Source organism: Pseudophryne corroboree, chromosome 8 (genome assembly GCF_028390025.1).
Source record: "Pseudophryne corroboree isolate aPseCor3 chromosome 8, aPseCor3.hap2, whole genome shotgun sequence".
Lineage (NCBI taxonomy): Eukaryota > Metazoa > Chordata > Amphibia > Anura > Myobatrachidae > Pseudophryne > Pseudophryne corroboree.
The window spans coordinates 389,674,656-389,818,834 of NC_086451.1; the positions used below are offsets into that span (position 1 = coordinate 389,674,656).

The 144,179-nt window shown below is 47.9% G+C and overlaps 1 long non-coding RNA gene across 1 annotated transcript; it reads right to left on the minus strand.

Moving 5' to 3' along the window:
* Positions 1-49,141: 49,141 nt before the first annotated feature.
* On the minus strand, positions 49,142-113,973 carry LOC134947846 (uncharacterized). The gene is made up of 6 exons (XR_010182813.1): positions 113,877-113,973; positions 94,437-94,482; positions 91,759-91,963; positions 86,470-86,538; positions 57,585-57,796; positions 49,142-49,935 (listed from the first exon to the last, which is right to left on the minus strand). It is a non-coding gene; the product is annotated as an uncharacterized LOC134947846 (long non-coding RNA).
* Positions 113,974-144,179: the final 30,206 nt, after the last annotated feature.

Here is a 144,179-nt window from a genome sequence, read left to right on the forward strand (position 1 = left end):
GCTCTTTGTTTGTGTAATCTTTCTGGTGGTTTGTGCTGCTCTGTCTTCCATATGGTGCAATCTTTTTTCAGGTGACCCACTTTCTTGCATCTGAAACATGCTCTTGTTTCCCTGGTGTGTGGCTTAGTGTCCGCCATTTTAAGTGCTTTCTCTGTGTCACTTTCAGTATTGCACTCTGTAAGCTCCTTTCTGCGTTGATACTCCTCTATGAGCCTGTTCTTCACAAAGTCTGGTGTGATTTCTGCTTCAGGTCTCATTTCTAGTGCATTTATTAGTGCACTGTATGTATCTGGTAAACTGCACAGGAGGATAGCTACTATGTGGTTGCTTTTGATTTCTTTTCCCATTGACCTGAGCTGTATGGTTATCTCTAGTAGTGCACTGATGTGTTCTTGCATTGTCTTGCCTTTATTAAATCTCATTTGGTATAATTTTCTTAATAGGAATAGTTTGCTGTTCAAACTTGATCCTTCATGCACTCTCTGTAATGCTGTCCACATGTCTTTAGCTGTACTCTCTTGTCTTATGTGTATAAGCTGTTCATCTTCCACCAGTAAACTTATAGTGGCTCTTGCCTGTCTGCCCTTCTTAATCCACTGCTGATCCTCTCCTTCAGGTCTGTCTGCATTTATAACATACCATAAATCATCTCTGGTTAATAGCATTTCTACTTTAAACTTCCATGTCTGATAGTTCTCATTAGAAAGCTTGCTAGCAGCTAGTCTGAGATCTGTGTAATTTGCCTTAACCCTTCCTTGTATAGATCTCTCTATTCTTCTGTGGTATTAAACTTGCTTTACTCACAGTTTCTTTCCAAGGTTCTCCTGGGTTGTTTCTTGTGTACGTTACACAGTTTGCTGTCTGCGCCTGCTGGGACTTGCAGTGCAACTCGTGATCTGGATGCTGCTTAGGATGCACTCCTGAAAACTTTATCTTGTATAGACTCCAGTCTGGGCCCATAACCTGTTGGCATAGTGCGATGGATTGATACCATAGGTGTGCAGCAGGAGGTCTTATAGATAAAGGATCACCTCAGGAGTTACCTTGTATTCAGACAGAACGAGACTTGAGATGTATATCTTCTTTATATAGTACTGAGTACCAGGATCAATATAACAACAGGTTTCAGTAACAGCTTCTTAACTTAAACATGTCAGTAACATGAGCTGCTCAGCTCACCTCCTTTCCTCAGAGACTTTTCTAGAACACACTCGTGAGGAGGAAGAACAAACAAGTACATGCATATACAGCAGACAAAACAATACACCTCTGTAAGTATACAGCGCCATCTGCTGCCCCTGTACGGTAACTACATGCATATAAACAAACCCATAGTCTGTTGTACATATTTCAACATGTATAACATTCAGCTCTACTCCCATTTAGATTGTCCTATCAGTAAAATGTTTTTAGTCTTCGTGCATTGTATGTCCTGTAGTTCTATATCATTATCTATAAAGCACCAACATATTACTTGTGCATAATCGCATATGCCCTCATATGCAGATTCCGGACTTCTAGGTACTACTGTCCAATGCGTAATGTGATGAACTATACTCTTTTGTAAGTTCAACATTTTCTAATGAACTCGTAAAAAATCTTTAAATTCAGTTCCGTTAAATGACCTTCATGGCCGTGCAATAAAGAATAACTGATCCAGCAATGATGGAGGAGTAGTTTCATCACCACCTCTGTACAAAAGGCTCTACACCCTCCCTTGGCTGATCTACCTCAAAGAGATAGATTGCTGCGACCAGCAATGATGTAGGAGTAGTACCACCACCACCTCTGTACAGAGGCGTCACCAGGTGTGGTGACACCCGGTGCGCACCCCTGATGTACTGCCGCGATCGCGGCAAAAAGGGGGCGTGGCCTTACAGCTAGGGGCGTGGCTTCGCGGGGATACTGGTATCGTCACTCTGGGGGCGTGCCCAGCATCTCCGGAGATGCTGGGCTTCCCCCAGAGACGGTCTCAGTGTGCTGTCGGCTCCTCTGCTATGACAGGAGCCGGGTGCTGTAGCGGAATTTCACACTGCAGCACCTGGCTCCTGTCACTGCGGAGAAGCTGACATTTGGTGTCACCCCCTCCAGGTGTCACACCCGGGTGCGGGCCGCACCCCCCGCACCCGCCTTGTGACGCCACTGCCTCTGTACGACAGGCTCTACACCTTCCTGTGGCTGCTCTACAGCAAAGAGATAGATTGCTGTTACCAGCAATGATGTAGGAGTAGTACCACCACCACCTCTGTACGACAGGCTCTACACCCTCCAGTGGCTGCACTACAGCAAAGAGATAGATGGCTACTACCAGCAATGATGGAGGAGTAGTACCACCACCACCTCTGTATGACAGGCTCTACACCCTCCAGTGGCTGCACTACAGCAAAGAGATAGATGGCTACTACCAGCAATGATGTAGGAGTAGTACCACCACCACCTCTGTATGACAGGCTCTACACCCTCCAGTGGCTGCTCTACAGCAAAGAGATAGATGGCGGCTACCAGCAATGATGGAGGAGTAGTACCACCACCACCTCTGTAGGACAGGCTCTACACCCTCTAGTGGCTGCACTACAGCAAAGAGATAGATGGCTGCTACCAGCAATGATGGAGGAGTAGTACCACCACCACCTCTGTATGACAGGCTCTACACCCTCCAGTGGCTGCACTACAGCAAAGAGATAGATGGCTGCTGCCAGCAATGATGGAGGAGTAGTACCACCACCACCTCTGTACGACAGGCTCTACACCTTCCTGTGGCTGCTCTACAGCAAAGAGATAGATGGCTACTACCAGCAATGATGTAGGAGTAGTACCACCACCACCTCTGTACGACAGGCTCTACACCTTCCTGTGGCTGCTCTACAGCAAAGAGATAGATGGCTACTACCAGCAATGATGGAGGAGTAGTACCACCACCACCTCTGTATGACAGGCTCTACACCTTCCTGTGGCTGCTCTACAGCAAAGAGATAGATTGCTACTACCAGCAATGATGGAGGAGTAGTACCACCACCACTTCTGTACGAATTCACTATACCCTCCTGAGTCTACTAAACTGCGGAGATGATTGGCTGTTACCAGCAATGATGGAGGAGGAGTACCACCACCACCTCTGTACAACAATTGCCGTCCCTCCTCTTTCACCTCACACTGCTGTGCAAGCGGTGATTCAACGGAAAGGTGCTAATAGAAGCGCAGATATTCTAGTATCTCCTGGGAGCCGGCCGCAAGTATGACAAGGTGTGTGCTGTGCCGTGTACTGAGCTCCTCCACTGAGATCAATTTCAGTATGAGCAATCCTGCTCTGCCCCAGCAGTGTGTGTGTGTGTGTCCCCTCTTGTACTGCCCCAGGACCCTAATATAGTATGTATGCATCCATGTCCCCCCCCCCCCCCCCCACAAGCTACCTACAGTGTGTGTGTCCTCTTGCACTGTCCCAGGCCCTAATATCAGAGCCGAAACTAGGAAGGGGGGGAGGGGCTAGGGGGCATGTGACCTGGGCGCCAGACTGGAGAGGGCGCCGAGACTGTCACTTTAATTCCCCCCTAACGCCCCCTCCCTATGCGGCAGCGACAGCATAGAGCTGGGCAGCTTGAGCTCCAGACTTTGCAAGCTCCCGTCTAGCCAGCAGGCACACGCACCGCATCGCAGAGAAGACACTGAAATTAAACTACATCTCCCAGCAGCCCTTGCTGCCGGGAGCTGTACTTTACTTTCAGTTTCATCTCTGCAGCGTGCAGAGCCGCATTAAGAGGGGGCACAGGGGAGAAATTACTCACCCCCCTCACCCCACTGTTAGTGCCTTTAATCATTGCAGCCACTGCTGCAGTGAACATGAAATTCCGAAAAGGGGGCGGGGCTAAACGGCACTGCACACACAGTGCCATGCCAGCCAGCAACAGCATGGGAGAGAGGGAAGAGCAGCAGATATGTACCATTCCACTTTCTCCAGTAGCGCTAGAGGTGTCTCCGTGCTGGTCAGAAAATCTATACAATTTCATCTAGATGCTTGTGAAATGGATCAATATGGAAGATACGTCTTTCTGCGCGCCCATATTAATCGTAAATTGTTTAATGTATTGGCTGTTTACGTTCCCCCACCGTATAATAATGAGGTTCTTCGTTGCGCTGCCCGATTTCTTGCTCAGTCCCCCGCTGCCCCTATAATATGTTTGGGAGATTTTAAAAATGTTATGGATCATACCCTAGACAGATGGAGGGAATCAGTTGTCTCTCCTCCCCCTTCGATGTCCTCTACTCCATTTGCACGGTTGGTGGGGGAGTTGGGGCTGGTGGATATTTGGAGAAGTCGTAATCTAGAGGCTAGTCAGTTCTCCTGTCACTCCGCTACCCATCATACTCTTTCTCGTATAGATTTTATTTTGATTTCTCCCGATTTATCCCCCGATGTACTAGCGGTGGATTATTTTCCTAGAGGTATATCGGACCACTCTCCTGTATCCCTTACGATTAATATTGGTTGGGAGCGGGGTGCAAAAAGGTGGAAACTCAATCCCTTTTGGTTAACTTTATTAGGGGAGGGCGCGGATCTGATTGCTGCCTGGGAGGGGTTCTAGGTAGACAACCTGCTGTACGCTTACTCGTCGATCAAGCATGATGCTTTTAAGGCGTTTATGCGAGGCTCCTTTATAAAACGAATCTCTGAGGTTAAATTATTTGGTAAGAGGGAGGAGGTGCGGTTGGAGGACTCGTGTTAGCGGTTGGAGTCCCGCTATGTTGCTACACGTCTACGGTCTGATGAAATGTTATGGCGGGGCGCGCAGGCAGTGGTCCGATTGCTTATTTGAGAAATCCAGGCGTAGACTCCTTTTTGCGGGACATGAATGATATTTTCAGGCTGAGGTGAATGGCAGTTATTTGGCTTTTTTGGCTCGGTTTGAGATTTCTAGTAATGTAATTTAGTGTGTGAAGGATTCTAATAATCGATTATGCTATTCTGGCTCAGAGGTGTCGGAGACTTTTCGTAGTTATTATTCTTCATTATATGCCTTCCGAGCCACTTACTCCGATGATCAATTAAGGGAATATCTGGCTCAGTTGGATTTGCTCTGTCTGTCCCGGGAGGACTCAGAGGCCTTGGATGCACAGTTTACGTTGGAGGAGGTAGAGGCTGCGGTTCTGTCTCTTCCGGCGTCTAAGGCTCCTGGTTGTGATGGACTTCCTGGAGAGGTCTATAAAAAATAAGTAAAATTTTCTCCCCCTATCTTTTACAATTGTTTGACTCATTACTTGAAGGTGGGACTCTCCCACGCTCTATAGCTGAGGCCAACATAATTGTTCTGTTAAAACCGTGGAAAGACCCCAACTGCCCGAGTCCTATCGTCCCATTTCCCTCCTAAATACTGGCGAAGATCTTGACAACTAGATTGAATTTGGTTATCACAACAATAATTCACCCGGACCAGACAGGGTTTATGCCGGGCAAGTCCACGGCCCAAAATTTGCGTAGACTGTTTTGTCACTTGCAGAGGTGCGATTTGGATGCGGTGGTAGTGTCTCTCGACGCGGCCAAAGCATTCGATTCAGTGGAGTGGCCGTATCTATGGAAGGTGCTTGAGAAATTTGCTTTTGGCCCTCGTTTTATTTGGTTTCTCAAGTTGTTGTATTCTCTGCCCGTGGCTCGTGTGACAGCCAATGGTTTCACGTCAGAGATCTTTGCATTGGAGAGGGGCACTCGGCAGGGTTGCCCCCTATCCCCTGCGCTGTTTGCAATAGCCGTGGAGCCGTTGGCTGGCCTGCTCCGCACTAATAATAGGATTAAGGGTGTTATGGTTGGGGATGTAGTGGCTCTATACGCGGATGACATGCTCCTTTTCCTACAGGACTCCGAGGACTCCTTACAGGCTATGTTGCAGGTGGTAAAAGATTTTGGAGTTTTTTCTAGTTTGTTAATTAATTGGAACAAGTTGCACATTTTCCCCATTTCTGATCTCCTCCCTGAAGATACACAGAGGGTGCACCCCTTACAGTGGACATTGAAGTTCAGGTATTTAGGTATCTGGATCACACCCATGGCACACAGTTATGTGACTAATAACATTGACCCCATTTTGGCAACTTTTAAAGAAAGGGCCCATAGCTGGAAAAAACGACCACTGTCTGTTTTGGGTCGGGTTAACCTATTTAAGATGGTAATGCAGCCGAAGTTCCTATATGCCCTACACAATTCTCTAGTATATCTCCCGAAAAAGATTTTCACAGTTATTGAGGGCGTTTTATCTTCATTTATATGATGTGACAAGCCAGCACAAGTCTCTATTAGAACGCTCTGTAGGTCGCAACTCTCAGGAGGTGCGAGTCTCCCTAATCCAAGAATGTACTATGCAGTTGCGTGATTGGACTGGGGAATCCCTGGACCGACTCTGCGGGGTTTTCTGGCTGAGCGGATGGAGTGTTCTTCTGTTTTCTCCCTTTCTCCTCTTCAGTTTCTCCTCTCTGGTCATCCGGCTTCTGGTTTGCCTCCTATGTTGCGTCAGGCCTTACTAATTTGGCGCTATACTCACACTTTATATAAGTGGGCAGGGCAGGATGCCTGTACTCCGTTATGGTTTAATGATACATACTCTGAGTTATGTAAGTTATCTTTAGACAATATATGGATTACTAAGGGTATAATATCTTTGCATCAGCTGTACCATGACAAAGTGCTCAAGTCTTTCCAACAACTGAAACTTGAATTTGATATTCCTAACACTGCTCTGTTTCGGCATTTTCAGCTTCGCCATGCTGTGCAGGCCCAATTCCCTCATGGCCCACCTACAATATTAGACTCGCCAGTTAAAGAGTTGCTTATCTCTCTTAATCAAAGGGGAAAAATATCTATCCTGTACGCTGCTCTAAATGATAAATTTAGTCCTGACCAATTGAATGGTCTTCGTATAAAGTGGGAGGCTGATTTGGGACCTTTGTCTCATGAACAGTGGCTCCATATTCTGGGTTCCCTTAAATACACTACGCCCTGTATAAGATATAGACAAGTTTTTTTTTATGTGTTGCACAGAGTATATCGCACTCCTGTTACTATGCATAGGGCTAGTCTTAGGGATAACTCTTGCTGCCCCAGATGCCAGGCTGCTGATGCCGGATTCTGGCACCTACTATGGGTATGTCCGGGGATTTCTCTTTTTTGGAATAAGGTGTGGCATGATATAGCTCTGACCGCTCCGTCCCTCCTTGCTATAAACCCTGGTATATGTTTGTTCGGATTAGATCTTGAGGAAACCCATTCTGTTATGTTGTACAAATATGTTCTATGCCTTACTACGCTAGCAAAAGTAATCATTGCGAGGGTTTGGTTCTCGTCTGATATGCCTAAGGTGGAACAATGGAGGGCTTTGGTGAATGGTGTGGTTAAGCATGAGCAACATAGGTATAAAATACGAGGTTCCACCTCTCGATTTACGGAGAAGTGGGATCGATGGTGTAGCTCACGACCTTCGTGCAGCACTTAAATCTTCCATAAGTGTATTCAGTATCTACCCTGGACCGATATAAATAATTATTTGACACGCACACACAATTTGTTTTGTACCTAATTTGTCTGTTTGTTGATGGCATCTGTTACAGTTAGTATTACTGTTTGTGTTTGTTTTATGTAATGTTTATTTCATTTGAAGCAAAACCAATAAAAAAAATACTTGATTTAAAAAAAAAAGTAAATCCGTCTCCCTGGGCACAGTTCCTATAACTGGGGTCTGGAGGAGGGGCATAGAGGGAGGAGCCAGTTCACACCCTTTGAAAAGTCTTAAAGTGCCCATGGCTCCTGCGGAACCGTCTATACCCCATGGTACTGAAGTGGACCCCAGCATCCTCTACGGACTAGGAGAAAAGGATTTACCGGTAGGTATTAAAATCCTATTATTCCTATTGCCATGTCGCATCAGCAATACCTGCGGTTTGCTATTGGCAACCTCCATTATCAATTCCGGGCCTTACCTTTTGGACTGCCCACCGCTCCGCAAATCTTCACCAAGGTCATGGTGGTGATGACGGCCCTGCTCCACTGTCAGGGTATCAGGATCCTGCCGTATCTGGACGACTTGCTGATCCTGGCGAATTCCCCAGAAGTTCTCCTCCGTCATCTGGATCTGATGGTGCAGTTTCTGCAAGCCCACGGGTGGCTCATCAATTGGAAGAAATCATCCCTGGTCCCTGCCCAGAGCATGGTGCACCTGGGGGCGTTGTTGGACACACACAACCAGCGGTTGTTCTTGTCAGAGGAGAAGGTCCTGAACCTTCAGGACAAGATACGATGCTTCCTCTCTCAGCCGCAAGTGTTGATACACTCGGCGATGAAAGTACTAGGCCTCATAGTGTCGGCTTTCGACATGGTAGAGTACGCTCAATTTCATGCTCGCCCTCTGCAGAAGCTGATTCTTGCCAAGTGGGATGGCCTGCCTCACCGGATCAGGTCTCACATGATCTCCTTGTCTCCGGAGGTTCGCCTGTCACTGAGCTGATGGCTACAGGACCAACGATTGAGCAGGGGTCGTCCCTTCTGGATCTCCAACTGGGTCCTCCTGACAACGGTTGCCAGTCCGGGGTTGGGGCGCGGTGTTGGAGCAACACTCTCTTCAGGGTCGGTGGACCAAGGAGGAGTCTCTCCTCCCGATAAACATTCTGGAATTGCGGGCGGTGTTCAATGCTCTGAAACTGGCCCAGCATCTGATACAGAACAGGCCTGTTCAAGTACAGTCGGACAACGCCACCACGGTGGCATACATAAATCACCAAGGTGGCACTCAAAGCCGCATGGCAATGATGGAAGTGTCAAGGTTTCTTCAATGGGCGGAATGCCATTTGCCAGCCATATCGGCAGTGTTCATTCCGGGGGTCCTCAACTGGGAAGCGGACTTCCTCAGTCGTCAGGACGTACACGCCGGAGAGTGGAGCTTTCATCCAGAAATATTTCAACTCCTAGTGGACAAGTAGAGCCTACCAGTTTTAGACCTGATGGTGTCTCGACACAATCACAAGGTTCCGGTCTACGGAGCAAGGACAAGGGATCCTCAAGCAGCGTTCGTGGACGCACTGGCAATTCCATGGAACTTTTGGCTGCCGTACTTGTTCCCTCCGGTGTCACTCCTGCCCAGGGTAATAAGGAAGTTCAAGCAAAAAGGAGGATTACTACTTCTAATCGCTCCTTCGTGGCCCAGACAGCATTGGTTCTCAGAACTACAGGGTCTCTCGTTAGAGCGTCCTCTTCTGCTTCCGCAACGCCCAGACCTCTTCGTTCAGGGCCCTTGTGTCTACCAGAATTTGGCCCGGCTGGCTTTGACGGCGTGGTTCTTGAAGCTTCAGTTCTGAAGGCAAAAGGATTTTCTGAGGCGGTCATTCAAACTATGTTGAAGGCCCGTAAACCGGCTTGTGCTCGGATTTATCATAGGGTCTGGAATTCTTACTTTGCTTGGTGCGCGTCTAACAATCATGACAAATATAAGTTTAGAATGGCCAAATGTTTGGCTTTCCTGCAACAGGGCCTGGACTTGGGCCTTTGTCTGGCCTCCCTCAAGGTTCATATTTCTGCCTTTTCGGTGTGGTTTCAGAGAAAATTTGCGACTCTGCCTGATGTTCATACATGTGACAACTTGGGATTTGTTGGTTGTTCTGGAGGCCTTACAAGAGTCTCCATTTGAACCTCTTGAATCTGTGGACCTTAAGTGGCTTACTCTTAAGGTCTTGTTTCTGCTGGCTATTGCCTCTGCTAGACGGGTTTCAGACTTGGGTGCCTTGTCCTCTCGGTCACCCTTTCTGATTTTTCACTGTGACCGTGCAGTTCTCCAAACTCGTCCTGGTTATTTGCCTAAGGTGGTGTCGGCTTTCCACCTTAACCAAGAGATTGTGGTTCCGGCCTTTACCTCTCCAGGCTTATCCTCCAAAGAGCGGTCTTTGGATGTGGTACAGGCTCTCCGTATTTATGTGAAGAGAACGGCTTCGCTTAGGAGATCTGATTCTCTCTTTGTCCTTTTTGGTTTTCACAGACGTGGCTGGCCTGCTAACAAGCAGACCTTGGCCAGATGGATTAGAATGGTGATTGCACATGCTTATGTACAGGCTGGCCTTCCAGCTCCTGCTACCATCAAAGCCCATTCTACTCGGTCTGTTGGACCTTCTTGGGCGGCCCGCCGTGTTGCGACCCTTGAACAATTGTGCAAAGCGGCTACGTGGTCCTCAGGGAACACGTTCATAAGGTTCTATGCCTTCGATACTTCCGCCTCCCATGATGCCTCCTTTGGATGCCGGGTTCTTGTGCCCGCTACAGTGCGTCCCCTCCCATGAGGAACTGCTTTAGGACATCCCAATGTTATCCCTGTGGAACCCCAGTGTACCCCGCTGCAGAAAAGGAGATTTATGGTAAGATCTTACCTTTGTTAAATCTCTTTCTGCGAGGTACACTGAGTTCCACAGGACGTCCACCCTGACGCACTTAGCTTCTTTGGGTTTGTATGGCATTAGCCGCTGACACCTTCTCCTGTCATGAGAATGTGGTGCATGTGGCTACTAACGGTTGTCGTCTCTTTTACCTGCTACTGCATTGGACTGGTTAACAAAACTGAGCTCCTGTGCATGGAGGCGGGGTTATAGAGGAGGCGGCGCTGTGCATCCTGGAAACAGTCAAAGCTTTTAGCCTGTTGGTGCCTCGGATCAAGAGTCTACTCTACACCCCGATGTTATTCATTGTGGAACCCAGTGTTCAATCTGCATTAATTACTGTTTTACTGCATATGTTTTAATATCTATTGCAACTGTCTGTCACTGTCTATCTTTTACATATTGACCTTGTGACCCTGTCGACTTTTTGAACTGTCTTTTACATGTCGATCATTTGACCCTGTCGACCTAATGCATGTCTGCTATTAGTGGTCGACCTATTGACTGTAGACCTTTTTAGTGTAGAGCTATAGGGATACATTCAATTGAAGTCAGATCCATTCGACATGCATTTGTCGGAATGAATTCGACAAGGGCTATTCAATGGCCATCTCAATTCGACTTTTAAAAAAGTCGAATTGAGATAAGGGAGCCGAGAGGAGGAGACGGGGGAGAGCCGCGGAGAGAGCAGCGCTACAGCAGCGTTGTAGGAGGATGTGGCACCACCGCCACACCTCACGGCAGCATCCACCCGGCTCCAGCAAGCGAGATCTCGCTTGCTGGAGCCAGGTGGACGGTGCCGTGATCGGCGGCTGTGCCACATCCTCCTGCATATGCTGTGCTGTAGCTGCTGCTCTCCCCGCAGCTCTCCCCCGTCTTCCCGCTGGTTCCCCCCTCTCCTCCTCTCAGCTCCCTCATCTCAATCCGACTTTTTTTAGGTCGCATTGAGATAGTCGGAAACCCGGCCAAAACCTGTCATATTTGGCCCCGTTTCCGACAGTAGCATGCGGATCGGCAGCTATTCCGCCGATCCATGTGCTTTCCGACAAGTCGAATTCCCTCCGGATTGAATAGGTCGGAACCCCTTCGAAAACTGCCGTCTTTCCGACAAGACGGCAGTTTTGACTTCAATTGAATATACCCCATACACCGGATACCAATTAGACCATAGAATTGATAATGTCAGGGAGACAAGGGATGCTTCTTCCTGTCTCCATGCTGACACATCTATCGCCCCCTCCCCCTACACATGGTGATCTTTTATTATCGCAGGCTTTCTGTAGATCTGGAGAACATTCACATGAAGCTGTTATCTGCCTTGTGGGTAGAAGTCCCGTTTCTCCTATCCCAGTCACTGTTATTTGTGGCTGCTAATAATTTACTGGTGACAGTATGGGGCGATTCTATCCTCAGTGATGTCATGTCCTGTGTTGTTCTTTCAGGGCGGTGGGAGTGTTGGCACCTCACAGCCATCAACTTTGCCTATTTTCCCCTCATACCCCATAGAGCTGCCTGGGAAAATTAGTGATGTTGGTATACTGCATAGGTCTGCAATCTCGATCCTCATTACCCCACACAGTGCATGTTTTGCAGGTCTCCTCACAGAATCACAAGTGAAATAATTAACTCCACTTGCTGACCTTTTAAAATGTGTCTGTGAGTAATTAATACACCTGTGCACCTGCTGGGTTACCTGCAAAAACGAGATTTATGGTAAGAACCTACCGTTGTTAAATCTCTTTCTGCGAGGTACACTGGGCTCCACAATGAATAACATCGGGGTGTAGAGTAGGATCTTGATCTGAGGCACCAACAGGCTCAAAGCTTTGACTGTTCCCAAGATGCATAGCGCCGCCTCCTCTATAACCCCGCCTCCGTGAACAGGAGCTCAGTTTTCGTTAACCAGTCCAATGCAGTAGCAGGTAACAGAGACGACAATCGTTAGAAGCCACACACACCACACACTCACGACAGGAGAAGATATCAGCGGCTAATGCCATACCAACCCAAAGAAGCAAAGTGCGTCAGGGTGGGCGCCTTGTGGAGCCCAGTGTACCTCGCAGAAAGAGATTTAACAATGGTACGTTCTTACCATAAATCTCATTTTCTGCTGCGGGGTACACTGGGCTCCACAAGGAATAACATCGGGGATGTCCTAAAGCAGTTCCTTATGGGAGGGGACGCACTGTAGCGGGCACAAGAACCCGGCGTCCAAAGGAAGCATCCTGTGAGGCGGAAGTATCGAAGGCATAGAACCTTATGAACGTGTTCACTGAGGACCACATAGCCGCCTTGCACAATTGTTCAAGGGTCGCACCACGGCGGGCCATCCAAGAAGGTCCAACAGACCGAGTAGAATGGGCTTTGATGGTAGCAGGAGCTGGAAGACTAACCTGTACATAAGCATGTGCAATCACCATTCTAATCCATCTGGCCAAGGTCTGCTTGTTAGCAGGCCAGCCACGTTTGTGAAATCCAAACAGTACAAAGAGAGAATCAGACTTCCTAATGGAGGCAGTTCTCTTCACATAGATACGGAGAGCCCGTACCACATCAAAAGACCGCTCTTTGGAGCACAACTCAGGAGAACTAAAGGCCGGACCACAATCTCCTGGTTAAGGTGAAAGGAAGACACCACCTTAGGCAAATAACCAGGGTGCGTTCTAAGAACTGCCCGGTCACGGTAAAAAAATCAGATGCGGAACTTACAGGATAAGGCACCTAAGTCCGAGACCCTTCAAGCAGAGGCAATAGCCAGCAAAAACAAAACCTTAAGGGAAAGCCACTTAAGGTCTGCAGATGCAAGAAGTTCAAACGGATACTCTTGCAAGGCCTCCAGAACCACTGGTGGTACATAAGGAGGTTGAAACCGTAACACTCCCTGAGTGAAAGTATGAACATCAGGCAGGGTAGCAATCTTTCTCTGAAACCATACCGACAAGGCAGAAATGTGAACCTTGAGGGATGCCAGACGAAGGCCTAAGTCCAGGCCCTGTTGTAGGAAGGCCAAAAGTTTGGCCGTACTACACTTGTAGACGTCATGGTAATTAGACGCGCTCCAAGCAAAGTAAGAATTCCAGACCCTATGGTAAATCCGAGCATAAGTTGGCTTACGGGCCTTCAACATAGTGTGAACGACCGCCTCAGAAAAACCCTTGGCCCTCAAGACGGAAGATTCAAGAGCCACGCCGTCAAAGCCAGTCTGGCCAAATCCTGGTAAACACAAGGGTCCTGAACAAGGAGGTCTGGTCGTTGTGGAAGCAGAAGGGGACGCTCTATCGAGAGACCCTGTAGATCTGAGAACCAGTGCCGTCTGGGCCACGCCGGAGCAAACAGAAGCAGGGTTCCTCCTTCTTGTTCGAACTTCCTTATTACTCTGGGCAGGAGTGACACCAGAGGGAACACATATGGCAGCTGAAAGCTCCATGTGCTAGTGCGTCTACGAACGCCGCTTGAGGATCCCTTGTCCTTGCTCCGAAGACCGGAACCTTGTGATTGTGTCGAGACACCATCAAGTCCACATCTGGAAGGCCCCACTTGTCCACGAGGAGTGGAAAGACTTCTGGATGGAGGCTTCACTCTCCGGCGTGTACGTCCTGACGACTGAGAAAGTCCGCTTCCCAGTTAAGGACCCCCGGAATGAACACTGCCGATATGGCTGGCAGATGGCGTTCCGCCCATTGAAGAATCCTTGACACTTCCATCATTGCCATGCGGCTTCGAGTGCCACCCTGATGATTTATGTACGCCACCGTGGTGGCATTGTCCGATTGAACTTGAACAGGTCTGTTCTGTATCAAATGCTGGGCCAAGTTCAGTGCATTGAACACCGCCCGCAGTTCCAGAATGTTTATCGGGAGGAGAGACTCCTCCTTGGTCCAACGCTACGCCCCAACCCCTCAGACTGGCATCCGTCGTCAGAAGGACCCAGTTGGAGATCCAGAAAGGATGACCCCCGCTCAATCGGTGGTCCTGAAGCCACCAGCTCAGTGACAGACGGACCTCCGGAGACAAGGAGATCATTTGAGACCTGATCCGGTGAGGCAGGCCGTCCCACTTGGCCAGAATCAACTTCTGTAGAGGGCCAGAATGGAATTGAGCGTACTCCACAATGTCGAAGGCCGACACCATGAGACCTAGCACTTGCATTGCCGAATGTATCGACACTTGCGGACGAAATAGGAAGCATCGGATCTTGTCCTGAAGTTTAAGGATCTTCTACTGAGACAAGAACAACCACTGGTTGTGAGTGTCCAACAATGCCCCCAGGTGTACCATGCCCTGAGTAGGAACCAGGGAAGATTTCTTCCAGTTGATGAGCCACCCGTGAGTTTGCATAAACTTAATTGTCACATCCAAATGACGTAGGAGAATTTCTGGGGTGTTCGCCAGGGTCAGTAAGTCATCTAGATACGGGAGGATCCTGATCCCCTGACGGCGTAGCACAGCCGTCATTACCGCCATGACTTTATTGAATACCCGCGGAGCTGTGGCCAAACCAAAGGGTAACGCCCGAAACTGGTAATGAAGGTTGCTAACCGCAAACTTCAGGTACTGCTGATGACATTGCAATAGGAATATGCAGGTAGGCATCCTGTATATCCAGGGAGACCATATAGTCCCCAGGCTCCAAGGCCAGAACAATAGAGCATAGAGTTTCCATACAAAACTTGGAGACCCTCACATACTTGTACAAAGACTTGAGGTTGAGAATGGGCCGCGAGGACCCGTTTGGTTTCGGGACTAGAAACAGCGGTGAATAGTACCCCTTGCCTCTCCGAGCCAGTGTACTACTACTCCTGTGTCCAGGAGGGACTGTACCACCGAATTAAGAGTTTTTGCCTTCACTGGATCCGAAGGGACGTCTGTCAGGCAAAATTGATGAGGGGGACGATTCTTGAAGGATATGGCGTAACCTCGACTGACAACTTCCCGTACCCAGGCATCGGAAGTGGTCTTCAACCATTCCTGGGCAAACCCTAGAAGTTTGCCCCCCACCCTGGTATCCCCCAGAGGGAGGCCCACCCGTCATGCAGCAGGCTTGTCTGTTTTGGAAGCAGGCTGACGGGCAGCCCAGGCCCGCTTGGGTCTGGGCTTAGCAGGTTTGGAAGTACGAACTTGTTTCGGGTACGCCTGACCTTTTGCTTTTCCTGGAGGACGAAAGGAGCGAGAGAAGGTACTTTTAGTCTTTGGTGCCGAAGGTGCCGTACTCGGTAGGCAAGCTGTTTTAGGTCAGCTATGATCTTATTGAGGTCTTCTCCGAAAAGAATGTCTCCCTTGAAAGGAAGTACCTCCAGGGTTTTCTTAGAATCCAGATCCACAGACCAGGATCTTAACCAAAGAATACGTTGAGCTAAGATGGACGTAGTCGCAGCCTTGGCCGCCAGCACCCCGGCATCGGAAGCCGTCTCCTTAAGATAATGAGAAGCCGTGGTAATATATGAGAGACAGTGTGGCCGGAGAGGCTCCAGCCCACGTGTAAAATGGCCGCCGCGGCACTGAAGGGGTTAACCCCTAGTGCCCGGCGCCATTATCGGGACAATGGGCGCTTGGCGCCATATTTAAAATATTGTGGGCGCTAGGTGCCGTGTTTGTATAAATGTTTAAAAATGTATTTTTATGATGTGCCACGGTCCCGGACCTCTCCGGTGACCGCGGCAGTGAGGGCACACTCTGCTCAGCGCGCCGGGGGAGAGGTGAACCGCTGCAGCTGGGAGATCAGCTCCCGCTGCAGCGATCGGAGTGCGCCGCTGACCGCCAGGGTCCGGGAGCTCTGCTCCCGGCAACGGCAGCGGTGAGCACAGACCCCCAGCGCACCGAGCTGTGTGCGCGCCGGGGGGAGAAGGGTGAACCGCTGCGGCTGGGAGCTCGGCTCCCGCTGCAGCGCGGTCTGTAGTTGCCTGTGCTGGGGGACGGGAGCTCTGCTCCCGGCGCCTCAGCACACTGGAGGCGGCCAGCCACGGCAGCCGGGACGAACGCCCCGGGCTGCTGGGTGGCAAGGGGGGTGCACCGCAGCCCGGCTCCCCGCCGGACGCTGCGGCGAGGCCACCAGAGTGCGCCGCTCAGGGGGGACCGGGTTAGCCGGCTCCCTAGCGGCGTGGGGGCAAACAGGCAGTGAGTGCTGGGGTCCGGGAGCTATGCTCCCGGCACCTCAGCGCTACAACGGACACAGAGCCACGGCGGCCGGGACAAGTGTCCCGGGCCGCCGGGCTTTAGATCCGGGGGGTGCGCCGCTCCGAGCGGCGAGGCTACCAAGTGAATGCCGCTCTGGGGGGACAGGGAGAGCCAGCTCCCTGGACCCCAGAGGCAGGCTGGAGGATGGGGGAAGCCAGCCCCATACCTCCAGCGCTGAGAGGGAGAGCCCTAGCAGCCAGGCTGCAGGGCTAGGGGAGCCCAGCGCTGAGCGCTGGGCACAGTACTTAAAGGGGAATGTACAGTGTGTTTTAAATGAAATGTATTTAAAGGTAAATGCACTTACTTGGTTGTGTGTCCCAGGAGGGGGGAATCCATGGCTGTGCAGGCTGATGGATTCTCCCAGACCTTTTCCCCAAAAACGGAATACTTTCCCATCCAGCCTCACACTTGAAAGGGGCATTGGGAGAGAGAGAAGAAGCTCAGCTTTGAAACAAGCTGAGTGCTTTTCTGGAGCTCCATGGAGATCACCCGTAGTGGCCCGGAAACCTGGACCGGGGAGCTAGGCTGCCCAGCTCTGGAGCCCAAATCCAGGCTGCAGGCAGTGGGCTAGGTCCCGGGCATGTTTCTGGAAGTCAGTTTAGGAGGGAAAACTTCCCCCCAGCCTAGACTGAACGGCACCGGGGCGTATCCTGATCCTCCAGGATGGGACAGTCAAAGGAGGACGACCACCCCCCCACTGTCCATAGGGAACAATGTTAGCTGTGCATGTGACTAAGGCATGCACAGCTCATGGGTAAACATTGATTGGTTGTACACCACAGGGCGGGCTTACCCCCTGTGGTAATGTGTATTGGAGTGGGATAAAAGGAGGACAGTTGGCCCATGGAAATTGTATTGTACCATCTTTATTCTGCTGAAACATCTTGTTGTATGCTGTTGCCCCTAGCAATAGGGAGGAGCCTTTTTAAAGGTTATTATTGAGCAAATAAACATCATTGCCTCAAGAAGACTGCTTCATCTTGTGACCTACAGGGTTATGCCAAACATAGCCCCGTCCTCCGGCTGTCCAGGGAAGCACCTAACGTCTCCAAGTTCCGCCTTCCGCCAGCTACCGGTAGAGGCCTAGCAAATGGCTAGTGGGGATTCGTCAACACCAGACAGGTGTGGTAAGGCAGTGCGTCGGCACATACAGAGCAGAACCGTGGTTCCAAACTCCACGGCAGGTTAGGAGTTTGGGGGTGGCAGCATAAACCCGTCCACAATGCAGTGGGTGGAGTCAGTAACAGGCGGTTACTGACGGTAAGCGGGAATCCCCTATGTGGTCAGGCCTCGTGTGACTTGACCTTCCATTCTGTGCGCAGCCGACGGGACGCGAAAGCGGCGAGTGCTTTCGTACGGGACCGTCCTGTCACAGACATTGTCTAGCATGATCAGAAGCGTTGCAAGGTAGCTCCGCCTCCAGCTCCTGAGCCCATGCCTCAACAGCTTCAGCAGCCCATGTCGCTGCAATGGTTGGCCTATGCACAGCCCCTGTTTGGGTGTAAATCGCCTTTAAACAACCCTCCACACGTCTATCCATCGGTTCCTTCAGAGAGGTGACGGTAGTCACTGGCAGAGCTGAGGAAACTACCATTCTTACAACATGGGAATCTACAGGCGGAGGAGTTTCCCAATTTTTACATAGCTCCGCAGAGAGAGGATAGCGAACCAACATTTTCTTATGCGGCGTGAACTTTGTTCCTGGATTTTCCAGGATTCCTGACGTATGTCAGCCAGGTGTTAAGAATGAGGCAAAACTTGTTTAACCACTTTCTTACGTTTAAATCTGTCCGGATTTTTAGACACAGGCTCAGATTTCGGTTCATTAGAATTTGAAGAATCAGCCTGATAGCCTCAATCAAATCGGGGACATCCACCTGTGACCATCCCTCCCCATCTGAAGCATCAGAGTCAGTGTCTGTGGGGTCAGTGTATGCGCCATCATCATCAGAGGAAGTGTCTGGAACAGTAGTGGATTGTGAGGAAGTAGCAGCCAGTTTAGAAGACGCCTTAGTCTTGCGAGAGTTAGACTTCTTTTTAGTCAGTAATTGGTTCAAGTGCTGTAACTGAGATGATATTTGATCTGCCCATGGCGGATTGACTGCAGGGATCATAAACTGCTGTACTGGCATAGGCGGTCCCACAGGGGGCGTAAGTTTAGTTACCAGCGAATTTAATAACATGGAGAAGGTAGCCCAGAGCGGGTCATTGTGGACCCCCGTTGCTACAAACCCACTGGGGGGCAAAGAACCCCCAGAACCTGAACTCTCTGCTGTCATGTTTTCCTCAAATGTGTCTGCAGCGTCACCTCCACTCAATGTGGGATAAGCCCCAGTTCCATTGCCCCTTGCAGCTGACATAATGAGAAGCTCAATATCAGGCAACATAGTACAATATTAGCAGCACTATATCTACCAAGAACTCCCAGTGTAGTGCTATCAGCACAAACAGGGAATCCAAGAGATATATGGTGACCAGAAATCACAGAGAAAAAAAACCCAGTAAGTATATCTTGTGAAACACCTATATAGTCTAATAAACCTGACGCACTTAGCCCCCTCAGGTTACAGAATATAGGGGTAGCAGGCTGAGCGAAATACACGAAATGGCAGTCACTCAGCAGCTACATGCACACACACAGAAAGTCACAATGTACAATGCAGAAGTTCTATCATACAATAAAACTGTACTGGACTAGCAATACAAAGTAATACTCAGTATATATATATATATATATATATATATATATATATATATACAGTAGATATAGCAAAACACAGCAAATACTGAATGTATGTCACATGGTATTTGTACCACACAACCCTGACTGTATGCACTCTTTCTTAACTAACACTGTCCACTGACAGGTAGAATATAAGTGTCCTGTAAAATGCACAGCGCTGACGTGCAGGCGGCTTTACAGAGGAGGATTTGCCCAAGTAGTCCCAGGAACAGTACAGCTCCGTGTAATGGCGGCTGACAGGGAGTGAGGGAGAGAGATGCAGCTCCAGGGCGGGAACATCTGCCTAAATGCCGCCCTGGGGCTGGGGGAGAGGCTACAGGTCAGGCCTTATCCTCCATGCTGGTCAAACAAACGGTTTTATGAAGAAAACCGATCTGTGCCCTGGTGGCTAGTGGAGCCCCGCCCCTTACAGTGTCCACACCAGCGCGCGCGGCCCGCCTCCCACCGGCCGCGCCGGATTGGGTTACAGCAGGCCAAAGAGACCCCCTTACCTCCCCCTGTATGCGGCCACGCGATCCGGGAGGACAGCGCCGAGTGTGTGACTAACCAGAAGAACACCGTAGCCTCCGCTGTAGTTACCCGTCAACCAGGGCGCGGGAGTATACAGCGCCGCTGGGGGAGTGATGGAGCTGCAGCAGGTGATGTCTGACTGACATTCAGACACTGCTGCGGCCCTTGAAGTCTTCAGATTTTCTTTTCTTCTGAAATAGCTTTTTCTTTAGGGCTGCAGGAGCAGCTCCCCTGTTGATTGCCTGCTTACTACAAGGCACCAACTACAAAACTGAGCTCCTGTTCACGGAGGCGGGGTTATAGAGGAGGCGGCGCTATGCATCTTGGGAACAGTCAAAGCTTTGAGGCTGTTGGTGCCACGGATCAAGATCCTACTCTACACCCCAATGTTATTCCTTGTGGAGCCCAGTGTACCCCGCAGCAGAAACATGTACTGTGTGGGGTAATAAGGACCGAGATTGCAGACCAATGGTATACTGTAACTCTCAGGGATGTACAGTACTCAGCTTAACATCAACGAGAATGTAATTCCCCCTCTATCTTTGCTGGGCTTGAGGGGTGGTGGTCTATTGCCATCATATAGAGCAGATACAATTGGCCTGTGTGTAACAGAAGCAGGCTCCGTGATTGTACCTGGTATCACTGTACAGTGACTTGTCAATGGGGGTCATTCCGAGTTGTTCGCTCGCAAGCTGCTTTTAGCAGCTTTGCACACGCTAAGCCGCCGCCTACTGGGAGTGAATCTTAGCTTATCAAAATTGCGAACGAAAGATTCGCAATATTGCGAAAAGACTTCTCTGTGCAGTTTCTGAGTAGCTCGAGACTTACTCTGCCAGTGCGATCAGTTCAGTCAGTTTCGTTCCTGGTTTGACGTCACAAACACACCCAGCGTTCGCCCAGACACTCCTCCGTTTCTCCAGCCACTCCCGCGTTTTTCCCAGAAACGGTAGCGTTTTTTCCCACACGCCCATAAAACGGCCAGTTTCCGCCCAGAAACACCCACTTCCTGTCAATCACATTACGATCACCAGAACGAAGAAAAAACCTCGTAATGCCGTGAGTAAAATACCTAACTGCATAGCAAATTTACTTGGCGCAGTCGCACTGCGGACATTGCGCATGCGCATTCGCGACTAATCGCTCCGTTGCGAGAAAAAAATAACGAGCGAACAACTCGGAATGACCCCCATTGAACTTACCACAATGATTAGTTAACAATATGCACGAGCTGAGCACATTAGGGCTGGTATAATCGCTCTGTCCTACACAAGGTGCTGGTGAAAGTAAGTCAGTGGGGAAGAGCGGGAGACCTCCACATCTCTATTATATGGCGTAGCAGAGCAATTTCCTACAGCTGTTGTACTTATCTAGGGCTAGGCGTTACATACAGAATTTGCAATGTGAAACTGCATTATAGTGTACGCTGTGAAATGTCCGGACAATGACTGATGTCAGTGCTGTAATCGTAGAATTCATGCCTTGATGATGGCAAAAAAATCTGGATTAATTTATCTGCTCCCAAGCGTGCAACCAGAAGAGATCACACACAATGGGAGTCTCATCGTCTGAGCACAGGCCCAGCCTGCTGCAGTGTGGAGTACCGTTATGTTCCCCCTGATACAGTAACACTAAATACCAGCTCTGGGGAAGTGATATGTGACATGCAGAAGTCAGTGTGGTGTAGGTTACATTTGTATACAGCTACTTGGCTAAATGTCTCACAGTTAATGAATGCCGACATTGCACTATAATAACTCTCATGTAAATTCATTTTCGGGTGAAATAAGATACTCTGTCATTTATCCGCAATCGAAAAATTTCATTTTCAAACTTAACAAAAGAAAAGAACATTGCAATTTAATCTTTATGTGAACACAATACCCCATAATGACAGCATGAAAAAAAGTTTTTTGTGATTTTTGCTAATTTATTAAAAATAAGCTAAGAAATCACATACACTAGAAGCGTCTGGATCCACTCAGTGTTCGCAAACGTATTGATCGATACTGGAAGCGGGGTGAGTCTCCCTGTAACCCACTCTACTGAGTACGGGTAATACAGCACTAAGGGGGTCATTCCGAGTTGATTGCTCGCTGACGATTTTCGCAGCACAGCGATCAGGTGAAAAATCTGCTTTTCTGCGCATGTGTATGGCCCGCAATGCACACCCACGACGTACGGGTACAAAGCCCGTTGTGGTTCTGCACAGGTTCAAGCAAAGTTTTCAGTCGCACTGACGACCGCAAGAAGATTGACAGAAAGGCGGCGTTTCTGGGTGTCAACTGACCGTTTTTAGGTAGTGTTTGCAAAAACGCAGGTGTGTCTGAAAAAACGCAGGCGTGGCTGGGCGTTCGCTGGGCGGGTGTATGACGTCAAATCCGGACACGAATAGGCTGAAGTGAGCGCAAGCGCTGAGTAGGTTCAGAGCTACTCTGAAACTGCACAAACTGTTTTTGCAGAGCTCGACTGCACAAGCGTTCGCACTTATGCTAAGCTAAAATACACTCCCCAGTGGGCGGCAGCATAGCGTTTGCACGGCTGCTAAAACTAGCTAGTGAGCGATCAACTTGGAATGACCCCCTAAGTCTCTATCTACCATTTGAGTACGAATAGTTAGAGAAGTTCCAATTGCATATGAGTCTGTATACTATTACTGTTGTTTCTTTCGCTATGCGTCTGAATACGGTAGATTTGTTTAAACATGATTCAGTAATATGTTCTCCTACATACTTGAAATGTAGTTGTAGTTGATGATGTGCTCATATTGCTTATTATACTATATATTCTGTCAGTTTTTTTCTATTCCAATCCTCAATGCTGGTGCATGGGTGGGTAGGGTCGGATTGTATGTCCCTTTAAAAAGCTTAAAGTGATTACAGTCACAAATTGTGTAGTAACTGTGGAAGTGTTGATTATTTATCATGTCTAAGAGTGGCAAAGGTGAGGAAGATACACTCACAGCAACACCAACACTCATATCATGTTTGTCTTGCAAAGCTGGGTTAACCTCTCAGGATCTGGTTCAGGATGGTTTGTGTGCAAATTGTTTTACCTTTCACCAGGGTCTCTTGAAAAATACAAGGCAGATTCAGGTGCAGGTTGATCCGCCTTGGGCTATGTTTGCACAGACATTGGCCCTCATTCCGAGTTGTTCGCTCGTTAGCTGCTTTTAGCAGCATTGCAAATGCTAGGCCGCCGCCCTTTGGGAGTGTATCTTAGCTTAGCAGAATAGCGAACGAAAGGTCAGCAGAACTGCTACTAAATAATTCCTTGCAGTTACTGAGTAGCTCCAGACCTACTCCTAGATTGCGATCACCTCAGTCCATTCAGTTTCTGGTTTGACGTCACAAACACGCCCCCCGTTCGGCCAGCCACTCCCCCGTTTCTCCAACCATTCCTGCGTTTTTACCTGGCACGCCTGCGTTTTTTAGCACACTCCCTGAAAACGCAGAGTTGCCGCCCAAAAACACCCACTTCCTGTCAATCACACTACGATCACTCCAGCGTTGAAAAAACGTCGCTAGAGCTTGTGTGAATCTCCAAAGTTTTGTGTTAAATTACTTGGCGTATGCGCGCTGCGTACCATGCGCATGATCATTTTCCACCTAATCGCTGCGTTGCGAAAAACGGCAACGAGCGAACAACTCGGAATGACCACCATTATCCAGTATAGCTGAACGGATAATTCCAACTCCTGTACCAGGGATAGGTTACACGATTAACCCTTACATGCAGCTTCCCACCTGCGGTTTATCACTTCCAGCAGTAGCCTGTCAACAGAAACAGGCTGATAAGCCAGTGGTAAGTAAATCTTCATTCTTGATATGTAGACCTCTCCACAGGGTAGGAGTCCTCATTATTTCATAACATATTTGTATTGAGGAACAGAATATATTGCCCTATGAGGTGTTGTGTTTACTTTTTTTGAGGATCCATTTGGAAGACAGACATTCACATTGAGTTGTTTCACTTCAATCAGACGATCCTGTGAATTTATAATAAGCACCAAGGGAATCGACGTTGATGATCTTGTTTTCTGGGACTTTCATCTGGCCTCTGTGTTTCCTCCAATCACCCTGTAACCCAGGGTGGTGAGAAAGATAAAGCAAGGAAAGGGTGCCGTGATACTAATAGCTCCGGCTTGGCCCAGAAGACATTGGTACACAGATCTGCAGAGAATGTCGTTGGATGCTCCACTCCTGCTCCACTCCTGCTCCCTCAACGTCCAGATCTACTGATGCAGGGACCTTGTTATCACAGACATCTGGATCGACTGTTTTTGATGGCGTGCTCTTCAAACCTCTATCCTGAAGTCAAGAGGATTCTCACAACAGGTAATTCAAACATAGCTCACATTTATCACCGAATATGGCAAACCTATATTCATTGGTGCAGTGAACGGAAAATGGACCCTTAGTCTTTCAGAGTTTCCAGGGTCTTAGCATTCCTTCAGGCAGGAATGGATAAAGATAAAAAAAAGCGCTGGTACATGTATGTGGCTAATATTAGCTTTTATTGTTTAAAACCAAATAAAATGTATCAAGATTAACACAGCATAATAAACAATTATCAGCTGGCCGTAAACACAGTATTCTACCCCTAAAACATATATATTTTTGTTTAACCTTCCCACAGCTGGGGTAAAGAGCAACAATAAAATTAACCAATATGTAGTTATCAGTTCCAATCCTCTATATCCATATGTTCTGTCTATGGAAAATAAGGAGCAACCAGCAGGTAGTAGCTTTTGCCAGCAAAAGTATATATATATATATATATATATATATATATATATATATATATATATATATAGTAGTACTCTTCCGGTTATATATGCAGATATTGATTTTGTAGTACTACAAGGTTCAACATTGAAGTTAAGTGTCAGCATACAAGTGGAGAGTCATTTAAATAGAAATTGTTCCATCAATAATAATATATGGCTCAAAGCATTGAAAATGAGCAGTATATGAAGGAAAAGTCAATAGATGTAGAAGTGTTATCACTATCCTTCCGGCCACTGGTGCTTTTTACCATGGATGATGGCCATATCCAGAGGTGGTTGTTCCTGCCTGCTATGGATGCTCCACTGAGCGTCAATCTCCTCTCTGTAGTGTGCTGCCGTTCCCTCAGAGCAAGGGCTCCTGCTGGCTGGAGAGATGCAGCGCTTGATTGTAGCATATACCGCTAGACGCTGTGAGCGAGCTGGCTTTCGTGTAGATTTAACGCTTCTACACTGTGTGGCAGCCGGCTCGGTAGCTGATTGATGACGCGTTTCTCCGCCTTCCGTTTGTCAGCGACTTCCTCAGATCACACTACAGAGGGGAGATTGCTGCTCAGTGGAGAATCCATAGCAGGCAGGAACAACCACCACCTCTGGTTATGGCCACCATCCATGGTTAAAAGCACCAGTGGCCGGGAGGATAGTGATAACACTTTTACATCTAATGACTTTTCCTTCATACACTGCTCATTTTCAGTGCTTTAAACCATATATTATTATTGATGGAACAATCTCTATTTAAATGACTCTCCGCTTGTATGCTGACATTTAACTTCAATGTTGAACCTTGTAGTACTACAAAATCAATATTTGCATATATAACCGGGAGAGTACTACTATATATACTTTTGCTGGCAAAATCTACTAACTGTTGTTTGCTCCTTATTTTCCATAGTTAGAACGAATGGATATAGCGGATTGGAACGGATAGCTGCATATTGGTTCATTATATTATGTATGCCCATGGAATAAGCTGCAGGTATTTGGTTGGTTAATAGGCGCCGCGTTACCTTTCTCTCCTTATTTCTAGGAATAGATAAAGGTCTGAAGGTGACTTCCTTGAGAGTGCAAGTGTCAGCATTAACTGTGTGGTTCCAAAAGAAAATTGCCAACTTACAGGATGTGCATACTTTTTTCCAGGGAATACTGCGCATTTAACCTCCTTGTTCCTCCTACAGTGCCTTGGGACTTAAATTTAGTCCTAAAGGCCCTTCAAGTTGCCCCATTTGAACCACTTAATAAAGTGGATCTTAAATGGTTGACAGCTAAAGTTCTCTTTCTACTGGCCATGGCGTCAGCTAGAAGAGTGTCAGATTTAGGGGCATTGTTATGTCATCCTCCATTTCTGATCTTTTATCCAGATAGAGCGATTCTTAGAATTAAATCTGGGTATTTTCCAAGGTGGTGTCTAAATTACACCTTAACGAAGAAATTGTAGTCCCGGCTTTCCAGGAACCGGGCCTTTCTGCGGGAGATGCAGTGCTGGATGTGGTCCATGCCTTAAGGATCTACGTGGATCATACCAGTGCCATCAGAAAAACAGATTCTCTCTTCGTTTTCTACAGATTTCTCAAGAGAGGATGGCCTGCTGATAATTAGACACTGGCAATGTGGCTTCGGATGACGATTTCAGAAGCATATTCTCAACCTGATCTCCCTAATGTCTCTGCTCACTCTACTCGTAAGGTAGGTCCATCATGGGCAGCACGACATGGTGCTTCAACAGTACAGATATGTAAGGCAGCCACATGGTCTTCCATTAACACATTCATTATGCCATGTATACCTTTGCCTCTCACAATGCTGAATTTGGGTGAAGGATTCTCCTGTCCAATCAGGAGCGTCCCCACCACTAAATTGCTTTGGGAAATCCCAATGCTATCCTGTGGATAACCTGTGGACCCTGCCGGAGAAATATATGTTATGGTAAGAGCTTACCGTTGATAACTGTATTTCTCCTAAGTCCACAGGATCCACAGGGATCCCACCGTGACGCACCTGATTTGAGGATCCTTTTACTCACTAACCTCTTCTTTCTTGTACGGAAGGGTGTGCATGTGTGTTCTTCTCACCTGATTAGGGCTATCTATGATGCTCCGCCATTGAGCTTTGGGAATACAACTGTATTGCCTGAGCCAGGAGGCGGGGATATATGGACGGGCTCGTTGCATGCTGGGAGGCCGAAAAGCTTTGACCGATTGGTGCAAATCCGCTGTCGCTTCATCATATCCCATTGTTTTCCTGTGGATCTTGTGGACTTAAGAGAAATACCGTTATCAGCGGTAAGTTCTTACTATGACGTATATATTTCCTTTAGCCCTCTCAGAACCTGCCGGTTATACACACATAATGGCCACAGTAGTAGTGCCGCTTATACACATAATGCCCACAGTAGCACAGTAGTAGTGCCGCTTATACACATAATGCTCTCAGTAGTAGTGTCCCTTACATACATAATGTCCACAGTAGTAGTGCCCCTTATACACATAATGCCCACAGTAGTGCACCTTACACATAATGCCCACAGTAGTAATGCCCCTTATACACATGAGGCCCACAGTAGTAGTGCCCCTTACGCATAATGCCCACTGTAGTAGTGTCCCTTATAAACATAATGCCCACAGTAGTAGTGCCCCTTATACATATAATGTCCACAGTAGTGCCCCTTATACACATCTCTGCCTCTGTCACTCCAGCAGCTCAGTGCCCGAGTCCCTCCAGTAGCTCCCTGCCCCTCTGTGTCCTCCAGCCCCCTCTCACTTGATTGTCTTCAGCATGCACAGAGCCTGCTCCTCTTCGTGGATCTTCTTCACTTTAGTGGCGGTGATGGCATCTGCCAGGACCTGATGAAGGGGGAGGCAACTGCAGCTCAACAGCGATACTAGTGCTGCCCACTTTATTGTGTAGGTGGTGTGACGGGCTCTTCTGGTGGACTTACTGTGCAGGGCGGTAACGGAACTAGTTCCACCTACCATTACAGGTAACTGAACACAGTTCCCTCCCCCCCCATTTGGACCCACTTTAACCGCTGGCGGAGTCTATACAGAGAAATAATTACTTCCTTTTGTTTGTTTTTGTTTACAATTTATTGAAATTACAATAAAAAAACTTTATGCCCATTTTGGTTACATTTTATGGGACAAGCTACAGTAGAGCAAAGAGACTGATGGTATAGTCTACAAATGCAATGTCTTCTGACAAAAAAAAAAAACAAAGCAAGGCATAATTAGTGCAGGTATTGCTTATAAAAAATTAGTGATACTGATATTGGAATGTGACCAGTGCAGACAATGGTCTCACTGCAGAGCAGCGACAACCCTCCACAGCTGTTCCTGGCAGACATATCTAGTCCTCTGCACAGTATTCTGATTTATTTTCTTTTTTTTTTCTTTTTGCCTTGCTGAAACATTTATGGCATTGTGCTGAGCAAGGACAGATATAGAGATATCTTTCCCTAAGTAACTACTGTAGGAAGACTGGGCTGTTTAAAAGGGCTTCTATTTTAGGCTGAATCTAAGAATAAACATTTGTCTTCAATTTCTCAGTGGCGTGTGAAAAGGACACATTCCTACACACATAAGGAATGGCTATAGCAGTGGCTCCCAAACTTTCTTGAATCATGGCACCCTAGAATATCAGTATTTTTCACAGCACCTCTACGCCAATAGTCTCTTATTGAGAAAATCTGAGAGTAAATTGTGCTTACCTGTCATCCTTATGGTAAGTTATATAGTGGTAGACAGAGTTGTCCTTCTGTTTGGCCACACATTTTATGACCGGCAGCCACCAGCACTGATTTTGCCTATCAGATTGACCATAAATAATTTGATTTGGTCCTGGACCATCAAACCGGAAGACTGAGCTACAGTATAAACCAAAGGGCTCTGTGCGACAGAAATGGACAAACATGTCCAAGCTGAAGTGATAAGTGGGTATGGTTGAAGATCATTCCTCAGATTCTGGATGGGTGAGGTGGCAACATTTTGATTCTTTCCAATATATACACTTGTATTCCTAGAGAGGGCTGATTTATAACCAATAACATGATTAGCCCAGCAAGCAGGACGGTCATGCAGGCCTCCTTCAGAACATGTAAGGTTTGTGTCAGGTTAACTAGTATGAAACATAGGATTTATTTTTTTATTAAATAAACTTTATTTTTTTCCAGGTTGTGATCCAACTCCATTCAGCTTTGTGTCCAGCAGTCCCTTGTGTTATAAATTGAGATGTTTTAATCTCTGTATTTGGTGGGGAAGCGAATGCACATTTATGAAGTTGCATAGATTCATATGGCAGACAGAAATTGGTTTGCCGAGCAGGATTTGGTAATACACCAGGCTGGATACCTTTTTTTACAGCAATATTTCATTTCATCCCTGCCCCGACATGGGGCCTAATTCTGAGTTGATCGCAGCAGCAATTTTGTTAGCAGTTGGGCAAAACCATGTGCACTGCAGGGGAGGCAGATATAACATGTGCAGAGAGAGTTAGATTTGGGTGTGGTGTGTTCAATCTGCAATCTAAATTGCAGTGTAGAAATAAAGCAGCCAGTATTTACCCTGCACAGAAACAAAATAACCCACCCAAATCTAACTATCCCTGCAGTCCACATGGTTTTGCCCAACTGCTAACAAAGTTCCTGCTGCGATCAACTCAGAATTACCCCCATGCTCTTTTATTCCGTGACAGGTTGCTGTGGCTCTACTTGAAACCTGCATTGTATTCCTCATTACCATAATATCTACTTTTCTCTGACGTCCTAGTGGATGCTGGGGACTCCGTAAGGACCATGGGGAATAGACGGCTCCGCAGGAGACTGGGCACATCTAAAGAAAGATTTAGGACTATCTGGTGTGCACTGGCTCCTCCCTCTATGACCCTCCTCCAAGCCTCAGTTAGATTTCTGTGCCCGGCCGAGCTGGATGCACACTAGGGGCTCTCCTGAGCTCCTAGAAAGAAAGTATATGTTAGGTTTTTTATTTTACAGTGAGACCTGCTGGCAACAGGCTCACTGCATCGAGGGACTAAGGGGAGAAGAAGCGAACCTACCTAAGTGGTGGTAGCTTGGGCTTCTTAGGCTACTGGACACCATTAGCTCCAGAGGGATCGCACACAGGACCCGACCTCGTCGTCCGTTCCCGGAGCCGCGCCGCCGTCCCCCTTACAGAGCCAGAAGCAAGAAGGTCCGGAAAATCGGCGGCTGAAGACTTCTGTCTTCTCCAAGGTAGCGCACAGCACTGCAGCTGTGCGCCATTGCTCCTCATGCACACCACACACTTCGGTCACTGATGGGTGCAGGGCGCTGGGGGGGGGCGCCCTGAGCAGCAATATTAACACCTTGGCTGGCAAAACTGACACCATATATAGCCCCAGAGGCTATATAGGTGTAAATTACCCCTGCCAGAATAACACAAAAAGCGGGAGAAAGCCCGCCGAAAAAGGGGCGGAGCCGTCTCCCTCAGCACACTGGCGCCATTTTCCCTCACAGCTCCGCTGGAAGGATCGCTCCCTGGCTCTCCCCTGCAGTCCTGCACTACAGAAAGGGTAAAAAAGAGAGGGGGGGCACTAAATTTAGGCGCAATATATATATATATAATACAAGCAGCTATAGGGGAAAACACTCTGTATAGTGATATCCCTCTGTTATATAGCGTTCTGGTGTGTGCTGGCATACTCTCCCTCTGTCTCCCCAAAGGGCTTTGTGGGGTCCTGTCCTCTGTCAGAGCATTCCCTGTGTGTGTGCTGTGTGTCGGTACCGCTGTGTCGACATGTATGATGAGGAAAATGATGTGGAGGCAGAGCAAATGCCTGTAAATGTGTTGTCACCCCCTGAGGGGTCGACACCTGTGTGGATGGACTTATGGAAGGAATTACGTGACAGTGTCAGCTCCTTACATAAAAGGTTTGACGACATAGGACAGCCGGCTACTCAGCTTGTGCCTGTCCAAGCGTCTCAAATGTCATCAGGGGCTTTAAAACGCCCGCTACCTCAGATGGCAGACACAGATGTTGACACGGATACCGACTCCAGTGTCGACGACGATGAGACTAGTGTACCTTCCAATAGGGCCACCCGTTACATGATTGAGGCAATGAAAAATGTATTACACATTTCTGATAGTACCCCAGGTACCACAAAAAAGGGTATTATGTTTGGTGAGAAAAAACTACCAGTAGTTTTTCCTGCATCTGAGGAATTAAATGAGGTGTGTGAGGAAGCGTGGACTTCCCCCGATAAGAAATTGATAATTTCTAAATGGTTATTGGCAGCGTACTCTTTCCCGCCAGAGGATAGGTCACGTTAGGAAACATCCCCTAGGGTAGATAAAGCGCTTACACGTTTATCAAAACAGGTGGCACTACCGTCTCAGGATACGGCCGCCCTAAAGGATCCTGCTGATAGAAAGCAGGAGGCTACCCTAAAAGCTATATATACACACACGGGCATTATATTGCGACCAGCGATTGCATCAGCATGGATGTGCAGTGCTGCTGCTGCGTGGTCAGATTCCCTATCGGATAATATTGATACCCTGGATAGGGACAATATTTTGCTGACAGTAGAGCAGAGGGCTCGAGGCGCATCCTTTCTGCCGAGAGGCAAAGGTAGAGGGAAAAAGCTGCAGCATACAGCCAGTTCCCAAGAGCAAAAGTCCTCCCCCGCGTCCGGTAAGTCCACAGCATGACGCTGGGGCTTCACAGGCGGACCCGGGTACGGTGGGGGCCCGTCTCAGAAATTTCAGCACACAGTGGGCTCTCTCACAGGTGGATCCCTGGATCCTTCAAGTAGTATCTCAGGAGTACAGGCTGGAATTCGAGACGTCCCCCCCCCCCCCCCCGCCGTTTTCTAAAATCTGCCTTACCAGCAACTTCCTCTGCCAGGGAGGCAGTGTTGGTGGCTATCCAAAAACTGTATTCACAGCAAGTGATTGTCAAGGTACCCCTCCTTCAGCAAGGAAAGGGTTACTATTCCACAATGTTTGTGGTACCGAAAACGGACGGTTCGGTGAGACCCATCTTAAATTTAAAATCCTTGAACACGTATATCAGAAAGTTCAAGTACAAGATGGAATCGCTCAAGGCGGTTATTGCGAGCCTGGACGAGGGGGATTACATGGTCTCTCTGGACATCAAGGATGCCTACCTGCATGTCCCCATTTACCCTCCTCACCAGGAGTACCTCAGATTTGTGGTACAGGACTGTCACTATCAGTTCCAGACGCTGCCGTTTGGGTTATCCACGGCACCGAGGGTCTTTACCAAGGTAATGGCCGAAATGATGATACTCCTTCGCAAGAAGGGAGTTTTAATTATCCCGTACTTGGACGATCTCCTGATAAAGGCGAGGTCCAAGGAACAGTTGGTAGTGGGGGTAGCACTTTCTCGGGAAGTGCTACAACAGCACGGCTGGATTCTCAATATTCCAAAGTCACAGCTGGTCCCGACGACACGTCTTCTGTTCCTGGGAATGATTCTGGACACAGACCAGAAAAAAGTGTTTCTTCCAGTGGAAAAAGCCGAGGAGTTGTCATCTCTAGTCAGAGACCTCCTAAAACCGGGACAGGTGTCGGTACATCAATGCACACGAGTCCTGGGAAAAATGGTAGCTTCGTACGAAGCAATTCCAATCGGAAGGTTCCACGCAAGGACTTTCCAGTGGGACCTGTTGGACAAATGGTCCAGGTCCCATCTCCAGATGCAACAGCGGATAACCCTGTCGGCAAGGACCAGGGTGTTGCTGCTGTGGTGGCTGCAGAGGGCTCATCTACTAGAGGGCCGCAGATTCGGAATACAGGACTGGGTCCTGGTGACCACGGATGCCAGCCTTCGGGACTGGGGTGCAGTCACACAGGGAAGAAATTTCCAAGGACTGTGGTCAAATCAGGAGATTTCGCTTCACATAAATATTCTGGAGCTAAGGGCCATTTATAATGCCCTAAGCCAAGCAAGGCCCCTGCTTCAGAACCAACCGGTACTGATCCAATCAGACAACATCACGGTGGTCGCCCATGTAAACAGACAGGGCGGCACAAGAAGCAGGAGGGCAATGGCAGAAGCCACAAGGATTCTCCGATGGGCGGAAAATCATGTGTTAGCACTGACAGCAGTGTTCATTCCGGGAGTGGACAACTGGGAAGCAGACTTCCTCAGCAGGCACGACCTCCACCCGGGAGAATGGGGACTTCATCCAGAAGTCTTCCAAATGCTGGTAAACCGTTGGGAAAGTCCACAGGTGGACATGATGACGTCCCGCCTCAACAAAAAGCTAAAAAGATATTGCGCCAGGTCAAGGGACCCTCAGGCGATCGCTGTGGACGCTCTAGTAACACCGTGGGTGTACCAGTTGGTTTATGTGTTTTCTCCTCTGCCTCTCATTCCCAAGGTACTGAGAATAATACGAAGGCGAGGAGTGAAAACTATACTCGTGGTTCCGGACTGGCCAAGAAGAGCTTGGTACCCGGAACTTCAAGAGATGCTTTCAGAGGACCCTTGGCCTCTGCCGCTCAGACAAGACCTGCTGCAGCAGGGTCCCTGTCTGTTCCAAGACTTACCGCGGCTACGTTTGACGGCATGGCGGTTGAACACCGGATCCTGAAGGAAAAGGGCATTCCGGAGGAAATCATCCCTACCCTGATCAAAGCCAGGAAGGATGTCACCGCAAAACATTATCACCGCATTTGGCGGAAATATGTTGCTTGGTGTGAGGCCAGGAAGGCCCCAACGGAGGAATTTCAACTGGGTCGATTCCTGCATTTCCTGCAAGCAGGGGTGACGTTGGGCCTCAAATTGGGGTCCATTAAGGTCCAGATTTCGGCCCTGTTGATTTTCTTCCAGAAAGAACTGGCTTCACTGCCTGAAGTTCAGATTTTTGTCAAAGGAGTTCTGCATATTCAGCCTCCTTTTGTGCCCCCAGTGGCACCTTGGGATCTCAATGTGGTTTTGGAGTTCCTGAAATCACATTGGTTTGAACCACTTACGACTGTGGATTTGAAATATCTCACGTGGAAAGTGGTCATGCTGTTGGCCCTGGCTTCGGCCAGGCGTGTGTCAGAATTGGCGGCTTTGTCATATAAAAGCCCTTATCTGATTTTCCATATGGATAGGGCAGAGTTGAGGACTCGACCTCAATTTCTCCCTAAGGTGGTTTCAGCGTTTCACTTGAACCAGCCTATTGTGGTGCCTGCGGCTACTAGGAACTTGGAGGATTCCAAGTTACTGGACGTAGTCAGGGCCCTGAAAATTTATGTTTCCAGGACGGCTGGAGTCAGGAAAACTGACTCGCTGTTTATCCTGTATGCACCCAACATACTGGGTGCTCCTGCTTCTAAGCAGACTATCGCACGCTGGATTTGTAGCACTATTCAGCTGGCGCATTCTGCGGTGGGACTACCGCAGCCTAAATCTGTAAAAGCCCATTCCACAAGGAAGGTGGGCTCATCTTGGGCGGCTGCCCGAGGGGTCTCGGCTTTACAACTTTGCCGAGCTGCTACTTGGTCAGGGGCAACCACGTTTGCAAAATTCTACAAATTTGATACCCTGGCTGAGGAGGACCTGGAGTTCTCTCATTCGGTGTTGCAGAGTCATCCGCACTCTCCCGCCCGTTTGGGAGCTTTGGTATAATCCCCATGGTCCTTACGGAGTCCCCAGCATCCACTAGGACGTTAGAGAAAATAAGAATGTACTCACCGGTAATTCTATTTCTCGTAGTCCGTAGTGGATGCTGGGCGCCCATCCCAAGTGCGGATTGTCTGCAATACTTGTAAATAGTTATTGTTACACAAATCGGGTTGTTATTGCGAGCCATCTGTTCAGAGGCTCCGTTGTTATCATACTGTTAAACGGGGTTCCTATCACGAGTTATACGGTGTGATTGGTGTGGCTGGTATGAGTCTTACCCGGGATTCAAAATACTTCCTTATTGTGTCAGCTCTTCCGGGCACAGTGTCCTAACTGAGGCTTGGAGGAGGGTCATAGGGGGAGGAGCCAGTGCACACCAGATAGTCCTAAATCTTTCTTTAGATGTGCCCAGTCTCCTGCGGAGCCGTCTATTCCCCATGGTCCTTACGGAGTCCCCAGCATCCACTACGGACTACGAGAAATAGAATTACCGGTGAGTAAATTCTTATTTTAACAGACTTGGGGGTATATTTACTAAGGTCCCGATTTTGACCGATTTGCTGTTTTTTCTTCAAAGTGTCATCTCGGGAATTTACTAAACTCAAATCTCGGCAGTGATGAGGGCATTCGTATTTTTTTGGAAGTCAAAGAAAAAAAATACGAATGAATACACCATCGGTCAAACGCGGCTGTTTAGGTATAGAACTCGGTAATTTACTATGCATTCGTATTTGAAATCTCTACCGTGAAAGTGCATTTTCGGCCGTAAAAAAAAAAAGCGAATCGTAAAAAAAGGCTGGAAAAAAATAGACCTACTTTTGAGAAGCGTGTTTACATGTGTTTCCAATTCTACATTAATCACACCTGCATTTTTGGTCCTTTAAAAGGGAACCAAGCACATTTTTAACATCTCTCACTCTGAAATGGCTGCTGCCGTGTGTAGTGCTGTTTTTATTTTGGCTGTGGGATACCTGAGAGTGCTCCATCAGGCTACAATAAACCAGGGCCAGGAAACTGAACATGGTCAGCAGGTTGTCCAGGTTCCGCGGAGTCTGCGCAGGGCTCGTTTTTTAGGGGGCGTTTAAACTTAAACGCATTGGCCGATGACCAGCTCATACAGATGTTCTGGCTACATACAAACATCATTTTCCGTCTGTATGACCTTGTCAAACTGGACCTAGACCCTGAGACAGCATGCTCTCGCTCTGTCTCAGGCCTGGACAAACTCCTGGCTGTGTTGCACTTTATGGCTACTGTCAGCTTTCACGCTGTGACTGGCGATGTAATTGCTATCTCACAGCCCACCTTTATTCGAAAGTTTAAAATCAGGTAAGTTAACACATACATACTCCTCTATGTCTAAGTTGTGCTTCTGTTGTGTAATATAACACAGTATTGTATTTTTAACAGGTCATGACACTCACCTTATATTTTGCAATGTCCACTGTCAAAGTCAGAAAAATGTCTCAATGCACGTTGCCATATTTGCACCGCACACTGGTCCGCGCTGCGCGTGCGTACGCTCTCCCGTGGAGGCGCATACCCGCAATAGCGTGCACTCGCAGGCGCGGTATGCGTATTTACGGTAGAGTTTACATAGTCGTAGCGTGCGACTCATTCGTTACATATTTTCACAATTAATGTAGTTTATAGATCATGGTCCCTTTGATAGATTCTGAAAGTTTGGTTAAAATACAATGTCCCAGAGCTGAGGAATCCCTCTTTATATCGTACGAAGGGTCTAACAGGAATCATACAGCAGTGTTTGGTACCCATCGGAAGAGTATTTAATTAGCAATATTCCGGTGTTGGTTTGGAGCGTATTAATCGCTCGTGCGAATAGTTATGGACATAAGAAGTTTATGTCCATTTCTATTATTTACACATACTCAGGTATGCGGCGGGAAACCCAGTTTCCCACCCACCTGAGCTGTTGGAAATCGTCGCAGCCCACCTGTATGAATCACCCTATGACCTTTTGTTATGATGCAGGGCCGAATTCCTTCGGCCAATGGACAATGGGATTGTAGGACCAGGAGATTGCATTGTGTGTGGGGCATAAATAGGCAGGCCGACCACATCCAGCTCTCACTCTCTCATCAACGGTTATCTGCTGATAGCCGGGAGCTGGATATCGAGGCGCAGGCGATCATACCCTTTGTGCGTAAGTTTCTCTCCGTAATCATTGTCTTTCTGTGAGCCAATTTCTCTCATCTCTCCCCGTCTCTCTCTCTGTTCTGTTCTCTCATATCTCCCCTAGACTAGGCTAGTATTGTATTGTATTAGATAGTATTGTATTGTATTGCATTTAGGACAGTGTAGTATTGTCTTTTTGTATTTATTGTTTAGTTCTGTGGTTAGGAAGTCTTTGTTATATTGTAGTGTATCATTTGTACTGTTATCCCCTTTTTACAAGTATATTAGATATAATACAGTTAATAGGCTTTGGAACCTAAACCAGTATCTGTGTATTCTCTATAGTGTTAAGTGTTCACTTGAGCGTCGGTGACGCTCAAGCAGCTTTGTAGTTAGTCAGGTTACACAAGGTTGCACTTACACCCTGTATTCACATTAAGTTATTCTGTGTATTTCATTGGTATAAGGTTTAAACATTAAGGTATAGCGTTGTGAGCGTCTGCACCGCTGGTGACCTCCTCGTGGTCTCGAGCGTAAGCTACGCCATAGCGAATCATTACTCTAGTCATAGCCAATAACGTGTCCTGTGATCCCTGGGCCGTGAGCGAACGTGACGCTTGAGCGTCTCGCCTACGGCTGAGCGATCGTTACGCAACTAGCGTACCATTACGGTACTTCTTAAGTAAACAGCGTACAGTGTTCTTAGCTTCATAAAGGGTTGCTTATACGACAAAGGAATTTAGCATTGTCAATTGGGGACTCGTCCTATCCTTCTCATATCTGCACTAGGTAGATCAGCAGACATTATCCCTCCAGCAAAGGGTGGGAGGTTGTCTCATAGTGCTGGCGGGATAAGCGTCTGCTTCGCTTAGATAAAGAGTGCTGAAGGAATCCGGGAACCGGAAGTAAGAACAAAACGCTTGTGTCTTTTTAAAACTGTTTATTTTTCTTTTGTCTTGCGTACGCACGCATATATCTGCATTTCTGTTTCATTTTCGTATATCACTATTCCTGTTTGCCAATTTTATAGTTGATAGAAAGTGCTAAAAAGAGATTTGCTGTTATTTCATAGTAGAGGTGATAGTTAAAGTATAGAACAAACACACGGTTTGTCTGAGATACAAGGCAGTCAGTGTGGATTGCGGTAGATGATCAGGGATCATTTACATTGATAAAAATAGAAATTGTGTTACGGTGGATCTTTATATTGCGTACACGTGTCGCTAACAAAGACTAGCGTACGCAATCCAAAGGCAGACGCACGCAGCGTTCATTACGCAACGTAGCGTCCGGTTACGCCCACGTAGCTCAAGCTGTGATAAAGTGAAGTAACGCAAAGGCGATAAGTAACGCACAGCGGTAGATAACGCGACGCGGTAAATAACGCAAATCTATTTTTGGAGAATCTGAAATTTAGTTTAACAGATCCTGCTCCTAATTGGTAACACTTTTGGCCTAAAGACAATTTCTGCGCAGAAATAGATATAGAAACAAAAGTGTACATGTGTTGAGTGAGTGTGTTTTGTATACAAAAGTTTATATAACTTTAAGGTGGAACCAAAAGGAAAGCCGGGTACTCGTCAAGGGACATACGTGTAAGTGACATATACGGTGGCCAGGGAGGCATCCCTGGTTAAATAATATTTGAGCATTAGAGTATAGCGGACCATAAGGTAACAAGACCAGGAGGTCATAAGGTAACAGACCAGGAGGTCATAAGGTAACAGACCAGGAGGTCGTAAGGTAAAAGGTCCGCTATAAAAGTCCAGTGGCACAACGCCTGGGGTGTTGGTGCAGAACCCATATAGGCCATACAAGCTCTTGCTGAAGGAATCGCGGCCGGAAACATCGATTCCATTGATCTTTCAGTACATGACAAGTAGTGCTCGTGTACTGAACGATTGGACCACACGTAATTGTGTGCAGTAGTTAGTAATCTGACCTAATACCATTAGAGTAAAGTGGTCACAAACGCTATCTGTACATTCTGACGTGATTTGTGTAATTTTTTATTTTTGGAAGGGAAGTTCGCTGGTCACTCAGGAACTATCTAACAACCCCAACTTTACTGGAAAGAGTAAGTGTCCTGCGGGTAACCCTCATATGTTCCAGTAAACTGAAGGTTCCATAGGGGCCCTGTATCGAGTACGCCAGCACCATATCGGTGTGATCAGGTCGTATTGGTCGAGGTGGGCGAGTGAGTGGGGTACTCGGTAAACCGCCACCGCCGGCCTACTGTGGAGTAATTTGGTTGTCTGTAAAGGCTTGCTGAAAACCTTGATACAGAGATCCAAGGAGGACTAAGCAACACCTGCAGACTATGGGGGCCAGTTGCTCAGGTAGGGGGCGATCAACCCTGGTTCAGGTTGATTCTGTGAACCGACCAGTTGGGTCGGCACGATATGTAATGTGTGAAAAATATGGAATTCACACCGAATCTTTATGTGATGAATGGGAGAGAATGACTGTACAAGACAGGGACAAATTCCCAAGAATAGGTAGCTTCAGTCCAGAAGTGTTACAAAATTTAAGGAGGAGGATATGTCTCGTAAAATCAACAAAGAGACGAATTCAACATCATGATTGTTTACAGTTATGGCACCAGGAAGGTGAGATACAGAGAGGTTTGGCTCTGGCGGCAGGATCTGGGGCAGTCAGGAAGTTGATTGCCACAGCTCCTCCTCCACCATACATTGCAGGAGAGAGGTTGATTGCGGAGAGAAACGCACTGGGTTGTAAAACACAAACTCTTAGTAACACTGTAAATGTTAATGATGGCACAGCGACACCCACGAGATTAGTGAAAGCCCCTAGCGGAGGGATAGGTGAGGTCGTGTCAACGGGTAAGTACGGCACCATGCACTACACTGAAACAATTGTACCACAACAAGCTGTAGAATCTACACAGGAAGAGGCTGTTAGAATTGCTCCTGTAAGGGTAATAGCAGTTCCCAATGGAAAAACAGATGTGTCTGGAGCCACTCCCATAAGGAACATTGCCATGTACACTCCATTTTCCAGAATGGAATTAAGAACAATAGTGTCCGAATTTCCTGACCCCAGAAAGGATTTAGTTGCTAGCCAAAAATACATCAGGGATCTAGGTAACACTGTAGAACCCAACAACAAGGATTGGCAGATACTGCTAAGAGCTTGTTTACCTTCCAATGTTGACGCAACTCAATTTTTAGCTGATTGTGCATTGGATAAAGATGTACCGCTTACAGACGTGTACAACAAGGATAATGTAAAAAGGATAAATTTACAGCTAAAAGAGTATTTCCCAGCCGTTGTTAAATGGAATAAAATATTTTCCATTAAGCAAAAGGAGTCCGAAACGGCAACAGAATATTTTCACCGGGCACTATTAGAAATGGCAAAGTACACTGGTATAGAAGACATTAAGACCAACCCAAACCATCGAGAAGTAGCAGTATCTGTACTGATGGATGGTTTGAAAGAAACATTAAAAGCTAGGGTACAGACCACACAACCATGTTGGCGAGGTCTGTCAGTGTCCACATTGAGAGAGGCTGCTATTGATCACGACAGAAACATCACTAGGCACAGGGAATCGCAAAGTGATAAGTTGATGTCCGTAAGTATACAGGCGCTGACCACAAGGCAACCTGCGTATGTACCACCGAATCCTGTGGGTAAGGCAAGTGTAATAACATGTTTTTCTTGTAACAGACCGGGACACTTTGCACGAGAATGTAGAACAAAGAATGTACAAAGATCTTTTCAACCCCCTAGACAACAACATAACACACGACATTGGGAGCAGGGTCCACAGAGGCGGAGTTTTGAGCCACATACAGGGGAAACAAAAAGATATCCCCCAAACAGAGACTGGCATGCCTCTGGTAGTTCCCAGCTAACCCCCTCACAAGTAGTTGCTGCCAATGGGATTCAGGGAGGTCAGCATACCCAATAGGGGTGTGGCCATACCTGTAATCTGCACCCAGTTAAGTTGATTGCTAGTCTTGGAAGCGAACCAGAAATTGCAATCAATGTAGCTGGTAAAACTTTAAACTTTCTTGTAGACACAGGGGCGGCCAAGTCAGTGATAAATTCGACAGTGGGCATGAGAACCACTGGTAGGACAATTCCAGCCATGGGAGTAACAGGAGTAGTCCAGCACTACCCTGTTAGCAAACCAGCCGAGATTACAATAGGGCCTTTGCATACCAAGCATTCCTTTTTGCTGGCTGCATCGGCACCAACCAATCTCCTGGGAAGAGACTTACTATGTAAAATGGGTTGCGTCATTTATTGTACTCCTGAAGGTGTATTCTTGGACATTCCTGAGAATCACGCTCAGGAAGTACGAGACATGTTAGACTCCCCATCAAAATTAATGTCACATTCCATTATGACAAATAGGAATCCATCCCAAGTAGAAGAGATGATATCTCAGATACCAGAGTCACTTTGGACAAAAGATGGACAGGACACTGGATTAATGGCAAACGTAGCTCCAGTAGTTGTGCAAGTAAAAGATGGTAGGATAGCTCCAAAAATCCCACAGTATCCTCTGAAGCCAGAGGTGGAGTTAGGAGTTTTTCCCGTAATAGAGCGCTTGCTACAACAGGGCATTCTAGTAAGAACGTCCAGCACAGCAAATAGTCCCATCTTCCCTGTTAAAAAGAGTGGGGGGAGGGGTTACAGGCTAGTGCAGGATCTAAGGGGGATTAACAAAATAGTTGAGAGTCAGTTCCCCGTAGTGCCTAATCCAGCTGTCATCCTAATGCAAATTCCTCCCACTGCCAAATTTTTCACTGTTATTGACCTCTGCTCCGCTTTCTTTTCGGTACCTCTGCACCCTGACAGCCAATATTTGTTTGCATTCACATACAGAGGAGTCCAATACACGTGGACTCGGTTACCCCAAGGTTTCATAGATAGTCCAAGTATATTTTCTCAGGCTTTGCATGATTGTTTACAGTCTTTCCAACCAGACAGTGGATCAGTATTGATACAGTATGTGGACGATTTATTACTGTGTTCAGATTCACTGGAAGCATCTCTGAAGGATACGAAACAGCTCCTGTTTCATCTTTCAGACACAGGTCACAAGGTTTCCAAAGACAAGTTGCAATTATGCCAAGCTAAGGTAAAATATTTGGGAAACTGTCTAACACAAGGACTGAGACACCTGACCGCTGATAGAATCCAAGCCATTAGAGACATGACACTGCCACAAACCCAGCAACAGATCAGGACGTTTTTAGGAATGTGTGGGTATTGCCGTAATTGGATCCCAGGGTTTTCCATATTGGCGCTACCTTTGCAGGAAATGGTCTCTTCAAACAAACCTGATCGGATTTCGCATACAGACGAATCTGAAACAGCATTTGAGAGACTCAAACAGTGCCTAACGCAGGCACCAGCACTAGGTATGCCAGACTATGGGAAACCCTTTGAACTATACGGAACAGAAAGTGCTGGGTGCGCAGCAGGTGTACTAACACAAAAACACGGTGATGCCAGCAGGCCAATTGCATACTACAGCGCCCAGCTAGACACGGTAGCGCGATCCCTCCCCACATGCTTGCGTAGCGTTGCGGCGATAGCATTGCTAGTGACGAAAAGCGAAGATGTCGTGCTAGGCCACAACCTCACAATCCATACACCGCATGCGGTATCTGCCTTATTGAATTCTGCCCAAACCAGACACGTCTCATCAGCAAGGTTTACAAGATGGGAATTGGCATTAATGGCCCCCGTAAACATCACCATAAGGAGATGCAGCGCATTAAATCCTGCAACATTTCTCCCAGGTGTGCCTGGTCAGACACAAAGGGTGGAAGGTGAGAGTGATGGGGAAGGAGGATTTAATGCAAAGGAAGATACACATGATTGTATGGAATATTTGACCCAAAATTTTACCGCAAGGCCTGACATCAGTGACAATCCACTGGAAGATGCAGAACTCACGTTCTACACGGACGGTAGTTGTCACAGACAGTCAGACTCGGGAGACTTGTGTACTGGATACGCAGTCGTAGATGACCAAGACACCATAGAAGCGGAACCGCTAGGCCCACCTCACTCAGCCCAGGTTGCTGAACTGGTCGCCCTAACCAGAGCATGTGAATTGGCTAAGGGTAAGTCAGCCAATATCTACACCGATTCCAGATACGCGTTCGGGGTAGTCCATGATTTCGGAGCGCTATGGCGGCTCAGAAATTTCATGACGGCAGCTGGTACACCGATAGCGCATGCAGCTCACATAAAAAGGCTTCTAACAGCGATACAGGAACCCGACAGAGTGGCTGTTATCAAATGTAAAGCACATACATATAGCCAAGACCCAGTATCCCTTGGTAACAGCCGAGCAGACGAAGCCGCAAAGCTTGCAGCTGCTACCCCCACACGGACAGACACCACACAGTTGATGGTATTTAATGCCATCAACACACAGAAGTTGCGTGAGATGCAGAATTTGTGTTCCACACAGGAAAAAGCAGTCTGGAAGGCAAAGGGATATGGCCAGGAGTCCTCAGGGCTCTGGACGGATGGACATGGTAAACCAGTGGCCCCCAGGGCATACCTTCCATGTCTGGCTGAAGCAGCTCACGGGCTGACTCATCTAGGCAAGGAGGGGATGTGCAAATTGGTAAGAGCATACTGGTGCGCCCCAGGATTCTCCTCTCATGCGGGTAAAAGAGCAATGTCATGCCTTACCTGTCTGAGAAAGAATATTGGAAAAGCAATACCTACAGAACCATCCCATATCCCACCTGCCGGCGGCCCTTTCCAGGTAATACAAATTGACTTCATTCAATTACCCCCATGTCGAAATTTGAAATATGTACTTGTTTGTATAGATGTTTTCTCGAATTGGGTCGAGGCTTTTCCAGCAGCTACAAATACCGCTATGTTTACAGCTAAGAAAATTGTGCAGGAATTTGTATGTAGATATGGTATCCCTAGAATCATTGAAAGTGATAGGGGTACCCATTTTACAGGTGATGTCTTTCAAGGAATGTGTAAGTTGATGGGTATTGATAGCAAGCTGCACACTCCGTACCGTCCACAGGCGAGCGAAGGTCGAAAGAGTGAACAGCACTATTAAAAATAAATTGAGTAAAGTAATGGCAGAGACAGGATTGACGTGGCCAGAAGCTTTACCCATTGTTTTGTATAGCATCAGAACCACTCCCAGGTCCCCTCTTAATCTGTCTCCTTTTGAAATCTTGTTTGGTCGACAACCGCATGTCATGATTAACCCTCAGGATGATTTGAAATGTAACAATGAAGTAACTGTAAAGTACTTGATTAACATGAGTAAGCAGTTGAGGAATCAAAATGATAATCTGAAGTTGATGATTCCTGATTTACCAGATAGTAATTGTCATGACATTGAACCTGGGGATTATGTAATGATACGAAATTTTCTACGCTCAGGTTGTCTTATTGATAGATGGGAAGGACCATACCAGGTCTTATTGACTAGCACCACAGCATTGAAGGTTGCTGAGAGAGAGACTTGGGTCCATTCATCCCACTGCAAAAAGGTGGCCGATCCAGAGAAGTCCCGTGATAAGGAACAGACGGTAGAGGTTGTATCACTGGAGTGTCTGTTCCAGGAGGACTGAGGCGGCACCTGAGCCTTGAAGACCGAAAGCAGTTGTCGACTCCCTTCTCCCTTTTATTGTTTTTCTCCACTTCCCAGCCCCTCTCCCTTAAAATTTATTTTTCCCCCTTCTCATTCTTCTCTATTTCCTCCTCAAAGATGGACTTGCCCCAAGAGACTGTGATCCGGATTTTGATGTTAACCATGATGTTGACCAGAGCAGTCTGTTCCGGCGAGAGTACCATAGAGGTCGAGAGAGGTTCTGGAATGGGTTCCGATTATGATGATGGAGGCGTAGTTTTCCAAGATCAACCAAACCAACAAGCAAAGGCGAGTATCAGAAAACGATCCGATAGAAGAAATTGTGATGGATTGTTAGCTGAAGAAAATTGTATCTGTAGGCTCTGTGATAATCTGGTCGAAGATGGATGCATAAAGAAATGCCAATCTAGTTTTAATATCCATATAGACCGGCATCCATTGAGTGACTATCACTCCTTAGTGGGTAACGTGTTAAACCAAACAGATTGTTGGGTATGCTCTCAAGTACCTCAGGGTCACAGCAAATCAGGGCTAGTACCATTTCCTTTAACGTTAGGGGAGGTACTTGAGCTAAGTGGTGGGAGACCGGTGGACCGGAGGTTTAACATCTCCAGCCCTCCTAGTTTGAAGCTCCACCAATACCATGTGGATAGGTCCCTCTTATGTTTTAACATCTCCAATCCTAGAAAACCGGGAAATTGGGAAGTGTCATGGAGTAACCACACCATGACCTTTTCACACAGAGCAGATAGAATGCCTACAGATACAGAGCTCGTACGCCACATAGCCAGTAGAGGAAAATCTTTCCGGTATCGATATACCTTAGGAAATAGGATTACTAGAGTTGGAGAGGTATCACCAGGATACTGTGCACATATCGTACAAACCGATACGTGCATTAAACAGTTGGAAGAATTAGGGTCAGGAGATTTCACCTGGAAGGTTTGTAACATGGTCATGTCCTTCTCCGTCCCTTATGTTCTCCCCGATGACGCATATTTCATATGCGGGAGAAAGGCGTACAAGTGGCTTGCCCCAAACTCTGAAGGATTGTGTTATATTGGAAAAGTATTGCCTGAAGTGATGACTGTTACACATGACAAAATGAAGGACATACACCGTGGTGCCCAAGCTCCTTATACTCACACTCATTACGAGCACCGAGTTAAAAGACAACTGTCAGAAAGGTTAGAGCATCCGGCCTCTGATCTTATCCATGAATCCACCGGGATTCAGGTTCTGGTAGCGTTAGATTTCACTCGTACCGCTCGGGGAGTGATGAATTATAGATACATTTCCGCACTCGCCAATTTGTTAGATAATATCACTGAAATGTATGATGACACGTTTAGATACACTGGAAGAGAACTTCAAGCCTACAAAACAGAACTAGTTCAGCATAGGATGGTTCTCAATTATCTTACAGCAGTAACAGGCGGATATTGTGTTACATTGGCAACACAGTACGGCATAAAGTGTTGCACGTATATCACGAATAGCACCGAGGATCCGGTAGAGGTCATAGACCAAAAGATGGACGATATTCTCCAATTGAAGTGGGAATTTCGTCGAAAACACAATCTCACCCTTGCTGCTGTAGGTAATGAGCTGACTAGTTGGGTGTCATGGTTGAACCCGCGAAATTGGTTCTCCGGTTTGGGAGACTGGGCTCAAGGAGTCATAATGGATGTTGGAAAGTTTCTACTATGTATCTTGGGTATCGTTATATCGATTGGATTGATATTTAGATGCGGGCAGGCTTTAATGAGGTGCAAACAAAGTACAAAAGTGATGAGCTTGAGGAGTGAGGAAACCGTAATTAACCTGGATTTGATTTATGACCCAATGATAGAAACCAGGATGTGATGAAAATGCGATTATACGGTCCGTTTCTTTCACCTGTTTTTCTGCTTTTTCTCCAAGATACAAAGACCCCCTTGGACGAGGAAGCTGACGAGACGAGATGTATACAGACAACGGATTGACCAAAGAAGAAGATTTGACAACTTTAAATATGGACACTTGATGAACTTTGCCATGGATCCCCAGTTTCCCTAGTATTTTTAAACTCACGCTAGCCCAACATTTTTGTAAATCTGATGGCACTGACAAAGCTTGTTGCTCATGCCTAAGGAGCAAAACAGCGCAAAGAAGACAACTCTCAACAGATACCGAACACAACTTCAACAACAGATGTACATTTCCCTGACATAGAATATCATTGCATTTTTCGTAAGTGTTCTTTATCTTCATCTCTACAACCCTCAGGTAATGACACACATAGACGATAGGGAATACAGGCACAGATATCAGCAACCACATACCTCCCCCACTCATGTATCATCAACTAAAATGTGCTCCCCATTTTGTTCAAAATCCGAAAAGAGCTCGGTAAAGTTTGACAGCCCATCCACAGACCTGTACCACAGGATAAGAAGGAATTCAAATGTATACTTCGCAATACCTCGAAGCTTGATTTACAACACGTACGGCACGATGATACATGACCCCCCCAAACATGGATTCATACACACATGCTTCTGCTATCTCACTAGGTCATACCCTCTTCACACCTTCTCCTCTCTCCTCCCTTACCCAACCATGGAAATCAATTAACCCCTGACTTACATTTTTCTCCTTAAATGTTTTGTGGCAGTTATTATTGACTGCCAAAGGGTGGACTGTCAAAGTCAGAAAAATGTCTCAATGCACGTTGCCATATTTGCACCGCACACTGGTCCGCGCTGCGCGTGCGTACGCTCTCCCGTGGAGGCGCATACCCGCAATAGCGTGCACTCGCAGGCGCGGTATGCGTATTTACGGTAGAGTTTACATAGTCGTAGCGTGCGACTCATTCGTTACATATTTTCACAATTAATGTAGTTTATAGATCATGGTCCCTTTGATAGATTCTGAAAGTTTGGTTAAAATACAATGTCCCAGAGCTGAGGAATCCCTCTTTATATCGTACGAAGGGTCTAACAGGAATCATACAGCAGTGTTTGGTACCCATCGGAAGAGTATTTAATTAGCAATATTCCGGTGTTGGTTTGGAGCGTATTAATCGCTCGTGCGAATAGTTATGGACATAAGAAGTTTATGTCCATTTCTATTATTTACACATACTCAGGTATGCGGCGGGAAACCCAGTTTCCCACCCACCTGAGCTGTTGGAAATCGTCGCAGCCCACCTGTATGAATCACCCTATGACCTTTTGTTATGATGCAGGGCCGAATTCCTTCGGCCAATGGACAATGGGATTGTAGGACCAGGAGATTGCATTGTGTGTGGGGCATAAATAGGCAGGCCGACCACATCCAGCTCTCACTCTCTCATCAACGGTTATCTGCTGATAGCCGGGAGCTGGATATCGAGGCGCAGGCGATCATACCCTTTGTGCGTAAGTTTCTCTCCGTAATCATTGTCTTTCTGTGAGCCAATTTCTCTCATCTCTCCCCGTCTCTCTCTCTGTTCTGTTCTCTCATATCTCCCCTAGACTAGGCTAGTATTGTATTGTATTAGATAGTATTGTATTGTATTGCATTTAGGACAGTGTAGTATTGTCTTTTTGTATTTATTGTTTAGTTCTGTGGTTAGGAAGTCTTTGTTATATTGTAGTGTATCATTTGTACTGTTATCCCCTTTTTACAAGTATATTAGATATAATACAGTTAATAGGCTTTGGAACCTAAACCAGTATCTGTGTATTCTCTATAGTGTTAAGTGTTCACTTGAGCGTCGGTGACGCTCAAGCAGCTTTGTAGTTAGTCAGGTTACACAAGGTTGCACTTACACCCTGTATTCACATTAAGTTATTCTGTGTATTTCATTGGTATAAGGTTTAAACATTAAGGTATAGCGTTGTGAGCGTCTGCACCGCTGGTGACCTCCTCGTGGTCTCGAGCGTAAGCTACGCCATAGCGAATCATTACTCTAGTCATAGCCAATAACGTGTCCTGTGATCCCTGGGCCGTGAGCGAACGTGACGCTTGAGCGTCTCGCCTACGGCTGAGCGATCGTTACGCAACTAGCGTACCATTACGGTACTTCTTAAGTAAACAGCGTACAGTGTTCTTAGCTTCATAAAGGGTTGTTTATACGACAAAGGAATTTAGCATTGTCACCACTCAGGTTTTGGATGCTTTGTATCCACACATAGATGCCTCTATCTGCTTCCCTACCCAGGAGTCGTAGTGGCATGCAGTCAGGGTATCTTTCTATTAGTTTGCTGGCATGCCCAATGTGCTGGGTGCCATAGATTGCACACACGTTGAGGTCAGACCACCTAGGGGCAGCCAATACATTTATACCAATAGACATCTGGCCCACTCAACTAATGCCCAGGTGGTTTGTGTTGCAAATCTAAAACTTATGAGTGTTGTTGCGGGTTACCCTGGCGGCTGCCATGACACCTTCATCCTCAGTCAGTCATCCCTCTTTGACCAATTTGAGGGCAGACAAATGCCTGATGGATGGCTGCAGGGTATGTTCCAAATTTGTAGTGTGCATGTGTGTTAACCTCAACATCATCATTCTGTTCCTTAATATTTACCTAAACCACATGTCCTAATGCTGGCTATATCTGTCATTCAGGTGATTGGTGATATGGGTGCTTATCTTGGCTTCTTACTCCATTGTCCCAACCTCATTCCCCTGCTGAACACAATTACAATAATGCACATAAGTCCACGCGGAATGTGATAGAAAGCTGTTTTGGTGTGCTGAAATCTATGTTTCGGTGTCTGGCTAAGTCTGCATGACTTTTGTTGTATAGTCCCTCAAAGGTGACTAGAATTGTGTTCTGCTGCTGTTTTCTTCATAACATGTGTTTGTGTCAACATCTGCCACATGTTGAGGAGGAGGAGGATGATGTTGGTGATGAAGTAAACAGTCAGCAAGTAGAGGAGATAGAAACATCTTGCGACAGTGAGTACAGATGTAGGGAGGCAGGTAAGCCAATAACTGATTATGCGTCATTTTACCGGTAAGTCTTAATTTATCTAACTCAACATTGGCTAACCCCAAACCTAAAATATATGGAGTTATGATTTATGTTTGTGATGCGTTTTTGTTTGATATTAGGCATGTTGTTTACAATTAGTCAATAACATTTTCATATTAAACTGTCAGTCAATAACAAATTAAACATTACACATATAGCATTTGAGTAATTTATTATCTTAAACACTATAATTTTGTTGGCCACAATTCTATAAACGTTATTTTTATTTGACAATACTTTATGTTTTTTTGCTGGCTTGCTCATTTCCTTGTTGTTTTTTTGGTGTCTGCAGAGGATTCTGTTGGCACATTGGGCCGTGTTCTGCTTGATCGTCTAACTGGGGAGGTAACTGGGGTCTGGCTAGGTGTGGTTGTCCCTGAGCTTGAGCCTTGTTGCTGGGCTGCCAACAAATTTATGTTTTGGCTCAGGTTGTTGAGGCTTGCTGTCAGTTGTGTTGTTGCGGCTGTGTTGTTGGCGATTATTCTGGACAGGCTTTCTGTGATTAGCTGATTGTTCTGAATTAGTTGAATGAGGGCTTGTTGATGGCGGTTTGGTTCGTCCATGATGCGTTGAAAGCTTCCTATCAGTTGGCTGTTGTCTGCTCTCATTTGCTCCATGGTATTGGCCACTCTGCCAAGTTGTACAATCATTCTGCCTGAGTTTCTACTCAGTCTAGGTAGATGATGTGGCAGACTGGCAAGATATTGGCTGTGGTTTTGCAGACAGGCATAGTGTTGGGCCTGTTGTGTGGCCCAACTGGACCAAAAGTCTTGTCCCATTTCTGGCTGGGGTGGTGTTGGGCTCAATTGTTGGGTGGGGGTTGTTTGGGGTGGTGGAGTAATGTCAGCCGGCGTGGTTGGCTGGTTCGTATCAACTGCTTGCAGGTGTAGTGTGAAAGTTTACTGCAAGTCAGTTTCCTTCTGGGTATCCTGGGGCATGATGCCTGGATCTGTATGGGGTTGAAGACAGCCACAATTTAGTTACTGTTGGGCTTCTGGTTTGATTGTGCTTTACGTCAACATGCATTACTTCTTAATATGCATGTATTAAATTATAAATAGAGTGTGGCCTAAACTTATAATTATATTGGACATTATAGTAAAAACATGTGGCTTCTTTGGTTCCCTACTCATTACAACAATCTTTAAGGTAAATGTTGGACTATGAGCTTTACTTAATGGCCAAACACGTAGAACTGTAAAAATGCAACATTCCACCCTTGACATATTATGTTTAAAGGTTCATTTTGCCAAACAAACAGAATACATTAAATGTGTACAACAATACACTCATACATTGTTAAAGGCTGTCAGTCTTTCCCAGTAAACATTTTCAATTATAGTGACAAAACATATGCTTAAAAATATGGTTGGCAGAAGTGGCCACACCTATTTTGCGCATATTGTTAATTTGAGATGTGTACCACGAAAATAAGAATTTACTCACCGGTAATTATTTTTCTCGTAGTCCGTAGTGGATGCTGGGAACTCCGTAAGGACCATGGGGAATAGACGGGCTCCGCAGGAGACTGGGCACTCTAAAAGAAAGATTAGGTACTATCTGGTGTGCACTGGCTCCTCCCTCTATGCCCCTCCTCCAGACCTCAGTTAGGGAAACTGTGCCCGGAAGAGCTGACACAACAAGGAAAGGATTTGGAATCCAGGGTAAGACTCATACCAGCCACACCAATCACACCGTACAACTTGTGATAACCATACCCGGTTAACAGTATGAACAACAACTGAGCCTCAGTAACAGATGGCTCATAACAATAACCCTTTAGTTAAGCAATAACTATATACATGTATTGCAGAGAGTCCGCACTTGGGACGGGCGCCCAGCATCCACTACGGACTACGAGAAATAGAATTACCGGTGAGTAAATTCTTATTTTCTCTGACGTCCTAGTGGATGCTGGGAACTCCGTAAGGACCATGGGGATTATACCAAAGCTCCCAAACGGGCGGGAGAGTGCGGATGACTCTGCAGCACCGCATGAGCAAACTCAAGGTCCTCCTCAGCCAGGGAATCAAACCTGTAGAACTTAGCAAACGTGTTTGATCCCGACCAAGTAGCAGCTCGGCAAAGCTGTAAAGCCGAGACCCCTCGGGCAGCCGCCCAAGAAGAGCCCACCTTCCTTGTGGAATGGGCTTTCACCGATTTTTAATGCGGCAATCCAGCCGCAGAGTGAACCAGCTGAATCGTGCTATAGATCCAGCGAACAATAGTCTGCTTCGAAGCAGGAGCGCCAACCTTGTTGGCTGCATACAGAATAAACAGCGAGTCAGACTTTCTGACTCCCGCCGTTCTGGAAATATCAATTTTCAAAGGCCGGACTACGTCCAGCAACTTGGAATCCTCCAAGTCCCTAGTAGCCGCAGGCACCACAGTAGGCTGGTTCAAATGAAACGATGATACCACCCTAGGAAGAAATTGGGAACGAGTCCTCAATTTTGCCCTGTCCATATGGAAGATCAGATAAGGGTTTTTACATGACAAAACCGTCAATACTGACACACGCCTAGCCAAAGCTAAGGCCAATAGCATGACCACTTTCCACGTGAGATATTTTAGCTCCATGGTATTAAGTGGCTCAAACCAGTGGGATTTCAGGAAATCCAACACAACGTTAAGATCCCAAGGTGCCACCGGTGGCACAAAAGGAGGCTGAATATGCAGCACCCCCAGAACAACGTCTGAACTTCAGGCAGTGAAGCCAGTTCATTTTTAGAGAAAATGTATAGGGCCGAAATCTTGACCTTTTACGGATCCTAATTTTAGGCCCATAGTCACTCCTGACTGTAGGAAGTGCAGGAATCGACCCCGCTGGAATTCCTCTGTAGGGCCTTCCCGGCCTCACACCAAGCAACCTATTTTCGCCATATACAGTGAAAAAGTCTTGCTGTCACGTCTTTCCTAGCCTTTATCAGCATAGGAATAACTGCATCCGGAATGCCCTTTTCCGCTAGGATCCGACGTTCAACCGCCATGCCGTCAAATGCAGCCACGGTAAGTCTTGGAACAGACAGGGCCCCTGTTGCAACATGTCCTGTCTGAGAAGCAGAAGCCCTGAGTCCTGTGAGAGCATTTCCTGCAGCTCCGGGTACCGAGTTGTCAAAGTCGAAAAATATCATGCTTCACATTGCCATATACTAACCCCATGCACATGCCCGCTGCTCGTGCATTCAGTCTGCCGTACGTGCACATGTCCGCAAATTGCGTACACTCGCTCCGGCGATTACGCGCGGTATATGCATATTTACGGTAGAGTTTATGAGCTTGTAGCGGGCGACTCGTTTATAGCATAGTTAACTAAAATAGTGCGTTTTGTAGATAATATTCCCTTTAATAATGTCTGCAAGTATGTTTAATGTAAATGGTTCGTGGACATGGGGATTCCTCTTTGCATGATACGAAGGGTCTGACAAAGGTTGAACAGTGGTGTCTATTACCTAACTGAAGAGTATTTTATTAGAAACATTCCGGTGTTGGTTAGGAAGAGATTAATCGCTCCTGCGTATAGTTATGTCTATAAGAAGTTTATGGACATTTACTGTATTTGCAGTTCATTATCCATGCGGCGGGAATCCTGTGGATACCTCCCACCTGAGCAGTTTGAAATAGTCACAGCCCACCTGTTCAAATCCACCTATGACCTTTTGTTATAATGCAGAGAGACATTCCTGTGTCCAATGAACAATGAGATTGTAGGGCCCATTGTAGTGTACTGTATGTTGTGTATATAAAGGCCACTGTCCCCTGACCGGCCAGTACTCTCTCTCATCAACATTTATCTGTCGGATAATTGGAGGACTGGATCTGGTTGCGCTAGCGAGTGTTCCCCCGTATGGTATGTTTCTCTGTGGCCACTTTGTTACCCGTTTAATGTAAGCCATTCATTCTTATTCTATGTATTTGTGTTTGCGTTCGTTTGCCATTGTGTATATTTCTATCTAGTTATTCTGTTTAGTTATTAATGTTAGGTTTGTAGTGTATAAGCTGTAATCTGTATTCTTTTCCCTTTTACTTACTAAAAAATCCTCTGGTAAGGTGTTGGAACCTTAACAAGTGTTTGTGTGATTCACCATATAAGTGCTAAGGGTTTCAGAGCTTCTCAATTGCTCAAACAGCTTGCATACTCACAAAGGTTCAGTGTTACACCATTATTGCACCACGGTATTAAGGTTTACAGTGTAAGCATATTCTGTGTTTAAAGTTTATAAAGGTTACTGTCTGTGTGTACGCTCGCTGTGTGTATTCCGTACACCCAGCGCAGCGTGTGTACGTAACTTGCGTACCACGTGCGAGGTCTTTGTACGCAAATAGCGTACAAAGTGCGTAGCACGTGCACGAGGTTTAGCGGCCATTACGGCTTCGCGGTATTAGTAAATAGCTTGTGTTAAAGGATAAATATTTAGCTTTATCAGAGTCCTTCTTGGCCAATTCGGAGCAAAGAATATTGTTTTCACTCCTCCTTTTATTACAATTCTCAGCCCTTGGGTATGAGAGGAAGAGGAGGGAATACATAGACCGACTGGAACACCCACAGTGTTACTAGTGCGACCACAGCTATCACCTGAGGGTCCCTTGACCCGGCGTAAAACCTTTTTTAGCTTTTTATTGAGGTGGGACGCCATCTAGTCCACCTTAGGCAGTTCCCATCAATTTGCAAACTGCGTGAAGACTTCCTGATGAAGTCCCCACTTTCCCGGGTGGAGGTCGTGCCTGCTGAGGAAGTCTGCTTCCCAGTTGTCCACTCCCAGAATGAACACTGCTGACAGTGTGCTTACTTGATTTTCTGCCCAGCGAAGAATTCTGGTGGCTTCTACCCTCGCCACCCTGCTCCTTGTGCCGCCTTGGCAGTTCACATGAACCTCTGCGGTCTGACTGGATCAGAACCGGTTGGTCGCGAAGCAGGATCTCCGCTTGACTTAGGGCGTTGTATATGGCCCTTAGTTCCAGGATATTGGCGTGAAGGCAAGTCTGTTGACTTGACCACAGACCTTGGAAATTTCTTCCCTGTGTAACTGCCCCCCACCCTCGAAGGCTTGCATCCGTGGTCACCAGGATCCAGTCCTGAATGCCGAATCTGCGGCCCTCAAGAAGGTGAGCCCTCTGCAGCCACCACAGGAGAGACACCCTGGCCCTGGGGGATAGGGTGATTAACCGATGCCTCTGAAGAGGTGATCCGGACCACTTGTCCAGTAAGTCCCCTTGGAAGGTCCTCGCATGGAACCTGCCTAAGGGGATGGCCTCGTATGATGCCACCATCCTTCCCAGGACTCGAGTGCAGTGATGCACTGACACCTGTTTTGGTTTTAATAGATTCCTGACCAGTGTCATGAGCTCCTGAGCTCTCTCTATCGGGAGATAAACCCTTTTCTGGTCTGTGTCTAGGATCGTGCCTAGGAGAGGCAGATGAGCTGTAGGAACCAACTGCGACTTTGGAATATATAGAATCCAGCCGTGTTGCCGTTACACTTCCAGAGAAAGTGATACGCTGTTCAGCAACTGCTCTCTTGATCTCGCTTTTATGAGGAGATCGTCCCAGTACGTGATAATAGTGACACCTTGCTTCCGTAGGAGAACAATCATATCCGCCATTACCATGGTGAATATTCTCGGGGCCGTGGAGAGACCAAACGGCAACATCTGAAATTGGTAATGACAATCCCGTACCGCAATTCTGAGGTACGCCTAATGAGGTGGATAAATGGGGACCTGAAGGTATGCATCCCTTATGTCCCGATTCACAATAAAGTCTCCCCCTTTTTAGGCTTGCACTGACCGCTCTTAGCGATTCCATCTTGAACTTGAACCTTCTCAGGTATATGTTCACAGATTTTTAATTCAATATGGGTCTGACCGAACCGTCTGGTTTCGGGATTACAACATGGTTGAATAATAACACCCTCTTGTTGAAGGAGGGGACCCTTGACCACCACCTGTTAAAGATGAAATTTGTGAATTGCAGTTAACACTGGCTCCCTCTCTTGGGGGGATGCCCGCAGGGCCGTCGGTGAGGGGGCCTCTTCTCACAGTCCAGCTTGTATCCCTGAGACACAATATTTATTGCCCAGGGATCGAACAGGGAGTGAACCCACTTGTGGCTGAACTTACGAAGGCGTGTCCCCACCGGGCCTAGCTCCGCCTGTGGAGCCCCAGCGACATTGGTGGATTTTTGTAGGGGCCGGGGAGGACTTCTGTTCCTGGGAACTAGCTGCCCGGCTCTGACAAGAAAGGACGCACCTCAGACTTTCTGGTTTCTTTATTCGAAAGGCTGCATTTAATAATGTCGTGCTTTCTTAGGCTGTGCAGGAATATAAGGCAAACTAGCAGAATTACCAGCTATAGCTGTGGAGACCAGGCCCGAGAACCCTTCTCCACACAATCCTCAGCATTCCATATGCCCCTTAAGTCGGCATCATCTGTCCAATGCATATTCTACAGGACACGTCAAGCAGAGATCGACATAGCTTTGACTCTAGGACCCAGTATACTCATGTCTCTTTGGGCATGCTTTATAACTATATATCTATCACTTAAGACAGCATCTTTAATATATTTATATTGCATACTAGGGTCTCATCTCTGCTGATAAGGTACCTGTCCACGCTGCCACAGCGCTATAAACCCATGCCGACACAATCGCCGGTCTGGGTAGTATACTAGAATGTGCACGCTATCTGCAGGATCCCTGAGAATAGCAAGTGCTACCGTCTGTGCAAACAGGACACCCCAGGGGAAGATTCTCAACATATCCTGGCCCTAGTGGGGAAAGGATACAGCCTGAGAATTCTTTTGTGGGAAGCTGCCGTCTCTTGTCTGGAGATTCCCGCTCTTTTTCCTCATGAGAGGAGGGAAATTTACCTCAGCATTCTTCCCCTTAAACATGTGTACTCTCGTGTCAGGGACAGATGAGTCATCAGTGATATGCAAATCATCTATTATTTCAATAATCATATATTGAATACCTTATAGCCATCTTGGCTGTAACTTTGCATTATCGTAATCGACAGTGGAGTTAAACTCCATGTCGATACCAGTGTTTGTTATTATGGATAGTGTTGAGAGACTCTGAAGGTCTCTGTGACATAGGGACAGACATGGGTAGATTTCCTGTCTGTTCCCTAACCTTTTGTGCAATAAATTCACCTTAGCACTTACACATATCCAAACAGGTGTCGGCGTTGTCGACGGAGACACCCTCTCACACACATATCCGCTCTATCACCTCCTTAGAGGAGCCTTTTACCTCAGACATGTCGACACACGCGTACCGACACACCACACACAGAGGTGATGCTCTATTTGAGGACAGTTCCCCCACAAGGCCCTTTGGAGAGACAGAGAGAGAGTATGCCAGCACACACCCCAGCGCTATATAACCCAGGGATTACACTACAACTCAGTGTTTACCCAGTAGCTGCTGTATATACAAATTTTGCGCCTAAAGTTATGTGCCCCCCCTCTCTTTTCACCCATTGTGTACCAGGATACTGCAGGGGAGAGCCTGGGGAGCTTCCTTCCAGCGGAGCTGTGAAGAGAAAATGGCGCTGGTGTGCTGAGGAAGAAGGCCCGGCCCCCTCAGCGGCGGGCTTCTGTCCTGTTTCTGACTAAAAATGGCGGGGGTTTTACACATATACAGTTTTCCAGACTGTATTATGTGTATATATTGCCAAAAGGTATTCTTATTGCTGCCCAGGGCGCCCCCCCCCCCCCCCCCAGCGCCCTGCACCCTACAGTGACCGGAGTGTGTGGTGTGCAGTGGGAGCAATGGCGCACAGCTGCAGTGCTGTGCGCTACCTTAATGAAGACCGGAGTCTTCTGCCGCCGATTTCATCTCCTTCTCTTCTGTCTTCTGGCTCTGCAAGGGGGACGGCGGCGCGGTTCCGGGAACGGACGATCGAGGTCAGGCCCTGTGTTCGAACCCTCTGGAGCTAATGGTGTCCAGTAGCCTAAGAAGCACAAGCTAGCTGCAAGCAGGTAGGTTTGCTTCTCTCCCCTCAGTCCCACGTAGCAGTGAGTCTGTTGCCAGCAGATCTCACTGAAAATAAAAAACCTAACAAATACTTTATTTTCTAGCAAGCTCAGGAGAGCCCACTAGGTGCATCCAGCTCTGGCCGGGCACAGATTCTAACTGAGGTCTGGAGGAGGGGCATAGAGGGAGGAACCAGTGCACACCAGATAGTACCTAATCTTTCTTTTAGCGTGCCCAGTCTCCTGCGGAGCCCGTCTATTCCCCATGGTCCTTACGGAGTTCCCAGCATCCACTAGGACGTCAGAGAAATAATGTTTACCATGGGGTCAAATTACTAAGATTGAATTTGGTTTTAAGATGGGATGTTGTCCATAGCAACCAATAACATTGCAGGGATTATATTCGAGAAGGTGCTGTATTAATGTTACGGAGAATAGGATTGGTTGCTATGGCCAACATCACATCTTAAATAGAAGTCCCATCTTAGTAACGTTACCCACATGTGTTTGGTGGTGTGGATTAGTACAAGGATGAGTGTGTGCTTTTGTTTTTTGTTTTTTTGTGTGCAAAAACACTGTGTAAAATGCATTTTTTTCGAAAAATTAAGGTTTACTCACCAGACAGCTGAGGGATTGTGGTTCCTCGCTTTGTGGACTGGCCAAAATGGCTTCTGGTGGCTGAGCCAAAACAGCGGAGATGCGCCGTTGTGGTGGTGAGGATGCGGGTGTAGTTACCGCCTCAAGACAGTGTCTCTTACTACCCATCTTCTGTAGACTGGCAGACCCCTGCGAATGTCGTCTTAGTGGAGTGCGGTGCGATGATGAAGTTCCTATGGGATAATATAAACATTATTTCTCATACGTCCTAGAGGATGCTGGGGACTCCGTAAGGACCATGGGGTATAGACGGATCCGCAGGTGCTTGGGCACACTATAAAGACTTAAACTGGGTGTGAACTGGCTCCTCCCTCTATTCCCCTCCTCCAGACCTCAGTTAGACTTTGTGCCCAGGAGTGATGGGTCACACACTAGGGGAGCTCTCCTGAGTTTCTCTAAAAGACTTTATGTGACACCCGCCTAGGTAGGTACGGTATCAAGGCGATATGTCCGACCCCTTTCTACAATACCCAATTCCCAACTGGTGCCTGGGACAATCGACTTCACACTGCGAAATAATTAACTTTTTATTACACTGGAACGAAGAACCTCAGGAGTCGTTGATCCTGTAATTACTTAAATGCTTTTAGTTAAACGGTGTAACTTTCACTCCACTATCGTATCACTAAATACAGCATTTGACATTAGACTGTATACACTGCACGTTATTACACAATCAGTACAATTTCAGTTACCTTTGCCCTGCACGGTACCGTGTATAACCCAACTAGTTCACCCTTAAAGTTCAGCTGATCAACGTAGTGTTGGTGCACGATGGGTACCTTATCCTGACTAGTTCCACGGTCTATATTTAGAAATGTGGCAAGTCATCTGGTGTCACGGTGAGAGTCGGGGAGGTGAGTAGTAGGCTCAGCGTGGAGGTGTTACACCACGGTTCAACAGGGGACTTAATCTGTTGGTTAACGGCTAACCTTATCAGGCAAATCCGAGTACAGAAATTAATTGTTCCCGCCTGGCATGCGGTCCACCCTATGGGTTAGTGCTGATCCTGAGGGAAGATTAGTCTGTGCCGGTGAGTCCGTTAGCTTGTCCTTGTACCTAGTCTGTAGCCGCTCTTGCTGACTCAAGCCTTGCAGCTGATACTTTGTATTCCTCTTTCTACCATTGTGCAACTATCCTGTCGCTTTATAACACTCTGTTAGCTGTGCGTAGAAGGGCTACCGTTTTCCAATAATCGGGTATACTGAAGGAGTATGATGCAGCTCTAACAACTCTTTGCCTCTGTTACGTGGGATGAAGCTATAGCTGTCCCTAGGAGAGTGCTGTATGGCCAGTTCAGTACAGGGACCTGGAAGAGAGTTCCTATGCAGCGCTCTATTGCTTGACCATGCCTACTGGCTTAAACTGGTGTTGCACCTGGTGTCGTGGTGTAGGCACAATAGTGACAGGCTGTGCTGCGTGCGGCTTTTACTAACCTAGTCCTGCTGTCTGTGTAGCTCTTTATACGAGGTGGTTGCAGCCTTCCAGGATGGGAGGACTCTGTCGCTGAGAGGGCCGCCCCGCTTAGGGACTCTCAACAGGGTGGGTCTGCCTTCGTTCCACCTCTAGACCGCCTCCAGCCTGGATCTTTACTGCAGTTGCCGTCCTGCTGCCACTCCAGTCGAGCTCCGCCTCGATCCCAGCCTACTCCGGAGCCGCGGCCGGCCCCTAGTTATGCTGGCTTAGAGAACGGGCTGCCGGAAGCGCACCCAGGGGGGGTCAGGTCCCGCTGATCTCTGCACCCGTCCACCGGGATCACCCGAGCTGCCTTCGATGCACTGCCCGGTCCTAATGGTGCGGCCCACATCCGGTAAGGGCTTTTACTCACTCCTCTCAGGATGGCTCTCTGCGCGTACCCGTGTACGGTCTCTCCTTGCTATTATTAGTTCTCACTGTACAGTAGGTAAGAAGTCACTAGTCTCTATTTAGAAGGCATACTCTGGGTGCAATGCATTATGACAGTTCTCACCCTCAGCTGGATATCCTGCTAATCCCTGCTTTGCTGTTATGCTGTTCTATGTTAAGTGCAAACTGAAGGGTAATACTCTGCTGGAGAAATAGGGATTGCTAGGTGACACAGGGAGCAGGCTTTCTACTGTACTCACTGTAGACACCCACTCTGCTTCCAGCGCTGCAGCAGTCGCAAATTAGAAGTAGCACTTTATAGACTTTTACTGAGTGGCTCTCACACACAGCCACTGCTTGTCAGCTGCTCTCAGTGGCACCTCCATTTTCTCTGACGTCCTAAGTGGATGCTGGGGACTCCGTAAGGACCATGGGGAATAGCGGCTCCGCAGGAGACAGGGCACAAAAGTAAAAGTTTTAGGATCAGGTGGTGTGCACTGGCTCCTCCCCCTATGACCCTCCTCCAAGCCTCAGTTAGATCTTTGTGCCCGGCCGAGAAGGGTGCAATCTAGGTGGCTCTCCTAAAGAGCTGCTTAGAGTAAAAGTTTTGTTAGGTTTTTTATTTTCAGTGAGTCCTGCTGGCAACAGGCTCACTGCATCGAGGGACTTAGGGGAGAAGAAGTGAACTCACCTGCGTGCAGGATGGATTGGCTTCTTAGGCTACTGGACACTAGCTCCAGAGGGACGATCACAGGTACAGCCTGGATGGGTCACCGGAGCCGCGCCGCCGACCCCCTTGCAGATGCTGAAGAGAGAAGAGGTCCAGAAATCGGCGGCTGAAGACTTCCCAGTCTTCTTAAGGTAGCGCACAGCACTGCAGCTGTGCGCCATTGCTCTCAGCACACTTCACACCAACGGTCACTGAGGGTGCAGGGCGCTTGGGGGGGCGCCCTGGGCAGCAATGAAAGTACCTATGCTGGCTAAAAATACATCACATATAGCCCCTGGGGCTATATGGATGTATTTAACCCCTGCCAGGTTGTCAGAAAAACGGGAGAAGAAGCCCGCCGAAAAGGGGGCGGGGCCTATTCTCCTCAGCACACAGCGCCATTTTCCCTCACAGAACTGCTGGTGGGAAGGCTCCCAGGCTCTCCCCTGCACTGCACTACAGAAACAGGGTTAAAACAGAGAGGGGGGGCATTTTTGTGGCGATATTATTACATATTAAGATGCTATAAGGGAAAACACTTATATAAGGTTGTCCCTGTAAAATTATAGCGTTTTGGTGTGTGCTGGCAAACTCTCCCTCTGTCTCCCCAAAGGGCTAGTGGGGTCCTGTCCTCTATCAGAGCATTCCCTGTGTGTGTGCTGTGTGTCGGTACGTGTGTGTCGACATGTATGAGGACGATGTTGGTGAGGAGGCGGAGCAATTGCCTGTAATGGTGATGTCACTCTCTAGGGAGTCGACACCGGAATGGATGGCTTATTTAGGGAATTACGTGATAATGTCAACAAGCTGCAAGGTCGGTTGACGACATGAGACGGCCGGCAAACCAATTAGTACCTGTCCAGGCGTCTCAAACACCGTCAGGGGCTTTAAAACGCCCATTACCTCAGTCGGTCGACACAGACACGGACACTGACTCCAGTGTCGACGGTGAAGAAACAAACGTATTTTCCATTAGGGCCACACATGTTAAGGGCAATGAAGGAGGTGTTACATATTTCTGATACTACAAGTACCACAAAAAAGGGTATTATGTGGGGTGTGAAAAAACTGCCTGTAGTTTTTCCTGAATCAGATAAATTAAATGAAGTGTGTGATGATGCGTGGGTTTCCCCCGATAGAAAATTAAAGGCGCTCACACGCTTATCAAAACAAGTGGCGTTACCGTCTCCAGATACGGCCGCCCTCAAGGAGCCAGCTAATAGGAGGCTGGAAAATATCCTAAAATAAGAATTTACTTACCGATAATTCTATTTCTCGTAGTCCGTAGTGGATGCTGGGGACTCCGTCAGGACCATGGGGAATAGCGGCTCCGCAGGAGACAGGGCACAAAAAGTAAGCTTTTAGGATCACATGGTGTGTACTGGCTCCTCCCCCTATGACCCTCCTCCAAGCCTCAGTTAGGTACTGTGCCCGGACGAGCGTACACAATAAGGAAGGATATTGAACCCCGGGTAAGACTCATACCAGCCACACCAATCACACCGTATAACTTGTGATCTGAACCCAGTTAACAGTATGACAAACGTAGGAGCCTCTGAACAGACGGCTCACAACAAATAACAACCCGATTTTTTTGTAACAATAACTATGTACAAGTATTGCAGACAATCCGCACTTGGGATGGGCGCCCAGCATCCACTACGGACTACGAGAAATAGAATTATCGGTAAGTAAATTCTTATTTTCTCTAACGTCCTAAGTGGATGCTGGGGACTCCGTCAGGACCATGGGGATTATACCAAAGCTCCCAAACGGGCGGGAGAGTGCGGATGACTCTGCAGCACCGAATGAGAGAACTCAAGGTCCTCCTCAGCCAGGGTATCAAATTTGTAGAATTTTGCAAACGTGTTTGCCCCTGACCAAGTAGCAGCTCGGCAGAGTTGTAATGCCGAGACTCCCCGGGCAGCCGCCCAGGATGAGCCCACTTTCCTTGTGGAATGGGCCTTGACAGATTTAGGTTGTGGCAAGCCTGCCACAGAATGTGCAAGTTGAATTGTGCTACAAATCCAACGAGCAATCGTCTGCTTAGAAGCAGGAGCACCCATCTTGTTGGGTGCATACAATATAAGCAGTGAGTCAGACTTTCTGACTCCCGCCGTTCTTGAAATATATATTTTCAATGCCCGGACCACGTCCAACAACTTGGAATCCTCCAACTCGTTAGTAGCCGCAGGCACCACAATAGGCTGGTTCAGGTGAAACGCTGACACCACCTTAGGCAGAAAATGAGGACGCGTCCGCAGTTCTGCCCTGTCCGTATGGAAAATCAGATATGGGCTCTTATATGATAAAGCCGCCAATTCTGATACTCTCCTGGCTGAAGCCAGGGCCAGTAGCATGGTTACTTTCCATGTAAGATACTTCATCTCCACCGATTTGAGCGGCTCAAACCAATGGGATTTTAGAAAATCCAAGACTACATTAAGATCCCACGGTGCCACTGGGGGCACAACCGGGGGCTGTATATGTAGTACTCCTTTTACAAAAGTCTGGACTTCAGGAACTGAAGCCAATTCTTTCTGGAAGAAAATCGACAGGGCCGAAATTTGAACCTTAATGGACCCCAATTTGAGGCCCATAGACAATCCTGTTTGCAGGAAATGTAGGAATCGACCCAGTTGAAATTCCTCCGTGGGGGCCTTCCTGGCCTCACACCACGCAACATATTTCCTCCAAATGCGGTGATAATGTTGTGCAGTCACCTCCTTCCTGGCCTTTACCAGTGTAGGAATGACCTCTTCCGGAATGCCTTTTTCCTTTAGAATTCGGCGTTCAACCGCCATGCCGTCAAACGCAGCCGCGGTAAGTCTTGTAATAGACACGGTCCCTGCTAAAGCAGGTCCCGTCTTAGAGGTAGAGGCCACGGATCCTCCGTGAGCATCTCTTGAAGTTCCAGGTACCAAGTTCTTCTTGGCCAATCCGGAGCCACTAGTATCGTTCTTACTCCCTTTTGCCGTATAATTCTCAGTACTTTTGGTATGAGAGGCAAAGGAGGGAACACATACACTGACTGGAACACCCACGGTGTTACCAGAGCGTCCACAGCTATTGCCTGAGGATCTCTTGACCTGGCGCAATACCTGTCCAGTTTTTTGTTGAGGCGGGACGCCATCATATCCACCATTGGTTTTTCCCAACGGTTCACAATCATGTGGAAGACTTCTGGATGAAGTCCCCACTCTCCCGAGTGTAGATCGTGTCTGCTGAGGAAGTCTGCTTCCCAGTTGTCCACTCCCGGAATGAATACTGCTGACAGTGCTATCACATGATCTTCCGCCCAGCGAAGAATCCTTGCAGCTTCTGCCATTGCTGTCCTGCTTCTTGTGCCGCCCTGTCTGTTTACGTGGGCGACTGCCGTGATGTTGTCCGACTGGATCAACACCGGCTGACCCTGAAGCAGGGGTTTTGCCAGACTTAGAGCATTGTAAATCGCTCTTAGCTCCAGTATATTTATGTGAAGAGACATCTCCAGGCTTGACCATACTCCCTGGAAGTTTCTTCCTTGTGTGACCGCTCCCCAGCCTCTCAGACTGGCATCCGTGGTCACCAGGACCCAGTCCTGTATGCCGAATCTGCGGCCCTCTAACAGATGAGCACTCTGCAACCACCACAGAAGAGACACCCTTGTCCGTGGCGATGAGGTTATCCGCTGATGCATCTGCAGATGCGATCCGGACCATTTGTCCAGCAGATCCCACTGAAAAGTTCGTGCGTGGAATCTGCCGAATGGAATCGCTTCGTAAGAAGCCACCATCTTTCCCAGGACTCTTGTGCATTGATGCACAGACACTGTCCCTGGTTTTAGGAGGTTCCTGACAAGTTCGGATAACTCCCTGGCTTTCTCCTCCGGAAGAAACACCTTTTTCTGAACCGTGTCCAGAATCATTCCCAGGAACAGCAGACGTGTCGTCGGGGTCAACTGAGATTTTGGAAAATTCAGAATCCACCCGTGTTGTTGCAGCACTAGTTGGGTTAGTGCTACTCCGTCTTCCAGCTGTTCTCTGGATCTTGCCCTTATCAGGAGATCGTCCAAGTAAGGGATAATTAATACGCCTCTTCTTCGTAGAAGGATCATCATTTCGGCCATTACCTTGGTAAAGACCCGAGGTGCCGTGGACAATCCAAACGGCAGCGTCTGAAACTGATAATGACAGTTTTGCACCACGAACCTGAGGTACCCTTGATGTGAAGGGCAAATTGGGACATGCAGGTAAGCGTCCTTTATGTCCAGGGACACCATAAAGTCCCCTTCTTCCAGATTCGCTATCACTGCTCTGAGTGACTCCATCTTGAACTTGAATTTTTGTATGTACAGGTTCAAAGATTTGAGATTTAGAATAGGTCTTACCGAGCCGTCCGGCTTCGGTACCACAAATAGCGTGGAGTAATACCCCTTTCCCTGTTGTAGGAGGGGTACCTTGACTATCACCTGCTGAGCAAACAGCTTGTGAATGGCTTCCAATACCGTCGCCCTGTCCGAGGGAGACGTTGGCAAAGCAGACTTTAGGAACCGGCGAGGGGGAGACTTCTCGAATTCCAACCTGTAACCCTGAGATACTACCTGTAGAATCCAGGGGTCCACCTGTGAGCAAGCCCACTGTGCGCTGAAATTCTTGAGTCGACCCCCCACCGTTCCTGAGTCCGCTTGTAAGGCCCCAGCGTCATGCTGAGGGCTTTGCAGAACCCTGGGAGGGCTTCTGTTCCTGGGCAGGGGCTGCTTGCTGCCCTCTCTTACCCCTTCCTCTGCCCCGAGGCAGATATGACTGTCCTTTTGTCCGCTTGTTCTTATAGGAACGAAAGGACTGCGGCTGAAAAGACGGTGTCTTTTTCTGTTGGGAGGGGGTCTGAGGTAAAAAAGTGGATTTTCCGGCAGTTGCCGTAGCCACCAGATCCGATAGACCGACGCCAAATAATTCCTCCCCTTTATACGGCAATACTTCCATATGTCGTTTGGAATCCGCATCACCTGACCACTGTCGCGTCCATAAACTCCTTCTGGCAGATATGGACATCGCATTTACTCTCGATGCCAGAGTGCAAATATCTCTCTGCGCATCTCGCATATAAAGGAAAGCATCCTTTAATTGCTCTATAGTCCATAAAATACTGTCCCTATCCAGGGTATCAATATTTTCAGTCAGGGAATCCAACCAGAAGACCCCAGCACTGCACATCCAGGCTGAGGCGATGGCTGGTCGCAGTATAACACCAGTATGAGTGTATATACTTTTCAGGGTAGTTTCCAGCCTCCTATCAGCTGGATCCTTGAGGGCGGCCGTATCAGGAGACGGTAACGCCACTTGTTTCGATAAGCGTGTGAGCGCCTTATCCACCCTAGGGGGTGTTTCCCAGCGCGCCCTAACCTCTGGCGGGAAAGGGTATAATGCTAATAACTTTTTTGAAATTAGCATTTTTCTATCTGGGTTAACCCACGCTTCATCACATACATCATTTAATTCCTCTGATTCAGGAAAAACTACAGGTAGTTTTTTCACCCCCCACATAATACCCCTTTTTGTGGTACTTGTAGTATCAGAGATATGCAAAGCCTCCTTCATTGCCGTGATCATATAACGTGTGGCCCTACTTGAAAATACGTTTGTTTCATCACCGTCGACACTAGATTCAGTGTCTGGGTCTGTGTCGACCGACTGAGGTAAAGGGCGCTTTACAGCCCCTGACGGTGTCTGAGACGCCTGGGCAGGTACTAACTGGTTTGCCGGCCGTCTCATGTCGTCAACTGATTTTTGTAATGTGCTGACATTATCACGTAATTAAAAAACTTTTTCTAAGCAGCTCTTTAGGAGAGCCACCTAGATTGCACCCTGCTCGGACGGGCACAAAAACCTAACTGAGGCTTGGAGGAGGGTCATAGGGGGAGGAGCCAGTACACACCATGTGATCCTAAAAGCTTACTTTTTGTGCCCTGTCTCCTGCGGAGCCGCTATTCCCCATGGTCCTGACGGAGTCCCCAGCATCCACTTAGGACGTTAGAGAAAAAGTATATACACACATACTGGTGTTATACTGCGACCAGCAATCGCCTCAGCCTGGATGTGCAGCGCTGGGGGGTGGCTTGGTCGGATTCCCTGACTGAAAATATTGATACCCTTGACAGGGACAGTATTTTATTGACTATAGAGCATTTAAAGGATGCATTTCTATATATACGAGATGCACAGAGGGATATTTGCACTCTGGCATCAAGAGTAAGTGCGATGTCCATGTCTGCCAGAAGATGTTTATGGACACGACAGTGGTCAGGTGATGCAGATTCCAAACGGCACATGGAAGTATTGCCGTATAAAGGGGAGGAGTTATTTGGGGTCGGTCCATCGGACCTGGTGGCCACGGCAACAGCTGGAAAATCCACTTTTTTACCCCAAGTCACATCTCAGCAGAAAAAGACACCGTCTTTTCAGCCTCAGTCCTTTCGTCCCCATAAGGGCAAGCGGGCAAAAGGCCAGTCATATCTGCCCAGGGGTAGAGGAACGGAAGAAGACTGCAGCAGGCAGCCCCTTCCCAGGAACAGAAGCCCTCCACCGCTTCTGCCAAGTCCTCAGCATGACGCTGGGGCCGTACAAGCGGACTCAAGTGCGGTGGGGGGGGTCGTCTCAGGAGTTTCAGCGCGCAGTGGGCTCACTCGCAAGTGGACCCCTGAATCCTACAAGTAGTATCCCAGGGGTACAGATTGGAAATTCGAGACGTCTCCCCCTCGCAGGTTCCTGAAATCTGCTTTACCAACGTCTCCCTCCGACAGGGAGGCATTATTGGAAACAATTCACAAGCTGTATTCCCAGCAGGTGATAATCAAAGTACCCCTCCTACAACAAGGAAAGGGGTATTATTCCACACTATTTGTGGTACTGAAGCCAGACGGCTCGGTGAGATCTATTCTAAATCTGAAATCTTTGAACACTTACATACAAAGGTTCAAATCAAGATGGAGTCACTCAGAGCAGTGATAGCGAACCAGGAAGAAGGGGACTATATGGTGTCCCTGGACATCAAGGATGCTTACCTCCATGTCCCAAATTGCCCTTCTCACCAAGGGTACCTCAGGTTCGTGGTACAGAACTGTCACTATCAGTTTCAGACGCTGCCGTTTGGATTGTCCACGGCACCCCGGGTCTTTACCAAGGTAATGGCCGAAATGATGATTCTTCTTCAAAGAAAAGGCGTCTTAATTATCCCTTACTTGGACGATCTCCTGATAAGGGCAAGGTCCAGAGAACAGTTGGAGGTCGGAGTAGCACTATCTCAAGTAGTTCTACGACAGCACGGGTGGATTCTAAATATTCCAAAATCGCAGCTGATTCCGACGACACGTCTGCTGTTACTAGGGATGATTCTGGACACAGTCCAGAAAAAGGTGTTTCTCCTGGAGGAGAAAGCCTGGGAGTTATCCGAGCTAGTTAGGAACCTCCTAGAACCAGGCCAAGTGTCAGTGCATCAATGCACAAGAGTCCTGGGAAAAATGGTGGCTTCTTACGAAGCGATTCCATTCGGCAGATTTCACAAAAGAATTTTTCAGTGGGATCTGCTGGACGAATGGTCCGGATCGCATCTTCAGATGCATCAGCGGATAATCCTGTCTCCAAGGACAAGGGTGTCTCTTCTGTGGTGGCTGCAGAGTGCTCATCTACTAGAGGGCAGCAGATTCGGCATTCAGGACTGGGTCCTGGTGACCACGGATGCCAGCCTGAGAGGCTGGGGAGCAGTCACACAGGGAAGAAATTTCCAAGGAGTGTGGTCAAGTCTGGAGACTTCTCTCCACATAAATATACTGGAGCTAAGGGCAATTTACAATGCTCTGAGCCTAGGAAGACCTCTGCTTCAAAGTCAACCGGTGCTGATCCAGTCGGACAACATCACGGCAGTCGCCCACGTAAACAGACAGGGCGGCACAAGAAGCAGGAGGGCAATGGCAGCAAGGATTCTTCGCTGGGCGAAAAATCATGTGATAACACTGTTAGCGGTGTTCATTCCGGGAGTGGACAACTGGGAAGCAGACTTCCTCAGCAGGCACGACCTCCACCCGGGAGAGTGGAGACTTCATCTGGAAGTCTTCCACATGATTGTGAACCGTTGGGAAAGACCAAAGGTGGACATGATGGCGTCCCGTCTGAACAAAAAACTGGACAGGTATTGCGCCAGGTCAAGAGACCCTCAGGCAATAGCTGGGACGCTCTGGTAACACCGTGGGTGTACCAGTCGGTGTATGTGTTCCCTCCTCTGCCTCTCATACCCAAGGTACTGAGAATTATAAGAAGGAGAGGAGTAAGAACTATACTCGTGGCTCCGGATTGGCCAAGAAGGACTTGGTACCCGGAACTTCAAGAGATACTAAGAAGGGACTTGCTTCAGCAAGGATCATGTCTGTTCCAAGACTTACCGCGGCTGCGTTTGACGGCATGGCGGTTGAACGCCGGATCCTAAGGGAAAAAGGCATTCCGGAAGAGGTCATCCCTACCCTGGTCAGAGCCAGGAAGGAGGTGACCACACAACATTATCACCGCATTTGGCGAAAATATGTTGCATGGTGTGAGGCCAGGAAGGCCCCCACGGAGGAATTTCAACTCGGTCGATTCCTACATTTCCTGCAAACAGGAGTGTCTATGTGCCTCAAATTGGGGTCCATTAAGGTTCAAATTTCGGCCCTGTCGATTTTCTTCCAGAAAGAATTGGCTTCAGTTCCTGAAGTCCAGAAGTTTGCATATACAACCCCCTTTTGTGCCTCCAGTGGCACTGTGGGATCTCAACGTAGTTCTGGGATTCCTCAAATCACATTTTTAAACCGCTCAAATCTGTGGATTTGAAATATCTCACATGGAAAGTGACCATGCTGTTGGCCCTGGCCTCGGCCAGGCGAGTGTCAGAATTGGCGGCTTTGTCTCACAAAAGCCCATATCTGATTGTCCATTCGGACAGGGCAGAGCTGCGGACTCGTCCCCAGTTTCTCCCTAAGGTGGTGTCAGCGTTTCACCTGAACCAGCTTATTGTGGTACCTGCGGATACTAGGGACTTGGAGGACTCCAAGTTGTTAGATGTTGTCAGGGCCCTGAAAATATATGTTTCCAGGACGGCTGGAGTCAGGAAAACTGACTTGCTGTTATCCTGTATGCACCCAACAAACGGGGTGCTCTTGCTTCTAAGCAGACGATTGCTAGTTGGATGTGTAGTACAATTCAGCTTGCACATTCTGTGGCAGGCCTGCCACAGCCAAAATATGTAAATGCCCATTCCACAAGGAAGGTGGGCTCATCTTGGGCGGCTGCCCGAGGGGTCTCGGCTTTACAAATTGGCCGAGCTGCTACTTGGTCAGGGGCAAACACGTTTGCAAAATTCTACAAATTTAATACCCTGGCTGAGGAGGACCTGGAGTTCTCTCATTCGGTGCTGCAGAGTCATCCGCACTCTCCCGCCCGTTTGGGAGCTTTGGTATAATCCCCATGGTCCTTACGGAGTCCCCAGCATCCACTTAGGACGTCAGAGAAAATAAGAATTTACTTACCGATAATTCTATTTCTCGTAGTCCGTAGTGGATGCTGGGCGCCCATCCCAAGTGCGGATTGTCTGCAATACTCGTACATAGTTATTGTTAAACAAAAATCGGGTTATTATTGTTGTGAGCCATCTTTTCAGAGGCTCCGCTGTTATCATGCTGTTAACTGGGTTCAGATCACAGGTTGTACAGTGTGATTGGTGTGGCTGGTATGAGTCTTACCCGGGATTCAAAATCCTTCCTTATTGTGTACGCTCGTCCGGGCACAGTATCCTAACTGAGGCTTGGAGGAGGGTCATAGGGGGAGGAGCCAGTGCACACCACCTGATCCTAAAGCTTTTACTTTTGTGCCCTGTCTCCTGCGGAGCCGCTATTCCCCATGGTCCTTACGGAGTCCCCAGCATCCACTACGGACTACGAGAAATAGAATTATCGGTAAGTAAATTCTTATTTTCTGACAGGGATTTTCCACTGCCAGAGATGCCCTCCTCTCTCACAGCTACCTCAGACTGTGTCCTGACCAACTGTCATCCCTCCAACTGTCCCTGGTCATGTGACCTGCCCCTGACCTCCAGAGCTGCTGCCAAGGCTGCTGGGAATTATCTGCCTGTATAATCAAATGTACATACTCTGTAGCGTGCCACACGTAATACCTCATAGAGCAGGGTATTACATTTATGTTAGGTTTTTTATTTTCAGGTAGACCTGCCGGCTACAGGCTCCCTGCAGCGTGGGAGTGAGGGGGGAGAAGCAGGACCTACTTCTTCTTAGTTCAAGGGCTCTGCTTCTCGGCTACTGGACACCATTAGCTCCAGAGGGTTCGATCACTTGGTGCGCCTAGCTGCTTGTTCCCGGAGTCGCGCCGTCAACCCCCTCACAGAAGCCAGAAGAAAGAAGCCGGGTGAGTATTAGAAGAACAGAAGACTTCAGTGACGGCAGAAGACTTCAGTGACGGAGGTACAGCGGTAGCGCTGCGCTCCATGCTCCCACACACCAACGGCACTCACAGGGTGCAGGGCGCTGGGGGGGAGCGCCCTGGGAGACTGGCTTTGAAAGCGTGTTCGGTGCCTGGGCACCGTGTCCCATTCCCCCGCCAGCATGTTAGAGGGCGCTACGCGCCATTGATCCCCCGCCACCGGCTTTCACGGGTGCTGGGGGAGGTAGCGCCCTGAGCAGCAAGTTACAATTTCTTTGTTCAGGGCGAAAAGTGTTTTATGTGGGCGCTGCCGGGGCTCCGTGTCCCGGACCCCCGCCAGCGCATGTGAGCGCGCTGCGCGCCTTTTCTCGCCCGTCGCCGGCTTCCGTGGGTGCAGGGCGCCGGGAAGGGAGCGCCCTGAGCAGCAAGTTACCATTTCTTGGTAAAAAAAAAAGTGTTTTATGTTGGCGCTGCCGGGGCTCCGTGTTGGCGCACTGCCGCCTTTTCTCCCCCTGCCGCCTTCCGTGGGTGCAGGGCGCCGGGGGGGGGGCGCCCTGGGCAGCATATATAATATGTAGATATGAGCCCCCAGCGCTGCACGCGATTCCTGCCAGTCATAGCGGCGGTCGCGCGCCACGCCGGTGCTCCCACACACCAACGTTCTACTTGGATGCAGGGGGGGCGCCCTGAACGTCAGTTTTCGATGGTATATAGTGTATGTACACTATATACGAGTCCAGCCTGTATATTTTTGATAAGGGGCTAGAGCGCACCGGGAAGGGGCGGAGCTTAGCCCTCATAGAGGAGTCAGCGCCATTTTCCTCAGATCCGCACCAGGACTTGATGTATAGTAAGATGGAGGGGGGCACAGTGTTTTAATGCATAAAGCATTATGTTTGATAATGGACGCATAATCCTTGGTGTAATGCATAAATTCACTGTTTCCCTGTTTGTTTACCCACTATCGGTTAGTCGACATAGGCCGGCAGGTGTGAGGGCTTTGTCACAAGCTGCTGTGGGGATAACTGTCGGCTTCGCCGGCACATGGCGATACTTGATTCGGTAAATTAAGTATTAGCAAATTGGTGTTTGTGTGCCTAAAACAGTAAACACGATAGGGGAGATACAGTTGTTTGTGGATGCCCTGTCGGCATCAACGGTATTTCCTGGGTAAAAAAAAAAGAAAAAAAAAAAAGAAAGGAAAATTATCAGGCTGTTATTGCCTTGTACCTGTATGTATGTATGTATGTATGTATGTATGTAATATATATATATATATATATATATATATATATATATATATATATAGGTATATGTGGGGGGAGGGTGGTAGTCATGTGACCGCCGGTCGGCTGACCGACAGTCACATGACCTCCTACGTGAGCCCGACTGCTCACTATCCCGATGGTCGGCATGCCGACCAACAGGGACTATTTCCACTCGTGGGTGTCCACGACACCCATAGAGTGGGAATAGAACCCGTGGCGACCGCAGGTCGCCACCGAGCCCGCAGCGTGGCGAGCGCAGCGAGCCCGCAAGGGGCTTGCTGCACTTGCTCCTCCCCGCCGGGATCCCGGTGTCGGTATGCTGCCGGGATCCCGGCGTCGGTAAGGTGACCGGCGGTCAGGAGACCGCCGGTCACCCGTACTACACCCGTGGGTGGAGTGTTATCAAAATTGTATTTGTATGCTTCCCTCAGACCCCTCAGGGTTCCAAGATTATTATTATTATTATTTTTTTGCCCGCTTGCTATTCCTTGCTGTCGACATTTACTAAGTTTTCTGTCGACCATAACGTTCCTGGTAGATCCACATCGGGGGCATGTCAGTACATGGTCATACACATTCACAACACATTACGGTCACTAGAGACCTGACAGGTCTGGAAAATCCACTTGCGTATAGGTTATATCTATATGTGTATACATGTAGATATAGCAACCAAATACTCTCCTTCTGCGCTGTTCTCAGACTAATTAGATACAATAAGATACAGTACTCCTTGGGAGGGTCTGCCTATTTCACTAAGTCCCTTGTTAGGAGGGACTGGATACAGAAAATGTAAAAAGAAGAAAGGAAATTGGCGTCCAAAGGTTATTTTAACCTATAAATACAGGGAACCCAGTGGGTTTCACAATTAACATTGATTTTAAAACGTAAACATGAACTGTTCTTTCATAAAAATATTTATTAAAATGTACAGAAGCAATGAAGCAAGTCCATCATATTACACAGACAAAATGATGTAATTTCTCTTCGAATACTCCATCTTTGAAGTTGATAGAGGAATATCGGCAACTTAGTGCAATATCTTTAATCTTCCTCATATACTATTCAGAGATAACATCAAATATAACAACCCAACGCGTTTCGTCTAGTAACTAGACTTCATCAGGGGTATGTCTAAAAATTATAAAACAGCCAATCAGTATTTATACACTACAGTAAAATCATATAACAACAATAGTATGGTACAAAGAACAGTCAATGAACAATAGGATGTGCGAGACATGGTGAAACAGAGCGAAGATACAATAATTGGGCTATTGACAACAAAATGAGAACTCACTTAGGTGGTAATCATAAAACTCATATATAATCTATTATCATTGGGTATTTTACATACCTTTTGGTATTAACATTTATCAAAATGTGATCAATCAGAGTGGACACTCAGGAATTTTTCAAAGAATAACTTCAAAACATCAAAAAGGAGACTGCCGAAGCTTCAAGCTAGTCTAATTAGAAGGTAATTGATTCATATTACTATCAAAAAAAATGATTTATCAACCATTGTATGGTTCATAAAGTAGAAGCATCACATACCTCATATAATCGATTGATCAGAATTCATCTATTTCCTATGTTTCTAACTTTCAAAAGGAAGGTGAAAACAGCAAGATCCTGCCAAAAATGGACCTAACAAATCAATTGATTTTAATTAGTGTATATCTAATCCAATCAAAACCGAGAGGGAAAAAAGAAAGAAAAAGGGAGGGAAAGCTTGAATATCCACCCCCTCACCATTATCCTCTATTAGGAAAACACACATGCGTCTAATACATGGATCACAATATAATGGTCAGTGTAAGCTGACTCTTATACACGGAGTCTCCTGATAGAAATACACTATGAATGACCCTAATGATAGCAAGAAACTGCGTTAATCAAGCTCTACAAAAATATAGATATTTAAATATTTATAAGGTTATTACAGATGAAATTCTTAAAGCATCATGACATACCTCATGTGTCAAACACAAACGTGAAATACAGATACGGGTAAGCTGTCCATACAGATTCACACAGGAAAAAACCTAAGGGTCAATTAGATAATAACCAATGATTTTAAGTATGGTAGCAGTACTGAACTACAAACTGTATCACCTGTCCTCTGTGATAGTTTAAAAATTGTGATATCATTTGTTGCTCACATGCTAACAGGCTTATAGTGAATCCAATATATACTGATTAGAACTCATAAATGAGGCACAATGTGTGTTCTGAAATCACCCTTAAATGTCACTTTTTTTGTACATAACACTTGGCACTATAAAAAGTCTGAATTAGAGACTGAGAGGTTAAAACATTAAAGGATTAAGTGCCTATCAGTCTGACCAAAAAAATATACATATCATAGATTAAATGAAGCCCTCTTCTAAAAGGTATAAAGAAAATCCTTACTTTCCAAACAGACAGCCAGTGGTACTCCAGTGTCCTTGCAATGGACCATGGGAGCTAAATTCAAACTTTTATAGGGGAAGTCATCTGACAGATCCTTTAATGTTTTAACCTCTCAGTCTCTAAAATCATTGGTTATTATCTAATTGACCCTTAGGTGTTTTCCTGTGTGAATCTGTATGGACAGCTTACCCGTATCTGTATTTCACGTTTGTGTTTGACACATGAGGTATGTCATGATGCTTTAAGAATTTCATCTGTAATAACCTTATAAATATTTAAATATCTATATTTTTGTAGAGCTTGATTAACGCAGTTTCTTGCTATCATTAGGGTCATTCAAAGAGTATTTCTATCAGGAGACTCCGTGTATAAGAGTCAGCTTACACTGACCATTATATTGTGATCCATGTATTAGACGCATGTGTGTTTTCCTAATAGAGGATAATGGTGAGGGGGTGGATATTCAAGCTTTCCCTCCCTCCTCTTTCTTTCTTTTTTCCCTCTCGGTTTTGATTGGATTAGATATACACTAATTAAAATCAATTGATTTGTTAGGTCCATTTTTGGCAGGATCTTGCTGTTTTCACCTTCCTTTTGAAAGTTAGAAACAGGAAATAGCTGAATTCTGATCAATCGATTATATGAGGTATGTGATGCTTCTACTTTATGAACCATACAATGGTTGATAAATCAATTTTTTTGATAGTAATTTGAATCAATTACCTTCTAATTAGACTGGCTTGAAGCTTCGGCAGTCTCCTTTTTGATGTTTTGAAGTTATTCTTTGAAAAATCCTGAGTGTCCACTCTGATTGATCACATTTTGATAAATGTTAATACCAAAAGGTATGTAAAATACCCAATGATAATAGATTTTATATGAGTTTTATGATTACCACCTAACTGAGTTCTCATTTTGTTGTCAATAGCCCAATTATTGTCTCTTCGCTCTGTTTCACCATGTCTCGCACATCCTATTGTTTATTGACTGTTCTTTGTACCATACTATTGATATTATATGATTTTACTGTAGTGTATAAATACTGATTGGCTGTCTTATAATTTTTAGACATACCCCTGATGAAGTCTAGTTACTAGACGAAACGCGTTGGGTTGTTATATTTGATGTTATCTCTGAATAGCATATGAGGAAGATTAAAGATATTGCACTAAGTTGCCGATATTCCTCTATCAACTTCAAAGATGGAGTATTCAAAGAGAAATTACATCATTTTGTCTGTGTAATATGATGGACTTGCTTCATTGCTTCTGTACATTTTAATAAATTTTTTTTATGAAAGAACAGTTCATGTTTACGTTTTAAAATCAATGTTAATTGTGAAACCCACTGGGTTCCCTGTATTTATAGGTTAAAATAACCTTTGGGCGCCAATTTCCTTTCTTCTTTTTACATGTAGATATAGGTTTACATATGCATGGTTAGGATATATGTGTTTTATTGTGTATTACATGATGTATATCCATGAATGCTGAAATAATGGTATTCTTATCATGTGCTGGTCGCTCTGTTGATTAAGCTCTAGATTGGCCGTGACGAGTTGGTTTTCGATCCTCTCAAGGAGTCCGAATATTATTCTCTTCACAACGCGGAGAAAAATTATGACAGTCAACTCCTGGTCGACGCAGAGCCCGGTCGCAAGGATCATACACAGGCAGCTAAGTGAAATTTTATTTCTGTACTTTGAACTTATTGGCACTGTATGCACTTGAGGGAGTGTTGTATTCGGGTAGGCATCCGATAGAATTACCCTACCCAGAGTGGGTAGGCTTGCCTATGTTGATTCTACCTTATAACATTACAGCAGGCTGCCACGTGACAGCAGGAGGTGTGACTGGAAAAATGCTGAGGATGTCTCCGGGAGATGCTGGAGGGAGGTATACAGCTGTTTGGTGTGGCCTCTGTTCAGTCAATCTCGGCGGATACCGCTGGTAAGTATAACTTTGTGAGTTAGTCTCCTTCACAACGGTTGGTGATGCATTCTTTTGTGGGATGCAGTCATTTTGACCGGTTCGATACCGTTCTTTTTTTTCCTTTTCTGTGCAGACAGTGGAAGGTGAAAAGGTAAGAGTTCTGCAGCCTTGTTAGGTTCGCAGTAGTGGATGTCGTTTTCTGTTTCCTCCACTTGTCGCTGAGTCTATAGGGCTGGTCCCCACTCTGGTGGGCACTCGTTTACTATTTTTCAGTTGGTCCAGGAATAGACTAGGACCTGTGGGTTTTTTATAGAATCCAATGGGGAACATTCTGAGTTACGGTTGTTTCCCCTGGCTGTTTTTCTAATAATTCTTGCCGTTCCACTCTGGAAGGGAAGAGAGTACGCAACGCCATACAATGGTGCGTCAAGATCAGGACATTGTCCGGTTGTCCCTGTATAAAGGTGCATATCGTTGTTTCTCTCTGACTGTTCTTCGACACAGGGATTGGCTGTTGTTTCCAACGACACAGAGGTCGGAGGTGGGTTTCAGAGTAGATAATGACCGGTTGAGGTTCGGTGTTTTTCCATGTGGAAAGAGGTCTGAAGATCCAGAGTTGGATCGGCTTTACTGTGACACTTCATGAATGTGTTCCGTTACTAAACCGTTTTGGTACAGCCTGAGAGGCCTTTTTTGGTGAGCGGGTCTAATGCCAGAGTGGCTTTCAAGAGACCAGTTGGAAATGTGGTCTGGGTCTCACCTGCGCATGCACCTGAATATAATCCTAATGGCCAGGACATCGCTCCTGAGGTGTCTGCTCGGTTCTCTCCTTCTAGAGGGATGAAGGTTCGGGTTCCGGGTGTAGATCCTGGTGTCCGTGCATACAGATCTCCGGGACGGGGGAGCAGAACTTGCAAGGGACGTGTTTCCAGGGGATAAGGTCAGGTTGGAAAGCTTGTCTGCTATAAGCTTTCTTGAATTAAGAGTTAGTTTTGACAAACGTATTCTTCAGGTTCTGCCCGTGTTAGTTCTGCTAGACGACTTGTCAGCAGTGGCGTAAGTAAACCACTATGGCAGAACAAGGAGCAAAGCGGCAATCGCAGATGATGCACAGTTTTGCCGTTGAGTGAAAAGTCTGGTAAACGCTATATTAGCAGTCTTCGTTCCGGAGGTGAACGACAGAGAAATTGATTTCTTCTGCTGATGCGATCTCCATCCGGCAGAAATTCAGTCATCATTGAGAAGTTTTCACAGACGTGACAAGTCTTTGAGGAATGTCGCAATTGGATATGCTGGCGTCTCGCCTCAACGAGAGGCCTCAGGGATATTGTTCCAGGTCAAGGGACGCTCAAGCTATAACTGTGGACACCCTTGAGACACCGTGGGTGCTTTTAGTCGGTCTATGTGGCCTCTCCGCTTTCATTTTTTCTGAAGGTGATCAATGTGAGATGAAAAAAGGTTCCGGCGATCCTCTTGGATCCGGTTTAGACAAGGAGGGTTTGCTATCCAGTTTCTCTGACGTCCTAGTGGATGCTGGGAACTCCGAAAGGACCATGGGGAATAGCGGCTCCGCAGGAGACTGGGCACAACTAAAGAAAGCTTTTAGGTCACCTGGTGTGCACTGGCTCTTCCCACTATGACTCTCCTCCAAGCCTCAGTTAGATTTTGTGCCCGGCCGAGGTTGGATGCACACTAGGGGCTCTCCTGAGCTTCTAGAAAGAAAGTATATAATTAGGTTTTTTATTTTACAGTGAGACCTGCTGGCAACAGGCTCACTGCAGCGAGGGACTAAGGGGAGAAGAAGCGAACCTACCTGCTTGCAGCTAGCTTGGGCTTCTTAGGCTACTGGACACCATTAGCTCCAGAGGGATCGACCGCATGGAACTGGCCTTGGTGTTCGGTCCCGGAGCCGCGCCGCCGTCCCCCTTACAGAGCCAGAAGCAAGAAGAGGTCCGGAAAATCGGCGGCAGAAGACATCAGTCTTCACCAAGGTAGCGCACAGCACTGCAGCTGTGCGCCATTGCTCCTCATACACACTTCACACTCCGGTCACTGAGGGTGCAGGGCGCTAGGGGGGGGGCGCCCTGAGCAGCAATAAAAACACCTTGGCTGGCAAAAATACCACAATATATAGCCCTAGAGGCTATATATGTGATAATTACCCCTGCCAGAATCCATAAAAAAGCGGGAGAATAGTCCGCGAAAAAGGGGCGGAGCTATCTCCTTCAGCACACTGGCGCCATTTCTCCCTCACAGCTCCGCTGGAAGGAAGCTCCCTGGCTCTCCCCTGCAGTCTACACTACAGAAAAGGGTAAAAAAGAGAGGGGGGGCACTAAATTTAGGCGCAGTATATATAACAGCAGCTATAGGGGACATAATTCAGTTAGTCCCTGCATTATATAGCGCTCTGGTGTGTGCTGGCATACTCTCACTCTGTCTCCCCAAAGGGCTTTGGTGGGTCCTGTCCTCTGTTAGAGCATTCCCTGTGTGTGTGCGGTGTGTCGGTACGGCTGTGTCGACATGTTTGATGAGGATAATGATGTGGAGGCGGAGCAGATGCCTATAGAAGGGATGTCACCCCCTGCGGGGCAGACACCTGAGTGGATGGACTTATGGAAGGAATTGCGTGCACGTGTCGATTCCTTACACAAAAAATTTGACGACATGCCAAATGTGGGACAGCCGGCTTCTCAGCTCGTGCCTGTCCAGGCGTCTCAAAGACCATCGGGGGCTCTAAAACGCCCGCTACCTCAGATGGCAGACGCAGATGTCGACACGGATACTGACACCAGTGTCGACGACGATGAGTCTAGTCTAATGTCCACTAAGGCCATTCGTTGCATGATTGAAGCAATGAAAGAGGTGTTACAAATTTCTGATATAAACCCAGGTACCACTAAAAATGGTATTATGTTTGGGGAGAAAAAACTACCCGTAGTTTTTCCCCCATCAGAAGAATTAAATGAAGTGTGTGAAGAAGCGTGGGCTTTCCCTGATAAAAGATTGGTAATCTCTAAGAAGTTACTAATGGCGTTCCCTTTCCCGCCAGAGGATAGGTCACGTTGGGAGACACCCCGTAGGGTGGATAAAGCGCTCACACGTTTGTCTAAAAAGGTGGCACTACCGTCTCCGGATACGGCCGCCCTCAAGGAACCTGCTGATAGAAAGCAGGAGGCGATCCTGAAGTCTGTATATACACACTCAGGCATTATACTTAGACCAGCTATTGCGTCAGCATGGATGTGCAGTGCTGCCGCTGCGTGGTCAGATTCCCTGTCAGAAAATATTGACACCCTAGACAGGGACACTATTCTGCTAACCATAGAGCATATAAAAGACTCAGTCTTATACATGAGAGATGCACAGAGGGAGATCTGCCGGCTGGCATCTAAAATAAGTGCATTGTCCATTTCTGCTAGGAGAGGCTTATGGACTCGCCAGTGGACAGGGGATGCAGATTCAAAAAGGCACATGGAAGTTTTGCCTTATAAGGGTGAGGAGTTATTCGGGGATGGTCTCTCGGACCTAGTTTCCACAGCAACTGCTGGGAAGTCAGCATTTTTACCCCATGTTCCCTCACAGCCTAAAAAGGTGCCGTTTTATCAGGTACAGTCCTTTCGGACTCAGAAAAACAGGCGTGGAAAAGGCGGGTCCTTTCTGTCCAGAGGCAGAGGTAGGGGAAAAAGGCTGCAACAAACAGCAGGTTCCAAGGAGCAAAAGTCCTCCCCCGCTTCTTCCAAGTCCGCCGCATGACGGTGGGGCTCCACAGGCGGAGCCAGGTACGGTGGGGGGCCGCCTCAAAAATTTCAGCGATCAGTGGGCTCGCTCACAGGTGGATCCCTGGATCCTGCAAATAGTATCTCAAGGGTACAAACTGGAATTCGAGGCGTCTCCACCCCACCGGTTCCTAAAATCTGCCTTGCCGACAACTCCCTCAGGCAGGGAGGCTGTGCTAGAGGCAATTCACAAGCTGTATTCCCAGCAGGTGATAGTCAAGGTGCCCCTACTTCAACAAGGACGGGGTTACTATTCCACACTGTTTGTGGTACCGAAACCGGACGGTTCGGTGAGACCCATTTTAAATTTGAAATCCTTGAACACATACATAAAAAAATTCAAGTTCAAGATGGAATCGCTCAGGGCGGTTATTGCAAGCCTGGACGAGGGGGATTACATGGTATCCCTGGACATCAAGGATGCTTACCTGCATGTCCCCATTTACTATCCTCACCAGGAGTACCTCAGATTTGTGGTACAGGATTGCCATTACCAATTCCAGACGCTGCCGTTTGGACTCTCCACGGCACCGAGGGTGTTTACCAAGGTTATAGCGGAAATGATGATACTCCTTCGAAGAAAGGGAGTTTTAATTATCCCGTGCTTGGACGATCTCCTAATAAAGGCGAGGTCCAAGGAGCAGTTGTTGGTGGGAGTAGCACTATCTCAGGAGGTGCTACACCAGCACGGTTGGATTCTGAATATTCCAAAATCACAGCTGGTTCCGACGACACGTCTACTGTTCCTGGGTATGATTCTGGATACAGTCCAGAAAAAAGTTTCTCCCGGAGGAGAAAGCCAAGGAGCTGTCATCTCTAGTCAGAGACCTCCTGAAACCGAAACAGGTATCGGTGCATCACTGCACGCGGGTCCTGGGAAAGATGGTGGCTTCTTACGAAGCAATTCCTTTCGGCAGGTTCCATGCCAGAATCTTTCAGTGGGACCTGTTGGACCAATGGTCCGGATCGCATCTTCAGATGCATCGCCTAATAACCCTGTCTCCAAGAACCAGGGTGTCTCTGCTGTGGTGGCTGCAGAGTGCTCATCTTCTAGAGGGCCGCAGATTCGGCATACAGGACTGGGTCCTGGTGACCACGGATGCCAGCCTTCGAGGCTGGGGGGCAGTCACACAGGGAAGAAACTTCCAAGGACTATGGTCGAGTCAGGAAACTTCCCTACACATAAATATTCTGGAACTAAGGGCCATTTACAATGCCCTAAGTCAGGCAAAATCTCTGCTTCTACACCAGCCGGTACTGATCCAGTCAGACAACATCACGGCAGTCGCCCATGTAAATCGACAGGGCGGCACAAGAAGCAGGATGGCAATGGCAGAAGCCACAAGGATTCTCCGATGGGCGGAAAATCACGTACTAGCACTGTCAGCAGTGTTCATTCCGGGAGTGGACAACTGGGAAGCAGACTTTCTCAGCAGGCACGACCTCCACCCGGGAGAGTGGGGACTTCATCCAGAAGTCTTCACGCTGATTGTAAATCGATGGGAACGACCACAGGTGGACATGATGGCGTCCCGCCTAAACAAAAAACTAGAGAGATATTGCGCCAGGTCAAGGGACCCTCAGGCGATAGCTGTGGACGCTCTAGTGACACCGTGGGTGTACCAGTCAGTTTATGTGTTCCCTCCTCTGCCTCTCATACCAAGGGTACTGAGAATAATAAGAAAACGAGGAGTAAGAACAATACTCGTGGTTCCGGATTGGCCAAGACGAGCGTGGTACCCGGAACTTCAAGAGATGATCTCAGAGGACCCATGGCCTCTGCCGCTCAGACAGGACCTGCTGCAGCAGGGGCCCTGTCTGTTTCAAGACTTACCGCGGCTGCGTTTGACGGCATGGCGGTTGAACGCCGGATCCTGAAGGAAAAGGGCATTCCGGAGGAAATCATTCCTATGCTGATTAAAGCCAGGAAAGATGTAACTGTAAAGCATTATCACCGCATATGGCGGAAATATGTTGCTTGGTGTGAGGCCAAGAAGGCCCCAACAGAGGAATTTCAACTAGGTCGATTTCTGCATTTCCTACAAGCAGGAGTGACTATGGGCCTGCAATTAGGCTCCATTAAGGTACAGATCTCGGCTCTGTCGATTTTCTTCCAGAAAGAACTAGCTTCACTACCTGAAGTTCAGACGTTTGTGAAAGGAGTGCTGCATATTCAGCCCCCGTTTGTGCCTCCAGTGGCACCTTGGGATCTCAACGTGGTGTTGAGTTTCTTAAAATCACATTGGTTTGAACCACTTAAAACCGTGGATCTAAAATATCTCACGTGGAAAGTGGTCATGTTATTGGCCTTGGCTTCAGCCAGGCGTGTGTCAGAATTGGCGGCTTTGTCATGTAAAAGCCCTTATCTGATTTTCCATATGGATAGGGCGGAATTGAGGACTCGTCCCCAGTTTCTCCCTAAGGTGGTATCAGCTTTTCACTTGAACCAACCTATTGTGGTGCCTGCGGATACTAGGGACTTGGAGGATTCCAAGTTGCTGGACGTAGTCAGGGCCTTGAAAATTTATGTTTCCAGGACGGCTAGAGTCAGGAAAACTGACTCGCTATTTATCCTGTATGCACCCAACAAGCTGGGTGCTCCTGCTTCTAAGCAGACTATTGCTTGTGGATTTGTAGCACAATTCAGCTGGCGCATTCTGCGGCTGGACTGCCGCATCCTAAATCAGTAAAAGCCCATTCCACAAGGAAGGTGGGCTCATCTTGGGCGGCTGCCCGAGGGGTCTCGGCTTTACAACTTTGCCGAGCTGCTACTTGGTCAGGGGCAAACACGTTTGCAAAATTCTACAAATTTGATATCCTGGCTGAGGAGGACCTTGAGTTCTCTCATTCGGTGCTGCAGAGTCATCCGCACTCTCCCGCCCGTTTGGGAGCTTTGGTATAATCCCCATGGTCCTTTCGGAGTTCCCAGCATCCACTAGGACGTCAGAGAAAATAAGATTTTACTCACCGGTAAATCTATTTCTCGTAGTCCGTAGTGGATGCTGGGCGCCCGTCCCAAGTGCGGATTGTCTGCAATACTTGTACATAGTTGTTGTTAACTAAAGGGTTATTGTTGAGCCATCTGTTGAGAGGCTCAGTTGTTTTCATACTGTTAAACTGGGTATGGTATCACGAGTTATACGGTGTGATTGGTGTGGCTGTTAAGAGTCTTACACGGGATTCAAAATCCTTCCTTATTATGTCAGCTCGTCCGGGCACAGTGTCCTAACTGAGGCTTGGAGGAGAGTCATAGTGGGAGGAGCCAGTGCACACCAGGTGACCTAAAAGCTTTCTTTAGTTGTGCCCAGTCTCCTGCGGAGCCGCTATTCCCCATGGTCCTTTCGGAGTTCCCAGCATCCACTACGGACTACGAGAAATAGATTTACCAGTGAGTAAAATCTTATTTTTTCATTACTTACTCATGGAAGATTCCTGCCCTCTTCATCTAAGTGAGGATCTGTTACAAGAAGATAAGGGCGTGTTTCAAGACTTACCGCGGCTGCGTCCGACGTTGTGGCGGTTGAATGACATATCCTAAGCCGAAAGGGTGTTCCCGGTGACGTCATTCCCTCAATTCTTCAGGCTAAGAAAGAAGTAACGGCTAAGCTTTACCACCGTAGTTGGTGGAACTATGCGTTTTGATGTATATCCAGGAAGGCTCCTATGGAAGGCTTTCAGCTAGGTCGTTCTTATCCATATTTTACAAACTGGTGTGGATGCAAGCCTAAAGTTGGGCTCCATTTCTGTGCAGTGTGGCCTAATAATGTCTTTACAAAAATTGCCCTTGGCTTTGACATCCGCAAGGCGGGTGTCGGAAGTGGTGGTTTTGTCTCACAAGATCCTTGTTTGATCTTTCAGGTGGATAGAGAGGAATTGAGAACTCGGTTAGTAGTTCTGCCAAGGGTGGTTTCTGGCTTTAGCAGAAATCGGCCTATTTTGATGCCGGTGGTTGCTTAGGCATTAGCTGATTTGAATTCTCTCGATGTAGCCAGGGATTTGAATATTTAGGTCGCCAATTTGGATCAGTTTGGAGAAACAGAGGCTCTGTTTGTCTGGTTTGTTCCCAGCAGGGTTTGGGTGACTGTGTTATGCAGTCTGTTACACGCTGGATCTGTGAGCATATTTGGCATGTTCGTTCTACGGCTGGATTGCCGTTACCAAAGTCGGTGGAGGCCCGTTCTACTGGGAAGATGGGCTCATCTTGGGCGGATACCCGAGGAGTCTCGGCGGTTCAAGTTTGCCGAGTGGATACTTAGTCGGGTTCAAACATTTTGGCAAAATTCTACAAGTTTGATACCCTGGCTGATGAGGACCTCATGTTTGCTCAATCGGTGCTGCAGAGTCGTCCGCACTCTCCCGCCCGTTTTGGAGCTTTGGTATAATCCCCATGGTCCTTACGGAGTCCCCAGCATCCTCTAGGACGTATGAGAAAATAGGATTTTAGTACCTACTGGTAAATCCTTTTCTCTTAGTCCATAGAGCAGGGTTTTTCAACTGCTGTGCCGCGGCACACTAGTGTGCCGCAGGCAGTCCTCAGGTGTGCCGCCGCTACCCGCCCGCCAGAGATGCCTGCCACACCACTAATACCTGCAGCAGTAACTGATATCAGGCTTGGGCAGCGCAGAGAACCTCCGTGGGCCGGCCGTGACCTATTGCAGTGATGCACCGCCGCATGACTCATAGGTCACCCGTTCCACGTGGTATCGCCGTCCCCCGCCCGTCCAGCGCTTCTCCATGGTATGCTCTGCTCCGACGCGATGCAGGGAGGGAACGCTCTGTGCTGCTTCTCACTGCCCCAATGCTAAGGACTGAGCTGTATACTGAGGTTGGAGCCAGTGGGTTTTTTTTTTACCTGGGGGGGGTGGAATTACCATGTGGGGACAGTGTGCGGAATTACTATGTGGGGACAGTGTGAGGAATTACTATGTGGGGACAGTGTGCGGAATTACTGTGTGGGGACAGTGTGTGGAATTACTATGTGGGGACAGTGTGCGGAATTACTATGTGGGGACAGTGTGCGGAATTACTATGTGGGGACAGTGTGCGGAATTACTATGTGGGGACAGTGTGCGGAATTACTATGTGGGGACAGTGTGTGGAATTACTATGTGGGGACAGTGTGTGCCATTAATATGTGGGGACAGTGTGTGCCATTACTATGTGGGGACAGTGTGTGCCATTACTATGTGGGGACAGTGTGTGCCATTAATATGTGGGGACAGTGTGTGCCATTACTATGTGGGGACAGTGTGTGCCATTAATATGTGGGGACAGTGTGTGCCATTAATATGTGGGGACAGTGTGTGCCATTAATATGTGGGGACAGTGTGTGCCATTAATATGTGGGGACAGTGTGTGCCATTAATATGTGGGGACAGTGTGTGGAATTATTATCTATGTGGGGACAGTGTGTAGAATTACTGTGTGGGGACAGTGTGTGCTTTTTATATGTGGGGACAGTGTGTGCCATTAATATGTGGGGACAGTGTGTGGAATTACTATGTTTTATTTCTACGGGAGCCAATGTATTTTTTTTTATAGTGGGGGTGAAGCTATTTATTTTATTTCTGCGGGGTCCAACTGTTTTATTACTGTTTATATTTGTTATATATTTATATTATATTGATTAAGAAAACTGATGGTGTGCCTTGGCAATTTTCAAATGTTGTTTAGTGTGCCACAAGTTTACAAAGGTTGAAAATCACTGCCATAGAGGATGCTGGGCGCCCGTCCCAGTAAGTACTGTGTCTGCAGTTATTGCTTTTGGTTACACTTTAGTGGTGTTTCTTCTCTGTCAGACTGTTGCTGACGTTGTTCATGCCATGGCATGAGGTGTCTTGTTATTGGTTGTGTTGGCACACAGGTTGTGTTACATATTCTCTCAGCATGCGGCTGTGTATTTTTCATGCCGCAGGCTGGTTTTCTATTGAATGCCACGTTCTGCGATATGTTCGTGGTGTGAGCTGGCATGACACTCACCGTGTTTATAAATTCTTTCCTCGAAATGTCCATCTCTCCTGGGCACAGTTATCTAACTGAGGTCTGGAGGAGGGGCATAGAGGGAGGAGCCAGTTCACACCCAGTTTAAGTCTTTATAGTGTGCCCAAGCTCCTGCGGATCCGTCTATACCCCATGGTCCTTATGGAGTCCCCAGCATCCTCTACGGACTAAGAGAAAAGGATTTACCGGTAGGTACTAAAATCCTAATAATTCTGTCTTTCTATGTGGTGTATTCATGAAGCAGTGAAAAGTGTGAAGAAGTGAGCCAGTGGAGAAGTTGCCCATGGCAACCAATCAGCATTGCTGTTACATTTATAATTTGCATACTATGAAATTGTACGAAGCAGCTGATTGGTTGCCGTGGGCAACTTCTCCACAGACTCACTTCTCCATGCTTTTCACTGCGTCATGAATAGACCCCTGTGTGTTTTTAGAATATGTGTACCCACAAAAATATTACCTGCATCGCCAGCATCCGCATCTCTTGCCAGTGTGGTTTGTGTCCTGGCTGTGCTGGCTCTCTTTCGTACTGTTGAAATATGAATTTAGACCTTATGATCATTATATTGTGAATAGATATTTACTCAAAAACCTTATTTTGATGTGGACATATGAAGAACATTATGAAAATTAAACTAAACTTTGCTTACGCTTTTCTGGCTGACTTCATTGGGTGTGTATACTTTAATCATGAACCAATTACAACAACCAATCCATACCCTAAGGTGCAGAATTAACAATATTATACAACTACAAAACCAACCATGGATGTTTAACACAACAAGAATATTAGTCTGTTAGAAAAAAAAATCTTTGTGACAAAAATAACTCACAACAACCAAATATATTATTTTAAAAAATATATATATATATATATTCTGCGTCAATAATCACATCTTGCACACAAAGGCCTATCCACAACAACATACATTAACCATAAATACATTAAAAAAAATGGATTAAACATTCATGAAAACACATGAGTCACACTTCATTTAAAGGCACACCCAAAAATAAAAAAAAAAAAAAAAAAATTAGATGCAGCAAAAGGAACAGGACAACTGCTAACTTCACAATACAAAGGGAAATAACATAACTATTTATGCACAAAACTACATCACCAACACATTTGAAAAATTAAACAACTTACAAACACAATCTCCTATATATTAGCCCTGTGACTCTGTGTCTGCATTTCTAATGCTGGGTGGAGTCACAGAGCCTGCCCTGCCAGTGTCAGCACACCTGGGTGGAGTCACAGACCCTGCCCTGTCCCAGTCTCAGCACAGCAGAACGGACCACTACAGACACACCACACTGCCAGGTAAGCAAGGAGACCCACACACCCCTCCCCTGCAAACACCCACCACCACCTACTGCAACCACCTTACCCTCTGCCCCCCCCCCCCTTCCATCTCTTACAGTGCTGTCGCGCCGACGGCGCCACACACAGCCGCTAGCCAGTCCGCCGCTAGCCCGCCCGCCCCCCCTTCCATCTCTTACAGTGCTGCCGCGCCGACGGCGCCACACACAGCCGCTAGCCAGTCCGCCGCTAGCCCGCCCTTCCATCTCTTACAGTGCTGCCGCGACAACGGAGCCACACACAGCCGCTAGCCAGTCCGCCCCCCCCCCCTTCCATCTCTTACAGTGCTGCCGCGCCGACGGCGCCACACACAGTATTAGTGTTGTTTAGGATTATAGAGTGTGTTGCTGTTTTGTAGAATGTAATATGTACATTGTGTGTGTTTTGGGTGTGAAAGCGTGTGGTTGTAGAGTGGAGGGAGTAGTAAGGTATATACTATGGAATGGTATGAATTATTTTGTTTGAGGGGGGGTGATGGGTATTGGAGGTGTAATGTCTGTTGGAGGTGCACATGCTGTGTGTAGGGATGGGGGAAAGGTATGTGAATGTGGAAGGTTGTGTTAATGTGTAGGGGTAGTGTTGTGGGGTGTATGTGTGGGAGGTGTGTGTAAGGTATGGTGTTGTGGGTGAATGGTCTATGGACATATGAGGTGCGTTGGTTGTTGGTAAGGTGGTTGGGGTGGCATGGGGTTGCATGGGAAATAAGCACGTTTGGATTGTACGCACTGTAAGAGATGGAAGGTGTGGGGGGGGGGTGCCCCCCCCCTTCCCCACCTTGGCACACAGCTTATGCTAATACACCACCCCTGCAGCTCACACGAAACCTCAACAAAACCATCAACCTCCCCCTACCCTACTCTCCACCCCTCCCATTAACACTACAAAGCCCCCCATACCCTTCACCATCCACCCACACACCCCATGTGGAACTCCACCACCTATGGCAGCCTCGGACATACCCTCCCCAATCCCCCTGCCACACACACCCACAACTCCAACAAGACCAACACCTCCTGCCCCCTCCACCATCCCTCAGCCGACAGGGGCGTAGCGCCTTACGACGGTGTGAAGAGCGCCCGTAGGGCGCGATGAATCACCTAGTTACCTACAATACATTTCAGACAACTAAGGACAAAGCACATGTTAAAATAATATAAATATTGTACCACAAACTCACCATCCTGCCTTGGACGATCCGAATCCCGGACATAAGTCGCACCAACCACTTCTGGCGGAATAAGGGACCGCACAGGCTCCTCCCAATCCCGATATGACGCTCTGAAGGGATGGCCACCCCCTGTTTGTCTGGCTGACTTAGCCTCTTTCGCCATCTTAGCCTTGACACGGCGCTTGATGTCGTAGAAACGCTTACGACACGTGTCCTCGGTCCTCCTCACCACACCCTCACTATTAACTGCCGCTACTACCTTCCCCCACAGAACACTCTTCCTGCGTGAAGGACCTTGGCAGCATCAGGCCCAAACAGCTGACGATGATGCCTCATCAGCTCACGCACCAATGCAACATTCTCTGCATAGCTGAATTTGACATTGTGGCCCGTCTTAGTAGTGGTGCGTGGCTGCGGAGCCACAGCACCATCACTGTCACTCTCACTCGAGTCTGCGGCACCAACCTCCCCCTCCTCCTCCACCTCACTAACCTCCTCCACCTCACTCACCTCCTCCCTCTCACTCACCTCCTCCCTCTCACTCACCTCCTCCCTCTCACTCACCTCCTCCCTCTCACTCTCCACCTCACTCACCTCCGCCACCTCACTCACCTCCGCCACCTCACTCACCTCTGACTGGACATATTCAGGACAAACAACAAAAAACACTGATAAAAAAAACACAAAACACACTCCTCCACTACCACTACACACCACACACCAAACACACACACACACACTCACAAACAATGACAATAGACTGAAATTTTTTTTTAACAAAGACAAAAAAGTAAACAGACTTTTAAATAACTACACAACAAGTATGACAAGACTACTTACACACACAGTACAGCACTCAGCAATCGAAAAAAACCACCTCCAATCCACCAAATACTCCAAACTACTCACCAACACCAAACACCACTTCCTCTAACCTCTCCACTAGCTAAACCCACGAGGTTCGGTCGGTTTGGGGCGGTTTTATAGTAATGAGCACAGACACTCCTCCATCAGGAAACAAACCAATCACGGACGAGTGACAAAAACGAAAGTTAGAAAAAAATTGCGGCCGGGAACGGAGAAACACTGCCGTAACATTCAAATGACCCACAAAAACCCACAACACGGCCGCAAAAACACAAAATCAGCCGCATTCTACCTTTGAAAAACACGAATGACATCGACATCGAAAAATGAAAATAATCAAAATACGACAGCTTAGTAAATGAGGCGTAAAAAAATCAAAAAGTTGCAAATTCACACATTCGATGCCAATCGTGATTGATCTCCCACCAAATCGACATAAATACGAATTTTAGTAAATATACCCCATGGTTTACCTGTGTTTCACCAGCTGTGGCACTACAAGTCTGAGCAAGCCCTGCCCCCCAGTGGTTGTTGGTTTGGCATTATGCAGCTTGTTGCGTAACAATAGATGCTAGACCACAGCTTGTATACCTCTGCTTAACATGCATATATGACCCTCTTGCTTAACATACAGCTACTACTGTAATGTAGTACACATCATGTAACATTTTGGAATTAATCGTTTAATTGAATTTTATTAGTTGAAACCAGAACTACCTGGCAGTTATCAGCGGAGCCATAGCTTTGCAGGCTGCCCAATAACATAACTATCTTTAGCCATCATATAAAATAAAAGACTAATGCTGCGCCTCGCCTCTATGGGAGGAATTCAAGTGTTTTGTGCACCAACAGCCACTAGATGGCACCCGAAGGAACAATTCAAGTGTTGCTTCTTCCGTTCATGTGCGCGTAGGCCGTTGGCGCTGACATTACTGTTACTCTGTTCCATCATTTTGATGGGCTGGGAACTAGCATGGTTATATTCTAATAATTGTGATCACCTTTTTTTATTGTTTGTAAAGTAGGTGTGGTTGGTTGGTTGGTTGGTTGGTTGGTTGGTTGGTTGGTTGGTTGGTTGGTTGGTTGTTTTGTGGTTTTATTATACCTCAGTGCCTTATTGTTATGCACACACCCCACTCTGCAGAGATTGGAGATAGAAACTAGACGTAACTGCAAAGTGTGTACACACTGGTATAGACCTATCTACTAACACCCCTCACTGACCTGTCCTCTGTTTGTCAAGTGATGCGCAATAGATAGTCTAGCTCTGCAGTTTTGCCCAGATGCCTGTCCCTTCTCCCTCTCCCCAAAAGCTTTAAACAAGAGATTTTGCCTTTGCTTTGTTAAACCCAGCCCGTGCTGGACAATGGTGGATGTTTGTGAGCAGCTTTTCTGAAATGCTGACAGGGCCGCTGTGTTAATCTGCAGGGGTTAGATGCCATTCTCTGTATGTGCCCAGGCTTACGCCGTGCCCGGTGGCGAGTCTGCGGTGGGATATACAGGAGCTGGGGAACTGTCCGACATAGGAGAGAAAAGACTGTGTGTAAAATGTGTGACTGTTTCAAGCAGATATTTGGGGTTTCCTGGTCTCCGTCGTCTTCATATGGTAAGTGTATGGATGGATGTCAGTCTTAGGTTCCAGCGTAGTACCTTTATTCTCATAGATTAGGTGTATGTGGCAGTTCCGTATAGCACGGACACTTATCCAAGTCCTCTAGTGGGGATGTGGGTCGGTCATTGACTTATCATCCAGTTGGCTGGACAGAATATGGTCATGATAATTCCTGTACCTCTCAGTGAGTACACCCTTACACCTGGCTGCTGAATTCTGTGTCTCTCCTTTGCATGTGAGTCTGAACTGCTGGTTAAATGGTCACATATAGTCCAGGGAGTGTGATTCAATCCAGCGTACAGGAGATCTACCCTGCTGAGGATGCTGGATATTAAAACTCCTATAGGTGGGGAGATGTCACTGTTAAATGTTTCATATATGATTACAGTATGGAGTACATGCAGAGAATGAGAAATGCTTTAGGAGAAAAGCCAGCGCAGCTGTCACGTTTGGGGTTGTGTCAGATATCCCCATTCAGAGTCACCTAATGTTGGTTTAAAGGCATCCGATTCATCTGGAGAGGGACTGGCATTTAGTTAGTACTACATAGAGGAGGCTGCACCTTGGTCAGTGACAAGCTGCCATATAATGATCCCTGTATCAGACACATTCATATTCTACATTTGTGTAACACTGACTGTCAGCTTTCCAGGGCAGGAATATCTTCTCGCTTACTGTATTCCGTTGTTTATGTGATCCCTATAAATTGTTTCTGAAATAAAATATGATTGACACTTACTTTTTCCGCTTTAGTGGGCTTTGCAGATTGTATTGAGAGAGTCTTGGTGTACCTGCTGGGGCATATACAAACAAAATGCTATGTACGTTTAAAGAAAAAAAAAAATACATAGAATCCATATTGTATACTGTTTATATTTTTGAAGAAATGGTTCATGCCGCCTTTCCCTCTTCTGTGGATTATAAGGATGGTTGTGTTCCATTTGCTAAAAAATATAGAATAATTGGATTACATTTGTCACTGGAAAGCGGAATAATAACAATTTAACTAATGCAAAGGGCACCATATAATGCATTTCTTTTAGAACAGATGTATTCATATGCCTTGCGCATACATACAGCAACTGCACGCTCCCCATGCAACTGCACGCTCCCTACACAGCTAAACTCTCCCCATACAATTGTACACTCCCTTCACAACTGCACTTTCCCTATACAACTGCATGCTCTCTACACAACTGCATGCTCCCTACACAACTACACGCTCCCTGCACAACTGCACTCTCCCCATACAACTGCATGCTCCCTACACAACTAAACTCTCCCAATACAATTGTACACTCCCTACACAACTGCACTTTCCCTATACCACTGCATGCTCTCTACACACTTGCATGCTCCCTACACAATTACACGCTCCCTGCACAACTGCACTCTCCCCATACAACTGCATGCTCCCTACACAACTAAACTCTCCCCATACAATTGTACACTCCCTACACAACTGCACTTTCCCTATACCACTGCATGCTTCCTACACAACTGTACGCTCCCTGCACAACTGCACTCTCCTCATACAACTGTATGCTCGCTACACAACTGTACTCTACCTATACAATTGTACATTCCCTACATAATTGCAATCTCCCCATACAACTGTTCACTCCTTACACAACTGCACTCTCCTTATACAAATGTGCACTCCTTACACAACTGCACTCTCCCTATACAAGTATATGCTCCGTACACAACTGCACTGTCCCCATACAACTGTACGCTCCTTACACAACTGCACTCTCCTTATACAAGTATACGCTCCCTACCCAACTGCACTGTCCCCATACAACTGTACGCTCCTTACACAACTGCACTCTCCTTATCAAGTATACGCTCCCTACACAACTGCACTGTCCCCAAACAACTGCGCTCCTTACACAACTGCACTCTCCGTATACAATAATACCCTCCCCACACAACTGCACTGTCCCCATACAACTGTACGCTCCTTACACAACTGCACTCTCCCCATACAACTGTGCAGTCCCTACATAACTGCACACTACTCATACAACTGTACACTCCCTACACAACCCCACTCTCCTCATACAACTGTATGCTCCCTACACAACTGCACTCTCCCCATATAACTGTACACTCCCTACATAATTGCACTCTCCCTATACAACTGTATGCTCCCTACACAACTACACTCTCACTATATGGGATAAGTATACCGACAGCGGGTTCCCGGCCACCGGGTTGTTGGCAGCGGGGTGAGTGCTAGCAAGCTCCTTACGAGCACGCCGTGCTCTCCACGCTGCTGACATGGTGGCTCTCTGCGCTCGACGCAGGAATCATTCTCCCTCTATGGGTGTCGTGGACGTCTGGATTCTGTGGCGTCTGGATTCTAGCGGCGGTATTTCCCCACTAGTCAGGATTCCGGCATCGGCATTGTGACATCTGGGATCCCGACTAGCGGTATGGTGACCACTCCCCCCCCCCCCCCCCCCTATACAACTGTACAGTGAGTCCCTACATAACTGCACAACCATACAGTTCCTATGAAGAAATGCCCATTCCATGTCTGACAGCGGCATCCCGGCCGTGAGTATGCAAGCAGCGGGGCGAGCGCAAACAGTCCCCTTGCGGGCTCTCTACACTCGCCACACTGCAGCAGGGTTGTTGGCTTGCTACGTTCACCACATGTTCTATTCCCACACTATGGGTGAAATCCATGGTACTGAAGCAGTAGACAGAAATTTGAGTTTTGCCCCGTGCACCTCTTGGGATGTTTCAGCATCCCAACAAACCTAGGTGCTTTTTCTGACGGAACCGGCATCTACTGACAGCAGACAGTAGAGGCACACCTTTATGTAGTACAATTGAAGGACCACCTAGGTGCATTGGTGCAAAGCCAAGACATTCTGTGGTGCATATCAAGTGCGCTACATAAATTCCACTGACCAAATTCAGGAAGGAAGCTTTGTTTGTCTTACAGAGATTTCCCAATAAGGACTATACAAATGATAAGTGAAGTGTAATCATTTATACGCAAAGGAATGTTGCATTTTACAGCATTGTGCACATGTATTTATAATGACGGGCTGGGCCGCAACAAACTGCTGATGTGACTTTGTGCATAGGAAGGAAAGGGTGGGGGACCCCAATGAAGAGGAAGTCGAGCCTAAAAAATGTGACCTTTCTACCCATGTGGGTTAGTATTCCTCGATTTCTGGAGCAGGCTCTTTCCGTGTCACTGAGGGAGCTGGGGAATAAAGGCAGGAAGTGTAAACTCACTGACAGAAAAATGAGCTCAGATTTGGCGTCACCGGAGAGCAGCTCATTGAGGAATGGGTGGGGAACACTTGTCTCATCTGGAGAGTTCATTCTGCGGAGATGGCACCAGTTCTCCACTCCCTGTTATGTCACAAATTGATTTTTTTTTTTAATGGTACATACCAGCCACTAGGAGATTAGTACATCACGTCAGCAGTGATTCTGTGTCCTGCATCATGATAACAAGTCAATTGATATATTAAAATCAGTGTCACGACATGGGAACATATCATGTACAGTCACAGCACAGCTATGGTTATTAAATGACATTGGCCCCCATTCCGAGTTGATCGCTCGCTAGCTGCTTTTAGCAGCAGTGCAAACGCTAGGCCGCCGCCCTCTGGGAGTGTATCTTAGCATAGCAGAAGTGCAAACGAAAGGTTAGCAGAACTGCTCGTAAAAATTTTCATGCAGTTTCTGAGCAGCTCCAGACCTACTCCTACCTTGCGATCACTGCAGACAGTTTAGTTCCTGCTTTGACATCACAAACACGCCCTGCGTTCGGCCAGCCACTCCCCCGTTTCCCCAGGCGCGCCTGCGTTTTTACCTGACATGCCTGCGTTTTTTTAGCGCACTCCCGGAAAACGGTCAGTTACCACCCAGAAACACCCACTTCCTGTCAATCACTCACCGATCAACTGTGCGACAGAAAAGCGTTGCTCGCCCTTGTGTAAAACTGCATAGTTTTGTGTGAAAGTACTTCGCGCGTGCGTACTGCGGCCCGTACGCATGCGCAGAAATGCCGCTTTTTCACCTAATCGCTGCGACCGAAATTGGCTAGCGATCAACTCGGAATAAGGGCCATTGCGCAGCGTAAGTAATCAGACACTATTTTCATTGTATAACTTGCTGTATACTGATTCAAACAGAAGTGGACCTCCTGGGGCCCTAAGCAAGACACCGATTTGGGGCCCCCCTTCCTCAAACAATCCTCAGTGTACCCCACCACCAATTGTAGCAGACACGCCCTAACAACACACATATTCCGCAGCGCATTGCAGAGAACATTTGGCCATTCACATCGGTCCCTTCCCCAGTGGAGCTCTCTACCACATGTCCACACACTCACATTAATGCTAGGGTTAATTTTGTTGGGAGCCAATTAACCTATCACTATATTTTTGGATTGTGGGAGAAACCCATGCAAGTACGGGGAGAATATACAAACTCCACACAGTTAGGGCCATGGTGGGAATTGAACCCATGACTTCAGTGCTATGAGGCAGTAATGCTAACCATTACATCATCCATGCTACCCTTAAAATCACACTGTAGGCACGGCGCACAGGCAGGTCCAGGTAACGGGCACCTGGCCTCTATCTAGTCACTGACAGCCCGCCGGGAGTATTTAGCCAGCCCAGCATTCAGACATTTGTGGCGCAAATCTGAATGTCCTCCCGACTCCATGATCTGTCGGCGAGCCCCCTGGGACCCGCCGGGCACTTGCAGCTGCTTTACTTGCCTAGTTGTAAATCCGCCACTGCATGGTGGCGAATTTGCAAACTTCATTGTCAGACCTCATATAATGGAGTCACACTAAAGGCACTGATACAGTATATAATTAATACAGTCACTCTCTGAGGGGTGCAATAATTGATATTATAAGGGATGGGGGACCTGCCAATGGGGGATGAAGGACGTCCTACAATCCCCCACTCCTGCCTGATTTTAAGTTGAAGTAGGTGGATGTTATATAAAATTTTACAAATACTGTAATAAAGTACACTGGAAGACCCCATGTTGTTTTCTGTGCACATCCCGGCTCCTCTCTCTAAGCATCTGACATCATACACACGTGTTTCATGACTGGTCACATGCCCAATACTGCAGGACTGGAGACACAAAAATGCGCTGGAGCCAGCACCCAACAGCTGTCTAATTACTGGCAGACTGCCGGGAACATTCAGCCAACCCAGCTCCCGGACAATTTCGGTGAAGCTCGTTGTCCGCCGGAAGTGCCATTTATACAGCCTTTGTTGGCGGGACCCCTGGGACCAATAGGGCCCTAAGAGGCCGCTTTGGCTGCCTTGTGGTAAATCCTCCACTGGATGCAAACTAATTGCTGAGTGAATATTGCTGGTGTGTTTACTGCAAATTAAAATACAATGTTTGTATATATAACTCGCTCAGTGATTATTTCTGATGAAGCCTGAGGTAAGGAACAAGATATAGGGGCAGTGGCGCTGAGGGGATGGGGGAGTACTGGTGTCCCGTGCCGGTTGGAGGGGTACGGGTCTATAATCCAGGGACGTGCAGTCCCTCTCCTATCATACTCCCTGTCAGACTCCAGAGTTTTGACTATAAAAATGATTAGCATAATACAAAGAAGATATTTATACTTTATATGCTATAGACAAAACTCACCAAAATTACTGCACTCCCAGGAAATACAGGGAGAGGTGAGGCAACAACAGCTCAGCCTCACCTCTGATAGTCACACACTGCATGGAGCTGGGGAGGGGGGCATGGGGCCACCGGCAGCCAATAACACCACAGAGAAAGAGACAGGGAAGGCATGCCTCAGTGGGGGTGGGGAGGGGGGCATGCCTCACTGACGAAAGAGAGGGGATCGACCTTTCGACCTAGATCATGTCGACCTAAAGACCCTGTCGACCTACTTAAGGTCGACCCAAACACTGTCGACCTTATATACCACACCCAAACCATCGATTGATCCCTTCCAGATGGTTTTACACCATTGAGGTTATCCATCAATGGTGACCATCGATGGATAACCCACTGATGGCCATCCCTACAGTAACGAGCACTTCGTCACTATGCAGGGACTGGCACCTTCTGTGTAAGGGGTAGGTGATCTGTGCTAGGGGGAGATCTGTGTGAGAGGGATCTTCTCTGCTAGGGGGAGATCTGTGTGTGTATGTGTGGGGAGGGATCTTTTATGTTAAGGGGGAACTACTGTGATGGTGAGCAAATAGTTTATTCTGTTTTTTTTCTGTCCTGGGGGTGGGGGGGCTGTTGGGGATTTAGCCACTCCCCCTCCCTGGTACCTGGGCCTGTTTGAGATCTGCATAGGGGTACATTTAAAACAGCAAAGGTATAGCGGTATCTGGCAAACGGCTAACGCTATATCATTGCTGTTTTAAATGTTGGTGTCAGGCCCTCCGAGAAGCTACAGCTTTTACTACCTCCACGGAGGTTGTTAATTAATGGAACGACATTATAGATGAAGTAGTCGAATTCTACTATCGCGCTTGGCTCCGGAGTTAAGCCACATCATAAAAGCTGAGCTCAGAGACATTTGTATATTTGGAACTGTAACACAGACCTAGGGGTAAATTTAGTAAAACAGAGAATAACAGCCAATCAGATTGGGATTTAATTCAGACCTTATCGCTGATTATCAATCGACTGCGCATGCGTACAGATCATAGAGCACACATGCAAGGCCAAACTGCAAAAAAATCCAGCATCTTTTTATAATCGTTAGGCGAACGTAAGTAGATTGACAGGAAGCTGGTGTTTGTGGGTCGTAACTGGCTGTTTTCTGGAAGTGTCAAGAAAAACGCAGGCGTTCCCAAGCTTTTTCAGGGAGGGTGTGTGATATCAGCTCCGGCCCAGATCAGCCTGTTTTTATCGCAGTGTAGGAGTAGGTCCTGGCCCACGCACAGACTGCACAAACTGGAAAAGTCATTCAGTGGTGAGTGAGCTGCGAACGGATTTGCAGCTGATTGGGGTTCACAGAGATTTTTGCAAAGCAGACGTAAACTTGCACAGGGCGGTTTTTCACTCTGTCTGGTATCATCATGCAAAGGGAACCGCATACTACACACAGTACCAACTTTTCTCTATCGTCCTTGTGGATGCTGGGGTTCCTGAAAGGACCATGGGGAATAGCGGCTCCGCAGGAGACAGGGCACAAAAAGTAAAGCTTTCCGATCAGGTGGTGTGCACTGGCTCCTCCCCCTATGACCCTCCTCCAGACTCCAGTTAGATTTTTGTGCCCGGCCGAGAAGGGTGCAATCTAGGTGGCTCTCCTAAAGAGCTGCTTAGAGAAAGTTTAGCTTAGGTTTTTTATTTTACAGTGAGTCCTGCTGGCAACAGGATCACTGCAACGAGGGACTTAGGGGAGAAGGAGTGAACTCACCTGCGTGCAGGATGGATTGGCTTCTTGGCTACTGGACATCAGCTCCAGAGGGACGATCACAGGTACAGCCTGGATGGTCACCGGAGCCGCGCCGCCGGCCCCCTTGCAGATGCTGAAGTAAGAAGAGGTCCAGAATCGGCGGCTGAAGACTCCTGCAGTCTTCAAAAGGTAGCGCACAGCACTGCAGCTGTGCGCCATTTTCCTCTCAGCACACTTCACACGGCAGTCACTGAGGGTGCAGGGCGCTGGGAGGGGGGCGCCCTGGGAGGCAAATGAAAACCTTTTTTGGCGAAAAATACCTCACATATAGCCCCAGAGGCTATATGGAGATATTTAACCCCTGCCAAGATTCACTAAATAGCGGGAGACGAGCCCGCCGAAAAAGGGGCGGGGCCTATCTCCTCAGCACACAGCGCCATTTTCTCTCACAGAAAGCCTGGAGAGAAGGCTCCCAGGCTCTCCCCTGCACTGCACTACAGAAACAGGGTTAAAACAGAGAGGGGGGGCACTGATTTTGGCGATATTGAGATATATATAAAGATGCTATAAGGGAAAACACTTATATAAGGTTGTCCCTATATAATTATAGCGTTTTGGTGTGTGCTGGCAAACTCTCCCTCTGTCTCCCCAAAGGGCTAGTGGGTCCTGTCCTCTGTCAGAGCATTCCCGGTGTGTGTGCTGTGTGTCGGTACGTGTGTGTCGACATGTATGAGGACGATGTTGGTGAGGAGGCGGAGAAATTGCCTGTAATGGTGATGTCACTCTCTAGGGAGTCGACACCGGAATGGATGGCTTATTTAGGGAATTACGTGAGAATGTCAACACGCTGCAAGGTCGGTTGACGACGTGAGACGGCCGACAAACTATTAGTACCGGTCCAGGCGTCTCAGAAACACTGTCAGGGGCGTTAAAAACGTCCATTTACCTCAGTCGGTCGACACAGACACAGACACGGACACTGAATCCAGTGTCGGCGGTGAATAAACAAACGTATTTCTCATTAGGGCCACACGTTAAGGGCAATGAAGGAGGTGTTGCATATTTCTGATACTACAAGTGCCACAAAAAAGGGTATTATGTGGGAGTGAAAAAACTACCTGTAGTTTTTCCTGAATCAGATAAAATAAAATGAAGTGTGTGATGATGCGTGGGGTTACCCCGATAGCAAATATTGGCGTTATACCCTTTCCCGCCAGAAATTAGGGCGCGTTGGGAAACACCCCTTAGGGTGATAAGGCGCTCACACGCTTATCAAGTGGCGTTACCGTCTCCAGATACGGCCGCCCTCAAGGAGCCAGCTGATAGGAAGCTGGAAAGATATCCTAAAAAGTATATACACACATACGGTGGTTATACTGCGACCAGCGATCGCCATCAGCCTGGAGATGCAGTGCTGGGTTGGCTTGGTCGGATTCCCTGACTGAAAATATTTTATTCATATAGAGCATTTAATAGGATGCATTCTATATATATGTACGTGAGATGCACAGAGGGATATTTGCTCTCTGGCATCAAGATAAGTACGTTGTCCATATCACCCAGAAGATGTCATGGACACGACAGTGGTCAGGTGATACAGATCCCATACGGCACATGGAAGTATTGCCGTATAAAGGGAAGGAGTTAGTTGGGGTCGGTCCATCGGACCTGGGGACCACGGCAACAGCTGGGAAATCCAACCTTTTTACCCCAAGTTACATCTCAGCTGAAAAAGACACCGTCTTTTCAGCCTCAATCCTTCCTTTCCCATGAGGGCATGCAGGCAAAAGGCCAGTCATATCTGCCCAGACATAGAGGTAAGGGAAGTAGACTGCAGCAGGCAGCCCCTTCCCAGGAAAAGAAGCCCTCCACCGCGTCTGCCAAGTCCTCAGCATGACGCTGGGGCAATGCAAGCGGACTCAAGGTGGGGGGGTAGTTTCAAGAGTCTCAGCGCGCAGTGGGATCACTCGCAGGTTGACCCCTAGATAGTACAAGTATTATCCCAGGGGTACAGATTGGAGAGTCGAGACATCTTCTCCTCGCAGGTTTCTGGAGTCTGCTTTACCAACGGCTCCCTCCGACAGGGAGGCAGCATTGGAAAAAATTCACAAGCTGTATATCCAGCAGGTGATAATCAAAGTACCCCTCCTACAACAAGGAAAAGGGTATTATTTTTCCACACTATATTGTGGTACTGACGCCAGACGGCTTGGTGAGACATAGTCTAAACTGAAATCTTTGAACACTTACATAAAAGGTTCAAATCGAGATGGAGTCACTCAGAGCAGTGATAGCGAACCGGAAAAAAGGGGACTATATGGTGTCCCTGGACATCAAGGATTACCTCCATGTCCAAATTTGCCCTTCTCAACAAGGGTACCTCTGGTTCGTGGTACAGAACTGTCAATATCAGTTTCAGACGATGCCGTTTGAATTATCCACGGCACCCCGGGCCTTTTACCAAGGTAATGGCCGAAAAGATGTTTCTTCAAAGAAAAAAGGCATCTAAATTATCCCTTACTTGGACGATATCCTGAAAAGGGCAAGTTCCAGAGAACAGTTGGAGGTCGGAAGAGCACTATCTAAAGTAGTTCTACGACAGCACGACTGGATTCTAAATATTCCAAGAATCGCAGCTGTTTTCCGACGATACGTCTGCTGTTCCTAGGAATGATTCTGGGCATAGTCCAGAAAAAGGTGTTCCTCCGGGAGGAAAAAGCCAAGGAGTTATTCGACCTAGTCAGAAACCTCCTAAAACCAGGCCAAGTATCAGTGCATCAATGCACAGGAGTCCTGGGAAAAATGGTGGCTTCTTACGAAGCGATTCCATTCGGCAGATCTCAGGGGATTTGCTGGACGAATGGTCCGGATCGCATTTTCAGATGCATCAGCGGATAATCCTGTCTCCAAGGACAAGGGTGTCTCTTCTGTGGGGGCTGCAGAGTGCTCATCTTTTAGAGGGCAGCACACTCAGCATTCAGGACTGTGTTCTGGGGACCACGGATACCAGCCTGAGAGGCTGGGGAGTAGTCACACAGGGAAAAAATTTCCAAGGAAGTGTGGTCAAGTCTGGAGACTTCTCTCCACATGAATATACTGGAGCTAAGGGCAATTTACAATGCTCTGAGCCTAGGAAGACTCCTGCTTCAAAGTCAACCGGTGCTGATCCAGTAGGACATCATCATGGCGGTCGCCCACGTTATCAGACGGGGCGACACAAGAAGCAAGAGGGCAATGACAGCAAGGATTCTTCGCTGGGCGGAAAATCATGTGATAACACTGTCAGCAGTGTTCATTCCGGGAGTGGGCAACTGGGAAGATTTCCTCAGCATAAATGAATTCCACCCGGAAAAGTGGAAACTTAATCTGGAAGTTTCCACATGATTGTAAACCGTTGGGAAAGACCAAAGGTGGTTATGATGGCGTCCCACCTGAAGCGCCAGGTCAAGAGACACTCAGGCAATAGCTGGGACGCTCTGGTAACACCGTCGGTGTACCAGTCGGTGTATGTGTTCCATCCTCTGCTTTTCATACCCAATGTATTGAAAATGATAGGAAGGAGAGGAGTAAGAACTATACTCGTGGCTCCGGTTTGGCCAAGAAGGACTTGGTTCCCGGAACTTCAAGAGATACTAAGAAGGGTCTTGATTCGGCAAGAACCGTGTCTGTTCCGGGACTTACCGCAGCTGCGTTGACGCCAAGGCGGGTGAACGCCGGATCCTAAGGGAAAGAGGCATTCCGGAAGAGGTCATCCCTACCCTGGTCAGAGCCAGGAAGGAGGTGACCGCACAACATTATCACCACTTAGGTGAAAATATGTGCCAGGGTGTGAGTCCAGGAAGGCTCCACGGAAGAATTTCAACTAGGTTGATTTCTACATTTCCTGCAAACAGGAGTGTCTATGGGTCTCAAATTGGGTCCATTAAGGTTCAAATTTCGGCCTGTTGATTTTCTTCCAGAAAGAAATTGGCTTCAGTTCCTGAAGTCCAGAAGTTGTTAAGGGAGTACTGCATATACAGCCCCTTTGATGTCTCCAGTGGCACTGAGCGATCTCAACGTAGTTTTGGGATTCCTAAAAAATCACATTGGTTTAAACAACTCAAATCTGTGGATTTGATATATCTCACATGGAAAATGACCATGCTGTTGGTCCTGGCCTCGGCCAGGCGAGTGTCAGAATTGGCGGCTTTATCTCACAAAGCCATATCTGATTGTCCATTCGGACAGAGCAAAGCTGCGGACTCGTCCCCAGTTTCTCCTTAAGGTGGTGTCAGCGTTTCACCTGAACCAGCTTATTGTGGTACCTGCGGCTACTAGGGACTTGGAGGACTCCAAGTTGCTGGATGTTATCAGGGCCCTGAAAATATAGTTTCCAGGTTGGCTGGAGTCAGGAAATCTGACTTGCTGTTTATCCTGTATGCACCCAACAATGCTGGGTGCTTCTGCTTCTAAGCAGTCGATTGCTCGTGGGATTGGTAACACAATTCAACTTGCACATTCTGTGGCAGGCCTGCCACAGTCTAAATCTGTTAAGGCCCATTCCACAAGGAAGGTGGGCTCATCTTGGGCGGCTGCCCGAGGGGTCTCGGCATTACAACTTTGCCGAGCAGCTACGTGGTCGGGGGAGAACACGTTTGTAAAATTCTACAAATTTGATACCCTGGCAAAAGAGGACCTGGAGTTCTCTCATTCGGTGCTGCAGAGTCATCCGCACTCTCCCGCCCGTTTGGGAGCTTTGGTATAATCCCCATGGTCCTTTCAGGAACCCCAGCATCCACAAGGACGATAGAGAAAATAAGAATTTACTTACCGATAATTCTATTTCTCGGAGTCCGTAGTGGATGCTGGGCGCCCATCCCAAGTGCGGATTATCTGCAATACTTGTACATAGTTATTGCTAACTAAATCGGGTTATTGTTGTTGTGAGCCATCTTTTCAGAGGCTCCGCTGTTATCATACTGTTAACTGGGTTCAGATCACAGGTTGTACAGTGTGATTGGTGTGGCTGGTATGAGTCTTACCCGGGATTCAAAATTCCTCCCTTATTGTGTACGCTCGTCCGGGCACAGTACCTAACTGGAGTCTGGAGGAGGGTCATAGGGGGAGGAGCCAGTGCACACCACCTGATCGGAAAGCTTTACTTTTTGTGCCCTGTCTCCTGCGGAGCCGCTATTCCCCATGGTCCTTTCAGGAACCCCAGCATCCACTACGGACTCCGAGAAATAGAATTATCGGTAAGTAAATTCTTATTATTTACAAACTGCCACTAAAAAAACAATCATTACCCGCAAATAAGAGAAAAATAATAGCAATTAAAATGACAGATGAGACACGTAAGGAAAGAAAACCTTAACTGAAGTATTTACAATATTTAAGTCCAGTGGTTAAAGTGGGCCAGAACGGGGCGGAACTGCGTTCCGTCACCTCTAATTGCAGGCGGCGCCCGGCCACAGCATCAGGTCCCTGATCCATTGTAAAGGTGACAGCGGCCGCCAGCCAATCCCGGCTCGCGGACCGGCTGCAGCACCAATCGAAAGATGGGGCGGTTCTTTTTAAAATCTGGTGTGAGCCAATCACGGCTCGCAGGCCGCCAGCCAATGAGAATTAGCTGTCGGTCCGGGAGCCGTGAATGGCGCACAATCGGCGCCAGATTCCAAGTGCTTCCTCGCTTCTTTTCAACTAGTGGGTGCAAGGGGTGTGCTAGCTATGGGACAGCAGCCGCCCCCCACCAGCATCAGCACCAATCGTTTAGCGGCACCAGGTAGCTGGGGGACATTGGCAGCAATGAGGAGCTGTGCCCTTTCCGCTAGAGCAGCAGCACCGACCCAGTCAGTGGCACCATGGAGCCAGGTGGTGGCAGCAGCAGCAACGGGAAGTAATGACGGTAAGATGTCCTTTGTTGTGGTGGTGCCCTTTGTTGTGGCTGCCTGTAGTCACTCCCCTGGGAAGGTGGTAGTAGTCACAGTGTGCCCTGGCCACAGGGTTGTGTGTGTATACATATATGTATGGTATGTATATGTATGAGAGTCAGTGTATGTATATATGAGAGGCAATGTGTGGATGGATGGATGAGAGAGTGAATGTACAGTATGTATATATGATAGACAGGGGTGTATCTAGGTGTCCGAGCACCCCTGGCAAAGTAAAGGACTGACGCCCTCCCACCCCAATAGTACCCCCAATTCAAATTACACCACACAGTAGTGTCCCTTACTCACATTACAGCACACAGTAATGTCCATTATTCACGTTATGCTACACAGTAGTACTCCTTATATACATTATGACACATGCTAGAGCCCCTTATTAACATTATGCTACACAGTAGTAACCCTTATAGACATTATGCCATGTTAGAGCCCATTGCACGCATTACACCACAGTACAGCAGACCCCTTATACACTTTGTGCTGGGTAGAGCACTTTATACACACTGCGCCAGGTAGAGACCCTTATACACACTGCGCCAGGTAGAGACCCTTATACACACTGCGCCAGGTAGAGACCCTTATACACACTGCGCCAGGTAGAGACCCTTATACACACTGCGCCAGGTAGCCCCTTCTACACATTTACAGGTAGGGCCCCTTATACACACTGTGCTAGGTAGCCCCTTATACACACTGCGCCAGGTTGCCCATTATACACACTGCAACAGGTAGCCCATTATACACACTGCAACAGGGTAGCCCCTTATACACACTGCAACAGGTAGCCCAGGAACTGTGGCCGCTGCCAGCTTTGTGTGTTGCCGGGCGTCATTGCGGGGGAAGGCACACACAGGTACTGCCTCTAAAAATGTACCCCCTGCTCACGGGCGGCACCACCAGGCAGTGCCCCTGGCGAGAGCCATCCTGGCCAATAGGAAGATACGCCCCTGATAATAGAGGCAGTGTATGGTATATGTATGTGTCTATGTATGTATGATGGCCCTCATTCCGAGTTGTTCGCTCGCAAGCTGCTTTTAGCAGCTTTGCACACGCTAAGCCTCCGCCTACTGGGAGTGAATCTTAGCATAGTAAAATTGCGAACGAAAGATTAGCAGAATTGCGAATAGACACTTCTTAGCAGTTTCTGAGTAGCTCCAAACTTACTCGGCAACTGCGATCAGTTCAGTCAGTTTCGTTCCTAGTTTGACGTCACAAACACACCCAGCGTTCGCCCAGACACTCCCCCGTTTCTTCAGACACTCCCGCGTTTTTCCCAGAAACGGCAGCGTTTTTTCACACACACCCATAAAACGGCCAGTTTCCGCCCAGAAACACCCACTTCCTGTCAATCACATTACGATCACCAGAACGAAGAAAAAACCCTGTAATGCCGTGAGTAAAATACCTAACTGCATAGTAAATTTACTTGGCGCAGTCGCAGTGCGAACATTGCGCATGCGCAATTAGCGGAAAATCGCTGCAATGCGAAGAAAATTACCGAGCGAACAACTCGGAATGACCACCGATGCTAGGTAAGCAGCACATTTCAATGTGTAATGTATGTGGTAATGTGTGTTGGCCCCTTATTGCTAGTGACCTGCTGCTACTACTGCACCTAGGTCGGCTGGGCTATGTCGGTGATCTGTGATGTCCTATATATATATATATATATATATATATATATATATAGCAGCAAAAGTAAGCGGCACTCTTGGGTCTTATTCATATAAATCAACAGGTCATCTTCCTGGAAGTTATAGCACCGTTTCGATTTATTTATCGTCGTCAGGCATTTGAAATAACGATTGAAATAAATCGAAACGTTGCTATAACTTCCAGGATGATGACCTGTTGATTTATATGAATAAGACCCATGAGTGTCGCTTACTTTTGCTGCTATACATACCTATATGTTTAAGAAGGCCTGTGTGTCTAACCCTGGGTGTGGGTAGGAGCTCTCATTGGGTTACTGGTAGGTCTATCACACCCAGTCCACAACTGATTGGGTGAGAAACGCCCTCCCACATAGGTTACATCCAATGGGAGGCTCTGCCCTTTGGCTGCTGTGTGTTCCCAGAGCAGCATTAAGAATGGGGCTGCAACTCCAGGCCTATACCCCAAAATAGGCCTACTGCATCCGTAGCATACCCTCCAACAATTTACACATAAAAATCAGTACAAATTCGAAAAGTGGGCAACGTCACGCCCCTTTTCCTATACTTTCAGTGGAAGTTTGGAGAGCCAAAAATTAGTACAGACCATAAAAAAAAGATACTGTACCTGCCAAAAAGGTACACTTGGAGGGTATGCCACTCTATCTGCAGCAAGTCTCTGCGCTGTAGATAGGGGGGGGGGGGGAAATCGGTTTACTGCAGCTAGGGAGGCCAATCCCGGGCCGTTTTTTCAATCCCGGGATTCGGGATTGAAAAACGGTCAATCCCGGGATTGCAGTAGGGATCAGAGAAAGTTGTAGGGAGCAGCGCTGGAGGGAGGGTGTAGGTAGCGGTGCGGGAGGTAGGGAGGGTGTAGGTAGCGGTGCGGGAGGTAGGGAGGGTGTAGGTAGCGGTGCGGGAGGTAGGGAGGGTGTAGGTAGCGGTGAGGGAGGTAGAGAGGGTGTAGGTAGCGGTGCGGGAGGTAGGGAGGGTGTAGGTAGCGGTGCGGGAGGTAGGGAGGGTGTAGGTAGCGGTGCGGGAGGAAGGAAGAGTGTAAGTAGCGGTGCGGGACTCAGGAGGGAGGGTGTAGGTCGCGGCAGGGAGGGTTGGTAGCGGCGCGGGAGGGAGGAAGGCTGTATAGGGAGCACTGACTGCACGGAGGGAGAGAGGGTGGGTGTAAGTAATAGTACTTACTATTAGACGGGCGGCAACCATTAACACACTGAACGCGGCGGCATTTCAAATGAAGCGCCGGCCGCCAGCCAACCAGAGCTGGCGGACCGGCAGCCAATCAGGGAAGCGGCCGCAGCAGTCGCTCCTGATTGGCTGCCGCTGCAGCTTCGATTGGCTGCCGGTCCGCCAGCTCTGATTGGCCGCGTTCAACTTGTTCATGGCTGCCGCCCGCCTAATATTAGTAAGTACTATTACTTACACAACCACCCTCCCTCCGCTGCGCATGCGCAGTATAATCCCGTGAATCCCGGGATTGGATGCTCCAATCCCGGGATTCAAATCCCGGCATTTTTGGGGCCAAATCCCGGGATCCCGCCGATCCCGGGATTGGCCTCGCTAACTGCAGCGTCCTATGTCCTGCTGCCAGTCCGCCTGCCCCCTCCGCCATCTAAAATCCCCACTCTCTAGCCGCGGCGCAGGTGGAACAAAAGCTGCTGCGGCCACCTGCACAGTGTATGAAAGCGGCGCAGCGGAAGGCTTTCATGGCCCTCCCTGCGCCGCATACTGTCGGAGCCCCTGAGCGTCCTCTGCACATGATAGAGTGGGTGATATTGTGGAGGGTAATGTCTGGACGCTGAATCAATGTAAAAGGTGACAGTGCAGTGCAGTGGGTGTGCAGTGTCACTGACACTGCATAGCACTCTCACCTTTTACATTGATTCAGCGAGTCAGTCACTTCTGCCAGCCAGTCACTATTGTTAGTGCCGGTGTCCCTAGGCACCGCATTACAGAGAAGTAGACGCACTAAATAAACTACAGCTCCGAGCAGCCCTTAGCGCCAAAGCATTCCAGCGCTAAGAGCTGCTGGGAGCTGTAGTTTATTGAGTGCCTCTACCCTTTAATGCGGCGCGTTGGGACACTGGTGCTAACAATAGTGACTGGCTGCTGTGCGAGTCTCCGGAAGAGCCACTGCCAAAGGGAGGATAGCAGCTTAGCTGCTTCCAGGAGGAGAAGCAGGTGAAGTATTACCCGCCCCTCCCCCACTCGCAGTACCTCCGGCCCCCATCTGCGGCACCCCCACATACCCCCTCCACCACCCGTGGTGGCTTCGGGCCCCCTCTCTAACCCGCAGCTCCCCCGCACCCACCACCTCCCCAACCAGAGCACCTACTAGGTAAATCAGGCCCTGCGTGCACTGTTCACGCCATTGCAGGCAACCCGGACCCCCTCTCCCACCTGCAGCACCACCGCCCCCACCCCTCCCCCACCCGTGGCACCCCTGCATCCGCTCCTCCCCCACCCACAGTGGCTCCGGACCCCCTCCCCCACCCGCGGCACCCACGCACCCGCCCCTCCCTCACCCGCGGAACCTCCGCACCAGCACCTCCCGAATCCGCGGAACCCCCGCAACCGCCTCTCCCCCACCCGCGGGACCCCCTCCACCATCTGCGTCTCCCCTGCACCCTGCACTTCCCCAACCACAGCACCTACTAGGTGATTAATCCGGCCCTGTGTGCTCTGTTCACGCTGTTGCAAGGGGCTACGACCCCTTAACCATTGCACGCCCTTTGTCCATTTAATATTTAACCACTCACACAATTATGATTGGAGGTAATACTCCATATAATAAAAATAAGGGAGTGCAAGCCCCTCACGACGGTGTGAATAGCGCCCGTAGGGCGCGATGAATCACCTAGTTTATATATAATCTCCCACTTGTTACATCCAGTCTATTTGTACAGAGCAGCCACTTTACTTTTGCCTGTTCACACTTGTTACAAACACAGTTATGTTTGTTTATAATCATGACTACTTTAAAAGTATGTGTGTGTGCTAGTGCAGTGCAGTGTAACCCTGTGTGTGTGTGTTGGTGCAGTGCTGTGTAACCCTCCGTTTTCTGGAAAATGTGTGGTGTAACCCTATGTGTGTGATGCTGCAGTGTGGTGTAATCCTGGGTGTGTTGGTGCAGTACAGTGTAACCCTGTTATGTGCTGGTACAGTGTGGTGTAACCCTGTTGTGTACTGGTGCAGTGCAGTGTAACCCTATTGTGTGCTGGTGCAGTGCAGCATAACCCTGTGTGTGCTGGTTCAGTGTGGTGTAATCCAATGTGTGTATGCTGGTGCAGTGTGGAGAAGGGAAGGAGAAATGATGATGATGAGGACAGATGAGGAATGAGGAGGGGATCTACCATGGTTTAAGGGGCTCTTCTATGGCGCAGTGTTTATAAGCAGCTCATCTGTAGTGTAACATGAATAAAGGATACTACTATGCGGCAAACTTGTATAAGGGGCTCTTCTGTGGCGTAATGTGTTTAAGTGGCTCTACTGTGATGTAACATTTATAAGGGGCACTACTGTTGGTGTAAACTGTACAAGGGGCACTTCTGTGGTGTAATGTGTAAAAGCAGCTCTACTGTGATGTAACATGTGTAAGGGGTACTACTGTGTGGCATAACATGTATAAGGGGCTCTTCAGTGGCATAATATGTATAAGTGGCACTAATACTGTATGTTGTGACATGTATAAGGGATACTACTGTGTGGCATTATTTTGAATTGGTGGCACTTGTGTGTGGCCATGCCCCTTCCTTGTGTGGCCACACACCCTTCTGTGGCACACGCGCTAAGCGGGAGGGGTTGCGGGCGAGGTGAGTTCCCCCACCTCTACGGGACCACTTTAAGCCCTGGTAAAATCAGATTGCAAGCTTTATGGGATAGGACACTTCCTTATTCCAGTTGATAAGTTTCTTTCTATTAATGAGACCAGTCTTTTACACTGAAAGACAATTAGCTCTTTGGTACAGGGTGCTCTATTACTCCAGCAAATTGGAAACTTGTACTATGATATTCTGAAAGATGAACCATGGTGCTCAGGGTATATTTCCAATGCGCTGCCACTTTCCGGGGCTTCAGGCCACGGGATTTAAAAAAAGAAATAACCAGGCATGTTTTGCATTCAATTATTTCTTAGATCGTCCTTCAAATGGATAACGTCCGTCCAAATGGATAACGCGCTCATTGGACAAGATTATGAGTCTAGCATCCTGTGACGGAATCTGGATGGAAGATAGACAGTAAATAGATATTCAATAGGTTGACACCAGATGGTCGTCAGGGTCAAAAGGTCAACAGGGTCAAAGGGTTTACTTGCAAATTGTCCACACACAATAAGGTTGACACATAGTATTCATTTTTCATGATTTTTAAAGTTCGGGTTAGGCACTTGGGGGAGGGGTATACTGCCAGATGGGACTGTTAGGGTTAGTCACTTAGCAAGGGTTAGGATTAGACTGCGGAAGGGGGCGGTTAGGGGTAAGCTCTAGGGGGAGGGTTAGGCACTTGGGGGAGGATAAGAGTTAGGACCAGAGGGGACTGCTAGGGTTCGGCACTTAGCGATGGTTAGGGTTTGACCATACCTCACAACTGTTCCGATTTTCGTGGGACAGTCTCGTTGTTTTGGGGCTGTCCTCCCTGTCCCACCCACGGGCAACAGTGTCCTGCAGTGATGGGGGGTACAGTTGGGAGGCTCCTGTTACTTGCTGGCTGCTCTACTTAGTGCAGAGCAGAGTGAATAGACGCTGTGCACATGCACATACAGTGCCTATTCACGGAGACAGAGGGACTGGGGCATGCCAGCAGCTCACAGGGACGTGCAGTGAGCTAAATAGCTCAGGAGGCACTGGATAGTACCAGAGCCAAATTCACATGCAAAGGGTACGTATTGGCATTATGCACAGGGGTAGCAGTATATACTGCTGGAAATCTGGTGGGTTTTGATCAGAGATGTACAGAAAAGATAAGCAGGTGAGGCACTGCCTCACCTGCCATAGACTTTTTACTGCACAGTTTTGACTATAAAAATTATTAGAATAATGCAAAGAAGATATTTCAAACATATTCTCTTCTATTTTTCATATACTTTATACAGTACAAACTCTGGCACAAATGTTAGTATGACAGGAAAGGCTCTGCCTCACCCCACTGCACGTCACTGGCTCACAGAGTGCTGGCCTTGCCCCCACAGTTCCAAAAATGGGAAGCGTGGCTCGCAATCGCTGCATGCCCGTGAACCCACGGCCCTTTCTATAGGCCACACCCCTTTTCGGGCGGGCACGGCTATGCTGAGCGAGGGATTCCCTCTTTGTGAGGTCCCAATGTTGGGAATTATGGGTTAGACTGAGGAAGCGGGCGGTTAGGGGTAAGCACTAGAGGTAGGCACTAGGGAGAGGGTTAGGTGTAGGCACTAGGGCAGGGGTGGGGAACCTTTTTTCTACCGAGGGCCATTTGGATATTTATAAAATCCTTCGGGGGCCATACAAAAATTTTCAACTTAAAAAATGACCCTGCCCCCAGTAGGTCTGCCCCTTAGAGTTACTGTGTGTGCGCGCCTCCGGCGCGCACGCGCCAAAAAATGGGTGTGGCCAGTTAAAATGGGACGTGATACACATATGCCCCCAATACTGCGGTGCCAGATCCACAATTGCCCCCACAGTGCCAGGTATACAAATGCCCCTCACAGTGCCAGGTATACAGATGCCCCTCACAGTGCCAGGTATACAGATGCCCCCACAGTGCCAGGTATACAAATGCCCCTCACAGTGCCAGGTATACAAATACCCCCCACAGTGCCAGGTATACAGATGCCCCCACAGTGCCAGGTATACAGATGCCCCCACAGTGCCAGGTATACAAATGCCCCTCACAGTGCCAGGTATACAAATACCCCCCACAGTGCCAGGTATACAAATGCCCCTCACAGTGCCAGGTATACAAATGCCCCTCACAGTGCCAGGTATACAAATGCCCCCCACAGTGCCAGGTATACAAATACCCCCCACAGTGCCAGGTATACAGCCCCCACAGTGCCAGGTATACAGATTCCCCCACAGTGCCAGGTATACAAATGCCCCCCACAGTGCCAGGTATACAAATACCCCCCACAGTGCCAGGTATACAGCCCCCACAGTGCCAGGTATACAGATTCCCCCACAGTGCCAGGTATACAAATGCCCCCCACAGTGCCAGGTATACAAATGCCCCCCACAGTGCCAGGTATACAAATACCCCCCACAGTGCCAGGTATACAAATACCCCCCACAGTGCCAGGTATACAAATGCCCTCCCCTCTCCCCTCCGTGCAGCTTACCGTGGACGCGACGGAGGAGAGCAAGGCTGTCGGGTGAAAGCGGCGGCGTGTAGTACTTCAAATCAGCCGCCGGTTCGAGAGCCAATCAGAGCTCGCGGACCGGCAGCCGCGGTTCCTGATTGGCTGCCGGTCCGCGAGCTCTGATTGGCTCACGGACCGGCGGCTGGTTTGAAGTACTACACGCCGCTGGTCCCATTCTACAGCCGCGCTCTCCTCCGTCTCCCTGCTCTGACAGCTGAGACACGCTGCCGCCCGACTGAGCGGCAGCGTGTCTCACTGACACAACCTGGTGGGCCGGACCAAACGGCTTCGCGGGCCGTATACGGCCCGCGGGCCGGAGGTTCCCCACCCCTGCACTAGGGGAAGGGTTAGGATTAGGGTTTAAATAAAAAAAAGTGACAGCCGTTTATGTGTCTCCCATTTTCATATTGACCTTTTGACCATATCGACCTAAATCCATGTCGACCATTTAACTGTTGACCTATTGACTTCGACCATCTGGTGTGTCAACCTACTGACTGTCTATCTAGATACTGTCAATCTTTTGATCCACACCTTCGTGTGACATCCGTAGACTGGGCCCTGCTCCATGTGTAATGTCTATCACAGAAGTTGTACTGTAGTTCTTTCCTTGGCCATTATCATTACTGTGTCTGATATAGCTTAACTTCATGTTTTTTGCTCCCTTCAATGTTTGGTATAACACTTGTGCAGGAAACGTGGCAGATCCTGGACTGTGTGGCCAGTAGGTATGATAAGATTTACAGACTTATTTACCTTGGCCCTCATTCCGAGTTGTTCGCTCGTTCTTTTTCATCGCATCGCAGTGAAAATCCGCTTAGTACGCATGCGCAATGTTCGCACTGCGACTGCGCCAAGTAACTTTACTATGAAGAAAGTAATTTTACTCACGGCTTTTTCTTCGCTCCGGCGATCGTAATGTGATTGACAGGAAATGGGTGTTACTGGGCGGAAACACGGCGTTTCAGGGGCGTGTGGCTGAAAACGCTACCGTTTCCGGAAAAAACGCAGGAGTGGCCGGGGAAACGGTGGGAGTGCCTGGGCGAACGCTGGGTGTGTTTGTGACGTCAACCAGGAACGACAAGCAGTGAAATGATCGCACAGGCAGAGTAAGTCTGGAGCTACTCAGAAACTGCTAAGTAGTTAGTAATCGCAATATTGCGAATACATCGGTCGCAATTTTAAGAAGCTAAGATTCACTCCCAGTAGGCGTAGACTAAGCGTGTGTAACTCTGCTAAATTCGCCTTGCGACCGATCAACTCGGAATGAGGGCCCTTGTAAAGAGCACAAGTGAAGTTCTTACTCATAGCAACCAATCAGATTGTAGCTATCATTCTAGAGAAGATAGATGACAGCTAAAATCTGGTTGGTTGCTATGGGCAACACCTCCACTTCTCCGCCTTAGAAGACTTGATAACTCTCCCTCTTAGAACCATTACATGCAGTGCCTGTAGGACTGCATTCTCTGTGCGCGGAGTTAGGGTTACGTGCTGCTCTAGATCACTCCCCCATCGGTTGTGGTGCTGGGAACCATACACACATACATATATATTTACAGAGAGTATGCATCCTGGAGGGAAGTAGCTCCTCATTCCCCGTGCAGATAAGCCAGCAGGAAGTTGCTGTGTCCCACTGATAGAGGACAAAGTTTGTATAGTGACACCGCTCAGAGCCCAACACTGCACACACGCTGCTGCTTCCTGGCAATCACTGAATACACAGTTACTGAAATCACATAGCCATCAGCGTGCCAACAGTTGCATCGTATTGCATTATCTCTGCAGTGTTATATGCCTAATAGAGAACGATTCACCATGGAAGTTTTTTACCTTTCTGTATAGTACTTATTTTGTTCCTTTTACACCAAATATACTCTATTTCTCTAACGTCCTAAGTGGATGCTGGGACTCCGTAAGGACCATGGGGAATAGCGGCTCCGCAGGAGACAGGGCACAAAATAAAAGCTTGAGATATCAGGTGGTGTGCACTGGCTCCTCCCCCTATGACCCTCCTCCAAGCCAGTTAGATTTTTGTGCCCGGCCGAGAAGGGTGCAAACTAGGTAGCTCTCCAGAGCTGCTTAGAATAAAAGTTTAGTTAGGTTTTTTTATTTTCAGTGAGTCCTGCTGGCAACAGGCTCACTGCATCGTGGGACTAAGGGGAGAAGAAGCGAACTCACCTGAGTGCAGAGTGGATTGGGCTTCTTAGGCTACTGGACGTTAGCTCCAGAGGGACGATCACAGGTTCAGCCTGGATGGGTCACCGGAGCCGCGCCGCCGTCCCCCTTACAGAGCCAGAAGAGACGAAGGTCCGGTGAAAGCGGCGGCAGAAGACATCCTGTCTTCAAGACTAAGGTAGCGCACAGCACCGCAGCTGTGCGCCATTGCTCTCAGCACACTTCACACTCCGGTCACTGAGGGTGCAGGGCGCTGGGGGGGAGCGCCCTGAGACGCAATATAACACACATATACCTTAGCTGGCAAAAGGAATACATCACATATAGCTCCAGGGCTATATGGATGTATTTTTTCCCCTGCCATTTTACACAAAAAAGCGGGAGTTAAGGACGTCGTGAAGGGGCGGGGCCTATCTCCTCAGCACACTGGCGCCATTATTCCCTCACAGCTCCGCTGGAAGGACGGCTCCCTGATTCTCCCCTGCAGTACTGCATCTGATTCAGGGTAAAAAAGAGAAGGGGGGGCATTTTGGCAGCAAATAACTAGATTAACAGCAGCTATAAGGGATTAACACTTATATAAGGTTATCCCTGTATATATATAGCGCTGGGTGTGTGCTGGCAGACTCTCCCTCTGTCTCTCCAAAGGGCTAAGTAGGGTCCTGTCCTCTATCAGAGCATTCCCGGTGTGTGTGCTGTGTGTCGGTACGCGTGTGTCGACATGTATGAGGAGGAAAATGAGGTGGAGGCGGAGCAGTTGCCTGTGTTAGTGATGTCACCCCCTAGGGAGTCGACACCTGACTGGATGATTGTGTTTAAGCAATTAAGTGATAATGTCAGCAATTTACAAAAAACTGTTGACGACATGAGAAAGCCGGCAAATCAATTAGTGCCTGTTCAGGCGTCTCAGACACCCTCAGGGGCCCTAAAACGGCCGCTACCTCAGTGGGTCGACACGGATCCAGATACAGATACTGAATCTAGTGTCGACGGTGACGAGACAAACGTAATGTCCAGTAGGGCCACACGTTACATGATCACGGCAATGAAAGAGGCATTGAACCTTTCTGACACTACAAATACCTCAAAGGCGGGTATTATGTGGGGTGTGAAAAAACTGCCAATAGTTTTTCCTGAGTCTGAGGAAATAAATGAGGTGTGTGATAAAGCGTGGGTTTCCCCCGATAAAAAACAGCTAATTTCTAATAAGTTATTAGCACTATACCCTTTCCCGCCAGAGGTTAGGGCACGGTGGGAAACACCCCCTAGGGTAGATAAGGCGCTCACACGTTTATCTAAACAAGTAGCGTTACCGTCCCCTGATACGGCCACCCTCAAAGAACCAGCTGATAGGAGGCTGGAAAATATCCTGAAAAGTATATACACACATACTGGTGTTATACTGCGACCAGCAATCGCATCAGCCTGGATGTGCAGTGCTGGAGTCGCATGGGCGGATTCCCTGACTGAGAATATTGATACCCTGGATAGGGACAATATTCTGTTAACTATAGAACATTTAAAGGATGCATTGCTATATATGCGTGATGCGCAGAGGGATATTTGTACCCTGGCATCAAGAGTAAGCGCAATGTCCATCTCTGCCAGAAGAGCATTATGGACCAGACAGTGGTCAGGGGACGCAGATTCCAAACGGCACATGGAAGTATTGCCGTATAAGGGGGAGGAGTTATTTGGGGCTGGTCTAACAGACCTGGTGGCCACGGCAATGGCTGGAAAATCCACCTTTTTACCCCAGGTTACTTCACATCAACAGAAAAAGACACAGTCTTTTCAAACTCAGTCCTTTCGTTCCCATAAGTACAAGCGAGCAAAAGGTCACTCTTTTCTGCCCAAGGGCAGAGGAAGAGGAAAAAGGCAGCACCATGCAGCCGCTTCCCAGGAGCAGAAGCCCTCCCCTGCTTCTGCCAAGTCTTCAGCATGACGCTGGGGCTTTACAAGCAGACTCAGACACGGTGGGGGCCCGTCTCAAGAATTTCAACGCGCAGTGGGCTCACTCGCAAGTGGATCCCTGGATTCTACAGGTAGTATCACAGGGGTACAAACTGGAATTCGAGGCGTTTCCTCCTCATCGGTTCCTGAAGTCTGCTTTACCAAAGTCTCCCTCCGACAGGGAGGCAGTTCTGGAAGCCATTCACAAGCTGTACTCCCAGCAGGTGATAATCAAGGTACCCCTCTTACAACAGGGGAAGGGGTATTATTCCACACTATTTGTGGTACCGAAGCCGGACGGCTCGGTGAGACCAATATTAAATCTAAAATCTTTGAACACTTACATAAAAAGGTTCAAATTCAAGATGGAGTCACTCAGAGCGGTGATAGCGAACCTGGAAGAGGGGGACTATATGGTGTCGCTGGACATCAAGGATGCTTATCTCCACGTCCCAATATATCCTTCTCACCAAGGGTACCTCAGGTTTGTAGTACAAAACTGTCATTATCAGTTTCAGACGCTGCCGTTTGGATTGTCCACGGCGCCTCGGGTCTTTACCAAGGTAATGGCCGAAATGATGATTCTTCTACGAAGAAAAGGCATCTTAATTATCCCTTACTTGGACGATCTCCTGATAAGGGCAAGAACCAAGGAACAGTTAGAAGTCGGAGTGGCACTATCTCAGGTAGTGCTAAGTCAGCACGGATGGATTCTAAATATTCCAAAATCGCAGCTGATTCCAACGACACGTCTACTGTTCTTAGGAATGATTCTGGACACAGTCCAGAAGAAGGTGTTTCTCCCGGAGGAGAAGGCCAGGGAGTTATCCGAGCTAGTCAGGAACCTCCTAAAACCAGGACAGGTCTCAGTGCATCAGTGCACAAGGGTCCTGGGAAAAATGGTGGCTTCTTACGAAGCGATTCCATTCGGAAGATTCCATGCAAGAACTTTTCAGTGGGATCTACTGGGAAAATGGTCCGGATCGCATCTTCAGATGCATCAACGGATAACCCTGTCGCCAAGGACAAGGGTGTCTCTCCTGTGGTGGCTTCAGAGGGCTCATCTACTAGAGGGCCGCAGATTTGGCATTCAGGATTGGATCCTGGTAACCACGGATGCCAGCCTGAGAGGCTGGGGAGCAGTCACACAGGGAAGGAATTTCCAGGGCTTGTGGTCAAGCATGGAAACATCTCTTCATATAAACATTCTAGAACTAAGGGCCATTTACAATGCCTTAATTCAAGCAAAACCTCTGCTTCAGGGTCAGGCGGTGTTGATCCAGTCGGACAACATCACGTCAGTCGCCCACATAAACAGACAGGGCGGCACGAGAAGCAGGAGGGCAATGGCAGAAACTGCAAGGATTCTTCGCTGGGCGGAAAATCATGTGATAGCACTGTCAGCAGTGTTCATTCCGTGAGTGGACAACTGGGAAGCAGACTTCCTCAGCAGACACGACCTTCACCCGGGAGAGTGGGGACTTCACCCAGAAGTCTTCCACCAAATTGTACACCGTTGGGAAAGACCAAAGGTGGACATGATGGCGTCACGTCTAAACAAAAAACTGGACAGATATTGCGCCAGGTCAAGGGACCCTCAGGCAATAGCAGTGGACGCTCTGGTAACGCCGTGGGTGTACCAGTCAGTGTATGTATTCCCTCCTCTGCCCCTCATGCCGAAAGTATTGAGAATCATAAGAAGGAGAGGAGTAAGAACTATACTCGTGGTTCCGGATTGGCCAAGAAGGTCTTGGTACCCGGAACTTCAAGAGATGCTCACGGACGAACCGTGGCCTCTACCTCTAAGACAGGACCTGCTACTGCAGGGGCCTTGTCTGTTCCAAGACTTACCGCGGCTGCGTTTGACGGCATGGCGGTTGAACGCCGGATCCTGAAGGACAAGGGCATTCCAGAAGAAGTCATCCCTACTCTGGTAAAAGCCAGAAAGGAAGTAACCGCAAAACATTATCACCGCATTTGGCGTAAATATGTTGCGTGGTGTGAGGCCAAGAAGGCCCCTACACAGGAATTTCAACTGGGTCGTTTCTTGCATTTCCTGCAAACAGGACTGTCTATGGGCCTAAAATTAGGGTCCATTAAGGTTCAAATTTCGGCCCTGTCGATATTCTTCCAGAAAGAACTGGCTTCAGTACCTGAAGTTCAGACATTTGTGAAAGGGGTGCTGCACATACAGCCTCCTTTTGTGCCTCCAGTGGCACCTTGGGATCTCAATGTTGTGTTGAGATTTCTAAAATCACACTGGTTTGAACCATTGTCTACGGTAGATTTAAAATATCTCACGTGGAAGGTGTCGATGCTGTTGGCCTTGGCTTCAGCTAGGCGTGTGTCAGAATTGGCGGCTTTATCATGTAAAAGCCCTTACCTAAATTTTCATTCTGACAGGGCGGAATTGAGGACTCGTCCTCAATTTCTACCTAAGGTGGTTTCTGCATTTCACATGAACCAACCTATTGTGGTACCTGCGGCTACTAGGGACTTAGAGGACTCTAAGTTGCTGGACGTTGTCAGGGCCTTGAAAATATATGTTTCCAGGACGGCTGGAGTCAGGAAAACTGACTCGCTGTTTATCCTGTATGCACCCAACAAGCTGGGTGCTCCTGCTTCAAAGCAGACGATTGCTCGTTGGATTTGTAGTACAATTCAGCTTGCACATTCCGTGGCAGGATTGCCACAGCCAAAATCAGTAAAAGCCCATTCCACAAGGAAAGTGGGCTCATCTTGGGCGGCTGCCCGAGGGGTCTCGGCTTTACAACTTTGCCGAGCAGCTACTTGGTCAGGGGCAAACACGTTTACTAAATTCTACAAATTTGATACCCTGGCTGAGGAGGACCTGGAGTTCTCTCATTCGGTGCTGCAGAGTCATCCGCACTCTCCCGCCCGTTTGGGAGCTTTGGTATAATCCCCATGGTCCTTACGGAGTCCCAGCATCCACTTAGGACGTTAGAGAAAATAAGATTTTACTTACCGATAAATCTATTTCTCGTAGTCCGTAGTGGATGCTGGGCGCCCATCCCTAGTGCGGATTGTCTGCAATACTTGTATATAGTTATTGTTACAAAAAATTCGGGTTATTATTGTTGAGCCATCTTTTCAGAGGCTCCTTTAAATTTATCATACTGTTAACTGGGTTCAGATCACGAGTTGTACGGTGTGATTGGTGTGGCTGGTATGAGTCTTACCCGGGATTCAATATCCTTCCTTATTATGTACGCTCGTCCGGGCACAGTATCCTAACTGGCTTGGAGGAGGGTCATAGGGGGAGGAGCCAGTGCACACCACCTGATATCTCAAGCTTTTATTTTGTGCCCTGTCTCCTGCGGAGCCGCTATTCCCCATGGTCCTTACGGAGTCCCAGCATCCACTACGGACTACGAGAAATAGATTTATCGGTAAGTAAAATCTTATTATAAGAGTATTTTAATAAACAAAATAAGAAAATTGATTAACGATATGCTACATATGTGGGGATGCGGTTAAAATACCAGCTGTTGGGATCCCGACGTGTTCCGACAGCAGGAATTCCGACCACCTGTGGGTATTCTCCTTCGGTTGGTGAGTCCACACCACCAACCGAGTCAGAATATAAACTGTGACGAGCGGAGAGAGCCACCGGGCCCAAAGCATGGTGAGCGCAGTGAGCTGCAAGGCGACTAGCTGTCGGGATTCCAACAGACGGAATACCGCTGTCAGTATACTGACAGCCGGCATCCCGTCTGCCCGTAAAACATATGTATTCCCATATGTGTTATGTATTATATACTAATGATCCTTATTACCTTCTTCAGGCATGTGTATGACCTCTGCCTAACAGTCTTATTGCCTGTCCTGAGACTGGTAATGTGTTTTGCACATATGATGCAGTATCTAGTGATAATGGGCCTAATTCAGCAAGGATCGCAAATCAGCAAAATTAGCAAAAAAAAACCGTAAAAATGCAAATTCTGCAACTTAAATTGCAAAAACTGAGAAAAAAAAACAATTTCTGTGACTTAGCAAAAACTGCGTATGCACTACGAAAAGTAGGCGTGTAGGGGGTGTACTAAAGGGCTGGACTCGCAAAAACTACGATCAGGGGCGTATGCTGATGGCCGGTGCATTCGCAATTTTTACAACAGATCGCACATTTCTGATGTGCAGTTTCTGAGTGACTACAGGTCTACCTTAAAAATAGCACAAGCTGACCTCAGTTGTAGACTGCATGTATACTGCAATCATTGCTTATTTACACCCAGCTGAAGAAGCTCACACCTCAGACCACAAATCACTTCATTCAGCTGTATTGGAACATGTAAGGTATTGTTTAACTTTGTAACACATGTTGATTGTGAAAATATATGTTACTAACCGATTTGTGTTTACACTTACTAACAATCAAGGTTTGACAACCACACTATTTGATAGAAGCAAATGTAAAATAACCTTTACAAGCATTTTACTTAGTAGTATCTGCTGAATGACATTTAGCTTCCTAACATTTTTGTATTTTTTTTTAAACAACCAACATTTTTTTGTTAAACAAAACATACCCACATCCTTTTTTTATTTTATTTTTTTATTTGTGCGCTTCACACATAAACATATATTGAAGAACAGCAACACCATCTTTTTAATTACAAGTTTTGCAAATTCTGCTCCAGTGTGAGATCCTTGCTATGCCCGATTTTTAAACTTGCGATTTCCCTTGAACTCCCTGGAGCCCAGATAGCACAGATTTTGACTAACTTTTCTTGAGATATGGACTATGGGGGTCATTCCGAGTTGTTCGCTCTGTATTTTTTTCTCGCAACGGAGCGATTAGTCGCTAATGCGCATGCGCAATGTCCGCAGTGCGACTGTGCCAAGTAAATTTGCTATGCAGTTAGGTATTTTACTCACGGCATTACAAGGTTTTTTCTTCGTTCTGGTGATCGTAATGTGATTGACAGGTAGTGGGTGTTTCTGGGCGGAAACAGGCCGTTTTATGGGTGTGTGCGAAAAAACGCAACCGTTTCCGGGAAAAACGCGGGAGTGGCTGGAGAAACGGAGGAGTGTCTGGGCGAACGCTGGGTGTGTTTGTGACGTCAAACCAGGAACGACAAGCACTGAACTGATCGCAGATGCCGAGTAAGTGTGGAGCGACTCAGAAACTGCTAAGAGGTGTCTATTCGCTATTTTGCTAATCTTTCGTTCGCAATTTTGATAAGCTAAGATTCACTCCCAGTAGGCGGCGGCTTAGCGTGTGCAAAGCTGCTAAAAGCAGCTTGCGAGCGAACAACTCGGAATGACCCCCTATGTGTGCTTACGATTTTGGCTTATGTGAGATTTTGGCTTATGTGAGATGTCATTGACATGTAAGATGAACTAGATAGTACACCGATCTAGCAAGGATTGACTTGCCTGCACAGTCTATCTTTTCTTGCGATGCTGACCTGGCAGGACCGCGCATCGGGATCGCAAGGTGACTTTCACCTTGTGATCTGCACTAACTTTTCTCTTACGTCCTAGAGGATGCTGGGGACTCCAAGATGACCATGGGGTATAGACAGATCCGCAGGAGCTTGGGCACACTATATAGACTTAAACTGGGTGTGAACTGGCTCCTCCCTCTATGCCCCTCCCCCAGACCTCAGTTAGACTTTGTGCCCAGGAGTGAATGGACACACACTAGGGGAGCTCTACTGAGTTTCTCTAAAAGACTTTATGTTAGGTTTTTTATTTTCAGGTTGACCTGCTGGCTACAGGCTCCCTGCAGCGTGGGAGTGAGGGGAGAGAAGCAGACCTACTTCTTCTTAGTTAAGGGCTCTGCTTCTCGGCTATTGGACACCATTAGCTCCAGAGGGTTCGATCACTTGGTTCGCCTAGCTGCTTGTTCCCGGAGCCGTGCCGTCACCCCCCTCACAGAAGCCGGGTGAGTATTAGAAGAACAGAAGACTTCAGTGACGGCAGAAGACTTCAGTAACGGAGGTAACAGGCAGCGGTCGCGCTGCGCTCCGTGCTCCCACACACCAACGCACTCACAGGGTGCAGGGCGATGGGGGGGGAGCGCCCTGGGCAGCAAGTTACTGAGGCTCTTTTTTAGGCTGGCTTAAGTTGTTCTTCGGTGCCTGGGCACCGTATCCGCTACCCCCGCCAGCATATCGCAGCGGTCCCGCTGCGCGCCATTGCTCCCACACACCAGAGGAGGGGGGGGGGGGGCGCCCTGGGCAGTATGTTTTACAGTATGTTTTACTTCCAGAGCACATATACAGTGGGTAGCCACTGTATACGGTCCCCTGCCTGCATATACGGGTTATAATATAACAAGCTACCGTGCGCCGATAAGGGGAGGGGCTTAGCCCTCACAGTTAGATACAGCGCCATTTAACCTCAATGTCCCCGCCAAAACAGTGTACAGCACAAACAAGGGGAGGGCACATACTGTTAGGGCAGTGGCGTAACTAGAAATTTTTCTCCCCCAAGCCAAAAAATTGTTCCCCCCCCCCCCCATAATTGGCAGTAGTAAAGGGACAAATATGCGCGCGCCGCCAAAAAGGGTGTGTGACTTCGTTGAAATGGGCGTGGCTTCGCATAAAGGGGCGTGGCATTGCAGGAAAAGACTACCTTATACCCCAGTTTTGCAACCTGCACGCCCATACGTTGGCCACCACAGGAAAGAAAAATAATCCTGATTCATGCCCCTTACATTATTTGTCATTTTTCCTCCTTATAGTAATGCCCAGTATACATTATGCCACATACTGCAATGGCCCTTAGACATTATGCCACACACAATAATGCACATGACACAATATGCACACACTGTAATGCCCCCGACACATTATGCCACACACCGTAATGCCTGTGACACATTATGACAGGAATCGCAATGCCCGTTATACATTATGCTACACACTGCAATGCCCCTGATACATTATAGCACATACAATGTCTGTGACACAGTATGACACACACCACAATGATCCTGAGACATTATACCACATACCACAATGATCGTGATATAGTATACAACACACCGTAATGCCTGACACATTATGACACACCGCAATGTCCGTGATACATTATGCCACACACCGTAATGCCCATTACACATTAAGTTCTACAGTGAGGCTTCTAATTACTTTTAAATTACCTGCTCGTTGCCAGGGGTTTCATGCTCTTGGTTCCATGCACGGTGCCAGGGATTTTCATGCTCAGGGTGTCATGCTGGTTGCCAGGGGTTTCATGCACTGGGTGTCATGCTCGTTGCTAGGGGGTAGTGCTTGTTGGTAGGGCCGTGCTCCCAGTGCCACATATGCCCCCAGTGCCAGATATTCCCCCACAGTGCCAGGTACATGCCCCCAGTGCCAAATATACCCCCCCAGTGCCACATATGCCCCCAGTGCCAGATTTTCCCCCACAGTGCCAGGTATTTGCCCCCAGTGCCAGATATTCCCCCACAGTGCCACATATGCCCCCTCAGTGCCTGCTCCCCCCAGTGCCAGATATTCCCCCACAGTGCCAGGTATTTGCCCCCAGTGCCAGATATTCCCCCACAGTGCCACATATGCCCCCTCAGTGCCTGCTCCCCCCAGTGCCAGGTATATGCCCCCAGTGCCCGATATTCCCCCACAGTGCCAGGTATATGCCCCCAGTGCCAGATATTCCCCCACAGTGCCAGGTATTTGCCCCCAGTGCCAGATATTCCCCCACAGTGCCACATAAGCCCCCTCAGTGCCTGCTCCCCCCAGTGCCAGATATTCCCCCACAGTGCCAGGTATATGCCCCCAGTGCCAGATATTCCCCCACAGTGTCACATAAGCCCCCTCAGTGCCTGCTCCCCCCAGTGCCAGATATTGCCCCACAGTGCCAGGTATATTCCCCCAGTGCCAGATATTCCTCCACACAGTGCCAGGTATATGCCCCCAGTGCCAGACATTCCCCCACAGTGCCGCCAGGTGCATGCCCTCAGTGCCAGATATTCCCCCACAGTGCATGCTCCCCTATTCCCCCCCCCCCCGCCGCTCCTTTGTGTTGGAGGGACACTGAGGGCACAGCGCGCGCCTCTCCCGTGTCCTTCCAGGCTCTCCTGCGGGTCTAATAAAGGAAGTACCGGTTCGTGAGCCAATCAGAGCTCACGAACGGCACTTCCTTTATTAGACCGGCCGGAGAGCCAGGAGGGACTGGAGAGGCGCGCGCGGTGCCCTCCGTGTCCCTCCAACACAGCAGCGGAGGGAAGGAGACCGCAGATTGACATGCGGACGCTCGTCCGCATGTCAATCTGTTCTAAGTCAGTGGCGCCCCCGCAGCCCCTCGCCCCCAAGCCACCGCAAGGACTGCGGGGGCAGTAGTTACGCCACTGTGTTAGGGTTATGTAGGAATGTATAACACTATTTGATTTGGAAATGGGCATGTACTCATGGTTGTGTATAATCGCTGTGTGCTCCCTGTCAGATATACACTTGTGTCGACATGTGTGAATGTTCTGTTACAAACGCCTCTGGGGTTCATTGTCGGCATCGCCGACGCCTGCTTGGTGCTTGTTACTGTAGATACTGAGTCAACAGATCGGTTGTGTTATACTTGTTCATAGTAAACACGGTATGGGAGACACAGTAGTATGGGGGTGACCCTGTCGGAACCAACTGTTATTACCGGGTGTAAATTGACATGCTGTACCTAACTTATACCTGTATATATATATTTATGGGTATTTATATGATTCGCTTCCATGAGCCTGTAGCTCGAGCACTGACATGGTTATATCTGTGGGGGAATGTTGTTAAAATTATATATGTATAATTCCCTCGGACCCCTTGGGGTCGCAAGAATGTTATTTTGCCTGGTTACTGCTCCCTGCTGTTGACGATTACTAGGTTTTCTGTCGACTATAATGCTTCCTGGTAGATCCACAACTGCGGTATTCAGTACATGGTCATACACATTCAGAACACATTAATGTCATTGGGGTCCCGAAGGTTCCGGACAATCCGCTTATATGTATGTTATATGTATATATAGGTAGGATCAGGGCCGGTTCTTGCCCTTGTGGCGACCCGGGCAAAAGTTAGGGGCGTGGCTTAATGTGGGGGCGTGGTCAGCCACGCCCCCATTTGTAGCGCCGCTGAAAGGAAATTAAAAAACAAACAAAATATACTTACTATACCCGCTCCTGATTCCAGACATGCAGACCTCCCCCCGGCGCCGCTCTTCTCCTCGGATCTATGGGAGAGACGTCAGTCATGACGTCTCCCCCATAGCACAGCATAGGCACTAGAGGTCAATTATGACCCCTAGCGTCTGTGCTACAATGCTGTGCGGTAAGCGATGACGTCATCGCGCACCGCACAGCAAAGGTCCTCTCCATGAAGGGAAACTAGACGCTTAGCGTCTGATTCCCTTCACAGCGGGGGGGACCAGCGCCATGAAGGGAAACTAGACGCATAGCGTCTGGTTCCCTTCTCACAGCGGGGGGAGGCACAGCGCGGGGGCACTGCTGGGGGGCACTTTGCACAGTGGCGGATCTTGCCATGGTGCAGCGCCCTCCGGAAGGCGGCGCCCCGGGCAAAAGTCCTGCTTGCCCGTGGCAAGATCCGCCACTGGGTAGGATATGTGTGTATATGTGTATTACATCATGTGTATTCATCTTATGATTCATAATGAATGCTGCAGTAATTGTATTCTTTCTTATGTGCTGGTCGCTCTGTTGATAAAGCTCTAGGTCGACCGTGACGAGTGGGTCTCTCGTCCTCTCAAGGAGTCCGAATGTTTATTCTTTTCCCGCGGAGGATAGAATACTGTGAAAGTCAACTCCTGGTCGACACGGGGTCCTGTCACAAGGGATCGGCTACAGGAAGCTAAGTGATATTTTATTTCTATTCTTTGGTCTTATTGGCATTACATGCATATGGAGGAGTGTTTATATTCGGAAGGACATCCGATAAAATTATCCTGCAGAGATAGGGGATTTTCCTTATGTTGGGTTTTCTCTATATATCGCGGCAGGCTGCAGTGCGTATACAGGAGGTGGCCGGGGAAATGCTGAGGCTGACTCCGAGAGATACTGGAGTTTTTCCCTGTGATGGTGTACCGCTGTTTGGGGATGCCTTAGTTCAGTCAATCTCGGCGGATACTGCTGATAAATCTAACTTGGTGAGTTAGATTCCCTCACAACGGTTGGTGACGCATTCTTTTGTGGGATGCAGTCCCTTTAACTAGTCGATACCGTTCTTTTTTCCTTTTCTGTGTAGTTGGAGGGTGAAAAGGTAAGTGTTCTGCAGCCTGGTTAGGTTCGCAGAAGCGGATGTTGTTTTCTGTTTCTCACACATTCACCACATGGGCTGAGTCTACCTGCCTGGACCCCACTCCGGTTGGGACTCGTCTACTACTTTTCAGTTAGTCCGGGAATAGACAAGGACCCGTGAGTTAATTGTAGAATCCAGAGGGGGACTGTCTGGAGTTACAGTTGATTTCCCTCACTGTTTTCCTAATAGATCTTACCGTTTCCCCTCTGGAAGGGGAGATAATACGCGACGCCATATCAGAGGTGCGTCAGGTTCAGGATCTTTTACTCCTGTCCCGGTTAAAAAAACAAAAACAAAGTTTACATGCGTAGTTCTACGCATTCAGATTACCTGGAAGGATAGCCAGGATGGTCTTTGCCATTTCACTGGAGTGATGGTAGTGTGATGGTTTTCTTTAAATAGTAAGATCCATTGTTATTCTGTAATGAGATGTTCGCCTGATTGAGGCGAGGTCAAGTAACGAGTGGTGCAAATCGTTATTTCTCTCTGTCTGTTCTTCAACACAGGGAAGGGCTGATGTTCCCAACGACGCAGATGTTGGAGGTGGTATCAGAGTAGATACTGAACGGTTGAGGTTCTGTGCTTTCCTGTGGTAAGAGGTCTGAGGACTCTGAGTCGGATCAGATTTGCTGTACCAATCCATCTGTTGTTCCATTGATGAAGATGCTGGGTGCGGCCTAAGAGGCCTTTTTCGGTGAGCAGGTCAAATGCCAGAGTGGTTTTCACGGGACCTGTTGGGAATGTGGTCCGGGGCTCACCGGCACATGCACCGGAATATAATTCTAATGGCCAGGATATCACTCCTGTGAGGTCTCCTCAGTTCTCACTTCCTAGAGGGATGAAGGTTCGGGATTCACGATTAGGTTCCATGTGTACATGTGTGCGGATCTCCGAGGCTGGGGAGCAGTCCTTGCATGGGAAATATTTTCAGAGGAAAAGGTCAAGCTGCAAAGCTTGTCTACAATAAGCTTTCCTGAAGTAAGAGCTATTTTCAACGAACATATTCTTTGTGAGCTGCCGGTGTTAATTCTGTCGGACGACTTGGCAGCAGTGGCGTAAGTAAGCCGCTAGGGCGGAACAAGGAGCAAAGCGACAATGGCAGAAGCTGAAGTAGTTTTCTGCTGGGTGGTAAGACTTGTAACCGTTTTATTAGCTGTCTTGGTTCCGAACGTAAACGACGGAGAAATAGATTTCCTCTGCGGACGCGCTCTCCATCCGGGAGAAATAGTGTCGTCATAGAGACGTTTTGATGAAGTCACAAGTCTTTGAGGAGGGCCTCAATTGGGCATGTTGGCGTCTCGCCTCAACGAGAGACCTCAGGAATATGGTTCCAGGTCAAGGGACACTCAAGCTATAGCAGTGGACGACCTCGTGACACCTTGGGGGTTTTCAGTCGGTTTATGTGTCCCCTCCGCTTTCACTCTGCTGAAGGTGTAAATTTAAGAAGCTTTCTACGGCAGACGTTCAGCTGAGTCATTCTTCTCCGTTCTTTGCAAGCAGGTGTGGATGCAGGCCTACAGTTAGGCTCCGTTTCACGATAATTTTGGCCTTGTAAATTTTCTTTAAAAAAAAAAAGAATTGGCCACTTTTCCGGAAGTCCAGACTTTCGTGAAAGGAGTACCGCACATCCAACCTCCATTTGTGCCCCATTGGCACAGTGGGCTTTTGACGTGGTGTTGCGTTTCTTGTGTCTCACTGATTGGAACCTGTATTAAAGGTTGTGTTAAAATTTCTCTCTTGGAGAGTGGTCATGCTTTTGCTTTTTAGGCGATGGCAAGGCGGTTGTTGGAAGTAGTGACTTTGTCTCACAAGAGCCCCTGTTTGTTCTTCCAAGTGGATAGAATTGAGAACTCGGATTGTAGTTCTGCCGAAAGGGTTTTGGGGTTTTTCAAAAACCTGCCTTTTTTCGATGCCGGTGGTAACTTCAGCATTGGCTGATTCAATCTTTCTCGATATAGTCAGGGCTGTGAAGATTTATGTCACCATTTGGGCTCAGTTTGGGGAAACAGAGGCTCTGTTTGTCCGGTATACTCCCAGCGTGCTTGGGGCGCCTGTGTCTCTGCAGTCTGTTTCCTACTGGATCTGTGATACGATTCAGTGTGCTGGTTCTACGGCTGGATTGCCGTTACCGAAGTCGGGGTAGACCCTTTCTACTAGGAAGATGGGTTATTTTTGGGCGGTTGCCCGAGTTGCCTAGGCGGGTTAGCTTTGCCGAGCAGTTACTTGGTCTGGTTTCAAACACCTTTGCTAAGCTCTACAAGTTTGATACCCTGGATGATGGGGACCTCATGTTTGCTCAATCGGTACTGCAGAGTCGTCCGCACTCTCCCGCCCGTTATGGAGCTTTGGTATTGACCCCATGGTCCTTTTGGAGTCCCCAGCATCCTCTAGGACGTAAGAGAAAATAGGATTTTAATACCTACCGGTAAATCCTTTTCTCCTAGTCCGTAGAGGATGCTGGGCGCCCGTCCCAGTGCGTACTGTGTCTGCTGTTATTGTTTTTGGTTGCACTTTGTGGTGTTTCTTCTCCGTCAGGCTATCACTGCCGTTGTTCATGCCATGGCATGTGATTTCTTTTTGTTGGTTGGCTAACACACAGGTTGTGTTGCATATTCTCTCAGCATATGGCTGTATGGTTTACATACCGTGGGCTGGTGTTCTGTAGAAGGCCAGGTCTTGCGGTATGTTCGTTGTGTGAGCTGGTATAACGCTCACTGTGTTGGAATTATAAATTCTTTCCTCAAAATGTCCGTCTCTCCTGGGCACAGTTTTCTAACTGAGGTCTGGAGGAGGGGCATAGAGGGAGGAGCCAGTTCACACCCAGTTTTAGTCTTTATAGTGTGCCCAAGCTCCTGCGGATCCGTCTATACCCCATGGTCCTTTTGGAGTCCCCAACATCCTCTACGGACTAGGAGAAAAGGATTTACCGGTAGGTATTAAAATCCTATTTTCTTGAGATTTTGACTATATAGTCAAAATCTCAAGAAAATATCTCACCGTGTGTACACACCCTTAAAGTAAGGTATGTAAATAAAAGCAAAGAAACAATAATATGTAATGTTTGACCACTTCACAATCAAAAACACACTATTTATGTTTTTTTATTTTTTTTTGTGTAAACTGTTTTTTTATTAATTGAAGCAGCAGACAAGTCATTACAGCAATACATTTCCAAAGAAGGGGACAAAAACATCTCAAAGCATATATGTCAATACCATACGTTTAAAGCACCCAAAGTATGGAAATAAGTTGTCTGCATAACTTATAACATCACAACTTATAAAAAGGAAAAAAATTTAACAAAACAGCACAGAAAAATAGGAAAGGAGAGAAAGAGAGAGGGAAGATAAGGAAGAAAAAGAAGGGGAAAGATAGTAAAGGTAAAGTCAGGTAAGAGTGTCTGCGCAGAAAGGACGATCACTTTAAAAAATAAGGGGGGGGGACTTTAACAGTTAGGGAACTGAGACCCATTGGAAAGATACCTTACACGGAATATAGGGAGGATTATGTAGCCATGTAGGAACGGTACACAGGAGATTCTTTAAAGTCGTACCAGGGAAACCAGATAGCTATAAAGCTAACGGTTTTCCCAGATGAGAAAGAGATCAGGTCTTCCATGTCTAAAAAGTAATCGATCTTTGTAAACCATAATTTAATCGAGGGTGGTGAGGTGGATCTCCAAAGAGTTGGAATAACCGCTTTTGCAGCGTTGCTAAGGTGTCTCAATAGGGAGTGTTTATAGGAGAGCGCCCCCGCGGAGGTGTGATTGAGGAGCCAAAAACCCGGGTCTTTCGGGATTACATCCCCTACTATCAGTTCGGAACACCTGAAAACCTCTGCCCAAAAAGGGATTATAAGAGGGCAATCCCACCAAATATGTACAAAGCTCCCTGGGGCACTTCTACATCTCCAGCACAGATTCGAGAGGGAGGGAAACATTTTATTAAGAACAAGAGGAGTCCTATACCACCTGTATATGAGTTTATAGAGGGTCTCTAATGTCGATAAGCAAAGAGAGCTCGCCTGGGTGTTACTAAATACGGAATCCCAATTGATCTGTATAGGTAACCCTAACAGATCCGTCTCCCAGGAAGCCATGAAGGTAGGAGGTTGCGGAAAAAAGTTTTCCATAATAAGCACATAAATTTGTGAGATCGTATGCGTGGGGGAGCTGTGAGAAACGCATAGTTTTTCGAACCCTGTGAGGTCTCTAGTTATGTCAGGAAGGTTCTTGGAGGATGTTATGAAATGATGGACCTGCAGGAACCTCCAAAACTCGGAACTAGGTATGTTCCAATGAGACTGGATATCTGAAAATGAGCGCACCCTACCCGAAGTCACCAGCTGACCGACCCTGAAAATTCCGGCTTCTGCCCATGGAGCAAATGCTGTCCCATGGAGACCCGGAACAAACTCGGAGTTATGGAGAAACGAGGTTAAAGGGGACCATTTGGAGGATATATGGCTCTGAGATTTCAACGTGGCCCATAATTTAAGTGTGGGGGAGACCGTGGGATGAATAACCCTCGGGAGGATAGGAAGCCAAGGTGCAATTTCAATATAATGTGGAAGACATCCCTCCTCCAGAAGAACCCATTGTTTGCGATCTTTAGCCCGTGACCATTCCAGAATCCTATTTAAGTGTACAGCATGATAGTAGTTAGAAATATGCGGGAGTTGTTGCCCCCCTTGATGTTTTCTCCTGAATAAAATATCATGTCTAAACCTGGGTGTTTTGCATCCCCAAACAAATGCACGAATAAGACTCTGGACGTCCCGAAACCAAAGCCGTGGGATGTGTATTGGAAGGGTCTGGAGAAAGAATAATATCCTAGGGAGGGCATTCATTTTGACAACATTAATCCTGCCGAACCATGATAATCTTAATTTCTTCCATTTCTGGAAGTCCAGGCGAAGCCTCGCCAGCAAGGGGCTAAAATTCAGGGAGAATAATTTGGATAAATCGTTGGACAATAGCACCCCCAAATATTTTAATTTGTGATCGTGCCACATAAAAGGGAAGGCATGTTTCAGACCCTCGACTACAGCAGGAGGGGTAGTTAAATTCATAGCAATGGATTTGGAATAATTTATTTTGAAGTTAGAGAGGGCTCCGAACTTCTCAAACTCTACCATCAGGTTTGGCAAAGAGGTGACTGGTTTTGAGATTATAGCGAGTAAATCGTCGGCATATAAAGCCAATTTATATTCAGTCCCTTTCACCAGCAAGCCCGAGATATTCGGATTGGCCCTAATACTTCGAGCTAATGTTTCCATACAAAGGACAAAAAGTAAAGGGGATAGTGGGCAGCCCTGTCGTGTGCCATTGAAAATAGGAAAGGGATCAGAAAGGGAGCCATTAATCCTAATTTTGGCGGACGGGGAAGTATAAAGAGATAGGATTCTATGAAGACAGGTATTACCGAGCCCGAGATGCTTCAGTATGCCAGACAAAAAGTCCCAGTCCACCCTGTCAAACGCTTTTTCCGCATCGGTCGACAGTATGATTGAGGGGGACGAAAGCTGGCCAGCATAGTGAATCATGTTGAGCACTTTAGAGGTGTTATCTCTGGCTTCTCGGCCTAAAACAAATCCCGTCTGATCTCCATGTATCAAACCAGGCAATAATAGTTTAAGGCGATTTGCAATCAGTTTGGCAAAAAGTTTTATATCTATATTCAATAGTGAAATTGGCCGATAACTGGAGCAAAGACTGGGGTCTTTACCCTCTTTAGGTAAAACTGCAATATGGGCTTCTAGTGATTGCGGGGAGAAGGGCGAGTGTTCCGATATAGTATTGAAGGCTCTCGTGAGTAGAGGGACCAATTTCTCCTTGTAAGCTTTATAATAAGCAATGGTATACCCATCAGGGCCTGGACTCTTGCCATTGGGAGAAGATTCAATGACTTTCATAACCTCTTCATTAGAGAAAGGGGCATCTAAGTCCTCTGCTTCTTTTGTGGATAGTTTGGGAAAGTCTAAGGCCCGTAAGTAGTCAGCTATGGCTGTTTGATGGGACGACTTGTCCGCTCTTCCCGTCGGGCCGGCAATGTTATATAGAGTGGAATAATATGCCCTAAAGGCCTTAGCGATATGAGGTGTCTCATGTTGGGGCTGACCGTGACTATTTTTAATTGTTTGCATAAAAGTAAGAGCACGTTGCTCTCTAAGGGCTTTGGCCAGTAATTTCCCGGGTTTGTTACCCCATTGGTAGTATCTGCTACGGCATTTCCGATAAGAAAATTTGACTCTGTCAGAGAGTAGCTTATTCAGATCAGCCCTAGCAGCTTCAAGATCAGCATAATGTTGTGGGGTTTGGGATTTCTTGTGTAAAAGCTCGAGAGATTGTATCTTAGATAATAATTCTCCCCGGAGTTTCTCCATCTGCCTTTTACGGTTAGATCCTATCTGGACACAAACCCCTCTAATAACACATTTATGTGCTTCCCAGACTGAGACTTTAGAAATGTCATCTAGGTCATTGGTACTAATATAGGAATCTAAGGCGTTGTCGATTCGAGACCGGCAGTCCGCGTCCTGCAAGAAGGTGTCGTTAAAACGCCAGGACCATTGACGATGTGTGCTGGGAGGCAGGCGTAATGTGAGATTAACTGGGGCATGATCTGACCATACAATTTGTCCTATAGATGCATTGGAAAGAAGGTGTAGGTGTCGGTGACTCAGAAACAAGTAATCAATTCTAGAATATGTCTGGTGTGGGTGTGAGAAAAAGGAATAATCTGTTTCGGCAGGATGTGTCAGTCTCCATGTGTCAATCAGCTGGTGGTCGAGCAGGGTGTGCCTCACCCCCCTATGTTCCCTCTCCGACCTGCAAGAAATCTTTTTAGAATTGTCCAGGGTGGGATCTAGGGTCCAATTTAAGTCGCCTCCCATCACCGCCACCCCCTCCAAGAGAGGCTCCGCGTTTTCCAAAACTGAGGACAGAAAGGAGGGTTGTTTAGCATTTGGGGCGTATATGTTCAAAAAAGAAAAACGTTGGCCGTATATATCGCATTTCACCAGCAACCCTCTACCTTCAGCTAGTCTATGAGAAGTAACATTAAGAATAGGCAGGTGGCGAGCCAATAATACAGCCACGCCTAATGTCTTACCGGCAGAATTATTAGACAGGAAAACATGAGGATAGTAGTGACATTTTAGGGACGGCACATTCCCCATCTTAAAATGCGTTTCCTGAATAAAAGCAACGTCAACTCTCTCATCTCTAAGCCATTTGAGGAGTTTAGATCTTTTCTCAGGAACATTCAACCCTTTAACATTAAGGGTAGTGACATGCAGATCATTCACCCCCATCGGTACGGCAGACCTAAGGGCATTGGAATAATCATCCCTACGACAGACACTGATGAGGGGAAAGGAAGAGCAGCAGGGGAAGGAAATAAAAAGAGAAGGAAAGCAGAGAAAGGAAGAAAAGAAGATACAGCGTGGAAAACCTCGCTGTGAGGAATCATGATATTAAACAGAGATGACAATCCTAGAAAAAGGACAGCTGCAAAAAGGACAGGAGCGGAATCCTGCCGACTCCCAGTCCAAAGAAACAGGGGATGCAGCATAATGGGGTCCTACGGGGGGCCCAGGACAGCGACCATCCACAAACTATAAGCTAAACAAATATAAAGTATTACCGAGGAATGCACATAGGCACAGGCGAAACATATATAGAAAAAATGAAAGAGAAAAAAAAAAAAAAAAAAAACAGGAAATATGCAAACTTATATATACATATATATTTAAACTTAAAACTATCTATCGAGGTTTCATAAAGGCTGAGCAATAATGTGTATGAGTATCGTCGCAGAAGTGATGAATGTGGTTTAACCAAAAACAAAATATCATAACGACGATACTCCATTACTCATCCATGAAACCATTACATTACAAAATTACAAAAACCGATCTCACATGTGAGCAACACGTATCCCTATTTAAGGAAAAGAACCAAATGTGTGACATAAGTAACAGACTTCCTGTCGGCATGAGACGACACCTCCCCCTCAGGGAGGCTCAGAGGAGCGAGAGCTAGGAATAGTTCCCCGCATCCGTGGGGAACACACTTGTTGCCATGCGTCGTCTGGGGGGAGCACAACAGGTAAGTCCGGTATGTGGTGAAAAGCTTCCCAGTCTGGCAACGGTACTGGAGGTATACCCAAGGTCGTGAAGAAGGCCTGTAATTCTGAGGGTCTGGAGAGACTTGCGACCTTGCCGCCATGAGAAACCTGAAGGGAAAAAGGGAAGCCCCATCTATATTTCAGTTCAAGTTTCCTTAGAGAGTCTGTAAGAGGCTTCAAGACTCGCCGCTGCTGCAAGGTCGACCAGGCGAGATCAGGAAATATCTGGATCTTGTCTCCTTGGAAGGTAATACTGTCCAGCTGACGGGCCGACCTCATTATTTCCTCTTTTTGGGCATAGTAGTGGAGCCTGCAAATCACATCGCGTGGCCTGTCAGACGGCAAGCCGCGAGGACGGAGGGCTCGGTGGGCTCTATCAAATATGATGACTTTGTTCGGTCCAGGTCAATAAGTTCTCCAAATATTGTATTTAGAGCATTTGCCAGGTCAGCCTGTTGAACGCTCTCAGGTAGGCCCCGGACTCTAATATTATTTCGCCGGCCGCGATTATCCATATCTTCGATACGTGATTTTAGGAAAGAGATATCGTCCCTTTGATGTGACAGCACCTCCCGGAATTTAGTCAGAGAATCCAAGCTAGATGTCTCATGGCGTTCCAGAACATCAACACGGGTCGCAATTTGAGACATGTCTTGCCGGAGCGCTGTCACTTCCTGAGTGATGGTGGAAAGCAAACGAGTCTCCAAGGCCAGAAAATCTTGCTTCGTGGGAAGCGATTTTACATGAGATAAGATCTCGCCTATCTCCGCAGACAGAGAGGGGACCTGTGGAGTCCCTGGGGACGCCATGTCGTCCAACAGACCGTGTAGTTTCGGGGAAGCCGGGACCGTGGAGGAAGTAGCGGGGATTGAGGTTGGAGTATTTAAGAACTGGCGTAGGTCCGACGAATGTCGGTTCGCAGGGGATGAGATCGCGTCCGGCTTGGTCTTGGCCTTTTTTTTCTTTATCCCTCTCACCATGAGATCGGTCTTCAAACAAAGCAGTGCAGTATTACACTTTCACATATCCTCGGCACTAGTACAGCATGTGGACCGTCGCCGCGTCAAAGCCCCCACGCGGCCTTAGGGCAACATCAGGCAGGCAGGCACATAGCTAGGGAGCCTCACAGCACCAGGACATCTGGCTTGATCAAATCGAGGTGCAAATGCGGGACGCTATGCGTCGCAAAGTGTGCGGCCGTAACACCTCTCCACGTGCTTTGTGGACCTTCCTTGCCAGAAGGGGTGTTTTATATATACATATAAATAGCGGCAGCGGGTGATAGGCTGTGTTAGGCACCGAAAGCAGGGAGCCAGCTGGAGCTAGATAGGGGCACTTTTGCGGGTGGCAGCGAGGTCACCACCTCCAATTTAATGGATGGCCCTACAATCACCACCCCCCCTCCCCCCCGCTGGGGCACCGCAGGTCACCAGCCCGGAGACCGCACTTACTTTCAGATGCCCAGCGGGAGAGAGACAGCCAGGAGCAGTCCGCCGGTTAAGATGGCCGCCGGGCGCCCGCCGGCCCCGTCTCGTGCGGCGAGTCTCCGAATCCTCAGGACGCAGGGTAGTGTGTTCAGCGGCAGGGAGCTTCTCCTAGCCGCGGCCGGCGGCAGCGTGCAATACAGAGCTCCGGAGGAGACCCGCGGCCTGAACCGGAGGGTCCCGGAGCCGCCGTCGGCGCGGGGAGGTAATCGAGGCCCCGGCCTTGCGAGACCCGCAGGCCGCAACCCGCAGGAGCAGTTAAAACTGCTCCCCGATTCCGCGGTACCTGCGGGGGCACAGCAGGGAGATCAGGAGGGATAGGGGGGATGTCGAGGTGCCCAGATGAGTCCGCAAGGGGGGTATAAATGGTTAAAGGAGCTCTGGGTCTCAGGAGCTCCACTAGAACGCAGCGGCCTCCTTCAGCAGCCAGGCCACGCCCCTATTTATTTATTTTTTATAAAAATGTTACTGTTGTTTCCGAATTAAAATATTTTGACTCCTAAAAAAGTGTGTTTGTTAAAACATATACCAATAATTGCTGTTGTGTAGGGTTTAGAGGCTAGAATTCACACTCTCTCTAGTTGAATATATTTGAACACAGTTATGGGCATTAGTCAATGGCCCTCATTCCGAGTTGATCGGTCGCAAGGCGAATTTAGCAGAGTTACACACGCTAAGCCGCCGCCTACTGGGAGTGAATCTTAGCTTCTTAAAATTGCGACCGATGTATGCGCAATATTGCGATTACTAACTACTTAGCAGTTTCAGAGTAGCTTCAGACTTACTCTGCCTGTGCGATCAGTTCAGTGCTTGTCGTTCCTGTTTGACGTCACAAACACACCCAGCGTTCGCCCAGGCACTCCCACCGTTTCTCCGGCCACTCCTGCGTTTTTCCCGGAAACGGTAGCGTTTTCAGCCACACGCCCCTGAAACGCCGTGTTTCCGCCCAGTAACACCCATTTCCTGTCAATCACATTACGATCGCCGGAGCGAAGAAAAAGCCGTGAGTAAAAATACTTTCTTCATAGTAAAGTTACTTGGCGCAGTCGCAGTGCGAACTTTGCGCATGCGTACTAAGCGGATTTTCACTGCGATGCGATGAAAAATACCGAGCGAACAACTCGGAATGAGGGCCAATGTTTGAAGAAAAACACTATGGTGTCTTTAAGATAATAATTGCTAAATTACCACAAGATCATTTGACCAATTAAGTGATGATTGAATTGATTTACAATTGTTGAGTAGTTTCTTTAATTTGAGTGCAGGAAAGTAGGTTGTGCAATTTTTAAGGGAAAAACACTGTTGTTAGCAAAAAATGCAACATAAGAAACATGTACGCAAAAATTGCATACATCTCCTATATATTAGCCCAAGTCTGTGATTCTGTGCCTGGCCGTAACGCTGGGCGGAGTCACAGGCACAGATCTGGCCAGGAACAGTCCCCTCCCTCGGTCCGCCCAGTCCCCTCCCCATCTCCGCCCAGTCCCCTGTCTCCCTTCTCCCCGTACACTCCCTGGTGACACCGCAGCCGCTGACTGTAAGCGGAACTCACACTACCCGCCTCACAGTCTTGCGGCTGCCGCTGAGTCAGGGGGACATGCTGAACACTGACAGCCGCACTCGGCCCCCCCTCCCACCCGCGGCAACCACCCGCATCTGCCCCCCACCCGCGGCACTCCCGCCCTCCTCCCCTCCCGCAGCACCAACATCCGCGGCATCCACCCGCGGCACTCCCGCCCCCTCCCCCACCCGTAGCACAAACACCCGCCACATCCACCCACCACCCGCGGCACTCCCGCCCCCTCCCCCACCCAGAGCACAAGCACCCGCGCCACCCACCCGCGGAACTCCCGCCCCCTCCCCCACCCGTAGCACCAACACCCGCGGCAACCAACCGCATTCGCCCCCCACCCGCGGCGCTCCCACCCTCTCTCCCACCCGCAGCACCAACACCCGCGGCACCCACCACCCGTGGCACTCCACCCCCTCCCCCAGCCGCAGCACCAACACCCGCGGCACCCACCCACCACCCGTGGCACTCTGCCCCTCCCCCACCCACAGCACCAACACCCGCTGCCCCCCCCCCCGCGGCACCCAACGCATCCCCCACATCCGCTCCCACCCGCGGCACTCCTGCCCCCACCTGTAGCTCCCACACCTGCAGCACCCCCCGCCCCACCCGCTGCAACCCTGCCCCTCCCCCATACCCATCCCCCCTCCCCCCCCCCCCGCTACACCCCTGCACCCTTCACCCAACCTGCACCACCACCGCATCTGCCCCTCCTGCACACCCACCCCAACCCTCGGAACCCCCGCAGCTGCCTCCCACCGCCCAACTGCACCACCACTGCTCCTGCCCCCCCTCCGCACCTGTCCCCCCACCCATGGCACCACGCCCCCACCCCCAGCAACCCCCCTCCCCCATCCACGGCACTCCCACACCAGCTTCTCCCACAGCCCTCCCACACCCATATCACCCCTGCTCCCAACCCCCCACCCATGGCACCCCCGCCCCTCCCCTACGCATAGCACCCCTGCTCCCGCACCCCCACCCCTCCCCTACCTGTAGCACCCGCCCCTGCAACCGTGGCACCCTCAAACCCACCCCCCCAAATGCACCACACCGGCAAACCGCCCCCTCCCCCACCCATGGCACACCCCCATACCCACCTCTCCCCCCCGCTACACCCATGCATCCTCCACTCCACCCGCACCACCACCGCATCTGCCCCTCCTGCACCCACCCCTCCCCCATCCTAAACACCCCTGCTCCTGCCCCTACCCGCCGCAGCTGCACCAACCGCCCTACCCCAACCGCGGTATCCCTGCACCGGCACCCTCCCCCACCCACCGCAGCAGCACACCTGGCCCACCACAACCGCCGTAACCCCGCACCCACCCCTCACTCATCCTGTACATTCCCTTTCTCCCCCCTTACGCCTCTCTATCTTATCTCAACCGGACACCATTTCTGTATGCCCTCTATACTGCCCTGCGTTTCTGATTCTGTTATCTACCGCCCTGCGTATGTTCAAAGGCGTGCAGAGGTTAACGGGGTGTAGCCCCTAACGACGGTGTGAAGAGCGCCCGTAGGGCGCGATGAATCACCTAGTTTGTAATATGTACGGAAAAATTGCGATTATTAGGATGGTTTTCGCAATATTTGCACATTTCACAAGGCCACCTTCTTTTTGTTAAATTAAATTAGTGTTGCAGTTTTTCCGTTTGGGCGTGCTTTCGCAATTTTGCTTTTGCTTGCAATTTTTGCTAATTTGTAATTTTTGCAATTCTTAATGAATTTGCCCCAATGTCTGTATATAGCATTGAAGGGATGTAGTCAAAAGATCAACACTCACAATGTCGACACCAATACGTTGACAGGTATCGGGGGGGGGGGGGGGATTTAATAGTGTGTGAGAATCAGGACGTGAGAGATTTTGTGAGAGAGGTTAATTTTGCCATGTAAATGATTGTCACTTTAAAAAAACAGGAAAACTCTCACAAAATCTCTCACTTCCTGATTCTTACACCCTATTACATCCCCCCCTTGATGTCAACATTGTTAAAGCAGTAACAGGCAATGTGTTCACATTCTCAAAATGTCAACAGGTGAAATGTGGATATTAGGGTTGAGCTGCAGGCAGGAGGGAGGTTAAAGCTAGGCTACGGGGGAGAGGTTAGGGTAAGGAAGGTTAAGGTTAGGCTGCGGGAAGAAGTTATGGAGGTGAAGGTTAGGCTGAATGGTAGAGGTTAGGGAGGTTAAGGTTAGGCAGCAGGGGAGTGGTAGGGAGATTAGGGTTGGGCTGCAGGAGAGAGGTTATGGAGATTAAGGTTAGGCTGTGGTGGAGGGGTTAGGGAGGTTAAGGTTAGGTTGTGGGGGAGAGGTTAGGGAGGTTAAGGTTAGGCTGCGAGGGAGAGTTTAGGGATAGGAAGGATAAGGTTAAACTGCGGGGGAGAAGTTAGGATTAGGTAGGTTAAGGTTAGGCTGTGAGGGAGAGGTTAGGTTAGGAAGGTTAAGATGCGAGGGAGAGGTTAGGATTAGGGAGGATACGGTTAGGCTGTGGAGGAGAGGTTAGGGTTAGGAAGGTTAAGCTGCGATGGAGAGGTTAGGATTACGGAGGATAAGGTTAGGCTGCGGAGGAGAGGTTAGGGTTAGGAAGGTTAAGGTTAGTGCGAGGGAGAGGTTAGGATTAGGGAGGTTAAGGTTAAACTGAGAGGGAGAGATTAGCATTAGGAAGGTTAAGGTTAAACTGCGAGGGAGCGGTTAGGATTAGGTAGGTTAAGGATAGGCTGTGAGGGAGAGGTTAGGAAGGTTAAGGTTAAACTGCGAGGGAGAGGTTAGGATTAGGGAGGATAAGATTAGGCTGTGGGGTAGAGGTTAGGGAGGTTATGGCTATTCTATGGGGTAGAGGTTAGGGTTAGGGAGGTTAAAGTTAAGATGTTGGATAGAAGTCAGGGTTAGGAAGGTTAAGGTTAGGCTGCAGGGGAGAGTTTAGGAAGGTTAAGGTTAGGCTGCGGGGGAGAGGTTAGGGTTAGAAAAATTAAGCTGCGGGGGAGAGGTTAGGATTAGGGAGGTTAAGGTTAGGCTGCGGGGGAGAGGTTAGGGAAGTTAAGGGTAGGCTGCAAGGGAGAGGTTAGGGTTAGGAAGGATAAGATTAAACTGTGAGGGAGAGGTTAGGATTAGATAGGTTAAGGTTAGGCTGCAGGGGAGAGGTTAAAGTTAGGCTGCGGGGGAGAGGTTAGGGATAGGGAGGTTAAAGTTAGGCTGCAAGGGAGAGGTTAGGAAGGTTAAGGTTAGTCTGCGCGGGAGAGGTTAGGTTTAGGGAGGTTAAGGTTCGGCTGCGGGGGAGAGGTTAGGGTTAGGAAGGTTCAAATGTGAGGGAGAGGTTAGGATTAGGGAGGTTAAGGTTAGGCTGTGGGGGAGAGGTTAGGGAGGTTAAGGTTAGGCTGCGAGGGAGAGGTTAGGGTTAGGAAGGATAAGGTTAAACTGCGAGGTAGAGGTTAGGATTAGGTAGGTTAAGGTTAGGCTGCGGGGGAGAGGTTAGGGAGGTTAAGGTTAGGCTGTGGGGGAGAGTTTAGGGTTAGGAAGGTTAAGATGCGAGGGAGAGGTTAGGATTAGGGAGGTTAAGGTTAGGCTGTGAGGGAGAGGTTAGGGTTAGAAAGGTTAAGGTTAAGATACGAGGGAAAGGTTAGGGAGGTTAAGGTTAGGTTGCGACGGAGAGGTTAGGGTTAGGCACTAGAGGGACCGGTGGAAGTTAGGGATAGGGGGAATCGGAATGCCGGAGGATTGGACTTTTGACCAGGAATCACAGTCACATGACCAATGGAACCCAGAAGATGCTGCTAGAGCCACTGCAGCCACCAAGAGCAGGTAAATTACCACTGGACCACCAGGTCAGTGTTGAAATGTCAACATTTCATCACTGACCATCATTGACAATTATGACCATCATTGACAATTATGACCATGTCAGCCTTCTCAAGTCAACATTATGAATGACAACATTTTGACTGGTGACATATCATACCAAACCCAGCATTGATTCATGGTTCATAAAATTATAGGGCAGTTTATGGCCACATAGTGGCAACGGGTCAGGTATACCATTAAATGGCACTATATATCAGGCAGTCTTGCCAACATTTTAGAATAACTTCCACGGACATGTTGTTGTCCAGCAGTGCCTGCCATAGTCCGTATTGTCCAGCTGATGGGGCCTTTGGGGCCACATGATTTGTTTCTTTATGATATGCAAGGATTCAAATATTGTGATAAGTGAAATGACTTATTAGCAGGTGTATATAGAGTATGTTTTCAATCCATAGTGATGTACAGCTAATTTCATTCATTCACAGTCAAATATTGTTTGATTATAGTATGCATTGCACGTTTACAGCTTGTTGTAAAAGTTCTCTGCTGTTGGCCATTGATTCGTTGGACACAACCTGACACACTGGTTGGTATCCACCGGTGTGGACCGTACGTGTATCTGGCCGCATTAGCACAGACACCATGACATGTTCAATGGGTGTGGTATATTTTGTTGACATTTATAATATCAACATGGTCATAACGTGGACATGCTTGGCATGTCGACATTGACCATGTCAGTATTCATCATGATGAAATGTCGACATGATGTTGTGAAATGTTGCAGTGGCGGGTGCGGCCAGGCTGTAAGTTGAACCGCTTGACACGACTCTTCAGAAGTTCAGAATTACTCCCCCAATTAATTGTCACTCAGATCAGGGCTGATGCTACCCAATGACACCACTCCATTTCTCTCCAGTTTCCCCAAAACATGATTCCTAATTATCCCCCTGATACACAAACATACACTCTATCTTCTCTACTTGCTGTCACCTGTGTAGAGGACAAGAAGGTCCCCCCAGGCAGAGGCAACTAAATGTCATTGCAGTAGCCTGAGAGCTCCGCAGTACAGAACAGAGTTTAAACACTATTGATAATATATGTTACGACTCATAAAAGCAAAGCAATTGTAGTTAAAAAATAAAATAAAAATTAAACTCTGTATATACAAGTTATCTATGTAGCATATTGGAATTACAGAAATGTTTCAATTTATTCTAGTCTACCCTTTTAATATTTAATGGAAATTCTTTATTACGCAAACACCAGCATATTCAATGTGGTACTTAACCTTTTCATTGGTTACTGTAAGGTACAGTAGGTGGTACATTATTATGATCTTTTATTTATATGGCGTCACAAGGGATCCGCAGCGCCCATTACAGACTACATAAACTAATGAGCAAAACAAGAAAAAAAAACAGTTTGAGACAATATAGGAGAAGTACAAGGTACAGTGGCGCACCCAGGGGGGGGTTCTGAGCACCCAGAAACCCCCCTCCACTAAAAATAAAAAATATATATATATATATATATATATTTTTTTTTTGTTATTTAGCTGCATGAGTATTATTAATGGCTGTCTAGCGTCCTCTGCAGCCTGCTGTCTTCCTGGTGGCACTTGTAAGTGCAATAATAGTTTACTTTATTTTAATTATAGTACATATATATCCATTTGCATACATATATACACATGTATATACATACACATGTATATACATACATACATATAAACACACACACACACACACACACACACACACACACACACACACACACACACACACACACTATATATATATACATGTGTATATATATGTGTACTGTATGTGTGTGTATATATGTATATGTATGCATGTTTAATATGCTATGTATATGTATGTATGTGTGTGTATGTATATATATATATATATGTATGTGTGTGTATATATATATATATATATATATATATGTGTAGATATATGTATATATATATATATATATATATTATATATACACACACACACACAGACACACTAGTTTTACGGACCCAGCATATACTGGGTCACCTCAGTCCCCACCCCCGTGATTGGCTCCGCCCAGTTCTGGAAAAACCCCCCCCCCCCCCCCATGCAAATCCTGCGTTTGCCACTGAGGTATATACAGAAAGCCAGGAGTTAGGTGTCATCAAAGGGAGTATTGAGTATAAGATAGTGGAAGTAAGAGAAGGAAACACACATGAGGGGAGAAGGCCCTGATCTTGCAAGCTTACTATTTAAAAGGTGAAGTGCTAACATACCGGGGTGACACAGAAGGGTGTAGAGTGTAGACAAGAGGGTTAGGAGGAGAGTTTGCTGGGTTTGGTAAAGAAGTGAGCCTTGAGTTTGAAGTTTTGTAGAGAGGTGGAGAGATGGATGGGGAGAGGTGGAGAGATAGATGAGGAAAGGTAGAGAATTCCAGAGATAGGGAGCAGCATGTGCACAAACTTG